We start from the raw sequence: 144,179 nt of genomic DNA, 5'->3' as shown, positions 1-144,179 counted from the left end.
ATGTGGAGTAACATTATAAGTGATTCTATATAGCATGTGGAGTAATATTATAAGTGATTATGTAGTATGTGGAGTAACATTATAAGTGATTCTATATAGTATGTGGAGGAACATTATAAGTGATTCTATATAGCATGTGGAGTAACATTATAAGTGATTCTGTAGTATGTGGAGTAACATTATAAGTGATTCTGTAGTATGTGGAGTAACATAAGTGATTCTATATAGTATGTTGAGTAACATTATAAGTGATTATGTAGTATGTGGAGTAACATGAAATGTTTCTACAGTATTCTAATTCAATTATTTTAAACTCATATGAAAGAAATCTATTCAAAGGAGTACGATTTCACGGGAAAAATTATCCTAAATTCAAAGCCTCCCTTCTCTGAGAAAGATATTCTTTCCACAGTATTTGTACCCTAAGAACACCTTCCAAAAATAAAAGTTTAAAACTGAAGCTTTGGATTGGTATCCCCTGGTCCTTGTACCGGAAGTTATAGCTTGTATTTCGCACTTTGATTAATATTTCATATTCGTTTCCTTTTTTCGACGGTTCATGATTGATTGATTGTATCTTGCTTAACGTCTCGCTCGAAAATTTTTCACTCATACGGAGACGTCACCAAGACCGGTGAAGGGCTTCAAATTTAGGCCTATGCTAGGCGCTTACGACCATTGAACAGTGAGAGTTCTTTAGCGTGCCACACCTACTGTGATATGGGGCATCCATTTTTAAGGTCATCTCTGAGGACCCCCGACATTCACACCTGATGCCGAGCGTTTGGCGATGAAACTGTTACTACCTGTTTTAACGACTTATGTCTGTCGCGGCCGGGATTCGAACCCCCGGACTTCCTCATACGGGGCGAACGCTTTAATCTCTCGGCCACCGCGGCGGTCGACGGTTCATGAGAAATTGTGGTGGGTGTGACCGGTCGGTTCATGAGAAATTGGGTGAATGTGACCGGTCGACAGGGGATGCGTACTCTTCCTAGGCACCTGATCCCACCTCTTGTGTGTCCAGGGGACCCTGCTTGCCCTACTATCTATTTTGTATTGCTTATGGGATTTATGAGGTTGATCACTGTTAGTTATATTCACCTTTTACTAAATGTAATTATTTATTCCATAATATTTACATTTTCAACTGTATTCTCCTACATAACACTATTACGAACAATACGTATATATCACTGCATAAATCCACTACAGGGTCAACAGAGGTCACAGCTGTGCGAATGAACATTTGTGAAAAGTAGGTAACAGGTACTACTTTTACTAAGGCAATACACATCTAGCAATCGCTCTCACTTACTACAGAAGTCTATCAATAGATGAAATCAACATCACAAATGTATTTAAGGTTTTATTTGTTTTCTAAGCAGTGGACTTTCATCAAAGCATTTCTGTAAACAATATGTCTTACTAATGTATGTCTAAAATTTCGTCTGTTACAACTTCAGTGAACTTCACCCTGGTCATTGGTGATGCGAAATTGTACCTACTGTTAGACGATGACTTTAGCAAATAGGTCATTCACAGGATGCATGGCCGATAAGTCGTCAAAGTGCATTAAGACATGCACACTACACTGCCTCCGTGCCACATCAGCCATAAGGTGATTGATGTCGGTTTCCAAGTTTATGTCGGGACATCGAAACGAGGCGTCGTTAAATACCTATTACAGAAATTTATCGAGTCAAAAGAAGCGTTCAATGAGCTCATGTTTGTCAACAATTACATATTCAAATCCAAACTGTCCCTTACCTTCGTGCAGTTCCACATTCTCTGCGATGTTCAGTTCTTTCCGGAGATTCATCTGAGCTGCGTCCTCTGTCCTGTCTATAAATGATTTGCCTACACCTGACGACTGCCGCCGTTTTTCATGTTCCTCCACCTCAGTCTTCTGTTAACTCCGTAATATCCACAGAATATCTTTCAAAGTTTTCACTTTTCAAAAGTGAAAGCGCATCACAACTGTAAGTGTAACCTTGCGCACTCCGTTTAAATGATAATTCCCCCACCCCCTAAAATTAGACATATGGAAGAGTTTTCCATTATATACTCCCGAATTATTGTATATGTTGATATACTTGCTTTCTACTGTCTTAATAATTAAAATAATACTAGTTCTTCGTTTGATGGAACTTTGTTTTGTGTTGTCGTCATTTTGAATATCTATGACGCTTGGTTGTGGAGGTCAACAATTTGAAATGTATGGACACGTACGTGTTATTAACACAATTCAGTAATGGTACCGATCAAAAATGTAAATATAAGCAATAAGGTATCATTTTAAAATATTTATCAGGATATAAATATGGGTTGGTAAGTGATCAAATTTTCCATAAAGCCCTTAGGGTATATCATTAATAAATTTTTTTAATGGTACCTTATTTCTTAAATCATTCTCCGATTGTAATCTCTCTCTCTCTCTCTCTCTCTCTCTCTCTCTCTCTCTCTCTCTGTTTAGTTTTACCTGTTTATTGTTTCCTGTTTAGTTTTACCTGTTTATTTTTTCTTGTTTAGTTTTACCTGTTTATTTTTTCTGGTTTAGTTTTATCTGTTTATTTTTTCCTGTTTAGTTTAACCTTTTTATTGTTTACTGTTTAGTTTTATCTGTTTAGTTTTTCCTGTTTAGTTTTAACTGTTTAGTTTTACCTGTTTATTTTTTCCTGTTTAGTTTTACCTGTTCAGTTTTACTTGTTAGTTTATTAGATTGCCTTCTGGTTCGTGGGACTGCATGTTAATTTAATATTCCAAATTTTTGCATTTGCCCTTTATGACACAATAATTAAACAGTTGATTTCACCATTCTCATGCAAAAGTAAAACCCTTTCATCAGCTCTTTCTCAGGTTTATAACCATACGATAGTCTATTTTATTCTCCCACCTTAGACATGACCAATATGGGTATGCTCTAATGATTGTTTGGTTTTTCACTCATCTATTGCGTGAGTTAGTCACATTTGTCTTTTTTTTTTTTTTTTTTTTTTTTTTTTTTTTTACTATATACCATTGTTCAAATTCAATGAATCTCACCGGTTTGATTATTGCGCTGATCAGCATCTTTAACTCAACCTCCTTGAGATTAGGAAAATAAATTTTATCGCGCATTGTGGATCAGCTCCTTCGACAAATAGGACTTGATGGCTGTATTTTAGGACTTGATGACTGTATTTTAGGACTTGGTGGTCGTATTTTGGGACTCGATGGCAGTATTTTAGGACTTGATGGTTGTGGTTTAGGACTTGATGGCTGGGGTTTAGGACTTGGTGGCTGTGTTGTAGGACTTGATGGCTCTATTCTAGGGCTTAATGTCTGTATTTTAGGACTTGATGACTGTGCTTTAGGACTCGATGGCTGTATTTTAGGACTTGATGGCTGTATTTTAGGACTCGATGGCTGTATTCGAGAACTCGATGGCGGTATTTTAGGACTCGATGGGTGTATTTTAGGACTTGATGGCTGCATTTTAGGACTCGATGGCTGTATTCTAGAACTCGATGGCGGTATTTTGGGACTTAATGTCTGTAGTTTAGGACTTGATAACTGTGGTTTAGGACTCGATGGCTGTATTTTAGGACTTGATGTCGGTATTTTAGGACTCGATGGCTGTATCTTAGGACTCGATGGCTGTATTCTAGAACTCGATGGCGGTATTTTAGGACTCGATGGCGGTATTTTAGGACTTGATGGCGGTATTTTAGGACTCGATGGCGGTATTTTAGGACTTGATGGCTGTATTCTAGGACTCGATGGCGGTATTTTAGGACTCGATGGCGGTATTTTAGGACTTAATGACTGTGCTTTAGGACTCGATGGCCGTATATTAGGACTTAATGTCTGTATTGTAGGACTTGATGGTGGTATTTTAGGACTCGATGGCTGTATTTTAGGACTTGATGGCTGTATTTTAGGTTTAGTGTTAGCTTTGTGTACAACTTTCACTCTCTTTAACTATCTTATGTAAAACCTGTTCGCATGTTCACAGGAAGGGACAGGTCCTATCGAAAACTTAACAATGTAATTGTTCGTGTTGTAAAGGTATTCATTGTTGTCGGAATTCAATTCTGCACGCACACACGCACATGCACAGTACACACGCACACACACTATATAACACTATTCATCTTTCAAATCAAGATATGATGGTACCTTATAACAGCAATGATATTAGGTGCTATGATCAATCCTCCAATTATACCATGAAGAAAAATAAAAATGGACCACGGTATGAGATTGGAGCATCTCTCATCACATAATCCCGCCTCCGCCCGTCCATCGGATATACAGGAACAATTCGTGAACATCTAAAAATCAAAGCAGACATGATCAGACATGAAAGCATCTGAATACACCTTTTGTTATTTCATATATTCTATATTTTTCCTACCCTAAGCAGTAAATTTTATTTCTACGACTTCCAGCGCAATGGAAATGTTTAAATAGTTTGATACACTTCAACTACAAGTGGTTACCTTGGTACTTCAATGAAAAATACTCGAATAGTGCGTGCAACAATAAGCAAAGAAACACACAGAATTACTACCTGAGTAGGGCGTTAATGTATCAAGTACTATATTCTTACACGTCCACTTCTGAGTGATGCCGTACACTCTGCGAAACAAGGAGAATGGTAAATAGCTTTATTAGAACCACAGATTGGATAAAAATCGTCATCCTGACAGGAACAATCCATGGAACAGTTCTGAGAGGTAACATCCACATAACCTGGGATACTGCAATTAAAACAAATGTTATGATGTCCTGTCTCCGCAAATCCTTGATTTTGACTTTCTTATTGGCATATCATGTTTATACTCTTTCCTAATAGTTCTCGCGAAGATTGTTTTTGTGGTTGGAATGAGGAAGTTAAGTGGGAAAATGTCGATGTTGTTAACTATATCATTACATAAGAATTTACATTTGGAACACTGGCGCCATATCTCTATGCAACGTTTGTTAATTGAGATAAGACTTAAGGCATATATGAAATGGCGTTAGAGGAAAACTATCACAAAGTGTAGCTGTACTTACGTTAGTTTCGGACCGATTATAGTCGGTTGTGGACAATTCATTACCATGGCAATTGCTAGGAAAATCGTATGAAGAACATGAAAGATGAATATCATTCCATGAACATTTCTTGGAGTCATTTTAATCTTTTTTGTTAGGAATCCACCTAGAATAGTTCCAATGGCCACTGATGCCGTACCAACGCCAGCTGAAATGACAGAAACTAGACATGTTCTTTTTCAGCAAAATATGACATTGTATTAAAAAGAATTAGGAAATGGGGTCAAAATAAACAAATATCCGGGTAGCACACTCGCTTTCTACCACTGTGATCCGGATTGGATTCTTGTGTTTGGAAGTGGTATTATGCGAGAGTGTATGGTGTTCTCCCACTTAAACACACGAGTTGTATCTCGCTCCTCCCATCTAATGACCCGAACTTACAAGTATTCAGGTAAAATCAGTTAAAAAGCTTCATTGGAAATAAACTCTCAAGTATACATGAATTACCTTGGTGATTATCACCTAAGTTGAAAGAAGTTATCTATTCTTGATACAGTATCTTCAAAGTGTATAATCAACCATACGGTACTCTATTGCTCATCATCCCTTAACTCTAAAATGTATGTTTCAAAAATGTATACCCAAGATGTGAACTAAATAAAGGTAATAAGCTTCATTACAGGTTTTAAATCATATAAAACGATCAGATGATAAATCGACGGTTGTACGATTAAAAACAGTCACCCGGACATAAACATACATTTTTTTTCATGACAAGTGGAATGGCTCGTGAACTTCCCATATCTGTGTAGCAATATCCAATTACCACCTTCATATGATGTTTATGTCTCTCAACTGATCCGATACACAAGAGCTTGTCCTGCATATGATCAGTTTCTGAATCGGGACTGACTACTGGCAAATGAAAGGTGAAGATAACGAACAGTGATCAACCGCATAACTCCTATAAGCAATACAAAATAGATAGTTGGGCAAACACGGACCCCTGGACACACCAGAGGTGGGATCAGGTGCCTACGAGGAATAAGCATCCCCTGTCGACCGGTCACACCCGCCGTGAGCCCTATATTCTGATCAGGGAAACGGAGTTATCCGTAGTCAAAATCAGTGTGCCAATAACGGCCTAACAATCGGTATGAAACACGTCAGACAGCATTTGACCCAATGATAGATTGTATTGACGAACTAGATCGTTATAACGACCATAGAATTTGCAAAATCCTGACATCATTCGAAACAGTTGAAACTCCTGTACCATCAACTTGTTTGTCAATAGCTTGCCTCGATTTAAAAACTGACTATACGCAGAACAAGCTCGTGCGTATGGAATCAGTTGAGAGAAATAAACATCATATGCAGATGGTAAGGGAATGTTGCTACATAGATATGGGGAATTGATGATGGAACAACTTCTATGTTCGTTATAGCGATCTAGTTTGCCAATGCAACCTATCATTGGGTCAAATGCTATCTTACGTGTTTCATACCGATTGTTAGGCCGTTCTTAGCACACTGATTTTGACTACGGATAACTCAGTTTACCTGATGAAGATATAGGGCTCACGGCAGGTGTGATCGGTCGACATGGGATGATTACTCCTTCTAGGCACCTGATCCTACCTCTGGTATGTCCAGGGGTCCGTGTTTGCCCAACTATCTATTTTGTATTGCTTATAGGATTCATGAGATTAATCACTATTCGTTATCTTCACTTTTCATTGGTAATTTTACCCAGTATATAACCCACGTATTACTTGCACAATCTTTCATGAAATATACCGGTAAGTTTACGCAGGATACAGTTCACGTATTATTAAATATCTTGCTGTGACCTACAACTCGACATTTAGAGGTATCGACGACGTTTTAGTTTGATCCATAAGTCAATTCAACATATCCCTGTGAAATCAAGATAAAATACACCACATATTCCCCATATTTGCTTCGTACTTTTATTGAAAATGAATATTAACGACAAATTAACAACTAAACTTTATGACAAATGCAATATTTCATTACCACCTTTATATGGTGTTTATATCTCTCAACTGAATCGATACACAAGCGTTTGTTCTGTGTATGACCCGTTTTTCAAATCCTGAAAGGCTACTGGTAAAACAAGTTAATGTTACAGGGGCTTCAATAACCTTGTTCAAAGTCATAATTTTGCAAATTCTATGGTAGCTATAATTATCTAGTTTGCCTACACAGCCTATCATTGGGTCAAATGCTGTCTGACGTGTTTCATAGCGATTGGTAGGCCGTCCTTGGTACACTGATTTTGACTACAAATTATTCTGTTTACCAGATCAAAATATTGGACTCACGGTAGGTGTGACCGATCGACATAGAGTGCTTACCATACTCCTCATAGTCACCCGATCCCACCTCTGGTATGTCCAGGAGTCCATGTTTGACCAACTCATTATTTCGTATTGCTTATAGGAGTTATGAGATTGATCACTCTTCGTTATCTTCACCTTTCTTTGGTAATCTTACCAGGATAAAGTTTACGTTTTTACAATTTTACCTAGTGCACAGTTTACATATTAAATTGTCAACCTTACCCATTATGTAGTTCGCCAAATAAAGCGGGATATTGAAATGTGTCTTCACAAATTTAGAGGAGAATCTGGTCAATCCTCCTGCAGACAATATGGTGAGGATGTAGTAACCAGTCGTGAGTAGATATATTGGGTTCCGGATAACTCGGTAGTATGATCTCAGACTCACTAAATAAATAGTCAATTCAAGTTTGTTTATTGTGTGACTTTCACGTTTGGTATGATGTTAAGCTTAGGAAAACACTGTCACAATTTCTTTTGTTTTGTTTTTTATCAATGATACTCATGATTCTAAATATCTTAGGCTTATTAAAACATTAACTGTTCTGCTGAGGTCTTATGTACCACGTAACTTAGAAACGACGCATTGCATTGTCATAATCACATGACACAATATTCCTTGTTTCTTTTAATTGTTTAAAGATTGTAAATGTGAATAGGCTACTTTATATAAATATTTGATTTACTTTTCAATTTATCCAAAATGGAACTTGATCGTTCTTGTGTACTCGGTCTTTCCTGAACTTTGCCTTTGGCGATGTCTTTTGGGGACAGTTTTAGACGTCGTGGAAAGAAGGGAAGAGGTATAGATAGAAGGATAGAAACAGCTCCAACGACAACAAAGCCCAGCCACCAAGCTCCGATCCAACGAGGGTCCCGGGGGTCCATATCTACATCTGTAAAATACAGAATGAAACATCAAACCCTCTAATAAACTGCAATATTCTTCAATGGAACACAGAAGTCATGTAGAAGAACTTCATTCTTAACGAGAAATTCTACCAAAGAAACAGACAGACAGACGAACAAACGGACGGATAGATGGACGGACGAACATACGTCAAGCAATATGATTATATGGCCTCTTATGATTAGTTATTTAAATATTACTTTGTTAAACACCTCTCTGATTTTATGCTAAAGTAATCGGAATTAGTTTTATGACGTCTTTAGTAAAAATGTAATCAGGTCTTTCAAGAGTATCTGATTTTGTTGGAAATCCATGGACACGAATTGTGCTCCTTTATCACCTGACTTGTATTCTTTTGAAGCAGAATTTATTAAAAAAAACTTCTACATCAGAAGATAAAAAATCTTGCCGTGACTTTCAACACGACATTTAGATACATCAATGATGTTTTATCTATTAAAAATACACGCTTTCATTCATATGTCGATTCAATATATTCCAGTGAACTCGAAATAAAAGACAACACAGAGCCTTCCGTTTCTGCTTCACGTTTGGATATTTTATTGACCGTGCATTTTAACGGAAAACGAATAACTCATCTTTTTGACGAACAGAATGACTTCAGCTTCTTCATTGACAACTTCCATATTTAAGCATTATCACCAGCATATGCTGTTAGGTTTCTCATTCTGCGTTTGATCAAGGTTTAAATCGAGACATTACAATTAGCAAATAAGTTGATGTTAACTGGCAGGGGTTTTTATTAGTCTCGTTGGAAGTCAGCATTTCGCAAATTTTATGGTCAAATTATCGAATTCGCAAACACAACCTGTCGTTAACTCAAATGCCGTCTGACGTGTTTCATACCAATTGTTAGGCCTTTCTTTACACACTGATTTTGACTACGGATTACACTTTTTACCTGATCAAGAGGTGGATGTGTCTATAGAAGATGCTTACTCATCCTTGGCACATGGTCCCTCCTTTGATATGTCCAAGATTCCGAATTTGCACTACTGCCAATTTTAAATTACTGATGGTACATGTATTTATGAGATTTAGCACTGGTTTTTTCTCAACTCTCTCATTTGCAAACAAAAAAGTCATATACATTTCTAATTTTCTGCGAGATAAAATATGGCTTCATTTTCTTGTGAGAGGCACAGCCAATGCAACTCAAATGATGTTCTTTGCAAGAAATATTGCTGTTTTCACACAAATCCCATCTATGGATAAATTTCCCAACGAAAAAAAATGTCGATGTAAAAATCCCTTCATTTCGACAACTATTCAATGTAATACATTGTAAACACACGGTGTCTGATTTCAAACTGGTTGATTGTATAGTATCACTGCGCGATGATTCTATTGCTTGTTTATTTAATTGTTCTAAGTTCTTTAAGAAGTGAGATGTCATCAGCTATAAGTGACGTATCACAATTCAGACCTATACATAAGGTACTCAGGGTTGTGTCATTAAGGGTCTTTTCTTTTCGTGCCAATGCCGGACGCCACACGGCACTTTAGACTTTAATGTCTCCTTCGAAATGGACGTAATTCTTATTTCTAAATGTGTACGTGATCAAATACCTACGCCCTTCCAGTCACCACTACATTATGCAAATCAATGTGACGTCACGCAGTAGAATATGAAATAAATGCCTGAAGAATATTACGTTTTTCTGAGAAAATAATGAAAGTAGAACATCATTTTATGATAATGGATAGCTTTTGTGATTCTTTACATTAACTTCGGCATTATCAATACACTGTTCCTTTGATTGATTGTTTAACGTCACTCTCGAGAATCTTTCACTCAAAAAAAGACGTCACAATTGCCGGTGTAGGGCTTCAAAATTTAGGCCTTTGCTCGGCGCTTACGGCCTTTGAACAGAAAGGAATCATTATCGTGCCACACCTGATGTGACACGGGGCCTAGCTTTTGCGGTCTCATTTAAACCGCCCCCATTTGGTCACCTCTTACGACAAGCAAGGGGTCTGAAGAACTGGATCACTACGGGACTGTTCCTTTGATAGTCAGACATAAGCATATATCAACCTTAATTCTTTTGTATTGAAGAGACAATGTGTCCGTTTGTAGATTGAAAATAGGTTTCTCCAAGTGTATAATTTGTAAATCACTGGAAGTTTTTAAAATTGAAAATATAATTACCTTCCAAAGTCACATAAATCCTGCTGAATTTTCCTCCTATTACAAATGCTAGTGTTGGTCCGATTATGGCGAAGGTGCTCGCAATGCCTGATACGTAGTAGTATAAAACAAATGAGAATCCTCGTGGGTTAACTTATTCTAAAAGATTATATACCCCAAATTAATGACTACATGTGTCCATGCATAGACGAACAATTAAACTGAAGAATTACGGGAGATTGAAGAAATTAGCCACATCAGATGTCATCTAAAATTGTTTTGAACTTATTTTCTTGATAATGATCAAATGGATTAAAAATAAATATTTTCAACTGATTAGTTTCCCTCCTAAATATAATGATGATACCCATATAAACAAATCCAAATGTAACTAATACATATACAATGGCAGAAATGATTTTAGATATATACATACAAGTACAGGCATACAGTGCTGCAAGTTTTACGTAATCAATATACAGTATTTAAAATGCTTCAGCATCCAGAATATGTAATCGAATAATAACAGTTTAATTTTTTTTGTCTCTGGACTGTGTATTTCCTCTTAAAAAAGATTTGTGGACAATACACCAGAGATATAATTTGGTGGTGATCTAATTTTCGTACAACTTAACAATTTTATAAGATAAAAATGAGAAAATAAAAATCAATATCAACCCCGTCTAATGTCATAGTCTTTGATTTGTTAAAAGTAACATCATTACACTGTGACGGAGATTTTAAGTCTTTAAGCCAGTTTTAAGATAATTTCTAAGTTTTAAAATATTTATTTATTTAAAACTTTCTTTTGCATTCCCATATTCTGTATGATTGTTTTAACAATCATAGATGGGCATGCAGAAAGAAACATTTAAGACTTATGGAAATTTGGTATGAATAAAAGATTTTGATCTTAAATCTTATACGACCGGGCTTTAAATTGCATGGAATTTAAAATACTGCCATTGCACTCCCTTCCCAATTTATAGCCCGGCCATATAGAATTTAAGATCCATAAAGTTTTGAAAATCAAAATTTTCTTTCATACTAAATTTCCATAAAAGCATGATCTTGTGAACAGTATATGACTTATACTTTTAGATGACAATTTCCACACCCGAAAAACTCATCTAGATAATGCAGTCATGCACACATTTTGGAAATTAATGAAAATTGATGAATGTTATTCAAACACAATTTGCACTATATTCGCATTAACTTCCAGTTCCCGTGCACATATGCAATTGTATACTACGTCTCTTTGATATTGCTTTAGAATATATTCATAAAAGCGGATTTTTTTTTCAAAAGCTAAACTTGTTACTAAGATAAACAAAACCTGCAGAATGGAAGAACATAAAAAGAAAGTAATACCTGAGTAGAACCCCGTTTTCCTGCGGTCAATGTTGTCATCTATATATACCATGTAAAAAGGAACTCTGGGAGATTTCCCGATACCTTGTAAGGTCATCCCGATTCCGATCAGCGACAATGCCAGAGTTTGGATGGAATAACTCGGTGCGGCCAAAGCATTATTTAGTTGTTCCAAGTTTGAATGACAAACATTTTCGGTAAAATTTAGCTTAGACTGACAAAGGAGGTTGATTTTTTTTCTTCCACTGCTTGAATTTGTTAATGTTAAAGTGAAGTTGAGGGTTGGCAAGAGACCTTTAGAAACGGTAATCACATATGGAAGACTACATATTAACCCAGAAATTCCATGCAGGAACATGGATATAAACAGCACCCGAGGAATGTGGACAAAGCGAGCGGCAGCCGAAATAAATAAAACAATTGCGAAGTAGCCGATATCATTAAAGGCCATTGCAAGGCCAGTTTGAGCACTATTCAAACCAAACTGACGTTCAAGATTTGGCACTTGTGTGTTAATATAGATGTTCAGAGTCTGCGACGCCATGACAACGACACTGTACACACCTACAAAGATATTGATGTTGCCAAAATACTGCAGACATTTTGGTCGGAAGTTTCCAATGCCACAATCTGTACTTTCCCCACGAACAGTATCGGATTCCACGTGTTCATTTCCTCTCATTTTACTGCTGCGGGAAACAATATGATAGCTGTTTATACTGCAACGCTTTAAACCCGAAAAACCTCCCACAAAAAGGACCGTCCTTTCCCAACAGGTACGGATGTACGATGGACTATCTAAGCAGGTACAGATGTTCGCTGAAGAATACAATCTGCAACGCAAGCAATTAAACACATCAAAGTACGGTATTTTGATAGAAATTATCCAATGAGTAACATTATACTAGTTGTTCATTTGTTTACGCTACTAGGAAGAAACAACAAACAGAAATATATGAAATGCAACTAAAACATACGTTATCAAAGATGTGCAGATATGCAACATATGGGACCCCGTTGAAACAAGGATAGACTTTAGTGCTTGTATGCTTTATATTTTATGTATTTTCTTACATTATTTATAAAAAACAAAAAAAACTAGAAATACATTAACGAAATCTGAATCATTACTATCATCACCATCTTAAAATCTTGCTTAGTGTATCTTGCATCACTTAAAGCGAAAACATTTAAGATGTTTTGATATGAATTATTTAATTAATGTTATTAAATTTGCAGGGACCATCTGTACAGCAAATCAATGAAATATCAATAATTGAACTAGCACCTGTATTCACATATACTCATCGCTACCATAGGGAAGGCGGACCTTCATAAATCATATGCTTTACATCAACTGTGGGGTTGGCTGATTGAAAATTGACAAAATAAAGAAGTCCCTTTCAATGCATGTTGCTCGTTTGATTTTTATCATAACAATATGATATCCCCAAAATTATCTTACCCTTGCCTCAAGTTGTCATGATAATACTTTGTTATATATTCTAATTTTAAAAAAGTTTTGTTCTTGAAAATAAATTAAATTGTTACATTTTAGTCGATTTTGTGATCCTCCCTCCAGATTCTAAGAGCAATGGTGTTAGCAAACTTAATTCCTACCACATGATGAAAGTGCATACTTATCAAATATCATGCAATTGAGTATTATTCAAAACTGTTCTTTTTAAAGCATAAAACTGTTATTGGTATATAACAGTTACACAACCTACATGCAACTTCATAAAACACATATTGAGAATGTTACATCGGCAGAGTAGATTTTAGAAAAGGATAAATAAAATGCTTCAAATTCAGATAAAAACGTTATATTTGTTCAGAATAGTAATAATCCCCCCTGACAAACAAAGAAAACAAAAATAAATTCGCATATAGTCTAAATATATATTTTCCCCCGTGATCCGGATCGCAGGCCCCGCGGGGTTTTCTGAAAGTGTGCATGGGGAACACACGTGTTTCCGTTTCAACGAAAACAACACAGCTTCACTGTGACTGTCATCCCACATTTAAATATTACAATATTGTCTGAGGCATATTGAATTAAATTTCATTTTAATAACATTAACGAAATATGTTTCATTATTTCTGGAAAACTCTGTTGGACTGGTAAATTTTTCTGAAGACTGATTCAAATTATACCCCATCAGTCCGGCTGGACTGGTGACATAAAATATTAGCTTCAAGCCCTCCAACCATTATGCTGAGATGGTCATATCTAGGGGGAAGGATTGTCATTATGCTTCCCAATGAATATATATATTCATATAAAGCAATATTACACGAAAACATATTAGTGAACATGTAATATCCTTTACATCAACAATATCATTTCATTCTTCATCTGTGTGATGTTGATAGTACGATAATTAGATTAATGTTTGAGGGATTGATGCAAACATACACCCATACCCCTGACATTTTGCTATAGGTACTTCGATTTTGCCGCAAACCAGTTAAATTGATATGGAAAAATGCTCATTATTGGAATTAATGTATCAATGGAGAAATGTAACTGTTCAGATGAAAAGGTGAGGATAGCTAACACTTATAGTGATTTCTTTATAGGATCACTGCTTGTTTTCTCCTCACATTTTCACTGAAACAATGAACGAATATCTGAAGAGTTTGACTAGATCCATTGCAGCAGTATCAGTCATCCAAACTGAATCCCTGCTCCTTGACAGAGGTGGTATTCATCTCAAACTGAAAACGAAACATAATTGAATGCAATTTCTGCAGCAATAAATCAATTGAAAAAGCAGATACACTAGTTTTCCGAAACTTTATCAGATATACATTCATTTACCTCAGAAGGTCCAAAATTCATACATCTTTCAATTGGCGACAGAGCTTTATCTCATTGACAATGTTTATGTAGTCTTTCAACAGTGTTTTGGAATTTCCATGTGCACAAATTATACTCTATTATAAGCTGACCTGTTCTTGTACTCTTATACAGCTGACATTCTCTAAAAAAGATAACGAACAGTCATCGATCTCATAACTCCTATAAGCAACACAAAATAGAGTTGGGCAAACATGTACCCATATATATACCAGAGGTGGGGATCAGGTGCCGAGGAGGAGTAAGAATCCCCTGTCAACCGGCCACACCCGCTATGAGCCCTATATCTTGATCAGGTAAACGGATTTATCAGTAGTCAAAATCAGTGTCCGAAGAACGGCTTAACACGGTAGACACCTTTTAACCCGATGATAAGTTGTATTGGCAAACTAGATCATAGAATTTGCGAAAAGCTGACTTTAAACGAGACTGTTGAAATCTCTGCACCATCAACCTGTTTGGCAGTAGCCTGCCTTGATTTAAAAGTTGATCACACGCAAAAAAATCTGTTACGTATCGAATCAGGCGAGATATAGACACACCAGATGCAAGTGATAATGGAATATTGTTACATAAATATGGGAAGTTGACGATGAAGAAGTCGAAATCTTTCCGTTTGTAACAATGTTGAGTTGGTAGTTTGCCATAAATATCTATTTTCAATGAAATATCTAAGTATGAAACAGTAAGGAACGACTGAGTGGTGTCTTTTATCTATTTTTGTTTTTAAAAAAAGCTTCTCCATCAGAAGAAAAAGATCTTGCTGTAATCTTTAACTCGATATGTAGATGATTCAGTGACCTTTTATCTAATTCATTATTTTTATTCAGATGTTGATTCGATATATCCCATGAACTCGAAATAAAAGACACCACAAAGTGTTCTATATCTGCTTAATATTTGGATATTTTAGCATAATTGTTAACGGCAAACTAACAACTCAATTTTATATCAATGTTGTTTGTTGTAAGCCCTGTATCCTGATCAGGTACACGAGTAATGCGTAGTCAAATTAGCATGTAAAGAACGTCCTAACAATTGAAACACGTCAGAGTACATTAACCCTAATGACTGGTTACATTCGTAAATTAGATAATTATAACAACCATAGAAGTTTGCGAAAGTGCTGGTTCAACGCGACCATTGAAACTCCTGTGTATCAATGCAGAATATAATGGCACAAATTACAATTACAATAAACTTCTTTATTTTGCTTTGATGTTGTTACATGGGTGGTTATCATAATACACTATTTTAGTGTTTGTGTTAATGTGTACATAGTATTTCTTATTCAAAATATACAACGGATAGAAAATAAATTATGCATATTACGTTTTGCATTATTGCATTCTGTGTTGAACTCGACGCAAAATGGGTTTATTACATTTTGAATCGTTTGCTTTACCCTTGTAACATCAACTTATTTGTCAGAAGAATCTCACAAACACTTCTCTAAAAATAGGACGTCTTTTCAGAATCTCAGAAACTAGGTCACAAATGTCAGTAAACAAAATCTAGTACAGGTATAGTAAACAAAAATAGTAGGTATTGAACAGAATAAAAATGAAACTTAGAAAAAAAACCCAAATAATTTTGCACAGGGTAATCATAAAATCCTCTAAAAAAGCAAAAAAAAAAAAAAAAAAAAGGTGTTACCACTTTTGTCCTGATTAAAAGGAAATCAAGTTTTTATAAGGTATTTCTTGTATAATCTAACAGTTTAAGTTTTCCTTTTCGAAAAGAGTAGATCCATAATCTGTCTTTCAAATCAATACAAAGATGATAACATCCACAGTCATCATTTAAGTAGCAGTCCACGTAAGAATCATGCAGAATGAAAAATAAGTGGCACAGCTATAAATTTAAAATCTCTTGAAAAATGGCTAATTTTGAAGAAAATCATGTTTTGTACTTGATCCAATAAAAAATTTCACCTTGAATCCTTCTTAAGATTTTTAATCGGCTGAAAGGATATTCGGTTTCAAAAATATTTTCCCGTTGTTTTCTTTACAAAGAGCACTAATGAAAATGGTCATAAAAATTAATTATCGGACACTCTGTCATTAAAGATTAATAGATACATAAAGTCAATAGTATGGACAGTAAAAGAAATAACAAACATCATTTGGAAACATGTTTACAAATTAGTTACAGATTTTTAAAAACTACGTACGATCTAGCAGATTGACGATTTTATTATCTCCCTTTGCTAACTCTTTAGTGTTAAAGATACGATTGTTTGGGGAAACATGACAACATGTCATACGAGTTGGCGGTTTGAAGACAGACGATGCCGTTTTGTAACACTTCTTTGTGGACAAATACTCCATGTGAAGAGGTTTCAAAGACAGTTTATGTGAATGACTATAAGAAATCGGTAGCTGGATATTTATGCTCCTTAAACAAATCACATTGCGGGAAATCCATGACGCAAGGCCCACCTGCGCCTGTGTCTATTTTCACAATCACACGTTGGAATTTTTCGGTTGTTTCATATCATCAGAGTTCTTTGGAGTGGATGAGGAATACTACATGTGTTTTCCCAGATCACTCGGTCAGTTGTATTGGATATGCGAACCGGATGTGGGCACATATCATTAACATTCGGGATGAGCAACATGCTTGTGGAAAAATGCTATGGCCAGTATGGGTGGCGGTGCAGATAAGTTTATATGAATAAATCATAAATGTGTATTGGTTACTTAAGCTAATTTCACCATACTTTATTTTAATAATTCTTTTGCTTTGGACCATAAATAATCTGTCGACTAATGAATAAATAGTATCAGTGTGTGTGTGTGTGTGTGTGTGGGTGGGGGGTGGGGGGTGGGGGTGAAAACTATGTAAAAATATTATACTTTAAAATGTAAGCCATTTTAGAAACACTTCTGTTTTCCCTCTGCCAACCAGTGGTTGAAAGTAACTTTTTCTTCCACAGGCTAAAATCAAAACACATCAGCTAAAATGAAACTAATGAATCATTGCTCTTTTTTCATGTTATTTCAATGAATGATTCAACAACCCCACCCCCACCCCATGATTACTGAACCTGGTGGGTCAACAGTTACACATTGTTTAGACAAGTCAATGACATATGCCATATGGTGATATGTTGGGGTATCTTGATCCTCACAACTCTAATCTAACACATGTACCGCAGGTTCAAATTTCATAACACATCAGGGTTGTTACTAGGGTTTTTTAAAGATAAGCTCCAGACTCATGGTTTATGAGCAGCTTCAATCCCATGAAAATTCACAAGTACCATGAATTTTCATGAGTCCTTTTTGTATCTGATTTTTTTTTAGAAAAGTACAAATGTTGATTCCACATAGTTGTTAATCATGATGTCATCACAGTGGGAATTCAAAATTAATGATTTTTGATTTTCTTAGCCATAGAATAATAATTAAAATAGGAAACACTATTTGTGACACCTGATTCCATATCAAAATCCTTTTAATTTTCTTATAACCAGTATAGATGCATTTTTAAAAATCCAATCACAACCCGCATAGTTGAAAATACATATTAAAAGGGCTCTTCATTAGTTAATTTTTATCACATCAAATATGAAGACCTCAAGAATCTATTTTAGCTAATTTTGCATAAGATGAACAATTTCAAACATAATTTTTAATCAAATGAATATTTCTTATCAACAAAAATGTATCGGATGTAATGATTTAGCACGGGTCTTTTAACCAAAAGTCTGTATAGCTTACCTGATCACCATTTTTCTGTAATCATAATGTCTGTTATACTTGTTGTCTACATAATTTGGTAACTTGTGAACTTGATTGAAAATTGAATTATTGACACCTCTGCAGGTATCGAGATCATTGCCATCACCACAAATTGATAGTTGGTAGTTCAGCTTCATTGAATGAAATATATTTACTTAAATTTCAGTATACAAGGAATCTATTCACTGAAATTCCAAGAAGATTCCATGACTTGCTTGCCATACAACAAACAACAGATTATGGACATGATTCCTAGAATTAGAACTTGAATGGGTCAGACTTGAATACATGCAAAGTCATGTAGCAATATTAAAGGTATACATCATGATATCTGCTTTGCATGTATGAAAATGAAAAACCGTTGTCATTGTAAATATACACATCCATATATTTACATGTAATATATGTATTGTTCAGGTTGTTATATTGTCCTGTATATGTGAGTTGGAATATTGATTAAGTTTGCACCCGTCAGTCACACCAATTGCTTGGTTGACAACATTCTTGGCATACTGATAAACCACAGAGCAGATTATCCTATTTACCTCACCTGAGTTGAACATTTTAGTGAGCTTTTGTCTGTCTGTCCATCTGTTTGTAGACTTTTCAAAATTTAATCTTTTCTACAACCACTGAGCCATTGTCAGTCAATCTAGCAAAAATCATCCTTGAGAAAAGGGGATTAAAGCTTGTTCAAATTAAATGAAGGGTCATGCTCCCTTCAAAGGGGAGATAATCAAGAAATATGGAATCATTCCAATTTGTGGATTATCTAGATTTTTAGTTGGGATCTAATATCATGAATATGGTTTCTGTAGATTGAATCATTTATAAATTGTGTATTTCATTGTGATTTGAAAGTTGAGAGATAAAGGTACCCCACAATTTGTGTAAATTGAATCCCCATGAAAGCTAATGTCCACAGTAATCAACAAAAGGCATAGATAGTGGGAGGCAGACCTGGGGTCAATTACTTTAAAATGTAATACATTAAATTACAATTACATTGGAATTTTCACCATTACAATTACCATTACTTTCATTCATATAAGTAATTAATTAAATTACAATTACTTTGCTAAAGTAATGAATTACATTACACATTACAAAAAAAAATACAAAGAAAATTTATGAACACAATTTATTTGAAGTTAACTTTTACATCAGATTGTGAATAAGTATATTTGTTATTTTACACATTATAGTTTCATTTTTTTTCAAAAGTATTGTCATTTAGAGAGCAACGTTCTGGTCTGAAAACTTTGCCTGCAATACTTGTATTTACATGACTAAGTAACATGTTATTTATGTCTGTGATCTCATATCTGATTTCATATCACATAGATGAAATTTAAAATATTTACCTAAAGTCCTTCAATTGATTTCATAACTTTTTATTAAAAATTTCCATTAAAAAATCAATTGAATTATTCATAAATGACCATTGAATGAACACATTAAAAAAAGAAATATGTCTTTATTTTAAAGAATGTATTTTTAATGTATCATGTTTTAAAAATTATTAATCACTTTCATTGAAAAGAAAAACTTAGATTATTTCATGAAATAAGAAATGATATGTAATTCAAATGTAATTGAAAAGTAATGGTCATTACTGGCATTTTTATGAAAGTAATGCATTACATTACAATTACTTGTAATTCAAAAATGGGTGCATTACACATTACACCCCATTACTTTAAAAATGTAATGATGACAATGCATTACACATTACCATTACCCAAGGTCTGGTGGGAGGTTTTTTTTTTTAATCTTCTCAAAAACACTGGGCCAGAAAAGTTAAAATTTACATGTAAGCTTCCTTAACATAGTGTAGATTCAATCACCATAGGGGATCAAAGTATACTGGAAATTTTTTAAATAAATCTTCACAAAAGACAGGTACTACTAGTAGTCGGGTTTAACTCATAGATATTGCACAATTTAAGTTTGTTCAAATTGTGGTCCTAGAAAGTAGGGTATGGCACAATAATTGATCTAAGTTTTATTTGGGTATATGTATGGAACATCGATATCTTTAAAAATATTCATCTCAATAACAGATGACCATGATTAGGTTAACCATATCAATATGCATGCATGAACAGGTTTTCAAATTTCTGTATGTTCAATTCTGGGCCCTAGGGGTAGGGGTGAAACACAATTGGAGAATTATATTAGACTATTCAGAAAATTGATTGAAACAAATGTTTAAGACAGTGTAAGTGTCACAGAGCCACACTAAATCATATCATAATACCAACATTCCTAAGTTCATTTGAAGGTTTGTCCCTCAGTAAAATGAACCCTTGGTTTATGGTTACTCAATGAATAATAATTTACATTTATAGGACATATATGCTTGAAAGAAGATCTTTAAAACAGTTTTCTCAATAACAGCAAGATCATGTTAGTCATATTGATTTTGAGGCATCGCCATATGTGAATTCAAGTAGCCTATATCGCAACTTTTTGGGCTAGATTTGGGTCGCAATATAGGGTTAAAAATTTTCATGGGAATAAAGATTGGAAACAAATCTTTTAAAAATCACTACAGCAGGGTCAAGATGACTCGGGTGAGCAATGCAACCCATGAGCCTCTTGATGGTATTTGAGGCCACAAAATCAAAGACAAAGGTCGAATCAATCATGATATTAGAAATATTGTTCAATGTCTTTAGACCCCTTTGTTTGACAACAAATGATGAGTTGTAATTAATTTCGAAATATGTTATATATTTTCTTCTTCTTCAAAATAGGTGTTGTATTTCAGGAAAAGGGGAAGCGTATTTGTTGGAAGATGGATAAAGAAAAATTGGAGCATACACTAGACTTCTTTAAATCCTGCCTTTTTATCAGGTACGCAATAAATTATCAACAATGCCAAATTATGTCTTCATCCAATGGATATGATTAACATTCATTGAAATAACTCACACTGCACTCTGAAAAAATACATCCCATGATTACCCAATGTAAAATAAATTTTTAATAGCAACTGACATACATTTACGGAAAATATCTGTTTCAATGAATAGGCATTTTTGACATTGTACAATGTTTTTTAAAAACAATGTCTCTGATCCAACAAAACTATTTTCAGGTAAATCATTGAGTACAAAAGAACTGCACCTTCACAGTAGACAACTTATAACCTTTCGACAAGAAATTGGGACTGCCTGCCATTCAACCATTGTACATATATGAATTTACCAGTCCTGTTGTGAAGAAACTTATTTCATCCTCTTTCAAGGACCATGTTATTTGGGATTTTAACTACTTGTCCTGCATCACAAGCTTAAAAAGACTTCACAATCTGTCTGCAGATGGAACTGCATGGTTTGAAATCCTCATAGGAATTCTGAGAAGCATGGAGGCCTATAAACCAGATAATGACAAGATTTCATAGTTCGAGGAGTACCAGGAACATTTACTTGCAGCAAAATTTTACATAAAGAGAGACTCACTCAAGCATGAATGTAGAATTACAAAGATGCAGAATATATATATATATATATATATATATATATATATATATATATATATATAGAGAGAGAGAGAGAGAGAGAGAGAGAGAGAGAATTATATGGTGATATAATTAAACTCATTGTCTTCAATGTGTATGGCATATCAGTAGAGAATCATGATTCATATGGTGATATTTTTCAATTATATACTCGTTTCAGTGCAATGGCATTGTACAAATAAATATTTTAAGTGTTGCTAGGGAAAGTGGTTGCTATGGTGATATGTGTAAACATATTGTCTTCCATGGGTCCGACATGTCAGTAAATAATTACATGTTGATATATTTGTATTATATTCTCATTTGAAGGCAATTGGAATTGTACAGTTTGAAATGTTTGCTTGTTGCTAGGGAAAATTGGTTGCTATGGTGATATAGTTATACCTGATGTCTTCATTGGATTCAACATATCAGCAGAAAATCATATATTGGTATATTTGCATTAGGTTCTCATTCCAGTGCAATTTAATCATACAACTTTAAATTTTATGTGCGTTGCTAAGGAAAATCAGTTGCTATGGTGATATGGTTTAAGTCTGATTTCTCCAATTGGTCTGAAATGTCAATAAACTAAAGTGAACTCTGATGATTTGTATTTATTTTCAGTTAATAGAATCATTTTAATGCATATATTGCAGATATTCTTTTTTTATTGTGTCGGAAATGAGCCTGAAAGAGTTGCCTAGCAACCGTTACTATGTGCATTTCCGACTCTTTTGATTTTTATTTTGAGTACACTTAGTATTGATTGTTTAGAAAATATGTATCAAAATTTGGCACTTTTCGGATAACTAAAGTAATATGTATTTAAAATACCTTAAAATTGTCGAATTTACAGAAAATTGATAAACATTAAAACAATGCCTATTCCAAAGTCCTCTACAGATACCATATAATAGTATTTCATTAGTATTGTACATTTTTATATTGAAGTAACCTTTACTTTGCCTAAATAAATTATCATTATGTTTGAAAAATTATTATTTTCATTTTTATACAAATTTTAAGAAGTATGTATTTCTGCACTTTACAAAACCCAATACAGTGGTTGCTATGGAAACACAAATGCTTTAATTTCCATAGCAACCATTGATGCACAATGTTTTTACTCTGCATGTCTTCATATATCATTATTATGAAGAGTTATGGAAAGTTTCATGAAAATCCAAGATTATCAGTATGCCACCTTCTGCATGATTCTTACGTGGACTGCTACTTAATTTCATTGTAAAACCAGTCTTCTTATAACCATCACTGTATACATCTATTGTCCAACTGTCATTCATATGTACCAATAGATTACCAGCAGAATCAACACAAATGTTTGTAACAGGCGTATGACACTCAAGCCTTGTCTTCAAAATCCAAAATTCATTGTAAATTCGAACTTCTCCATTTGATGTTATAAAGGAAACCTTAAGATAGATGATGTTAGCAATAAATACGTTATCACATATCCTGTGATTTAAAAAGGACGCTCTCAGGCAATTTCAAATATACCTGTCCTTAACATTGAATTACATTGCAATATTTGGAACATTTATCGATCGGATTTAAAGTTGCTTTTCTGAATGAGCAAAGCAATTGTGTAAGGTGCACTGCAATTGTGTAAGGTATTGATTTTATGAGTGATTGAATGCTAAAGCATAGAAGGTAAAATTCATTCTGTGAATTGATTTTGTTTGGATAAACATAGACTGATCTCCGGAACTGATTCATTTACAATATTATGCATGTAATGGATATCATCTATCTCACCAGCCATTTGATATTAACCTTATTCTAAGTAAATTCTTTAAACCTTTACCAATGAATGTAGATATGGATGAGCTATAATGAAGGCATAGCTTTCGTTTTCTGGAATATCTTTGAAGATATCTTACAATGGGCTGTGAAGTTAGTTGTGTGTCATGCACAGAATCCGAAGACAGAGTTATGTGTTTACGGTTTTCTGATTTGGATGAAAACTGTGAAAACCGAGGAACCTCAAGCATTACAACTCAAGTACAGAAATGTAAACTTTGTGAATCACATGGTTGCTTAAAACCTTTACAATATCACTGTTCATTTTGTTCACTTGGATTATGCGTTGTCTGTACAGACACCCATTTCGAACTTGGTCACACAGTCACCCTGTACAGGGATAAAAGTCGTCCTCATACATTTTGTCCTGGTTGTATTAGGCATCAGAATAAGTTATGCAAAACGTTCTGTACAATTTGTGAACGATCAGTATGTGAGGAATGTATTGACGAAAACGACCACCATCAAGTAAAACCTTTGGAAGATGCGATGCGTAGAAACATTCTGAGACTGTACCACGAAAATGATATCTTAGCAATACTTCAATTTGAATACATGCAGCAAGAAAAGATTCTAAGTCAGAATATTTTGATTTATAAAATGGAGCAAACTGCAGGTATATCAAGCATTCCTGATGTTAAAGGAAGTGAGTCTTCGCCGTTGTCAATGATATTGAAAAACTCAATGGAGTGTCTGTTAAAACAAAGACGTATAGTGTGCAAACGGATACAAGAAATTGCAGATTTCTTGAACGCTAACACCAATTGTTTAACAGATATGAAGTATTTGAGAACAGTGAACTTTTTTGATCACACTATTCCTTTATTGGTTTACCAGTTTATTCCCACATTTTCCAAAGAAATTACATCGTTTGTAACCGCGTCAGGTACTCCTAATGAGACGAAAACATTCCAGCATATCCAACCAATCTCCAGATCACTAAGAGGAGGAACGAGCAAATATTTAGACCGTATCAAAACTACTGTAAAATTCTGTATCCATAAATACAACAAAGAGCAAATTGTTATATTTTCTAGTGTGAATCCTAATTTAGTTTGGATATACGACGGTATATACATATGTTCTTACGATATTCATGGAAGTCAAGTTTCCATTATTTCAGTTCCAGTAAAAGTCAAGGCATGTACTGTAACTCCGGATATGAAATTTGTTTATACAGATAGCCAGGGCAGTATAATATATCAAATGTTTTTGAACAATGATCAGAAAGAAATTGTGTCCACAGAACTAACGGACTGGAAGGTGGAAGATATCACCTCTAGCCTGTCCAGTCGTGTTTTCCTTTGTCAACAAAATAGAAATTTCGGAAGAATCATTCAATTTGATAAGAAATCCAGATCCCACGTCTGCTTAGAAGAAAAAAACCTCAATGCCCGATCAGTGATTGAGCATTACAATAAAGACGTTTCCTTTATAACATCAAATGGAGAGGTTCGAATCTACAATGAATTTTGGATTTTGAAGACAAAGCTTGAGTGTCATACACCTGTTACCAACATCTGTGTTGATTCTGCTGGCAATCTATTGGTACATATGAATGACAGTTGGACAATAGATGTGTACAATGATGATTATAAGAAGACTGATTTTGCAATGAAATTAAAAGATGAATGTGGATGTTATCATCTTTGTATTGATTTGAAAGACAGATTATGGATCTACTCTTTTCGAAAAGGAAAACTTAAGCTGTTAGATTACGCATGAAATACCTTATAAAAACTGGATCTCCTTTTAATCAGGACAAAAGTGGTAACTCTTTTTTTGTGTATAGAGGATTCTATGATTACTCTATTATCGAATTCCTGTGCAAAATTATTTGTTTTTTCTAAGAGTCATTTTTATCCTGTTCAATACCTGCTATTATTGTTTACTACATTTGTACTAGATTTTGTTTATTGACATTTGTGGCCTATTTTCTGAGATTCTGAAAAAATGTTCTATTTTTTCAGAAAAGTGTTTGTGAGATTCTTCTGACAAATAAGTTGATGTTACAAGGGTGTAGCAACCCAATATGTAATAATGATGCAAAATGTAATAAATCCATTTTGCGTTGAGTTCAACGCAGAATGCAATAATGCAAAATGTAATATGCATAATTTATTTTCTACCAGGTATCTGTTGTATATTTTGAATAATAATACTATGTACACATTAACACAAACACAAAAATAGTGTATTATGATAGCCACCTATGTAACAACAAATAAGTTTATTCCAATTTGTGTGAGTTCCTCTTTGACAATATCTTCGTGGTCTTTGGTGATCAGGTCTTCCAACAGTCTGTTGGAATTCCCATGGGCACGAATTGTGCTCCTTTGTTAGCTTACCTGTTTTTATATTCATATGAAGCAGAATTTATTCAAAAACTTCTACGTGAGAAGAAAAAATCTCTCGCTGTGACGTTTTGTCTATTAACAATGATAGCTTTCATTCATATTTCGATTTGATATATCCCTGTGAGCTCGAAATAAAGGACACCACAGAGTCGTCCACTTCTGCTTCATACTTAGATATTTTATTGAAAGTAGACATTAACGGCAAACGAACAACTCAACTGTATGACAAACGGGATGATTTCAGCTTCTCCATCGTCAACTTCCCACATTTATGTAGCAATATTCCATTATCACCTGCATATGGTGTTTATATATCTCAACTGATTCGATATGCAAGAGCTTGTTCTGGGTATAGTCAGTTTTTAAATCGAGGTAAGCTACTGACAAACAAGTTGATGGTACAGGGATTTCAACAGTCTCGATTGAAGTCAGCATTTCGCAAATTCCATGGTTGTTATAACGATCTAGTTCGTCAATACAACCTCGCATTGGGTCAAATGCTGTCTGACGTGTTTCATACCGATTGTTAAGCCGTTCTTGGCACACTGATTTTGACTACGGATAACTCCGTTTACCTGATCAGGATATGAGGCTCACGGCGGGTGTGACCGGTCAACAGGGAATGCTTACTCCTCCTAGGCACCTGATCCCACCTCTGGTGTGTCCAGGGGTCCGTGTTTGCCCAACTATCTATTTTGTATTGCTTGTAGGAGTTATGAGATTGATCACTGTTCGTTATCTTCACCTTGCATTCTGCATTGATACGTAAGATTTTCAATGGTCGCGTTGAACCAGCATTTTAGCAAATTTCTATGGTTGTTATAATGATCTAGTTTACAAATGTAACCAGTCATTAGGTCGAATGTACGCTGGCGTGTTTCATACCAATTGTTAGGCCGTTCTTTAGATGGTAATTTGACCACGCATTACTCGTGTACCTGATCAGGATACAGGACTCACGGCAAACAACCTAGATATAAAATTGAGTTGATACCACGGTAGTTTGCCGTTAACAATTATGGTAAAATATCCAAATATGAAGCAGATATGGAACACTCTGTGATGTCTTTTATTTCGATTGTATGGGATATATGGAATCAACATCTGAATAAAAATAATGAATTACATAAAAAGTCACTGAATTATCTAAATATCGTGTTGAAAATCACAGCAAGATTTTCTTCTTCTCATGTAGAAGTTTTAAAAATAGATAAAAGACACCACCGAGTCGTTCTCTACTGCTTCATATTTAGATATTTCATTGAAAATAGATATTGATGGCAAACTACTAACTCAACATTCTGACAAACGGGATGATTTCGACTTCTTCATCGTCAATTTCCCATATTTATGTATCAATGTTCCATCGTTACCTGCGTATGGTGTGTCTGTAACTCATATTCATTCAACCCATTGACTGGGATATTAAATGTGTCTAAAACAGAAGCATGGTTTTGAAGAATTTCCTGTTTTGAAAGGGCAGTTGGAGTATAAGTACGATTATCAAAGCTGGAATTAATATCAAGTTCGTTTAAAATACAGTTGTAATAATGAACCTTACAAACAAACACAATGTTGTTACAAGCTTTGTCAGCTGGAACCAAAACACGTTCCTCATGTAACCTATCTAATTCTTTTATCACTTCTGGTTTACTAAACACAGAAGGATAGATTGTACGTACTTTTGTTTTGATATGTCTAATGCGGGATTTTAATATTCCTCTTTTGCTCTTAACCCATTCTGACAATGTATCAAGTGCTTTTTTCCCCATACATGTATCTAGCCCATCGTCTGGCATGATCTTCGACAGAATTCATGATAGAGATGAAGTTATGTTGCCCATTAAGAAACCTAGGTTCTTTGTATTTAGGACCTTTTAAAATAAGTGATTTGAGGTCCTCATTTTCAACTATATCAACATCACCAGTAATGACATGCTCAGCTGGATTATAGTTGAAAGAAGATGAATAGCACGTTGATGGATTACATATAAGATGGTCTATATCTAGGCACTGCAAAGTTTGCTGATAATTAAAAAGTTTGGATGCAATAGTAGAAGTATAGCTGTAGAAAATACAAGGTGTAAATTTGAACCTTAAATAAGTTGGAGTACACGACTGAACCCTTTTATGACGAAGAATGTTGCTTATGTTGACAGCATATATTCCTTTGTTTGTAAATTGGAGCTTAAGGAACTGGAGGCATGCTTTTAAAGGAATATTGTCCATGACCCGTGCTGGTTTAAAAAGACTGTGATAGATAACATCCATAATCATGGAGTTCAGTCTATATTCAGGTGTTGAAAAATCCAAGTATAGACTAGCTGTAGCTTCTTCAAATAACTTATGTAAATATCTCAATGGAATAGAGTAAAGTTTTGTACGAATATGATGTGGACCTAATTGTCTGTTGACGTAAGACAAAAGTGAATCAAACGTAACATCATTTATACTTGGTCTTTTATATGAACGATGTCCATGAATGCGTTTCCGTCTTTGAGTATTGGAAAAGATTCACGTTTTTTTCTTGTGGACTAGTCAAATTTCTCACATCATATACATTATCATTGCATCCATATGGAAATGCAGTGCCTAGGGTCCTGATCCAGTGATCTTCTCGTTGTGTACGAAAAGGGCTGCTTAATGTTGGATTGTTTGTGTGATGGTATCCCCCCCCCCCCCCCAATCCTTACCTTCATGGACAAGATGGAGTGGTCCGGTGCTGTCACAATCAATTATCGGTTTTGTAAATATCCTTTACTGACCCTTGATGTTTCGTTACGTTTTAATATGAATTTATCCTTTGTGGAGTCCCAATTTTCCTACTTTCTTGCAATGGTCAGCATAATTGCATAATAGACTCAACCTGAGTTATTCTATCCGCTTTGAAAGGCCTATATAAACCCGAGTTCTTTCATTATAGAAGCGTATGATTTTCCAGAGACAAAATCTGAGCTACGCAGCACTATTAACAAGTTCTTGACTAAATTTTATGGCAATATCATCTCCAGACGGGGTAAGTTTACTTTTATTTTGATCTAAACATCTTAATTTGCTCATTATAGTTTCTGTGTAATTTCTTTGAAGGGAAATATTTTATAGATTTACCGACCATTGTTGCCACGTGTTCATAGCTAGAGTTAAGTCATTCTCATCAAAATGTAACTCGGTCTTTGTGCAATGTATAGGAATACAGACACGCTGTTTCATGAATACTGCTATGTTTTATGGGACTTTTGCGAGAACGACTGACTTTCACAGTCAACGGCTGACTTGAACATTTAAACCTGCGTATTGTATGGAAGCACGGAATCGTTAAATATATGCAATGTCGATTTGTTGAACAGAATATAGGGAACTTTTACCTCGCTCTTGAGCTAGCTATATGCAAGGTGAAGATAACGAACGGTGATCAATCTCATAACTCCTATTAAGTGATTTCTCTTGATCACGCAATTTAAGCAAAGACGAGCGTGTTCAAACCGCTGCACGTTACAAAATGGTGACAGTGTAGTGACTCTGGTGTTTGGCTGTCCAGAGGCTTGCTTCAGGTAGAGTATGTTTGGAGCTCTGGGACTGTGTGTCCGTGTTCGCACGTTGTTTCGTCCTGGGGCGACGGTGGTTGTTGTCGTGAACGACAGATGCTTTTGCTAAAGAGGTGCCAAAAATCAGAGAAGACCCATGCTAAGCTTCGGGACGAAGCCTCCCTGAACGGGGGAAGTGTAGCAGACAGTATGTAGGGATTTTCTACGGCCTCGCTAGTGAGGTAGTTTTTCTAGTGATATGGTATAGTCTCTCTCTAAGCAACGGCGAGCGTGTTCAGATCACTGCACGTTACAATATTATTACGGTAGGCCTGTTACGTTTCAAACCATTTGAACTTCTTTTATTTATCTGACAATTATCAAAACATATTTCACATAAGGCTATTGATTCATTTCATTTTTGCATGCATACCTGGGTGCAAGATTTTAACTCGCACAGATACCTTGTTAAAACTTTACAAAAAGTCATTACATCATGATAAATCAAATGTAAGTTTATCATGCAAGAGTTTTGCATTTTACTTTATCGTGAAAATACATGACGTTGTTATACAACTTTATTCAATTAAACACACAGGTACAACTCAGAACATGATGAACGTACCTACAATTCGGAATTTTTATTTAACAATATTCTGTTCACTAATAAGTGAATGGGATTGGGCAGCAGGCATAGCCTATTTCAGTTCTCTCCCTAATTCGGAATTACATGTGCATCTGCACTAATGCAGATATGTAGCTCTCTGGGGAAATATTTGGACATACCAGAGAGCTGCAAATCCACCCATTATGAAAACCTTCGATTTACGGCGTAGGTCGCATAATAATATAAAAAAAATTCCTAACATATTTTCCCAGTATACCGTATTTCTGTCCAAACATTTATTAAAGCCGCATGTGAACCAAAAACACATCTGTTTGTAGAGGTAGCCATGTTAGGCAGTAGTCAATTCGAACCCTGTTGATTCTTATATCTATTCATTCTATCCAATATGAAGTGCGTAAATATTGAAAAGAAATCCTAGTACGTTATGAAAGCCATGAGTCTGGTCCCCTTTCTCCAATTAATCTTTTCAATATTGATATATAAAAACAGAACTTGTCGGGGATGGAACTGGAATTGTTTCATCTAAAATATTTAACTAACAAGAGGCCCACGGCATAACATTGAAGAAGATCTATGCTATTCTTAAATGGTTTACACATAAACACTAAATACTAAATACTAGTACCTAGTTTGGCCCCGACCTGGATTCAGAACGTCTACCCCGGATATCATAGAATTTACAATTTCGGTAGAGGCCCTCCAGCTCTACATGACCGTATTTTCTTACAAATGTAAGGAAGATTTTTAACATTGGTCAATTTTTGCTCCATCCTTAAGGCCCCGGGGGTGCAGAAGTCCTGAAATTTATACTTTATACCCCCTTGTCCCAAAGATGTTTCATACCAGATTTGAAATTTTTTAAATGGCAGTTACAGTATCAGGAAGAAGTTAAGAATGGTCAAGTGTTCACGCACGGCGTACGACGACAAATGCTGACCAATTGCATTAAGTCAGGTGACCAAAATATTTAAGGGGATATTAAGTCACATAGTCTTTACTGTTTCAGAAACAGTACGAGTATGGAAATGAACCGGAACAACTCTATAATGTTTGGACAACTTGACCATTTCTGTACATCACTTATTCGTGTATATGTGATAATGTATTATTTTGAAGTGTTTTTAAACTTAAAATAATCTAAAACTAAGTATTGATATACCAATTAAATACTTGTAAATAAATAATACAAATTTATTACTTATATAAAATACATGTACATATTACTAACCAGCACTGCATGTTTCCATTACTGAAGTATAACCAGAGTTATCTTTCTTTAGAATAAGAGTTGTCTTTAGTGTTTTATTCATTCAAGACAAGTATAGGCAGAGGACTAGTTTAGAGGTCGGTAGTCTTTGATTGGTCACTGTAAGTATTCCTGGAATTTTATTGGAAGGTCAAAGTTCTTGAGAGTTTTATTCTGTAAATTTAAATCACTTTGAAGTTAGCAGTCAGAGAGTTTGCCAGTGCTACATAATTGCCATTATTTAAGAATTGAAGGAAATCGGACAATCTTTTGAAGACCTTGAAAGTAAGTTCTTTCTTTAATAATTTCCATTAACAATTCTAGAGTATGAATGGAAGTATGAAAATGATGAGTTATAGTTATACATGTATGTATGAGAAAGAGAATAGTGATCAAATATAAATGTATCAATACTTAGTTTTAGATTATCACGAAAAGGTTTCCATATTATATGCTCGTGTCAAAGTCAGCCGTTGACTGTAAAAGTCAGCCCATCTCGCAAAAGTCCACGAAGAGTATTACTGTTAGTACTGTTTGCCGTTCTTTACGGTGTGTAAATCCATGTATATTTTGAGTGTCAAGAAAGCACTCTGATATTTATGACTCAATGTTAGGAACTTTATCATGTTGTGTTTATGTAAGCTTTATTGTTTAAGGTTTCTGGGGTAGGCCTATATCAATAATGCCAGGACGAGGTTCCCGACATTAATCTGCGCCAGTAATGGACAGGTACAGACGAGGCTCTGGATATCACCTACTTCCCAGTCAAACCTGAGGATAAGGATCCGGAGGATTATTATAGCGGAATGAGTCTCCGTATGTCATAGTGGAGGAATCTCCAAGTCGACTTAGCAGCATGTGGTACACGTGGAATGGTCGTCATATCATTCATATAGGAACAGAATTCATGCGAAGTGGGAAACGGATACAGACGGACAAAACAGGGCCATATTCAAAGGATATAGACAATTAATCATCTATATGGTTTATTATATATATATATATATATATATATATATATATATATATATATATATATATATATAACTAACCAAAATAAATAACTGCTGCAGTTTAGCATTATTGACATTTGTATGAATCGGTCTTTAAGCAATAAACGATGTTCCTATGTGGAATGATTGATTGAATATTGTTTTATGTCCCTCCTCGAGAATATTTCACTCATATGGAGACGTCACCACTGCCGATGAAGGGCTGCGAAATTTAGGTCTATGCTCGGCACTGATGACCACTGATCAGGGAGGGATCTTTATCGTGACACACCTGCTGCTACACGGGGCCTCGGGTTTTACGGTCTCATCCGAAGGACCGTCCCATTTAGTCGCCTCTTACGACAAGCAAGGGGGTACTCAGAATCTATTCTAACCCGAATCCCCGCGGGATCTATGTGGAATGATGAACAGTACAATATTTGCATTCACATCACACAACAACCCTTCTAGATATATTACTTAGCTCACTGTCTTTTTCTGCAGCACCTTTAATAGATTTCATCAGTTCATTTGCCTTTGGTTGATAATTCGAGTGTTACGCTTTGCCTAAATATTATATGACAGTTACTACATTAGTTTTGATATTTACCTTTGAGAAGTCAAACTGTATAACAATTATTTTCGTCCCTTGACCTATCTTTAATTATTCCATGCTGTGCATTTGTGTCCCCCTTCTTGTAGTATTTGTTTAGCTTTTCGTCACGCACATTACGGTTTGAAAATCCTGTGCACACAGGAACAGGTTAGTGTAAACAAACGGAACTACAGTGATCTCAGAATAAATTCTTTTACTTTGAGTCGTAACTTGCGAATTTATGATGAAAATGACTAATATTTGTTAAAATATATGTACCCCGGTATCACATTTATACCCCCCCACCACCAAACAAAAAATGAAAGACCAAAAAAAAAAAAAAAAAAAAAATTCAGAAAATATCGGACTTGAACTCGGAATGTATGCTTTAAAGGTTTTACGTTTGACAGGCTGCTAAATCTCAAGGTAAATTTTGAGAACGATTTTTAAAAATAGTTTAGCCATTTTCAACAAGAGGGCCACATAAAACCAAATTTCCTCAAATAGACTTATGTACAGTTATACTCAAGTAAAACAATTTCAGTGTTTTATTTCTGGTTTAGGGTGGCCTTTTGCAACAGTTTATAAAATAAAGACACCATCAACATATAGATATCTTTATTGCGTAATTTGGGTAAACACGAGTACAAACTGACATTGTATAGCAGAACATTTGTAAAAAAAAAAAAAATGATATTCGGGAAAAAAGTACTTTTGTAGGCGAAATTTCATACCAAGTGCGCTATACTTCTTATCAAAAGTTTTGGTACAGAAACTACGTCGAGTGAAATTACTAATGAATTTCTAGTAATCAGTATATCACAAGTTTTGCAATTTTTTACAGAACATTTTGAGATTCAACACATGGGGTCTGAAAAGGAATTATCAAAAACTAGTCTCTTACAGATCGGTTGGTGTCCCTAAGATTATCCTTCGGGATATCAAAGATTTGTCTTGAGTACAATCGACAGATTGTCACCTTTGGTACAGAAACCAACATTCTAATACCCAAAATAAAGACTGCTATGTTTCTTTAAGACATACTGTTTTGCCTTATAGACTCCACAGAGTGACACCTTTTTATACTGGGCGACTCATATGCAGAAGATAACTATAGGAAATTGACTATGGAGATTCGGAAGCTGAAGTCATGTGTTTGTCATAAATATAATTTTTCTTTATTTTTTCCTGTGAATTTTGACTTTAATCTGAAATATCGTGTATTTTTGACATTTGTAACATAAATGTGAGAATCTGTGACACAAACCTCTCTTCTGCGGGGATATACGACCCTGATGAACAAGTTGTGAAAATAAGGTAAAAGTGTTCTTTTATCTATTGACAAGGGTGAAGATATGAAAATACTCATGAAATTCAAATTTACCAACGAGCACATGAAAGATGAAGATAACGAACTATGATCAATCTCATAACTCCTATAAGCAATACAAAAAACGTTCGTTCATATGCCGATTCGATATATCCATGTAAACTCGAAATAAAAGACACCACATACTCGTCCACTTCTGCTTCACACTTAGATATTTTATTGAAAGTAGATATTAACGGCAAACTAACAACTCAACTTTAGGACAAATGGGATTATTTCAGCTTTTCTGTCGTCAACTTCCCATATCTATTTAGCAATATTCCATTATCACCTGCATATGGTGTTTATATCTTTCAACTGATTCGAAACGCAAGAGTTTGTTCTGCGCATGGTCAGTTTTTAAATCGAATCAGGCTGCTGACAGACAAGATGATGGTGCAGGGGTTTCAACAGTGTCGATTAAAGGTCAAGTGTAATAAAAGATTTGAAAATAAAGTTTATAATTCATTGAAACCCCTTTTGAAAAGTTTATTGATGCGTTTATTTTTTTAAATCCTAATAAATGCGCAAAATACCTATTCAAAATTCCTTGTTTATAGAAACGAATGAAGGAATTGTCGCCCTTTCTTATCACGTCATTTGAGACAATTGTAGTTATTTACGCCTGTATATCATCGTTTTAATTTCTGTGAGAAATTGCCAGTTTTAGCAATACCGTGGATAGTGACGGTGAAATACCGTAGATACACTTGAGTTTAGGGATTCAACCTTTTATGTTTGTACATGCACCCGTTTCGAAATCATCAGATAGTAATATGTCTATGTTCGACAAATATCTCATCGGAATCTCAGTTAGAAATTATTTACCGGGACAGTCCATAGAAAATTTGGAATATTGGAAAAAAATGTTCATCAAAAGATAACCTTTGTATCTTACACAATCTATAGCTAGGCTAATCAAAATCAGACTTCATAGATACTCGCCGTATACTCTATTGTAACAATTGTGAGCGTATTTTAGGATCTGATGTTAACTAGATTGACTCTCATGTTTGTATCAGATTCAGATTATAATGTGTTTAGCTAGATATACATTCAATTGAAAAATGTCTTTTTGAAAAAAAGAACAACAAAAGACAAAAGAAAAAACTTACTGTGCACAACGTTTGTACCCCCTTTTTAACATCTACATGTAGATTCAATATCATAAAATGTAAATTAGGCCTATTAGGACATGTAATTTCTTCACAACACACGTCAAATGCAAAATTGAGATATTACGGCACAAAGTTAACGAATTGTAGCATTTTGAGGTGTGAAATTTTGCCTTAATGATTTATGATGTATTAATTAATGTAGCACTTAAAAGCATATTAGGGAAAGGAAAAACTTGTACTTGTTTGCATAATGAACTTGGGGAAAAAAAGCTTTGAAAATTGGACTGACCTCGCAATAAATAAGGTTTTTATCAAAATTGGTTTTTAAATTGAATTAATTTCCATTTTTACTATATTTTATTTATTCAAAATATATATATTAAAGAAATGAAATGATGAGTCCCTTATAAATATAGTATGAGTTCGACAATATGCGAAAGATATTTCATTTAATTAAAGAAATAAAATCAATTCGAACTAGGTAATGGGTGACATTAATTTTTATGTGCAATCGCAAACCCAATAAATACAATGTCGCATTAAAGCATTCAGTGGTGGATGTAGAGAGGGATGGAATGCATCCCCCCTTTTTGGGTTGAACTTTTTACAATTAAAATGCAAGGTGAAGATAACGAACTGTGATCAATCTCATAACTCCTACAAGCAATACAAAATAGATAGTTGGGCAAACACGGACCCCTGGACACACCAGAGTTGGGATCAGGTGCCTAGGAGGAGTAAGCATCCCCTGTTGACCGGTCACACCCGCCGTGAGCCCCATAAAATACATCCCTCCACTTGTTTTGTAGGATGCCCAGTTAATCATCACTTTGCACTTTGTTTGGAGTCAAACAGGATGATGCGTCAGGGTTGATGGAAACCTCGTTAATTAAAGTGTCGCTCACTGATCCTCGTGGCTTGTCACAAATCTCAGTATCTCTTTTCAGTTTCAGTGTACAAATTCTTCGAAATTGAGGGTCTTTTGAGGAAAAAACACGCTTAATCCCTGTCCCGATTTCACATTGCAGTTCAAAGCAGCGCATTGTACCACAAATGCAGGATTTTTCTATGTAAACACTATAAAAGCCTATCAATGCAATCGAAAGTTGTCGCAGATGACGTGATAAGCTACGAGCGATAACTCACGTGACAACACATTTATCGATCGCTCAGGTAAAAGTTTGATAGCGCCGTGTAATTCACGCCAAGTGATTTTTATCAAAATTGCCATGGAAATTAATCCGTAAGTGTACGACAGACATTTTCCTGTATAAAACTCAAGTTTTAGGAAAATCACCGTACTTGACCTTTAAAGTCAGCATTTCGCAATTTCTATCATCGTTATAACGATCTAGTTTGCCAATACAACCTATCATTGGGTCAAATTCTGTCTGACGTGTTTCATACCGATTGTTAGACCGTTCTTGGGCACTTATTTTGACTACGGATAACTCCATTTACCTGACCAAGGGCCTCGATCAGTTCTTTCTCTCACATAGTGGACAGTTGGAGGCTTATATCCTTTACGTAGATAGAGTATTAAAACTACGAGCCTTAAAATCAATGTTTGGTATTTAAACTGGTGCGAACTAATCATATAATAATTTCATAAATAGCTATTATAATTATATTTGCTACATTGCAACTACCTAAAAAAAACAATAACATTTCATATTGTTCAACATGTGCCACTCTTCTATAAGGATTTCTTCATGCTTCAACAAGTGTAAAGAAAATCCACAGGAAGATACACGGAATTAGTTCTCATACAACATGTTTGGTCCAGCAGCACTTGTACCTACAAGGAAATTTTTTACATTTTATACACAAAACCAGCTTAACACTCTAGACGATCTTTCATCCATTACTCATTAAAATGGCTATGTAAATTCGTGATACTTTCGAAGTTTTTTTTAAAATACAGAATATGAACAATAAACATTTATTGGCACAATAAATTGTTTTATATACACATTTTGTATTAATATTGATTATCCCTTCGAAGCCTTATTGTTTTTAAAAGATACCCTGTTGGGAACCCCAATTTCTTTATTGACCAATCAGCATTAACCTGTATCGCCTTCATTCCGTTGTATTGGCAATCTTGACTGAGAGATTAATTTTGCAGCAATAGCTGGTTTTCTGGTTCTTGGCTTGACGATCATCAGCCATATCAAATAACAATTAAAGAACTCTTCCTCATTGTTTAAGCATTATAAATCTGGGGGCAGAAATTGAAAAATCACAAAATATTATTATTCTCAGGCAATATGGCGGTTGTGTGAATAATCAACAATTAAGCAACGAAAAAAATATTGTGAGGCTAATTCAGTTTTAGCAGCCCTTAAATTTAATTTTTTAAAGCAAAACAAATCAAATACAATCCCAGACTTTTTGTCTCGCTTTAAATTTCAGGAGGCCATAGCCTTGGCCCCATGGTTAGAACCCCAGCAAACAGTGCTGCCACAACACATGATTTACATTTAAGCCCAATAAGTCAACAGTTACTTTGTGCATCTTTATCATCAGCAACTCAGCAAGCATACTTAAGAAATTGGAAGCCATTACATGAATTTTGCCGTTCATCGAGTTCAGTTCTTGAATTACCTTGTTCCCTATCACTCATATGCAATTTTATTGGCAATTTACATAGTACAAATTCTTGACCATCAACAATAGCTTCTCATGTCTCTGCAATCAGCCATGTTCACAAACTTTGTAATGTGCCAGATCCCACTCAGCATTGTATTAATTAAGGGTACTCAAACTTAAATAAATCTCCAGATAACAGAATGACAATCACAAAAACTATTTTACTCCAAATTTTGTCAGCATTCCATTGATTCTTTAGATTAAGAGAAGTAGTACCACAGGACAATGCCCATGTTTCAAAGGTCATTCAGAGAACTAATGTCTCATTTATTAAAGGTCAAGGTGTTCAGATTGTTCTCAGACATTTCAAGAATATGAAGAACAATCAACCAATCACCATATCTCTAACACCAAGTAGGGACTCATCTATATGTCCCGTTCAAGCCTCGCAAGTTTATATTTCCAAGTTTTGTCACAATGGCCTTTTTCCTCCTTTCAATCTGGCACACCAGTTCCACATTCTTTTATTGTGACTCAGTTAAATTGTGGCCCAAATACAAACTTTTATAAAGGTCATAGCTTCAGGATTGGAACTGCAACAGAAGTGGCAAAGTAGGTCTTTCGGAAAATCACATTCAACAGTTAGGACGGTGGTACTCTAGTGCAATAAAATGTTATATAAGAATAAGTTCTTTTACCCTGAAAACCCCTTTTACATTTACTACTGTTATGGTGTTCATTAGCTCACGTTCAACAGATTATAGTTTTAAAAAAGACCTGACCAGCCTTTGTCTTCTGTTCTACAGACTGTATGCAATTTAGATTTTATTGATGGACAGAAATTCTCAAACAGGCCAGAATTTGTCTGCTGTTTGTATTCTAGAGTACATTTGCTTTTGTAATGAATTGTGTACACCTGTATTCTCACAAACTGTAAAAGGCCAGAATGTATCTGCTATTACCCAGATTTGTGCACGTATTACCTTGTTTTCAATAATTACAATATATGCCTGCTAGAAAGGAACAGGTCAGAATTAGTCTGCTGTTCCAGTGAGTAAAATGACACTTGTATGTAAATAATTGTTATCAGTGACTAAAACAAGTTATTAGCTTGTTGTCACTATTAAAGTACAATCAGTCTTTATCTTCTAGGCTGTTACAGTCCCCCCCCCCTGAAAATACTAGTTATGTATATAGTTTTCATCACGATAAAAATCTGCCATATGTAATTTGTTATTTCAATTTTACCTTTATTCCTTTCCAAAATATGCCTCTGGCTCATAGTGTTAACGTTTTCAATACTTTATAATTATGATTGGTAAGGTTTATGTTTAGTTAATGTAATTAGTTTCCTTAAAGCTGCATTGGCTGGGATATCTAATGTATGACTAGTCATTATGTCTCTCATTGAATCTAGTCAGATTTTACCATGTCTGCTTGTCTGTATATCGCAGTCAATTATTATCATTATTTAGATTTTTTGTTTTATATGTTGTGTTTTTACGTCATTTATTTGATTAAATGACATTTTCACTCTTATAACGCTGTTCATCTTATTTTATGATGTATTAGTTACAGCAAAAACTATCCTCGAACCGCCAGATTTGACAGGAGCTGTACTTAGCAAAATTTGTGGATATAACAAATATCATTATTCAAAAATTCATTTTTAAAAACAACTACACCGATAATTTAGCTTATAAAACAATATAAAACATAAATAGAATAAAATCAAATCTAATCCTTCTTCAAAACTTTCATGCTCACAGCGTAAACAAAGTACCAGTTTCAAATATTTAGCAATGCGGACTATGGAAAAAATATTTATGTAAAATGAAATTAATAGAAGACAAAATACAGCAGAATTTAATTACAAACTTCTGAATGATGTTCTATATGTAAATAAACAAACAAGGTAAAACATGTCATAATCAAAAATACAAGACATTCACTTTTGGACTGTGAAAATGTGTCAAATATATGGAAACGGTGAGTATACCGGTCTTCATGTGCAATACATTGTTAGTGGTTTTTATCTGGATGAGAATTACACAAAACGATTGTACAACAAAGTGTATTCCACTTTTTTATATATAATATAGACGCACAGATTGATTATATTGATTAAAATGAGAATTGTTTTGGTACATGCTGTTAAATCGTTATTAATGTCGTATTCAAATGCTATGACAATTTTGCATAGTAAGGGTAATTACATTTTCTTTCAAAAATGTCCTTAAGGTTATGAACTATGAAAACTTTTGAATTGTAGCTTGTATGGATCTTACTACAGGGTGAGACAGTCATCCTGCACACAATGTGGGTTGGCAGATGGACTCTCTAGATGTGAAATATATGCTCCCTGTTGAAGGTGAATGGTGTGCATGTTCTAGTAATTTATCAGATCGCGTTATCATAACTATCAGCTTTACTATTTCATATTGCTAATTAATTCTTTTATTCTTTTTTTTAAGAATTGTAAAATTAATTTTGTACATACTACATTATGTACGTACGGAAATATATATATACATTAAAACATATATTTAAGGTGACAAAAATGAAAACGTATTTTCCCATTACTGTGTACTTTTTCTGTAGTATATTTTCGTTTATGATAAAGAAATGACAAAAAGAAAGAAAAAATACCATACCTTTGTCATATGAAAGTTTCCCATATTTGTTTTCACCAGCTGAATCCTGTAAGGTCTCGTACGTTTGCCTGTAAAATAAAACCTTTCCTAAAGTGATAAATGCATTTACATGAGAGAGAGAGAGAGAGAGAGAGAGAGAGAGAGAGAGAGAGGAGTTAAACTTACCCATTACTTCCTGGTGTATCTGTGAAAACAGAATTAAAGCAATGAATGTATGGTATGTGTATGGTAAGGCAAGATATGTGTTGAAGTACTTTTAAAATCAAATTACGCTCTCCTATGGTAAACATTTATGATATTGGTATTGCGTATTTACCTTGAACGGACACCTGGTCGTACTGATTCTCAGCTCTTTCTTCTGGTAATTGTTCATAATGGTCTCTGAAACAATAATGTAGGACAACAATATCTTAAAACCAATCTATGAAATAAAAATGATTTGTGAATATTGATGGAAGTCACCATTTTTATTAACAATGTATTTCCTTTCAGTGATATTTTCAACCATGTTTGATAGTCAGAACCATTTCTTAAGAAAACTTGATTAACATTCCATACTGTGATTGACTTCCAAGGTAGCTAACGGATTCCTATATTTGCTCACTCATAAAGCGCTGTTCAAAACACGTGGATGGTGTTTAGTATCAACGCTTAACATGACGTGATATCTTTGTTTTAAAAGTGATATTCTAAACATACGGTGACTTTCGCTTGTGATGACAGATACTATGTGTTAACAGCAGTCAGTACACATGATAAACGGTTTAGCATTCTCGATTGAGAATCGAACTCATGATCTCCTGGTTATGAAGCGAGTGTCAAACTAGCCAGCCTACTAATTGTAGGTATTCCTATGTGCATGTTTAGTGTCATTTTCAGACATGTTTTTTTCTATATAGCCGAGCAATATGGATATGTACTGACAAAAACGTTTAACTGTTTATCATTATTAAATGTATTCACTGCTGCAGAAACACTCATACCCTTCTTTCTCTAGAGGAAATAGATAAAGATCGACATTATAATGATTCTATTTTCAAATTCAACCTGTCATTATGACAAATCCTGTGTGACGTATTTCATTTCAGTTGTCAGACAGTTCTTTATTTTAATTTTAATTATTTATTTTATCATTATAGGATTTGATCATTGTTCGTTTTCTTTACCCTTTTTCACGGGATTATAATGAAAAGAATAGATAAATTTCACAACCTATATGCAAGTACATAGGGTCATAATTAACCATCTCCCTGGATCAATGAATTACCTCTCTGTCTGTCTATTTTGTGCTGAAAGGAAAGCAAAAACAAAACAAAATATGGAATCAATGAAGCATTTTGTATAAGTATTATTCGCATCCAATATTAAAATCAAACCGAATCGTTTAGCTAACACACGTACGCATACACGCACACATACATATACGCACACTTTAGAATATAAAGCAGACTTGAGTAACATTTATTTACCTGCCATGTTTATGTAACATTCGCTTTGTTCGGAATCTGTTGTAACTACACCGCCGTCTCTAAATATTCAAAATTTACAAAACAAATCAAATACTGTCACCCCACACATGTATGTGTAGTTGTATATAAGAGGCACAGTGATGTTGTAAATCGTAAGACACTGTAACCATGTCAGCTTGAATAATCAGACTCATAAATCATATGCAACTAAATCATTTCTTATCAACAAAAAGTAAATCACTGATATTCGGGCATTATGTTCAAAGATTTTCAGAAGATAATTTCCTGATCAAATTCATAATAATTTGTCTGTAATAATAGCAATAGGGGTCTATACTATACCACCCTTTATAGAAAAAGAACAAGGAATAAAAAGAATTTTTACTCAAGACGTCGATTCAAAGTAGCTCTTTAATTCTGCTTATATTGTCACCCACTACAACGTTCTTTCTGATCCAGTAAGTTCAATATTTATTCCATGGATCTTCAATAAAACTTATCCTCAACGTTGCATATAACCATGAATATTCGACAGTTTTTCGCAACCACTTGTCGTGCAATTCCCTTGTTTGTCTTGGTGGCCATGAACAAGGTCACATCCAATGATTATGTTGTTGTTTTTTTACACTAATCGAATAAAATATTTTGTATCTTTCTTTCGTTCACATTTATGTTTGATCACAATATCTAAAAAGATCAATTGTATTTTCAATATCCAAACATTACAATTCATTGTAGAAAGTCGAGTTGTCTACCTAAACAGGATACCGGAAGTGGCGTTGCTCATGACCACAAGTGTTGATGAAGATTTAGATTAGAAGACTCCACATATTCAGGTTGAATTTAGATACGGTTTTGTTTAGCGTTCTGTATTGTGATTGTTAAGTACATGTATAAGATATAAAGTAAAGTTTAAGATTGATGTATCATTTGGCACTTGGTCTGGTATTGAACATGAAACATGGAGCTTTAGTGTATGGAGGGCCAAATTAACATAAACTCAAATAATTGAAGATATCTTCAATTATTTGAAGATATCATCAACAATTGAATTAAAGATCTCTTCAAATAATTAATTATATCTTCAATTTTGAATTATTGCGTGCATTAATTGAATTGATGATAGCTTTAATTCTTCAACTGAATTGAGGCGCGCTTTAATTGAATTAATGATCTCTTCAAATGAATTAATGATATCAACAATTGAATTGATGCGCGCTACAATGCAATTGAAGAGAGCAATAATTGATATGATGCGCGCATTAAATCAAATAATGAGAGCAATAATTGAATTGATGCGCGTACTAATTCATTTGATGAGAGCAATAATTGATTTAATGCGCGCATTAATTCAATTATTGCTCTCTTCAATTGAATTAATGATATCTTTAATTCATTTGAAGAGAGTAATAATTCTTATAGAGAGAGAGCAACTATATAATTAGAGATATCTTCAATTCAAAATATCCACAATTGAATTAATGATATTTTTAATTGAATTGTTGATCTCATTAAAAGAACTTATGCGCGCATTAATTCCTTATACAAAAGCATTGTAAATGATTAAAAGATATCTTCAATTGAATTAAAGAGATCATCAAATTATTTATACCGAGCTCTGAATTAATCCTTGCGAGCAATATTTCTACTAAATTGATGGTCTCATCAATTGAATTGAAGAGAGCAATAATTGAATTAATGCGCGCATCAAATATATTATTACTCTCATTAATTCAATTAATGCGCGTATCAATTGAATCGAAGAGAGCAATAATTGAATTAATGCGCGCATTAAATAAATTATTGCTCTCATTAATTCAATTGATGCGCGCATTAATTCAATTGATGAGAGCAATGATTGAATTGAAGTGCGCATTAATTCATTTGATGAGAGCAATAATTGATTGCATTAATTCAATTAAAGAGAGCAATAATTTAATTGATGATACCCTCAAATAATTGAAGATATCTTCAATTATTTGAGTTTATGTTAATTTGGCGCTCCATATTAGCGAAAATCTAATGTTTATGCTTGATAAGTATATGTGTGGAGACACAAAATCAAATGGGAATTGCTCCTATTATGTAGCCAAGCTTGTAAAACAGAATTAGGAATAGTTTAGGTATAACTGTTCTAAAACGACTCGTAAAACATAAGGAGGGATGTGAACACTAATCTCGATATAGAAATGATATTAGAGATATCGAAACCAGTTACACATACTCGATGCCAAAAACCAAAATATACAGCATGAAAATGCCTAACCACTGAGATAGGTTTGTAATGTAAGGTAAGATAAAAGTTAAGCTAAAAAAATCTTTTAAAATGACTTTTCAGCTGAAGATGTAGATATTAAACTAAATACTGTCGAATCATTATATTCTTTGCACTAATATTATGACAACGACATAGAATCAATAAAGTTTCACGTAAAACTATCCACAATTCCATCTCTATAGAAGAACATTCCCATAATAAATAAATTTGTATACCAAATTAATTCGCTATTCTCATCTTCAATCCTGATAGACCAATACTAATTTAATTATTCCAGTACAATATATGCTAAAATTCTTTAAAGGTAAAATGACGGTTACAGATTTCCCTCTTTGTAGAAAAAAAACCATCGTTAAACGCATTAATGACTTTCTGCTTGTCAGTTTGAAATGTTTCCGATTTCATTGCATAAATACATTGTACATTTATTAAAATGATATTGGTATATGCGTTCTCATTAGTTAATATCGCAGACAGATGCAAGTACATGCTGATGGGCGTATTCAGTTTTCCTATACGTAGCTACGAAATGATATCTACAAAAGGCGACGAAGAGAAAATCGTGGATGGCAGATAGGAATCTGTTTAGAAAATGTTGAAATAACACAGAAATCGGTAAAGTTTTTTGTGTATCTTTGCCCCCCCTCCCCCGAAATCTATGTGACATCTTGTATGTAAGGATATCCCATGTACTTGAAAATATGTTGTAATATCTATTAGAGCTTACCCTCTGTTTTTCTTCAAATCTAAAAATATAATAGAACAAATGCATAAATTCACTAAAGGTGGAAAGCAAGTCAGATAATAAGGCAGACATAAGGAGAGTGTATATATTTCAGTATTGAATTATTAAGTAATCACCTATATTACAGTTGCATGTATAACGCCTATACATAAAGACCAGGGTGACCAGGAGACCGATGAATACCACAGCTCCAACGACGCTGCCGATTATCTCTGCCTTTTCATCACTGGCAATTTTGTGGTCTAAAACATTCAATTACATAAAGCAATGCTATAAAGTATACAAAATGTCAGTTTACATTATGAATGCCATTTTAGAATCTATTGAAATATAAATAACTGTAATACAAACTTTTATGTGAGAATGGTCTGTGTTGTGCTTGTAGTTTTATTATATTTTTCGAGATCTACTGTATTTTTCAATATTTGAAATGAATTTTATTGGATTTTAAGATAATTAAGGTGACTGTGTCATATAAAAGTATTGCAATATTGTCATATAATTTATATATTGATGATAATTGATATACATGATCTTATAATTAAGTAAAATATTCAAAATTTACGAAGGTTAATCTTATAGTTTAGTAAAAATAATATTTACAGTGTGATCAAAACTTACGTTTTGGAGTACTAATATTGCCTTCTGCAAAGAGGACAGATACAAAATTAAGTTTAAGATAAAAAAGGTGAAGATAACGAAGGTTAATCTTATAGTTAGTAAAAATAATATTCACAATGTGATCAAAACTTACGTTTTGGAGTACTAATATTGCCTTCTGCAAAGAGGACAGATACAAAATTAAGTTTATGATAAAAAAAAAAGGTGAAGATAACGAAGGTTAATCTTATAGTTCAGTAAAAATAATATTCACAATGTGACCAAAACTTACCTTTTGGAGTACTAACATTTTCTTCTGAAATAAGGATAAATACAATTAAGCTTAAGAATCGTCTGTGTAGTACTTGTAGATTTATTATATTTTTCGAGATTATCGGTAATCATCTGATATATGTACACTTATACAAAACATGTCGGAAAATAAACTGCAAACTTTCCAATCAGAATTTAAAAGTCCTCGTACTTTTTTGAATTCTTTAGTCAGCTGTAATAAAATGCATAGTTTTAGAAAGGCATTGATGAAAAGGGTAAAGATGCAAAATGTAACGAACATTGATCTTGTAGTTTAGTGAAATATTCGAAACTTACGAAGGTTAATTTTATAGTTTAGTAAAACTAATATACACAATGTGATAAAAACTTACGTTTTGGAGTACTAACATTGTCTTTTACAAAGAGGACAGATACAAAATTAAGTTTATGATAAAAAAGGTGAAGATAACGAAGTCTTATAGTTTAGTAGAATAATATTCACAATGTGACCAAAACTTACCTTTTGGAGTACTAATATTTTCTTCTGAAATGAGGATAAATACAATTAAGCTTAGGACAAAAAAGGTTAAGATAACGAACAGTGATCAGCCTCATAAATATTAATTATGTACATTGATACTATCAACATAACAAATTGAAAAATTTGAACATTCTACATGAAAGGAAAACAATCTCTTGATGTACCCTTAAACACGACATTAAGATATAGCGAGGGAGACTTATTTATCCACAATACTAATTTGTATTGATATGTCAATTGGATATATCTCAGTGAACTCGAAATAAAGGACAGATCAGAGTCTTCCACATCTGTTTTATACTGGATATTTGATTGAGCATAGGTGTTAACGGCAAATTAACAATTCAAGTTTATTAATAATGAAAAGGAGACATATGTATACATACACGCCTGACAACATAGAACATGGTGCGCGGGGAAACTATTAAAATGTTTGAAATTCATGATGCAGGACACGAATTGGAATTATAGAAATCAAACATTCGTTGAAGAATTTATCGATGTGTAAACTCCGTACATTCTACTCATAAACAAAACACAAAAGTGCTTCACACTTTTATTGAGTTCGTGAGTAAAATGTGCAGCGTTTACACATCGATAAATTCTTCAAAAGAATATTTAACCCTAAATAAAACACCAAGATTGTATGTAAGATAAAAATATGAAATACTGCAAACACAGATTTGTAAAAAGTGCATTATGGGAGACAGCATCGTCACAAGCGTACACTTCAGCCGTGGCTTGCGACGATATTGCAGAGAAAAAAATTGGACATGTAAATTCCGGAAACATAACGTTCCAAGGGGGTGTACCAATACACAACACTTGTCGTTATTAGTCTCCAAATATTGCATTGGACACTTCCCACTCACCGCATAGAGACTTCCAAACGCCTGTTCTTAGTAAAAGAAAAACATTATTATTCCTCATCAAATGCACCGAAACATCGGTTTGTTCATCACTGTTAATGTCAAGCACACGTTGTATACATACGGATTCTGCGTTAGTTAGTTTACCGAAGTGGTGGAAGAACAGGCGTTCTGCTTGGTTAAGAGTAATATACCAATATTCTATAAACAGTTTAAATCGCTAACTAACTTTTGCTTCGATTGGCCGACTCCCGTCACGCATATTTTTAAGATACGAAGAAATTGTCACACAGAGAGCCACGAGTGAAAGGGGAGAGCATACGTTACAGGCTTGCGACGATGCAGAGGCCGTAAAAACTTGATAGTGAAGGAAAGATAAAAAACACGCACACAAGATCAACGAAATATAGCTGGAAATAAAGGTACGAATACATGGTTTGCTTCATTAAAGAAAGTGAACATGAAAAACAAATTGTATAATAAACTTATAAGACCCCTGAAACTAAAAAGTGAGGCCTGGGATTAAGTTGCTTGGTGCTATTGCAAGATAGAAGGTATTACAGCGGTAATTGTCCAATCAAAATGAACTTAGTCAATAGTAGTTCCATATAATTTAAAGATTTTTTTTTTCATGCGCGATTATTTTTTCATGTCCTCTTCTTCTTCACTCTTAATTTGTGTACCCCTGATTAGAAAATTTTGTGTGATTCACAGAAATTATCAAGTGTATACAAAGGAACTATAAGATATTGGTAGGCGAGGCTACTAACTGAGGTGCACTCGGGGTGTTTTTACACAGGTGATATTGGTAGGTGAGGCTACTTCATGAAGAGCACTCAGGGTGTTTTTACACAGGTGATAATGGTAGGTGAGGCTAGTTCCTGAGGTGCACTCAGGGTGTTTTTACACGGGTGATATTGGTAGGTGAGGCTACTTCCTGAGGTGCGCTCAGGGTGTTTTACACATGAGAAAAACACGTGAATTTGAAAGTAGTCTTCTTTACTGGCAAATTGTTAATTCGAAAATGTCGCGTAGGGTTCTGTTTTTAGAATGTCAGCAGACGAGACATTTCCGACTGCGTTATTCGGCATTAATTTTACAAAGTGATTGTAATGCTTTTTCCCTCTATAAATAATTAACGGTGTGATACCTGAAATGTTTATGGAGGTCATCTATTATTTTCTAGCATGCATATGTGCTCTGATGTAAATAAGACACATTGCTGTTGGTGACTGGGTCACCTACAGCAGAAGAAGAAAATGGATTCATGTTAGAATTTTGGGAGCAAAAAGAATTGAAATTTATTAACAATCCATTAAGAAAATGAAGAAAACACTCCCAAAATATCTTCAGCTCCTCCAACTTCTGAACTTGAGAAGCACTGTATTTATCAAGATTTGAAATCAATTAATTTTATTGGATTTTAAAATATTTAAAGATAATTAAGGTGATTGTGACTGTGTCATATAACATTATTGCAATATTGTCATATAATTTATATATTAATGATAATTGATATACATGGAACAAAGATAAATTTTGGAGATGCAATTAGACTCTAACAATTATATTATTTATCTACACTACAAATACTTATTCTGTATCTGTAACAGTCTGAGATTTCAAGAAATCCTTCATAATTACAGTGTACGTTAGGAAATGCTTCCTTAATTTTTGTCACAACACCATTCTGATCCCCTCCCCCTGCTCCCCCCCCCCCCCCCAAGAGGATAACTTCGTCTGTCCCAGTTGATAAACTGTCTGTAGGCCATACATTTTGATTGCAAGTTTGCAATAGAATTGTTATTGTATTCTATCACATGTGAGTGTAATTGCAAATGTTTACACAAAAATGGACTGACAGGGAATGCTTACTCCTCCTAGGTACCTGATCCCTCCTCTTGAATATCCAGGGGTCCATGTTTGCCCAACTCTCTATTTTGTATTGCTTATAGGAGTTATGAGATTGATCACTCTTCGTAAGCATCCCCTGTCGACATACATCAAAATGATATATTTAAACCCTTTGTCTCATTTGCATGTTCACTTCCTTTGATGATAAAACTTTCGACATCAAGGGAGGACTACGACGTACCTATTGTTAGGTTGAAGAATTGTTTAGCTGTTCCTGTCTCACAGAGACCAGAATTCCCAGATTCACACAGAAACTGTGTGAAGGTGTCGCTGTTAGTCAGGTTGTAGGTGATGGTACTAGAACGCGTGTACTGACATCCTGAAAGGGAGGCTTCGGAGTGGAGAGGGGTCGGAGGAAGTCCCGTAAAGGTAAAGGTATTTACAGTCTTAGCGCACCATCGTATTGTCTTTAAATAAACGATCATACATAGCTGAATATTTTTCTTTTATCAAACCCACTACATTTTAATTTTCATGCTCTATACAGACAGTGATAAATTAATAAAATTAAAGCATTTATTATTTCATTAGATTATATCCCTTATCTGTGAATACCTACAGCCCTTGGGTCACTTCCTGTTTGTCCTGTACATGTCAGCTGAAGGGCAGTCCCAACTGTAAACTGTCTCTGGGCTGTGTCAGAAAATTCCCCGAGTATCCGAACCCGCGGCATCTCAATAAGTGTCGGCTGGACTGAAAGAGAAGTTCCTCTAACATGTAATGACATATACATCTGTCAGTGGAATGTTTTATCTAAAGAACGGGAACAAAGGGTAGTTTCACTGGAATGTCCACATACCTCTGTAAGAAACGAATATTTGGTTTGTTTCTTGATTAACCACACCTGTTGTACCAGTCCCAAAGCCATTCATGGTGCATTTGTATCCTATGAAATCTGCTGGACACTGAACGTTGTCTTTGGGGATGGTAAACCTTAGCTGTGCTGCTTGAGGTGAACTGGCGATGCCTGTTGCTGTAGCCCTGCCCAGTAAAGCAGTGTCCTGCCATGGCATGACATCTGTACCACCACTTGAATGAACTGAAACTACATTTTGTAGTGGACCGGAGTTGTTTTTCATTAACTGTATTGTATACACTGTTTCAATCTGTGATGGAGAAGTGACAGAACACAGGATAACCAGATCATCTTGTCTCAGATCTACAGTAGCTGGTTGAGCTTCAATTTGTATGTTCTGTGTTGAAGCTGTAAGTACAGAGTATAAATGGAAATTGTTATTACACCTATATAAATATAATTAGAATGTTTAGATAATACAGACTGTAGCAATGTCTTACCGCCCAGATTTTTTTTTTAGTAAGATCTGATTCCTTGTCAAATTGAATCTTATCACCTCCTTGTAAGTACGTGCTCTATTTTGTAAGTACGTATGTTCTTAATGTTGTACATGTAGGTACCGTTGTATTCTCCACTTCGTAAGTACGTATATGTTGAATGTACGCATGTTGTATGTACGTATGTTCTCCATGTTGTATAAACTACACCATACATATCTTATTATAATATCTGAAGCACAAATTCCTTGGAGTTCAGTGTATTTGCTAATTAAGATGAAAAATCATTTATGATTGTTTCTGGCATTAAGAATATTTAAGGAATAAATTCAATATAAACTTGTGAAAATAACATTTATGGGATTCAAAAACAAAATAATGAATATTGTATCATTTCATTAATTGTTACTGCGATCATGCGATTGCAAATGATGAAGAATGTCATCTATTAGCCGTGCAATTACATAATTGATTGATTGTATCTGGTTTAACGTCCCTCTCGAGAATTTTTCACTCCTATGGAGACGTCACCAAATACCGGTGAAGGGCTTCAAATTTAGGCATATGTTCGTAACATAATGCAGAAAGAGCTACAATTCTGCAGCTAAACATAATGAAGCTATAACGCAATAAATGTACACGTATATATATTCAGAATTGTTGACGTAATCTAAACACAAAACGTTTATATTAATATCTTGTAAATAATTGACATTTTATCAATACCCACGAGTATATATTGGATTTTCCCTTCAATGCAGGATTCTAATAACTTTGTCTGAATTCTTTTTGAAGTTGTGTACGAAAATTATGTGAATAGCGTCGTTGAATGACGTTACGAATATTCGTAATCTCATTCATAAAAAAATGTTGCTGTGAGTTTTTATATGAAATTTTGACAGCTTTTTTTGCGAAAAAAGCTTGATTATCCCATAATTGTTTGCTTCAGTACTCATCAAATAATTTTTGTTTGGTTTTGATATCAATATTGTCAAGATCCACAGGACCGAATTCTATCTATTTTAAGTTGAATTATGGAATGAGTGGAATCAATCACTATCATTTTCTATATAATTCAACGGAAAACTATCTCACCAGTGTTAAAAGAATGGCGTGTTTAAAATGTAATTACTAAATAAATGTGCTGTCCAATAAAAAAACAATTTTCACACAGCAGTACTTATACGTTTTCAAGATACATCTGTCAAATTTGTCAGATGGGATTGTCGAGTGATAAAGTCTGTAAACCTGCAACCTACGTTAAAGAGCAAACGCAACAAAATATTCAAGCGATGTTATCCTCTTGGCCACTTCGATCCCCCCCCCCCCGCCCAGTTCTGGTGATTCTGTTGTATTTACTAAAACTTAAATGTAACAAGAATACCCCAAACGGTACATCAAATGCCCATCCGACAGAGAGGAGAACATTTCTGTGCAATATCTATCCATAATGAGAAAAAGTCCAGTAAACTATTTGTTCTAATTTTAGCTCTAAAGTAGGTCAGGGTGCACCAATTAAACTAAAATTCAATCTGAATCTGTATTTTACTGAGAGGAAGAAGCCACCGTCGCTAGCTACGATTTCTGAGTCTGGTAGTACCTACCCTACTCCAAACTGTAGATGCACAATCGGCGAAACCATTGATTTCCATGAATATTAATGAAATGACACAATAATGTTTTGATCAATCACATACACAATAATAGATTTCCGATATTTTAATGGTTGTGCCCACAATTAAACCGTGTGGTATTTGTTTACAAGTAATAACGGACAAAAAAGGCTACAGATCCCTGTTTATAGAAGCAAGTAGTTTCTAGTTTTTAAGTATTTATCAAATGAAATTCGCATTAACAGTAGTGGTTACGCTTGTAAATTCTGTTTTAATAAACTTAATCTTATTCTCAAAACTGATGGAGAAATTCGGGGTAAAGTGGATGTGTTAAAATATGAGAGACTAGAAGACTAGAGTTAATCGGACAATTATCTAAAGAGAACGGAGTGGCTACGCATATTATATGGTATATTTATTACACCTGTGAAGTCAACAAAGAAGTGTCCATAATACCACCTTCACACTGACGGATTTTTCTTACGAATCCTTACGGATCTCCGACTCGTAGTCAATCGCAAGCATTCGTAAATCACTCGTCGGTATCCGTTAAGAACTCGTCACAACTCGCACACACTCGTAAGGATCCGTGAAAGTAGGGGCAAATCTTTTGACATGTCAAAAAAAGTTTCACGATTGTCCACGGATTTCATTTTCCGTAAATAACTTGTAACAATCCGTACGTATCGTAAACTGGTCGCAAGAACACGTAAACTGCTCGTAAGAATCCGTAAAACACTCGTAAAAGTTTTTTTTAAGAATCTTTGCGGTTAGTTTACGATATGTTACGGATAGTTTATGAGTTGTTTACGGATTATTACGAATGCCTAAGTGATATTTACGATTTCATTCACGTCGGGTTACAATCGCTTTACGGATTGTTCAGAGTCATTACGAGTACTTTACGTATAGACACGATTACTTTACGAGTACATACTTAAACTTTACGATTAAGGAAAGGTATAAAAGACGCAAAATCTGACAGTTTCTTTCAGTTGTTATCAAGACATCAAAAAAGTTACACATTAATGTCAGTTGTCGAATGATGATACAAAACCAATTGCGAACACTTTTGAGTAAAAAACGTAAGCAATCGTAACTTACTCCAAACTATTCGTAACAGCACTTTATCAACACATTAACAGGTCGTGATTTACACGTAAAAGTTAAGCTAAATCGTAAATTTCCGTAATATACTCGTAATAATCCCTTAAAAACTCACAAAATATCGTAAATTGTTCGTATTTATCCGTGTCCACTCGGAACAAATCGTAAATGTTTGCCGTAAATGCATGCATCGCAAGAACTCGTAATAAACCGAAAATGGCCTGTAAATACTCTTAAAACGTTCTTAAATAGCTCTTTAAAGTGTCTAAATCGTAACAATCCGTGTACATTTACGGATTTGTGGAATACGTAAGGATCCGTTAGAAATATCCGTGAATGTGAAGGTACCATTAGTTACAACAGCTAAAAAGTGTCCAGTTTGTCTTCAATCAGCAATTTTCTGATTATTCCGCTTCGAGTACGCAATGACCTCCGAATGATTTTATTTCCACCCCCCCAAAAAGGGGGGGGGACTCATGAAAGATTACCGATTGGGGTTGATTAATGAACATGAATATTCATGAAGTCGAGGATTTTTAAAATCATACAGTCACGGCATGGCTTGCGATGATGGGAAGAATATTTCGGTTATACTTCCGGGCAATACTTGTATCCATGTTTTTCCTACTTTTAGCCCTAACTTGGGTTAGTGCACCAATCCAGCTGAAATGCAAACTCAACTTGTAATCCTCAAAAAGTAAAATTCAAGGCAATATCTGAATCTGTAACGAAAAAGGTCCGGGAAACTAATTGACCTACTGTTAGCCCTAAAGTAGGTCACGGAACACACATCCAGTTGAAATGCAATCTCACTCTTACGCTTCTTGAGGGAGACATTGTGATTAAATTTCAATGCTGCCCATGCACCCGTTACGGAAAAAGTCCGAAAAGCAGTTCCACGTAAGGACAGACGCACGGACAGCTCCATCACATTATACTGTACCTCTGACGATGGGCGTATAAAAAGTTATATAAATTAAGGATTTTGTGGTTTAGAATAAAAGAGCGTTCAGTCATCTTATAATCATCAACTTCGCATGATCTCATAGTACGTCTATAATCGTGCAGGATTAAATGGTTGATAGTATGACAATGCTCAAAGAGAGATATCTTATCCCGACTCATATAACAGTGATTACAAATCATTTGGAAACTGAAATCAAAAATAGAAAGACAATTTGGTAAGTCTTTTACTGATATCACATGTACACAGTGTCCAAATTTGTAGTTTGAATCATAACATTTCATAACATTGTTATTATTTTGTACCTTCTACGAATGAAGAGAACATCAACAGGGATGTAAAAGACCTACTTCATTGATAACTCCCTTTTCATATGAAAAGTATATTATTGGGATTTATTTATAGAAAATATCACATTTATTAATGAGCTTGAAATTCTGTTCCAACAATTAATGTATCTAATATCACAAAGATTAAACTTTTTATGTCATTTTTATCTAGATTTTATTTGCAAATGAACAACTGAAAGTCCAAAATTGATTTTTAAAAAAATATTTTACACACCTGGATTTAATCTTTTAATGTAATTTATGTGTTACTTCTTTAACAACACCTACTGGAAAATCTATAATATAACATTATAAAGTTTGGCATACTGCGCACAAACGTCCACATCACTTTTGCAAAAAAAAAAAAAAAAAAAAAAAAAAAAAAGAGAGAGAGAGAGAGAGAGAGAGAGAGAGAGAGAGAGAGAGAGACTTTTAAGTATTATAATTTTATTGTTTTGGTATCAGATTTTGATAACTATAATAGATCTAGATATAATATATATATTAATCAAGATTATTTGATACATATCAAATAGTCCACAATTAATTAAGATTGGCTAATACAATTCGTACCGTTTACGAAATAAACCTGGTTCGAACTATCTTGCCTCTTACAATTCCGCCTAACGGGGAACGAGTTAACTTTTCATTCTGCTCAAACCTTAAAGTAGATTCAACATATTGTGAAAAATGATTTTCTTAATGACAATCCATTGACATCGTGCTAATTTATTAACATCGTGCAATCGTATACGCAGCCAAACAATCCTTTACCAGTGCAGCAACAGGATGAAGCAAAAAAAAAAGGGGGGGGGGACAGATAGAAGCAATACCGATCGATTGGTTTTGTTTTGTCCATGGTGAAGATAACGAACTGTGACCTATCCAATTACTATAAGCAATACAATAAAACATCTCTTCCAACAATGGAATCGTCACCACTGTCGGTGATGGGTTGCCTAACTTTGACCTGAGTTCGGCGTTTTCTCGGCCGCTAAGCGGGGAGCCTCAGCCTCAGCGATTTTTATCGTGCCACCTGCTGTGACTCGGACCCGCGGTTTAATTTGAAGGCCTGTTACAACTGTGATGAGTGATGTGGACCTTTCTATCCTGGATCCCCACGGGACTTGAGTCCGAGACTTGGAGGGCAAGGCAGTGAAGCACGGCAACGTTATGGTACCCCCCTTTTAAATGCAGGAGGTACCCATTCAGCCGGTGATGGAGGTTTAATCACAGGCGAACGCTACTCTCCTTTCTCAAGGTCAACCTGAATCGAATCGTCACCACTGTCGGCGATGGGTTTCCAAATTTTGGCCTGTGCTCGGCCGCTTTGCGGGGAGCGATTTTTATCGTGCCACCACACACGGACCATTCTAATCCGGATCTCCACGGGACTGGGACTCGAGACAAGGACGGCATACCAACTAGGCAGTGAAGCACGACAACGCTGGTCCTCCCCTGAAGGCAGGAGGTACCTATTCAGGCGGCGATAGTCGTCTAATCCCTGACGAAGGCTACCATCCCTTCTCAAGGTCAACATGGTGAGTCGCTGCATTTATTTGATATTCCTTAATATTCACTCAGTTCAAATTCTACCGGCTATCGTAAGCACTCGCACAACATAGCCCGTAGGGCGATGCCATACTCAGACTTAGTTTCTGTATGTATCTTCTGGCAGTCGCCATATGTAAATTCATATCCTGGTCATGTCCTACACCACCTAATATACCTAGCATCGCCGGTGCTCTATTATTATGTATCCCAATGGAAAACCTATGGCACAATTTTGATTGTATCTATTTGGCCAAAATGCCATTCATGATTCAAGGTACTTTAACGTAGGTTTCATGACCTTTCAATAGGCATGGCTAGCGAGTCGGTCAAGCAAAGCTAAAGGGCACCAGGTAGTCAGATCATGCTACAAATTCCAAGGCTTGCTTACTCTTAATTCGTCCCATTCTGTAATCAGTTCATTATGTCGCGTTACTTTGTATTTATTCATTTACATGTCATACACGGGTGAACCTGGATAACGTTCAGGTATACCTGATTGTGCCAAAATGACGGCACTGCATAGACCAGGGGCTCGGACCTCAACCTACCACGAGGTCCATTTGCAATGTGGCCAACCACTACATTATCTCGTTAGGTTTACTTGCTAGGCATTATTGGGCCCAAGTTTCAGGGTAGGCATTGCTATTCACGGCCACAGAGGTTCACGGGTTTTACTACAGCACGATCACAATTTTAGGTACCAAGGACCTCACCGGTCAATTTATGCAGAGTTATTAACTTTATAGTACTTATCTATTACTAACATCCCTATGCAATTACGTGGTATTCTTGCTAGTTCAGCAATTTGCCTCTTTTTAATTTAAGTAGTTTACTGTTGATTCCGACAACGAACGTGACGTGGAGCGCTATATGGTATTTCGTACACACGTTTCAGGTTTGTGCTAGAACCAGCATCACAGCGTACGAGTCGCAGTATATTCTCACCTTGTCGTTCTTTGGATATTTAGCACTTTCCATAGCATAGACCCTAGTTCCATGTCATTAGTTGCATTTAATTGCAGTTTTTGTTTCCGATAATTGTCCACAATCTCAATTTCAGTTCGGACTTGCAGATTGTTGATCGGTTTGTTGTTGTTTATTCTCAATGTCAAGCCTAAACAAAAGTTATTGTTTAGTTAACTTTAAGTCAATCACCCTCCATTCCATTTTCATGTAAATAATTGACTGGTTTTGTCTGAGATGTATTCGGCGTTGAATTTTTTCTTTTCTTTCCATAATTCATTCAATAGGCATTTATTGGAGTTTGTATGGTTCCAGCAGTCGAGAAACTACGTCAGGAAGTGTCATGTTTTGTTATCCAACTTTTTCAACAATTGTTCTACGCTTTATTACCTTTACGTCTTAAACTGGGGATCTCGAGACGCTCGCTCTGTACTGCTTAGGACTTGCTCCGAGGAGGCGTTCTTTGAGGGTAGAGGCTTAGGGGTGTTAATGGGCTGGGTAATTTTCGTATTTTGGCTCGAGTAATCAGTCTTAATTTAATTCTTAGCTGAGTTTGGGTTAATTCTCATTGGCTCTGGAACGTTTGGATTAGTTTGACTTTTTTTTGAGGAATTTCCGGTCTAAAAAGTTTGATCCATTACAGTTTATTGTTTTATCTTAGGAATCGTCGAAAATGGTATTTAGCAATGTGCCATTCTGCTATCATTACCTTAGTTTTTACGGAAGTATTTGGGACTTGTAGTTAAATCTTTTTTGACGGAATTCAGACTTCAAAATTACTCTAGAATTTTCTGCTGAAACTCTTCAGAATCAATCGGAATCCTTTAGAGGTATTTCAGTTTCAGTTATGGGACGTAATTTTCCTCCAGTAGGACTGGGAGATGGTTTGCTAAATTGGTGTTAGGAAATTTTGCTTTCCATCATAGGAGTTATTCAAGAGCTGACAAGTCTTACGGTCCGCCTGAACTGCGACCACTTTGTTGTTAATCTTACGTCACCTTTGAGATTACACATTTTGAAATGGTCATTTCAGAATTCAGTCTAATTTTGGTCCGGAATCCTGAAGTTTTAGCTATTCCCTTGAAAAAATGCAGGAAATTTAAATAATTTACAACTTCATAATCACTATCAAAATGTGTCAATTCGGTGATACCAGTGACATCTTGGTTAAGTCACCATTGCTTGAGAGTACGCAAGGGGGTTCGAAGGGGGTAGCATAGAGATAAACGCTCTCCCATTGTGCCTGGATGAGTGTGCACGTCGCCCACCCCGCAGAATTGAGATGACCTTGTTAATTTATTACCTTCGAGGTTACATTTTTTGCAATGATCAACTTCAAATTCAATCTAATTACTGGTCGGAAATCCTGAAAGTTTTAGATATTACCAAGAAAATTACAGGAAATTCAGGTAATCTTCAAGTTGAGAGCTATTTCCGAAATGTGTCAATTTGGTGATAACTTGGTCTTAGTAACTATTGCTTGAGAGTGCACAGGGGGTTCGAAGAGGGGATAGTAGAGATAAATGCTCTCCCCTCGAGCCTGCGGGCCCTGGGCAACGGACGAGGGTGCACGTCGCCCACCCCACTGTTTAAGTGTCTCCAATTTGAAGTATGCATGAAGAAAAAAAAACAAAAAAAAAAAAACAAACCAAAACCCAAACAAACAAAACAAAGAAATATCAATTTTTGTGGGGAACATTGTTCCAATGTTTGTGGCGGACTGGGGAGTGCGTTGGGGTAGTTGATCACTAATTCTGCACCAAAACCGACTCTCCTCCCACCTACTACTAAAGCAGGGGGGCAGGTATTTCACGTGTACCCTCCAGACGACCATTAAACTAGGTCAAGGGTCAGTGGATATTCATAGAAAATACTAATTTCTTGTATAAGTTGCTAAAGTTTAATTCGTGGGGCTCTCAGCTAGTTCATAGCTGGGGCCACATCCTCCTCATACTCAGGGAGGGGATGCTACAGGCTGGTGCATATTGCGACAACTGTAGGAGGGTCCACAAGGTTGCTCCGCACTTGCTAATTAAACCAGGAGACTGGTGAGATGCGCAGAGATCTCTACCTCCCTTAGAACGTGGGGACTCGTTCAGGTTCGGGCACCTATGTCCACATAGGGCCCCCTGTGTTGCCCCTACTTTGGTAGTCAAACTGGCACACTGGCCGCCTCCCCAGTTCCCCACAAAAAGCTTGCATGCGACCCTTTCCACCATATATGTAAATTTGCATCCTGTTTCTGATCCAATTAATAAATATTAAACTTGTATCACTCTTGTCATTCCAGCTGCTAAACAGCCTTTGATGGATTACAGGACAGCCAGTTAAGCTTTGACACACCTACTGGTCTATTCAGATATTAGATTAAGGTCACTATTCAATTCGGGCAGTAGGTCAGATGTCTTGCGGCTGGTTGTGCTGTATATTAAGTTCAATTTAGCACAATAGCTTCTCTAGGTAAATTTAACATATCCTAGGTGAGGTCATGGTCATGAAGCCAATTCTGTTATTAATTAAACCACAAAAAACCTATTTGATGAAAAAGTATTGATAAACCTACATGTATATACAATGTACTAATCATAAGTTTTCCACATATTCTCCGCCATTGAGTTTCATATTCTTTGTTTTTTTTGATTCAACACATTCATTCAATTCGTTTAGTCAGGAATTTTACAAGTGCCCCTTCATCCCAACCTGACAAGCGGGTATTGGGACTCAATGCTATTTACACAAACACTCACTTTAACACTTATGATAGACTTTCACACAGAAGATAGAAATAAAGAGAAAGAAGATAGAGGGAAAATTACTCTGGCTGCTGAACAAAAACAGAAAGATAAAGAAAGGAGAGAAAAAATGCCAACATAGGCCATGTTGTTTTGTTCACCCTATGCACAATCTAAGTTCTGTTCACCCTTGTCACAAAATCAGTACAGATATATGTTCATGTACAAATTACATGCTGGTGTAGGATTTATGCCAATAATCTTCTCATAAATGCACAATGTGATATACAATCGTTCATTTCGTTTTTTAAACAATTTTCATTTTTCCTGAAATTGTTCTATGCAGTTCTTTCTAAGAGCTATGTGTCTTTCTTTCAATATGATAGACATTTATCCAGATATTCTTACATTTTACTGGAAGCAGTGGATTTTCTTTAGATCGAGAAGAATTTATATGAAAGGTGAAGATAACGAACAGTGATCAATCTTAAAACTCCTATAAGCAATACAATATAGAGTTGGACAAACACGGATCCCTGGATATACCAGAGGTGGGACAAGGTGCCTAGGATGAATAACCATCCCTGTCGACCGGTCACACCCACCGTGAGCCCTATATAATGTTTCAAATGAAAATTTATGATATCAATCAATTCATGCTTTGAACAACCAAGTAAAAATACTTTCTTATCTGTGACAATATCAAATGCAAAAGACTAAAAAAAATATATAAACCATACATAAAAAATTCTGCACTTTTTCACATTCGTATAAAATATGCTCTAGTGTTTCTTTTTCTCTGACACAGAAAACTACACATGTCGTGATTGATTATTTCAATTTTAAAAAAGAAGAAGTTAATATTCTTTGATTTATTCTATATTGTAACCACTGTATTTTTCTATCATTTGTAAATTTAAAATCATTTAAATTGATATTTTCCATTCTTGGTCTGCAATTGAAACTTTCCCATTCCATTTCTTTTGACCTGTTGATGTTTTAAAACTGTAATTCAAAATATTGTATATTTTCTTATTTCCAGCATTTGCAAAGGTAATTGGTAAAATATGTAATGGCATAACAGGTTCATCCCCTTTGCTTAAATGGTTAAGAGGAACATGTTCACAATGTTTCTTAACTGCTTGTAATACACTAAAAAATTCTAAAAAGTTTGTATGCACCCCACAATAAATATTTGTAAATTGATTATATGATCAAAATGTTCCATTCTCATTTATCAATGAGTTTACCAAAAAATGTCAGTTTCATACCATGATTTAAAAACAAATAGGTTAATTATCTACTTGTATATTCTCATTATACCATATTACACTTTTATATATTTCTTTAGAAGCATTGATTTTATCAAAACATATGCAGAGTTTTTTCCAGGATTTAAAGACATAAATCCAGAATGAATGTTATAGGTTTTATCATTTTTTGATGAAAAGTTTGGTCCTAATCTAATTGTTTTGTAAATATTCACTCTATTTGGAAAGTTTCATATTCTTCATATCTACTTTCTTAGCAGCAAGTACTTCTCAACCACAATTCGATCCATAACTATTTTTCTAATCACAGATATGTGTACTTGCGGACTATTTTGATATTTACAAGAAAAAATATCATTTTGCTACAAGCAAAATCAAATTTTGAAATTTATACATGTCTATTATAGTGATTACCAAATAGCATAGTGAGCTTGTCAAAATTTACAGGGGTATGAAACTATTTCAAATTCCATTTTTCAACATCACACCATGGTTCCTTTATTTGTATACAATAAAAAACAAGTCCTTTAAAAACATTTTTTAATGCCCCTAGCTGGCCTGTGACAAATGTTGAGGAAAGGGGGCATATTGTTTTTATCCTGGCTGTCTATCTGAAATTTTATCCTTGCTCAGATGTTTTGAATGGTGAGTGATGAAAGGTGAAGATAACGAACAGGGATTAATCTCGTAACTCTTATAAGCAATACAAATTAGAGAGTTGGAAAGACACGGATCCCAGGACACATCAGAGGTGGGATCAGGTGTCTAGGAGAAATAAATATCCAAAGTCGACCGGTCACACCCGCCGTGAGCCCTATATCTTGATCAGGTAAACGGAGTTATCCGTAGTCAAAATTAGTGTGCCATGAACGGCCGAACAATCGTACTGAAACACGTCAGACAGCATTTGATCCAATGACAGGTTGTATTAACGAATTAGATTGTCATAATGACAATAGAGTTTGCGAAATGCTGACTTTAAACAAGACTGTTGTGACCCCTGCATCATCAACTTGTTTATCAGTAGCCTACCTAAATTTACAAGTTGACCATTAGCAGAACAAGCTTTTACGTATGGAATCAGGTGAAAGATATAAACACCATATGCAAGTGATAATGGAATATCGCTGCATAAATATGGGGAGTTGACGATGAAGAAGTTGAAATAATCCCGTTTGTCATAAAGTTTAGTTGTAAGTTTGCCATTAATATCTACCTTCAATAAAATATCTAAGTAAGAAGCAGAAATGAATGACTCTGTGGTGTCTTTTATTTCGAGTTCACAGGGAAATATCGAATCGACATATCAATTATCTTCACAAGTCAAGGGTTATTGATTCGTTACCTCGCACTAACCCTTGACATCAGTCGCTATTTAAAAGTTGGGCTCGAGAAGAAGAATATGATTGGTTTACAGCCTGAAGTTGCAAACCAATCAGACAACGGCTTTTATAATCGATCGAAAACAAAACTAAACAGTAAACACGCATGGCGACGGCATTATGGTGTAGAATTCGTGGCCAATTAGTACAAGACAGATATCGTCGATTGATTTTCGGGAGTTCGTTTTGCTTGAAGAAACAATTAGACGAGGTTTTGGGGTATGAGCCGAATAAAAATGATGGGTTTGTGGACTATGTTTTAACAAATTAATTAAACAAATTGTCCAAAATAATGGGAACAACTTCGTAAGATAGCGATTTACCACTGCCGGCTTTAGTCCCAATAAAAACATCTTTTCCTTCTCTGATACATGATATCGAAAGCTTTTGGTTTTAAGTCAAATGATCGATTTGATGTTTTTCACATATCTTTTCGTCAACGGACGCGATTTTTTACTTTCTGTTTATTCCCTTACCAAACTTTCATCTGAAACAAGACATCCCATTGACTGATTAATTTTAGCGTATTGCGTCATCCTTCTTCTCGAGCCCAACTTTTAAATAGGACTGATGTCAAGGGTTAGTGCGAGGTAACGAATCAATAACCTTTGACTTGTGAAGATGCATATCAATAGGACTCGTATATCATAATGTAAAGTGTATTCTTTGTGAAATAACCTTAAAAATGAATAGAGGTTGACCTATTTTAAAAAGAAGACTTAGCCTATCCAATATATATTGAACTATTTAAAGTCGAACGTTCATATTTTGTATATATACGGCTTATGGCACGACCTTTCATTTTATACTCTGACCTTGTGACATGGACCTTCTTCAAAACAACAAGGTATTGAGGCATCCGCATGTTGTATGAATTCAAGTTGGTTATGCCCTGACCCTTTGGGGTAAGGTTGGGACCATAATTTGAGGTCAAAATTTTATATTGGAATAAATATTGAAAATGAATTAATTGAAAACTCACAACAACAGGTCCAAGGTGAACAGGTGAGCGATGATTTTCATGGACCTCTTGTTTTCTTTTGAAATCCTTGATAACCTTCATCATTGAGAGTTTGAAATATTGCAAAGGAATATCATCAATATTTTAATTCACATCTCTTCCCAAATAAACTATAATTTATTTACACTCAAAATTTGTAGACAATTCTGCCAAGACAGACATTTGTTAAAGGTGTGGTGGAGGCAATTTCTATGAAAGAGAACACTATAGAGATTGTAGTCACACACGGAGCAAACAAGTATTTTGTTAATTCTAGAAATTAATCCGGAAGGAGTTCTCATAAGAAAGATTCCTTTAACTGTGGAGATTCTCACTATATTTAGCTCTAAAACTTCATAGTTATCTCAGATTTCAAAGATTTCGGTTGAGCATCACTGAATTAACTGTGGAGATTCTCACTATATTTAGCTCTAAAACTTCATGGCTATTTCGGATTTCAAACATTTCGGTTGAGCATCACTGAATTAACTGTGGATATTTTCACTATATTTAGCTCTAAAACTTCATAGTTATCTCAGATTTCAAAGATTTTGGTTGAGCATCACTGAATTAACTTTGGAGATTCTCACTATATTTAGCCCTAAAACTTCATAGTTATCTCAGATTTCAAAGATTTCGGTTGAGCATCACTGAATTAACTGTGGAGATTCTCACTATATTTAGCTTTAAAACTTCATAGTTATCTCAGATTTCAAACATTTCGGTTGAGCATCACTGAATTAACTGTGGAGATTCTCACTATATTTAGCTCTAAAACTTCATGGTTATCTCGGATTTCAAACATTTCGGTTGAGCATCACTGAAGAGACATTATTTGTCGAAATGCGCATCTGGTGCATCAAAATTGGTAACGTATAAGTTTTACATTACGACCCCTGGGTTGAGGCCTCTGCTGGTGGACTGTTAGTCCCCGAGGGTCTCTACAGCCCAGTAGCTAAGTACTTCGTTACTAGCTTGAAAATACGGATGTATATTTAATTGCTGTTCTAAAATTAAGAAATTCTTTTCAAAATCAAGGATGATCTCCCTCATGCATAGCTCTTATCCTTGGACGAATTTGGCTTCACTTTTTTGGCACGCTGTTTTTGGCTATATTTAGCTCTAAAACTTCATAGTTATCTCGGATTTCAAACATTTCGGTTGAGCATCACTGAAGAGACATTATTTGTCGAAATACGCATCTGGTGCATCAAAATTGGTACCGTATAAGTTTTACATTAAGCTTCTACTGTCTTCTCAATGTAAATATATTTTTTTTACTAAATTTTAAAAAAAATATATTAAAAGTGTGCTATATGATACCCCACAGACGTTCAGTGTTAATGATTATGTGGTAAATCTTTCCTGATGTCTTGTTGCAGTTTGTTTACATGTATTGCCTTCTTAATGCATCTTACATTTTCATGTAAAACTTATTTGTGGTTGTTATATTAATATTGATTTTTCCTTGATTTTTAATTTTGTAGACTGTGTGCTCTGTCTTTTCTTGGTACATATAGTGTTTGTAAAGGTGTAGTAAAACTAAAAACTGGATAAACTGTATGAAAATATATGCTACACAATTTATTATATTTAAATGTGTAGCGTTGTTATTATATTGATTTGTCTGAATACCTTTCCCTATATTCAGATTTCCAATGTGTTTGATTTCAATGTCTTTACTTACTGCAATTTTCTCACGAATATTATGCAGGTGTAGACAATGCACATATGACGTTTAATAGATAGGGTTAAGTCTGTTTTAGCGGGTAGAATCACGAATTAAATGAAAGTAGAATGTAAGTTATAAAATGAAATAATATCAAGTATCAGAAATTCCCCATGTTCCGAACATTTTGCCAATTGTGGTCATGGAGATTTCAACATATTTCCATTTTATAAAATGTATAATGACTGCGAAATTTCCAGAGTTACAAAGGAGGAATACTTTATAAAATTGTTTAATTCCAAACTTAATAGAAAATAACTGTAAAATTGAAACTACATTGAACTGAAATCTGTAATTGATTTCCAAGTTTTGTCTAATATTGTGTGTATTATACCGCTACCAGTGTAATTTATTATGAAGTCACAAAGGACAATTACTTACGTCGTGATATGTTGACGTTACTTAGCAATATTATTTCATTTTATAACTGTCTGAAGAGGCATTAAAGCCGAAAGCGCCAACAGTGAAATGTTATTCGAGTTTTGTGTTTCTTAATTTTATTATTGGATGTATTTACTGTATCAAATACCGAATTCTTTATTTACAAACTATATATATATATATATATATATATATATATATATATATATATACATGTATATATAAATATATATATATATGATATGACAACACGTGTTGTCATGTTTTATTTAATATTTTACCTATTGATTACCGGCCACTGAGGTAATTTTTCATATTCGGATATATATATATATATATATATATATATATATATATATTAAAAGAAATAGAATAAACAGTACACAAAGTTAAAAATTTAACGCAAGCGCTTTCATTATATTTTATACCGGATACTGTGATTTTTTTAAAAACACAATTTGGATATATATATATATATATATATATATATATATATATATATATATATCTATCTACTTGAGGGCATGAACTGCACAGCTTCCCGACAGCATATTTTCATGATGTGCTAACGCTAAAGAATACGTTTTGCTTGCAAAACTTTCTGACAGTTTTGTTTGCATTTAAAGAGCATGTAATCATTAATGATCTTAAGTTCACAAGATCAAAGGTCAAGTTGAAGTACAATTTTGTACTAACGAACATGCCTCCGCCTATCAGTACTTTGATTTATTAATATTTTAGTATTGCATGATGCAAAGAACAAGACCGATTCTGATTGGTGTTTTAAATTACAGAAGAGAGCAGCAAAATCATTTTACACATCAAAGTACCCCAGTCAGTGTTATCAAATTTGAAATGGATGCCTCTGTCTGACCTTTTCATGTATTGAAAAATTAATAATTAATCTTGTGTTGAAATTTTATATCGTGTGAAACTTTTTAATGGTTTTAAAATTGTGAATGAGATAATGACAATAGATAAAAGGCAAACCTCTAATAATCTTATTTATGTTACAAGAGGCAAACAGAATATTTTAGAAGATATCGATGTTTTATCATTTCAGGATAAACTTTATGAAACGGTTTTAGATACTCAATGCTTCTGAAAAGTTATTGTCCCTTTTGCGGTACAATGTAGCTCTTATTTTGATCTACATTGTCTTTTGTTATTTATATTCTCGATATTTATATATGAACAAGAGAAGACAAGGAACAGTGATCAGTGGCGGATTTAACGGGGGGGGGGGGTATCTTCTTTAGAAAAGTGTTCTCAACGATAAAAGAAGCAATAATTTCTTCTACTCCCGGAGAAATAAATGATAAAATATTTTGATTTCTTGGATTACTTTATTGGGAGAACTTAATTATTTTCAAAAACCCTTAAAATTTGCGTCATTTTATTAATTCTACCTTATTAAAACTGATAGAAAATAGTACAAATGACTAAACAGAAGACATATTTCAAGCCTTATAAATCCTTATAAAATCTACAAATTGCAGGAGCTTCTGGGCCCCCAATTTACATCAAGCAATATGCGAATATCTTTAAACATATTGTATGGTTTAAATTTGTTGAATAAAAGCAAAGTTAACATCTTTACACTTGTTTTGAATCTTCATAGGTTCTATATATTACAAAGATTTTAACGCGTTCATGTATCTGAACATGGACAAACATCTCATTCATTTAAATCATTAAATCTAGTGCAAAAATCATTATAGAGGAATACATTGTTCAAATGAAAAAAGTTCAGATAGGTGCTCAAGAGGAGTTAGCATTCCATCTTGACCGGTCACACCAGCCATGAGCTATACAATGGTAAAGCTATCTGGTTTTGAAATTTGATAATTAGCAATATTTCGTATGCCAATACATCCTTTTATTATATACTTTCAATTTCATCTCTTCTTTTTTCTTTAAAAGTTTGCGGGCATATATCACACGATATATGCCCGGAAACATTCCGGCCCGCAAACATTACGTCACAATTAAATTTCTACGCCGTTAATTTTCAAATTTTTCGTGTTTTTCATCTTTTACTAAGTTAAACCGATAAAGTTATTGTTAAAAATAAAATTATTGTTAGTTTCTAAATGAAATTGAAAGTATATAATAAAAAGGTTATAGACTTTGTATGGGAAATATGACGACCTCGTTTTTTGTCGCGAACTGACCTCGCAAGCTCGGTCCGTCTACGCGCCAAAAAACTCAGTCGTCATATTTTCCCATACAAAGTCTATAACCTATAATTATCGTATATCTTTTATTGTGGTATCTCGGGAATTTTGACAAACAAATACATGTACTCGTGTAATAGGTTGTGTTACTGTGCAAGGTGAAGAAAACGAACAGTGATCAATCTCATAACTCCTATAAGCAATACATAATAGATAGTTGGGCAAACACGGACCCCTGGACACACCAGAGGTGGGATCAGGTGCCTAGGAGGAGTAAACATCCCCTGTTGACCTGTCACACCCGCCGTGAGCCCTATATCTTGTAATATAAAATGACAAAAATAGATTTCGAGGAAAGTGTTTAAAGTTTCACATAACGTATTATCCCTGTACCAACCAATTTTATGTTCCCCACCGGCCTTTACAATATGATGGACAAAAAGATAAATAAATACTTAAGTGTACTACAAAAATCTATTTTCTATACGATTTCAAGTACCGTGTTATCAAACAAGTAGAAAGTTTTCAGATGACGAATAAAATTTGAATAAAAGATTTACGAAGAAGATAAAAGATTTGTACGACAAATATTCAGGATAATCAATTTCAAACTTTAGCTAACATACAAAGTTGCAGAACTTTGTTAAATAAATATAAATTTAAAATATATACCCTCTTTATCACTTGTACACATATCATGAAAGGAGTGTCAAGAACAAACATGCAATGGTCAGTCTCATAACCCTGTATAGAATATATAATCGAAAGCATGGCAAAGCCAGAGCTTTGGAAACAACGGAGGTGCTTGACGAAGAAAGCAGACCTCTATCTTGATATCTTCATAATTTAACTTGGAACTTTAGAAGTATTTTATACACAACATAGACAAGAATTACAATTAAAAACTAGTTCAATAGCTTTCCTATTATATGACAATACAACAATGAACAAACAAAACTATATTTACATTCAAAATAATATCTAATACAATTTTGGCTTCTTGGGGCTACTCCGAGCCTACTCGAATTAATTAATTTCCCTGCCGGATATATATGTACCTGGGGGAAGCCCGGCAGGTACTATAGTCTACTTCCTAAGAAGGGGAGTAAGCAGGGGGGGGGGGGAGCCCAGCAGGGTGAGAAGGTACCTGGGGGAGCCCGACAGGTAGCTACAGTATATACAAAGTTGGGTTTCCTATTAAATTGATTGACTCCGGGGGGAGCCCAGCAGAGTGGACAAGTACCTGGGGAGAGCCCGGCAGGTAGCTACAAGATTATACAAGGTTGGATTTCTTAACAATATTAAATGACTCTGGGGGGAGCCCAGCAGAGTCGACAGGTACCTGGGGAAGATCCCAGCAGGTAGCTGTAAACTAAAACACAGGATTATATAATGAAAATACATGATCTAAATTCAACAGCCTGTATCAAAACAGAGCAAATAACAAAATGAAAATTTTTTGGGACTTAAAGGGCTGTTTAACAAAATATTATAGTATGCGATCTCTGCGAGTGATGCTGCCTGAACCAGTAATTTTCCGATGGCTAATCTAGGACAAAGATCACGTGACACATTCATTTGCATTCATAAACATTCTATAATTAGATGTGCATAGCTAGACCTGTACACGTGTAGAACAGTGCCTATATTGTGTACAAACTAATATTACATAAATACACATAAAGTGTCTTCTACCTTTTTGAACAGACAGGATTCTGACAGTCTTTCAGCAGATATTGAACTTTCTCTTTTTATATAAAAATGACAAGTGTATACTTTGTTTATAAACTACATCGATAGGGAAGTATACCCAAGATTTTGACAGTTATTTCCTTCATATTACTATCTGCTCTGAATAGGAAGTTGTTGTAAATGGGTAAATGTTTACGAACGATATAAATGCCCTGCAATTATGAAATGAAACAACATAAATAAATGTTATTCAGTAATACTTACTTAGGTTAAGAAGTGATAGTAACTCCAACAAAACAAGCGGGGCACTATTCTTATACATCATGATAAATTCATTGTAAACGTTGATACTAGGTGAACTGTGTTGACTTACAATAATGTATGCAAAACCCGGAAGTATTAATTTTAAAGGAAGGGATTAACAGGTTCAGACACAACCAGTGCTTCTTAAACGCTTGGAAATATAGTTTTAAGTGGTGAAACACCAAAATGTCCATATATTTTTGTACAGTTAGTAAATTATCCCTGTATAATAGAGATTAAAACACTTTGTGATTACTTTCATTTCGAGTTCACCGAATAATGGGGCCACTAATGGTGAGTTCTGCTGTCTGCTCCCATTGCATGAATGTAAGAAAATAAAAAAGGACAATGATGAATATAACTGCAGGGTATTTCAGTCAACGAAGCCATCACTTTTCCCTATTGGAGGATTTGGTATTTGGTACTATTAACATATAGGATTTTTTTCTGGGAATCGTATGTACTCGAGCAATAAGAAATCTGTGTACACATTTGATTCACGTGTCGAATTTTGTGCTTTTTAGCACCTAAATGGCTTGATTCCTTTGTATTTCTAGGTCCTCTATCATCTGTGAAAGATTCATTTGTAATGGATCTTTTCTACAGCGTTGTTCTGGATAATGACGCGAACTTCTACTTTGCATACAATATACTTTGCATCTGGATTGTTTTGATATTTCTTCGTGAAATGAATTTTCCCAACGCATGCGTTTCTAATGGGAGGGCGTCCTGACTCCAATGCTTTGTCATTGTATGCCATTATGTATCTGTTGTCATTCAGACTATTCGTTTTGAGAGATCTTGTCACATATGAGCTCATTGGTAGGCTGAGATTTGATCTATTGAACATTTTCATCGCCTCACCATCATCAACAGATAGAGCAACACAGGTTTGTTGATCAGGGTAAGATATCCCCGCAGATATGCGTTTGTGTCATTTATCCTTACATTAGTCCCCGAGGGTCTCTACAGCCCATTAGCTAAGTACTTTGTTACTAGTTTGAAAATACGGATGTATACTTGATTGCTGTTATAAAATTTAGAAATTCATTTTCAAAATTAAGGATTATCTCCCTCATGCATAGCTCTTATCCTTGGACGAATTTGGCTCCACTTTTTTGGCACGCTGTTTTTGGCTCTATTTAGCTCTAAACCTTCATAGTTATTTCGGATTTCAAACATTTCGGTTGAGCATCACTGAAGAGACATTATTTGTCGAAATACGCATCTGGTGCATCAAAATTGGTCCCGTATAAGTTTTACATTAGTGTAACGAATTCCAATTTACAGATGAAAAGTATCATCCAGAGCTTGAAACCTTTCTGTATACATTTGAGATTAGAAGGATAAAACGAAGCCGCTATTGACAACTCATTATCTGAAATTCTTATATTTTTACCATATGGAAGTTCAAAGGCTTTAAGATAGACTGTTTTTTGCATTTCTAATGGGATTGTATGAAAGGTGAAGATCAATCTCATAACTCCTTTAAAGTAGCTACTGATAGCTAGCCCCCAAAAAACCACTCATTGAATTTTTGTCAATTTTATTTATTATAATATTTGGACTTTATCCTAAAAAATATCAAAAAATCGACAAAAGTAATCAGGTTAATTTTCGAGGAAAGCAAGACTGAAATCCCCTCTTTTGCAGCCCTAAAAGGCAAAACTGCCAAAATTGAGCAATTTAACACAGAAGCCAATAAAATTTTTATTGACACCAGAAATATTGTTTGTCATATATAGTTATGTAAATTAAACACAGACAGATAAAAAATCAACATTAATTCGAAATTCAAAATGCATCTAAGGAAAACATTGGGGTGATTCGACTTGGCAATTCGTCCAGGATATGGCGTTTCCCAAATATTATCAGGCAAAAATTTTCTGACCAAAAAAAAATCTACTCATAAAATTTCTGATTTTATTTCATTTTTACAATAAGTCATTTAGTATCTAAAATATTGAATTGAAAAAAAAAATTACCAAGTGAGGTTTAATCTGAAACTAAGTCAGATTTTGTAACCCTACCCCCTCCCTTCTAGAAATGAATTTTAAGAGATATAGTCATCAGAGATAACCTATTGACGTTAAATGATTAAGCATTCCCAAATTACCACTTTGAGCATTCAAACTTACAATACTAGAAGTTTCTATGAGCCCTTTAAGAATGATCTATAGTGTGTGTTATTGCAGTTGACCTTTTTGCACTCACAATGATTGCCTAAATGTTTAGTTATTTTTCATATAATTTCTTGTAATAACTGGACCAAATCTACTTCCTATACACATTTTTTGATAAAAATTATCACTATACAGTATAATACACCAAATATGTTGAAATAACCATTTCATATTTCAATAAATAATTAATATCAATGGAAAGAGACCCATGGACTGCCCATTGATCGCTAAGTCCATCTGATCCATCTTGACCTCACAGATAGGTGTGTCTTTTATAAGTTTAAGATTCCTAATTGTAGTTTCACAATGAACCAAAAACTCACTATTGGAAAACTGAGAATGCATGTATATTGCATTAACTAACTGTAGTTTTTCCCAGGTGAAGGTCTATATTCATTGTATGTATAGGGGGGGGGGGGTGAATTAGTTCCATTATGAAACTTTTCTAAAAATTTGATGAACATGTACATTAATGTATCAATGATGTGTGTTTCAACTAAATTCTGAATTACAAGGAAAATTCAAACACATTGATAGAAGTTATAAAATTAGTATTCTATCATGTGCACATTTTTATGCCCCCCTTTGAAAAAGAGGGGGCATATTGTTTTGCACCTGTCGGTCGGTCGGTCGGTCCGTCGGTCTGTCGGTCTGTCGGTCGGTCGGTCGGTCTGTAGACCATGTGTTGTCTGCTCAATATCTTGAGAACCATTCACTTGATGATAATGATATTTCATATGTGGGTTAGTTATGAGTAGAAGAGGATCTCTATTGTTCTTCGGATCAAAAGGTCAAAGGTCAAGGGTCAACCTACTCTCGACATAGGAATATAATGTCCGCTCAATATCTTGAGAACCCTTTGCTTGAAAGACATCAAACTTGGTACATTGGTACATCCTAAGGAGTAGATGACCCCTATTGATTTTGAGGTCATTTGGTCAAAGGTCAAGGGTCAAACTGGGCATAGGAATATACTGACCATTCAATATCTAGAGAACCCTTTGCTTGACAGACATCAAACTTGGTATGCCAGTACATCTTCAGAAGAAGATGACCCCCATCGATTTTGAGGTCACATGGTCAAAGGTCAAGGGTCAAACTGAACATAGGAATATACTGTCCGTTAAATATCTCGAGAACCCTTTGCTTGACAGACATCAAACTTGATACACTGGTACATCTTCAAGAGAAGATGACCCCTATTGATTTTGAGGTCACATGGTCAAAGGTCAAGGGTCAAACTGGACATAGGAATATACTGTCCGTTCAATATCTTCAGAACCCTTTGCTTGACAGACATCAAACGTGGTACACTGGTACGTCTTCAGGAGAAGACGACCCCTATTGATTTTCAGATCACATGGTCAAAGGTCAAGGGTCAAACTGGACATTGGAATATACTGTCTGCTCCATATCTTGAGAACCCTTTGCTTGACAGACATGAAACTTGGTACACTGGTACATCTTTAAAAGAAGATGACTACTAATTATTTTAGGGTCACATGGTCAAAAGTCAAGGGTCAAATTGGACATAAGAATATACTGTTCGTTCAATATCTTGAGAACCCTTTGCTTGACAGACATCAAACGTGGTACACTGGTACGTCTTCTCCAGGAGAAGACGACCCCTATTGATTTTCAGATCACATGGTCAAAGGTCAAGGGTCAAACTGGACATTGGAATATACTGTCTGCTCCATATCTTGAGAACCCCTTGCTTGACAGACATGAAACTTGGTACACTGGTACATCTTCAAAAGAAGATGACACCTATTGATTTTGAGGTCGTGTGGTCAAAGGTCAAGGGTTAAACTGTACATAGGAATATACTGTCCGCTCAATATCATGAGAACCCTTTGCTTGACAGACATCAAACTTGGTATACTGGTACATCTTCAGGAGAAGATGACTACTAATTATTTTAAGGTCACATGATCAAAGGTCAAGGGTCAAATTGGACATAGGAATATACTGTCCGTTCAATATCTTGAGAACCCTTTGCTTGACAGACATCAAACTTGGTACACTGGTACATCTCCAGGAGTTGATGACCCCTACTGAGTTTTAGGTCACATGGTCAATCCACTCTTGACATAGGAAGATATTGTCTGCTCAATATTTTGAATTGATGATACTACTCTCAATTAAATGATGTATGTGTGTATAACCCTTTTCAATTTTGCACCATGGGGGGGGGGGGGGGGGGGGCATATGTGTTTTACAAACATCTCTTGTTTACTAATATATCTAAGAAAGAATAATCAACAGTGAAATTTCCTTTATATCTATGCAATATTATTGTCTTTCAAAAGGCATGTACATGTAATACACGAGTACATGTACTTGTTTTCCCTTAAATTCACAATTCAGTTTAAAGTGTGTTGTACGACATCCACTGCTCTGAGCTCATATAAGTGAATTAATGTTTTTGATCCAAGTCCCTAATTTAGCAGTAGTTCTTTATTCTTCGCAACTTGATCAAACATTTTTAAATTTGTGGAGTTGTGGGGGTCCAGGGAATATGTCATCACCACTGTAAATTGAGTACCTGTTCAAAATATAAATAAATATATTTAAATATAGCACAAAATATGAATATCTGATATACTCAGAATTGTCTTTACAAATGTTTATCAAAAGAAAATATAGTACCTCTCTTACTTGTTGACTCGAAATACACTTCAACCTGCACTGGTCCTATCTAACCTGCACTGGTCCTATCTAACCTCCATTGGTCCTCAGGCTGATGCCTAGAAAAAAGATCATCATAATTGATATTTGCACAGTTAGGTCTATATTATACCATTGAGTAATTAGACTGCGTCAGACAATGTGAATTTTAAAATTGTGTCTCAACACATTTTGGTGAAAATCTAAATACCAATGTTTCAAAATTATAAATTGCAATATAAGATGACATGTATATATGTTTTCATAAACTGCCATAGACTCATCATATCTGTTTTATTTACAAAATGTGGGTCAAGAGAAGGGCATACGTGTAGTATACATATCTTACTTATACATACAATGCATACATTTGCCTATGAGAGGGCATGTGCAGACTTGTGATTAATTTACATCATTTTTAGAAAGAGTTTGCCAATCTACATGTTTGCGTGAAACACCAGGTTTGATATATTTCTTAAGTCACTGACATTTCAAAGTAATAGTATATATGTATACTATAGTCTAGGGATTTATAATTCAACACATGCCCCCCCCCCCCCTTCCTCTTTCTATCCGGTTCCCCCATTACCCTAGATAGTAGATCTATACAGATATTAGTTTTTCGTCACTTTTATACATGTAGTTCAAGGTATGTTATTTTCGTAACGGTTATTTTCATAACGATATTTTCTTAATAAGAGTTGTGAGAGCCCATGTTTACAAATGTGGTATACATTTACATGACATCCGTTTACAATCACATGCACAGATGGGAGTTATATTTTAATACATATATAGATACAAAATAATACATCTACTGTATGTCGTGTGTTTAAACTTGCAAATGTTATTATAAATCGCGTTGTGAAATAGCAGAGGAAATGTGAGTTGAACTTTTGAATGCAAATTTATGGAATTTTTTTTTTCACTCACCAAACTAAACTATGATTTCGTTGTCCAAGTTGAATGCATCCACCAAATTCCTCTTCTTGCAAGAAACTTTGTTTAGCCTCTCAATGACTGTATATTAAACAGTATTTAATCTCGCAGCATGCAGCACTCGAACATTACGATGCATCAATTGCCATATACTTATGTTTTGTCTTCTATCAATTCATTTTACACCCGGTGTCAAACATTACAACATTTATGAGAATCAATTATAAAATGATGACATTTCATTTCCTATAGTGAAAATGTGTCAAATATAATAATTTATAACCTTCAGAACATCTTTTTTAATGTTACGCAATATTGAAATTTTTTTATGACGATCTTGATATTTATGTACAGTGGAAACGCATTGCTTTTTATCATTGTGGAAATTACACAAAATACCACACAAGTTCTAGTTCGTCAATACAACCTATCATTGGGTCAAATGCTGTCTGACGTGTTTCATACCGATTGTTAAGCCGTTCTTGGCACACTGATTTTGACTGCGGATAACTCCGTTTACCTGAACAGGATATAGGGCTTAAAGTGGGTGTGACCGGTCGACAGGGCATGCCTACTCCTCCTAGGCACCTGATCCCACCTCAGGTATGTCCAGGGGTCTGTGTTTGCCCAACTATCTATTTTGTATTACTTGTAGGAGTTATGAGATTGATCACTGTTCGTTATCTGCACCTTTCAACAAACATGTTTTCCTGTATTGCATATAGAATGTAGAACCATAAAATGCATTGTCAAATTGATAACATTGACGGAAATGAACATTATTTACTTGACACATGCTGTTATGTTGGGAAAACTTTCAATATAAAGGGTCGTGAAATTTTCTTCTAGAAATGTCCTTAAGCTTATAAATTATTAATATTTTTCAAGATTCGTAGCTTATACATGTATGACTCCTAGGAACCTGATCCCACCTCTGGTGTGTCCAGGGGTCCGTGTTTGTCCAACTATCTATTTTGTATTGCTTATAGGAGTTATGAGATTGATCACTATTCGTTATCTTCACTTTGCATATATACAGATTAGGAAAGCCCTAGTTCAGAAGATCCTGCCTAGCTTGTTTTTATTTAAAGTAGGTTAAATTCTAAGGTCAAGGCCACAGGGTCAAAAACCTTTATACTAAACATAATTTTTTATCACAAACAATGAAAATATGAAATATGCAAGGTGAAAATAACGAATATGAAAGTCCTATCACTCACCATTGAAAATTATAAACAAGATTTTCAGGAGTCATCCCTCCCCCAATTTTAACCACGGGGGCATGTAAAATGAATCAACACAACTTAGGAACATTTGCATTTTGATGATATCTAGCGTAGTCCCGCTAACCTTGAAAGGTATTAATTTGTATCAATGCCTTGTATATTTCCATATCATACTTGATCTCCTACCATGGCCCCTCTATACTTCTTTAGCCACTGGATGGAAAAAGTTTGCATTTACATTACTTGAAGATGCTTGCATATCAATATGACTATTCATGGTTCTGCTGTGGTTGAGATGATTTTTAAAGATGTTTCCCTATATAAATCGATATAAAACTTTGATCCACTATTTCGGCCCCATCCTACCATTGAAGGTCTTGATTTTAAGAAACTTCAATCTTATTAACTGGGAGTGCTAATTGATATGACTAATCATGATCCTGCTGTAGAAGAATATCTATGAAGATTTTCTTACTAAAACTTTGATCCCGTATTGTGTCCTCACCCTACCCCCTGAAACTACAGTTTGAATAGATTTGAATATTCACTACCTGGGAAGGTTTGCATATTAACACGAGTAATCATGACCCTGTTGTTCTTTGATTTTTAATTTTAAAAAAACCAAAACCTATGCATGTCCATGTAAAACATTGAACCCCTATTATGCCTCCATCCTACCCTGGGGTTATGATTTCAACAAACACCAATTTGGTGGATATTAATATGAATATTTATTACACTGCTGTGATTTTAAAACGTGTTTCGTGTGTATCCCCATGTAAATCTTTGCTTTCCTAATGTGATCAAACTCTATCCCCGGAAATCACAAATTGAACTAACATGAATCTGGAATACCTGGGAATTCTTGAATATTGACATGTTCTTGAGAAGATTTTAAAATATTTCTTCATCATAGCCCTTCGTACAATATTGAATCCCTATTGTGGTCCCACTCTACCCCGGTGCCATGATTTGAACAAACTGGAATTCTTGCATATTCATATGCTCTTGAGAAGATTTTATATATTTGTCCTACGAATGTACATAGCCCTAACTACAACTTTGAACCCACATTGTGGTCACATCCTACTCCCGTGGCCGTGATATGAACAAACTGGAATTTACACTATGTCAGAAAGCGTTCATGTAAGTTTTATCTTTCCTGGTCCAGTAGTTCTTGAGAATATTTTTAATGACCTCACCCTATTTTTGTCTTTCCTTGATTATGTCCCTTTTGGAGAGAGCATGACCCTTCATTTAAAAAAAATCCTTCATCGACAGATGTTTTGTGCCAAGTTTGATTGAAATTGGCTCTGTGATTCTTAAAAAGAACATTTTGTCAATTCTTGATTATCTCTACTTCAAAAAGGAAGTGGTGCTTCATTTAAAAAACTTGAATCCTTTTTACAGAAGCATGTATTGTGGCTAGTTTGGCTTACATTAGCCATGTGAATTTGGAGATGTACAAAATGTTAAACGTTTGCGGAAGGACGGAGAGACTGATGCTGGCGAAAAAGTGATCAGAATAGATCATCTGATTTTAAAAAATGCACAAAAATCATACAAACTTATCTTTTGGGATATGAAGGTGATGATAACGGGCAGTCATCCATCTCATAGCTCCTATAAGAAATACGTATACAAAACAGAGATTTGGGCAAACACGGACCATTAAATATACCAAAGGTGGGAACAGGTGCCTATGAGAAGTAAGCATTCCCTGCCGACCGGCCACACCCGCCGTGAGTCATATATCTTTATCAGGTAAACGGTGTAATCCGCAGTCAAAATCTGTGTACGAAGAACGACATAACAATTTGTATGAAACATGTCAGACAGTATTTGACCCTATGATAGGTTGTATTGGCAAATTTGATCGTTATAACGACAATAGAAATTGCGAAATACCGACCCGAAACCCTGTAACATTAACTTATTTGTGAGTAGCCTGTTTCCATTTAAAAACTGATCATACACAGAACAAGCTCTCGCTTATCGAATCATTTCAAAGAAATAAGTACGTACTGCATGTAGGTGACGATACTTGTAATATGTGTTGTAATGTGTGAAAATGGTTTTAATTGTTTTATTCTTATCTAGACGACAGATCACAAGGTATCAGGTTGCAAGAGGACATCTCAAGGGAGTAAAATATTCTCATGGTTCTATTTTAGGTCCTTTGCATTTCATTCTCTTTGTACCCAACGTATATGAAACATTCCACAGTCAATATATATACAGATGTTTCTGATAAATCTTTAAATGTGATAGAAAGAAAGTTACAGGACGATATTTTAAATTATACGGAATGGATGTTAGCAAACATTGTAAAGAAAACACAATTCATTTTAATAGGATTAGCACAGAACTTATCGCCATGTAGAGAATTATGTATGAATGTTCCTGAAAATTTCATAGAAAATATTGAATGTGCAAAATTGATTTGTGTTCACATCCATGAATGTCGTATATGGTCTTCTCATTCAGATGTCTTTTGAAAAACTTAGAAACTGGGTATCTAAGGAAATTAAGTATTTTTATGTCAAAGGAAGTTCTATTCAAATTTACTATATAAGTTTTTCCTCATTTTTATTATTCTTGTACAGTATAGCATGATAGCAAGAAGAAGACAAACACTTAAAGGCGTTTTCAATCACAGAAGAAAGCAGCCAATAATGATTATAAGAAAACTAGATGTTTAATGAAATATTATATGGCTATTTTCATGTGAAAGGAAGCACTCCTCAAATTTTACAATCTCGTAGTTTTTCCTCATTATTATTATTATTGATGTACAATATGGCATGATGTCAAGAACAAGACGTTTTAAGTCACAGACGAAAGCAGGAAGGATCATTTTACATATCAGAATATTTCAGTGAGTGCCAGGTTCCTACATGCTATGACATTTGAGATGGGCACTCTCAGACTCTAACTATTTTCTCCATCGCAAAAAGTTTTATATGCAAGGTGAAGATAACGAACAGTGATCAATCTCATAGCTCCTACAAGCAATACAAAATAGATAGTTGGGCAAACACGGACCCCTGGACACACCAGAGGTGGGATCAGGTGCATAGGAGGAGTAAGCATCCCCTGTTGAACGGTCACACCCGCCGTGAGCCCCATATCCTGATCAGGTAAACGGAGTTATCCGCAGTCAAAATCAGTGTGCCAAGAACGGCTTAACAATCGGTATGAAACACGTCAGACAGATTTGACCCAATGCGAGGTTGTATTGACGAACTAGATCGTTATAACGACCATAGAATTTGCAAAATGCTGACTTCAATCGAGACTGTTGAAATCCCTGTACCATCAACTTGTTTGTCAGCAGCTTACTTCGATTTGAAAACTGACTATACCCAGAACAAGCTCTTGCATATCGAATCGTATACATTTTTTGTATCACCAGATTATTTGGATACTTTTAGATTAGTGAATGGAGTAAATACAAGAAATACAATACAGATCCCTAATTTGTTTTTCGTTTTAGAAGAGACAAAACAAGATATTTTCAAAGATCTTATATCATTTCAGCAACGATATCATGCGGCTCTTTAAACTTTTTGGAAAGTCCATACTTGGACATCTTTTAAAACAGTCTATCTCAAAGATCATCTTCATTCTTAACGATTCTCGGGTGTTATGGCCCTTCTTGAGGTAGCTCCTCTTATTTTGGAAATTCTATGATATTTTCATGATTTATTGTATAGTATATATAGTATACATCACTTTGATTTCAGGTGCACACTGATGGGTACATCAACTCTAAAAGGAGGACGACGAGTCGCTGATCAAGTGGAATAAATAAACATCAACTTCCCTACATATTGCAGTCTTCAGCTTGTGTATTACATTTTGGAATGAATCTTCCATTTTGGAATTCGGGGAGAATGGAGGGTTTTGGTTAATTTACTTTTGACACGATCGTCATCACTACATTTTACCAATTTTGATGTCCAATACAGACATATATCGATTTTGAAGTAGCCAAATGCAGATATCGGCCTACTAGAAAGTCGACCAATGCAAACATGTGTCGACTATGGAGTCGCCCAATGCAGGCATTGGCCGACTATAGAGTCGATCTATGCAGGAATTGGCCAACTATAGAGTCCCTCAATGCACGCATTGACCGACTATGCAGTCGCATAATGCAGGCATTGGCCGACTATGGAGTTGCCCAATACGGCCATTGACCGATTATGCAGTCGCATAATGCCGGCATTGACCGACTATGGAGTCGCTCAATGCAGGCATTGTCCGAATATAAAATGAAACAATACAGGCATTGGTAGATTATGAAGACAACCAAGAAAAACTCCCGTTTTGAGAGAACGTTGGGTATACTAGCTTCTGCATTAAGACATTATCACAAAATATTTGAACATTGACGAAATGCAAAAAGAAATGTTGTCTAAAGTGACTACATCAGCGTACACATGTAATTTTTTGTTTAAAATTTCGTCAATGCAGATTTAGATATTGCAAAATGTAAAACTACTTATGTCAAAAATTCACTGCTTTGTGTTTAAAAGTTGATCAATTTATGAAATCGTCTATATTTTGCACATCTTTACATTGCTGAATATCTTTATTACAATTTTGCACAGTTCCCCATTTTTTTGCTATTGTATCAATAGGATATTTACAATACAACCCTTAAAATGCGTCATTGAAATAAAAAAAATATATATATATATATTGCGTATAGGAGTTATAAGACTAGAAAAAGGGATCATTAAACATGTTATGATAACGTTAAGGCGGGATGCTTGCTCCTCCTAGGCACTTGGTCCCACCTCCGCCATGTACAGAGGTCCATGTTTTCCGTACTCTTCATTTTGGATTCCTTATTAAATTCATGATATTGATCACTGTTTGTTATTTTTTCCCTTTTCATTCATTATATTGGAAAAGAAGTAGTCACTAGATAACACAAGCATTTACATAAAAAAAATGTGAATACCTTCAAACATATAGTATTGATTTAGATTTGGAATGAAAGGAAAGCTAAGATCTTCTGAAATTCTACATATCAAAATATTTTGTCGCGTTCATGAATGAACAGGTGAGGGTACGCTGTAACGAATAGAGATTAATCTCATAAATCCTATAAGCAATACAAAATGTGTAAGAGTTGGGCAAATATGGATCCCTGGATATACCAAAGGTGGGATCAGGTGTCCAGGAGATGTAAGCACCCCCTGGCGACCGGTCACACCTTCCTTGGGTTCTTTATCTCGATCACGTAAACGGAGTTATCCGTAGTGAAAAGCATCGTTTTAAGAACGTCTTTACAATTGGTATGAAATACGTCAGACAGCTTGTTTTTCAGGAGCCTGATTTAAAAGCTGATCTTTCGCAGAACAGGTTTTTGTGTATCCAATCAGTTGAGAGATTTAAACACCATATGTAGGTGACGATGGAATATTGCTACATAAATACTGGAATTTGACGACGGAAAAGCTTAAGGCATTCCTTTTGTCATAAAGATGAGTTGCTAGTTTGCTGTTAGCATCTATATTTAATAAAATATTTAAGTTCAAAGCAAATATGGAAGACGTTGTGGTGTGTTTTTTTTATTTCGAGTTCACTAGGATGTATCGAATATACATAAGAATGATCTATCTTAATGTAGAGTTGAAGATCACAGGAACGCACGTTTTTTCTCAGGTAGTAGCGTTTGAATAAACCATGCATCAGAAGAATATCAAAACAGATAAGCTAATAAAGAAGAACAATTCGTTCCCATGAAAATTCCTACAGACTGTTGGATGACCTGATCAACAAAGACTGCGACGATATTGTCAATGTGGAACATTAGCATCTTTTAATATCAGAGTACTTTTGCATAAAATCGAAGTGATATTTAACAATGATATATGTATACTTTGTTTCTTAACTTCATATATATATATATATATATATATATATATATATATATATATATATATATATATCAAGTAATAAAAGTCAAGAAACACAAAACTCGAATAATATTTCACTGTTAGCGCTTTCGGTTATAACTGTCTGAAGAGTTATTCGAGTTTTGTGTTTCTTGACTATTATTATAGGATGTGTTTACTGTATCAAATACTGAATTCGTCTTTACAAACTATATATATATATATATATATATATATATATATATATATATATATAGAGAGAGAGAGAGAGAGAGAGAGAGAGAGAGGTATGTAGGTAGGTAGATAGGTAGATAGATTGTCAATTTTTCAGAACAAACAAAAGGGTTTACTAAGTCTCAGTTATACTGTATCGCACGTTTTCTGAATCATGCGATTGATGGTACATTTGCCGAGGTACGATCAATCTAAAGTGTTTGCTACGATCTCCATCTGCAATCGCATCCTGCGATTTGGTGAAAGATCATCGTACTATAGGTGGTAGATTGTACGACTGCGGCTACTCATGTGCGACCACCTACGATTGGAAATTATCGATCGCAAGATCAGTGATGAGTATCGTGCCTCAAATGGTGAAGGTTAGCGACTGATCATATGATTAATCGAGGCCACATGCCACGGCTTTTACAATCATTTACAGCAGTCGTGTGGTCGTTGTTTGATTACGTTTGTAATCGTGCGTTAACACCAGTTATCATCTAACTCTTGAACAGTAAACAGTCAAATTCATTCGCCATGCCTCACAAGAAAGGAGAGGGTCATAAGAAGACACAACCACAATCAGAAGAAGAACCCAATGTTTAGGAAACTTTGGCAGAGGATTTCCAGTACCGGCTGTTGCTGTATCTGTAGTCAAAACAATATAATTTCTACTACTGTCAGCAGCAATGGTACCGCCATAGCAAAATACGAGCGTCGAAGAAAATTTTCCCAATAAAAGTAATTCAAATAAATCAAATAATTTTGTCATTGATTTCTCTGAGAATGGAAGTAATTATTGCTTCTTTTATCGTTGACATTTTTCTAAACAAGAGACCACGATTTATATTAATTTTGAACATTTTAGGGGGGGGGGGCTGCGCCCTCCTTAAATACGTCACTAACACTACGTAAATTGGCACGTTTCGAGTTCATCTGGAACATTCAGCAATTTTTGTATTTAGCCATGCCGGTCACATAATATGAATAAAATGTTCCACAGAAGTACTTCCGGTTAGTATTGTTTACACTAATAACAAACTTGCTTTCGACAAAACATATATTTTGCGGCACAAACTGTAGCAAATCAGATAAAGGAAAGAAAGGGATGTTTATCTACTTTGGATGATACCAACGTTCACCATTTTCCAACCCTAGGAAAAAGTCCACACAGAGGATTGATTGATGTTTTCCGTCACACTTTACAATTGCCAGTGTTCTGGTGGCGCCAAGTTTTTATTGGTGGAAGAGAGAACCCAGATACAATGTACCTGGGAAGAGACCACCGACCTTTCGAAAGTAAATTGGGAAACTTTCTCACTTACCGGCGTGAGCGGGATTTGAACTCGCACCGACAGAGGTGAGAGGCCGTGTGATTTAGAGCGTGATGCTCTAACCACTTGGCCACGAAGGCCCCCTTCACGCAGAGGAAAATATAGCATTATTTGTGTAGAAAACCATGAGCAGCCGAAAATTAGTGGGGTTACTACATTCTGTGAAAACTAAACCAATAGAGAAGCACCCTTGTTCATTTTACTCACTGTTCGTTATCTTCACCTTTCCTTTATGATCAAAGACAATGGGAAATATGTTTCATCGCGTGCCATTGAATGGGTTTAAGAAGGTGTGGTTTTAAGTTTTAAAAAATTCCAGATACATAATGTTATTAAGGCCTTCTATATTATGAATCTAAACGTTAAAATATGTTTCCCGCAGTTATTTATTTTCCATCACAACAAACAAGGAATGATTGTAGCTGACAAGAAGATCTCTAAATTAAAAAAATGAGAGATCATGCTTTCTTATTAAATTGTACATAGACTTTGTTTAGGATCTCCTAAAATAAGGTGGCAACAAATATGCTATAACTAAAGCCAAATGAAAACGTGTAAAAATATACAACAGGATTGTTGTAGGGTGGCGGTGGGTATCTTTTCTTATGAATTGCTTACAAGTCAACCGCTTAACCGTAATAACTATATACTGATAACGTCATGCAATAATTTATTACGTCAAGAGATAAACTACCGTCACATATGTACTAGTGAATTATTACTTCACAAAGCCAGCAAAAATTATACACCGGTGCATTGTTACATGTAAATGCATAAAACATAATGTCTTACGAGGTGACCGTTTTTGAGGGTGAAGCAAAACCTTTTGGCATCTATAGAATCTATACCCATAACAGGAACAAGAAATATCCCGTAGTTGGCACTTAACGTGCGAGGATAGAGCTTTATCAAAGTATCCTCCTAACTTTAATAGACATTTGATCCGCTTATTCATTGAATGCGGGAACAATAACGCAAATGATGGAAACAGTGCATTGTTACGTCATATTCAGCGACAGTGTTTATCAAATTTAAAAAACACCCATAGGGGACATGGTACAACCACAATAATCGAGGAGTTTCAATACGGAGATTTATTATATAGCTAATAATTAGTATATTATAAAATCATCGAAGTTCCATAGGTATGTTTGATTTTTCATCAGGTTTCTATATTTTCCTTTCAAATATGTAATGTTATCACTTGATCACACGGGAACTGAACAAACATACATGCTCTATACTGATTACGCTATTTGACGTGAAATATTACATTCTTTAAAAATTATACAAGAAATTCCATACCAGACAAAAATATTGAATCATATTCAAATGGTTGTAAAAAAAATCCCTTAAAAGTAAGCTACAAGATTGCATACCATGAATTTCCAACGCTTGAAGACTGTATAGAAGCCGTTGTGAACTTAAAAGCAAACAAATATCCGGAATGAGAGGGAATACCAAAATCAAATGCCTTTAGAAAGGAAATATTTATCTCCACTTTTTATTGTTTGCTGAAAGAAATATACATAATGGAACGGAATCTTTGTTTTAATTCACTTGAAAACTGTTGCTTATGGGTTTTTTTTAAAGTAGATGAAAACTTTATAGAAATATCCATTCTTTCTAATTTAAACTAACAGGCGAATCTCGAAAGCATTTCAGATGAATAGAGAAATTCAGCAAGATTGTTCAATATCAACAATTTTGTACTTATCTGTTGATGAAATTCCGTCAGAAAGGAATGTATAAATAAGTCTAACATTGAAGATACTAGCACTTGAAAATAATACATCATTAACAAAGACATCATTTACAATAGATTTATTTTGTAAACATGCTAGATCAAGTATTGAATCTGAATAAAACATAATCTATTCTGTTGGGTACTTAGACAAATTAATATTGCACTGTCGAAAACATAAATGAATAAAAAGAAGAAGTGAAATGTTATGCAGCATACTTAAAATTATAAATGACAGACTGTAATAATGAAAACTGAATGAAAACATATAACAACATCAAAACATTGTTTGAGTTATGGAAGAAAAATAGAAATTTTAACTTTTTGGAAAATGTGAAACAGTAAACACTTGATGACTTCCTGATTTATTATACATGCATCGCCAAAGTATTAGAACTACCAGGCGAAAATCATATCAAAGAGTTGTAGAAACTGATTTATAACTTCACTTGGAATAAAACAGAAAGTATGAATTGAAAAACATATTACAATGTATATACATCGACCTAATACTAAATATAGAATTAAAACCACAAACCTTAAACAGTTTGAGTAATAATATGATTAACGATTTCAAAAATAGCTCTTGCAAAGCCTTTTATATAGATATTTGCTATTTTTACTGCTACCTCAGAAGGATTTATATATATATATATATATATATATATATATATATATATATATATAAAGCACTGAAGAACCAACAACATTCAGTAAGAAAAATTTACCACCTTTATTATGTACAATTTTCATAACGTTTCAATATGACATTTTGGAACATTTAACAGCATTCGCCAAAAGACTGTTCATTTTCATCAATGTTATCAGTTTGACAATACATTTTATGTTTCTACAATCTATGTGAAATAAAGGAGAAACTGTTTTCTTTACAGTATGGACAACAGTTAATGAATATATTGATTTTCATGCTCAATGAGAACATGGTTGATTTTTTTTCAGTCGTGGTGGAAATTACACAATAAGATTGTACAACAAACATTTCTCCTTTTATTTCATTTAGAATAATGTTTCGTGTAAACACATCAACAACTGGAGACGATGCTTTTAAAGCTACAAGTATAATAGTTAAAGCTACAAATATAATAGTTAAAGTTACATATATAATATTTAAAGCTATAAATGTAATAGTTAAAGTTACTAATATAACAGAACATCTTTTTACATTTGCGAGATATGCAAAGCAACACATTTATCAGTGCAGATATAAGGTGATTGCAGATATTCCAGTATTGAATTACTAAGTAATCATATTACAGGTACATGTATAACGCCTACAAACAAAGTCCATAATGACCATAATGACAGCCCCCAAAACACTCCCGAGGATGCTGCATTGTCATCGTTGTGGCCTAAAAATTAGAATTATATATGAATATTGATATAGAAGCACACACAAAAGTCACTTATGTTATGAATATCGTTTCGGAATGATCTCTGATGTGTTTGAAGTTTGAATTATATTCCTGAAGGAGTATATCGGTTTTCTTCTGGTATATCTTCACGTATTCAGATTATAGAAGCATGTTTGAAAATCAGCTGTCAACTTTTCAACCAGAATGTGAAATCCCTCTCACTCGTTTCAGTTGATTATTCAGTTGTCAATATAATAATAAAAGAGATACTTTTAGATTAATGCAAAACGTAAATATAGCAAATATTAATCTCATAGTTTAGTGAAATCATCCACGATATGATCAAAACTAACCTTTTGAAGTACTAACAATTTCTTTTGAACTTAGTACAAATACAAAATTAAATCTAGGGTGAAAATAGGTAAAGACAACAAATATTAATAGTTCAGTAAAGTAATACTCACAATGAGATAAAAACTTACCTTTTGAAGTACTAACAATTTCTTCTGAAATTAGTACAAATACAAAATTAAGTCTAGAGTGAAAATAGGTAAAGACAACAAATATTAATAGTTCAGTAAAGTAATACTCACAATGTGATAAAAACTTACCTTTTGGAGTACTAACAATTTCTTCTGAAATTAGTACAAATACAAAATTAAGTCTAGAGTGAAAATAGGTAAAGACAACAAATATTAATAGTTCAGTAAAGTAATACTCACAATGTGATAAAAACTTACCTTTTGGAGTACTAACATTGTGTTCTGAAATAAGTACAGATACAAAATTAAGTCAAGGGGAAAAGGTGAAGATAACAAGCAGTGATCAATCTCATGAATGTTGATTCTGCACATAGTCTTGATGTTGTATGCCAGTATGTTATTCATATGTTCTCCATACTATAAGTATATATGCTTTTCATGTTGCAATTATGTTTATCATGGGTATATTACTATGGCATCTAATAAATGCACTTTTGGCTTGGAATTAGGTGATTGATTAAAGACAATTATCATTATGGAATCAATTAGGACAAAATATCATTTATGATTGTATCTAAGATTAAAAGATATATTGTAGATTTCTGGACAATTTTAACTCGTAAGGGATAAACAGTAAGATGTGGACGGAGCATTAGCTCGTCAATTATCCATCAGGGGAATAGTGACAATTTCGATCAGAACTACGTGCTCGTGACAAATTTTCATGTTAGGATTTGTCATATGAAGTTTATTTCCGTATATTGTAATATAAATTACTATGAGCAAGCTTCAATCAAATCTACAAAAGATATTATGATTGACCAGTTCACGACAAGTATTACATCATATAAATGATATCACATATGTTATATAGTAAGGGAAAAAATAGAAGAATTGTATCGGGTAATTACATTTATCACGCCTCAGACAAAATTGTTGAAATCTAATTGGTCAGATCTTGGTCACATGACGCCGTGAAAAAAACCGTATCATGCGAGTAAAATCCGTATTGGGCGAGTAATTTTATTTATCGTCGGGTTCGACTTGCAGCCATGTCAAAATGGCGAAGCGATTTGGGCAGACGACTGCTACACAAATAGACGAGAAAAGGCTAAAAGTGAATTCAGAGAATACACTTCGGTGTAATGCAAAAGCGGCTAAGATCCTTAGGGACTATCTGAAGGAACAGGGCCAAAATGAAGAATTTGAGGCCTATGATACAGTCGACTTGTCGGAAGTTCTGGGTCATTTTTACTGTGACGCACGGAAACCGGATGGGGAGAAGTATAAAACATCGTCTTTCGAGAACATCAGACATTCTCTAAACAGATATTTACGATCTCCACCCTTTAACAAGCCGTTTGACATCATTAAGGACCCGGAGTTTGCAGATGCCAACCAAAACTTCAAAGCTGTGATGGCGGAACTGAAACGAGAGGGTCTTGGCACTGTAACCCACCATGCTGTCATTTCGGAGCCAGATCGGGAAAAGCTGTACACATCCATTCATCTTAGTCCAACGACACCGTGTGGTCTCCTGAATAAAGTTCAGTTTGATATTCGGCTGTATTTCTTCAGGTAGGTGTATACATTTACTATTTAAAAACCCGGTAGATTTTCACATGTACACAGACACAGATTTTCAACAGCTGTTCAATACAGACATCACATGTGTATTTCTGATTTTCAGACAAGAAACGACTAAAAAAAAGAGTTTTAAGATGAAAGTTTTATGTCATTTTGCAGAAGAGGCTGTGAAAATATGCATACCATGACAAAGCAGACATTTGTTGTAAAGTGGGATCCAAAGTCGGGCCAGAAGTTTGTGACTAAATGCATGGACGAGATGACGAAAAATCATAGAGAGAATGACAAAGAAAACATAACTCCTATTATGCCCGAGATAACAGGTAATTTTGATACCCTCATATATTCATTAAAAGTGTAATATCGCTAAATAATACAATAATATTCTTTTACATATTAAAATATTTAAAAATGATCAAGAAATGGAAGTTTCATACATGAGATTAGATATTGTTTTGTGAATAGAATAAGATTAATCAAGTGTCAGATTTGTTTCTCCGTATTAAATTAAAATTCTGTTTCTTCAGACTCTGCGTATTGTCCAGTATCAAGCTACGAACTCTACATCAGTAAATTGAATCCTGATCTTGATCGGCTCTGGCAGCGCCCTCTGTCAACTTTCTCAGAAAATGATGATGTTTGGTACGCAAAGGTACCTGTGGGACAGAAAGTACTCGAAGCATTCATGTCAGAAATGAGCAAATCTTGCGAATTAAGTCAAGTTTACACCAATCACTCGATACGAGCTACTGGGGCTACGGTTCTGTCAAAGGGGGTGTTTGGCCCTGCTCAAATTATGGCAGTAACAGGCCACAAATCTGTGCAATCCCTTAGTGTATATCAACGTGTTGATGATGAGGAAAAAATTCAAATGGGCAAAACCTTGAGTGAATCATTAGTGCCAACACTAAAAAATCAGCTGACTCTACCTCCATGTGATGTAAGTCGCCCAGCCATACAGTTGTGTTCATCCCTGAAACAGTTACCAGTAGCTACCACAAGTGCAGCGGGTCATTTAGTTGGTGTCGATATCGGTGCTCTCCTTGACGATTTTGGAAGCACAGACATGTCCAACACAACCACCATGCAAACAAGCCAAACAAATCCAACCATTTTCAACAACTGTACCTTTACAATAAATTTTAAGATTTAAACTTGGTTACCACAGTAACAATGTGATCAGTGTTCCTACACAAGCCATTCTCTTGTTTACCATGTAATTGTTAATTTTTTCAAATACTTTTACACTTGTTGACATTGTTGAATTTCCTTATCAAAATATTAAAAAATAATTCAGAACAGTTGTTTTCAATTATTCTTAAACAAAAGGAAAGACATTTGACTAAGTTGTATGATATAGACCCCCACATATACAGTTAGAGGTCTTCGACGTGATAAATTCGTTACACAGTTAGTTAGTGACCTGATACGGAAAAATACATGGTGTGAAAAGAAAACCCGATACGGATTTTCTTTTCACACCATGTATTTTTCCGTATCAGGTCACTAACTAACTGTGTAACTAATAGTATCGTATTGTTGTGTAAATGGTGAATAGTCCAATATAGTACTGAAAAGAAAAGGATAAAGAAAAAGAAAGGCATGGATCCGTTGTGTCAAAACATGTGCTTTGATTTATATGCAAGGATTTAATAGATTATGTATTACTTTTTTAGTACATGGTCAAATATGGACATCAAGAGACTATACATGTATATACTACAAGCAAATGTTGAACGGCATTATGTTTCATATGATCCCACCTGATATAGGGGGTGTTCAGTGTTTGCCCAACTCTCTATTTTGTATTGCTTATAGGAGCTATGAGATTGATCACTGTTTGTTATCTCCCCCTTTTATATGCAGTTGCAGTGAATAGTAATTCCTCTTTATCATGTGGAGGATGTTTTGGTCCGCCTCTATAATGCTAAAGGTCATCATCTGTCTTGTCTTAAATTCACATTTTTGTGACAAAGTAAATGATGAATTGTTTGACAGAACACACTTATCAAATCACAAAGCAAGTAAAGGTTTTACATCGTAGTACAATTAAGGCATCTTTTGTCTCATTGAGGCATGTTGAAAATGAATATCACAAAGCCTAAATAATTCTTATTATGATCATGGTATATTTACCAGATATGATGATAGTTTACTACAACTATGTTCTAGCAGCAAACTAATTCAAAAGGGACAATTTACCTATTGTTATATTGATATACTGTTTGGCTGTTCCTGTTTCACAGAGACCAAAATTCCCAGACTCGCACAAAAACTGGGTGTAGGTGTCGCTGTTAGTCAGGTTGTAGGTAATGGTACTAGAACGCATGTACTGACATCCTGATAGGGAAGCGTCGGAGTGGATAGGGGTCTGAGGAAGTCCCGTAAAGACAAAAGCATGTAAAGCCTTAGCGCACCATCGTATCGTCTGTGGAAAAGAATACAAATATGGATTAAGTGATGATAATGCCTTTATCACATTCATACAGTCCTGGTAAACGATAGACGAAAGACTATAAACGAACACAGAGCGAACACGGAACAAATGATGTGTTGGCGAATGAACGATTAAAGTAAAATGAAGGACATTGGACCCCTGAACACGAATGGAAAGGAACGCGAACAACTAAAACGTCATTGCAACGAAACGTGAGCAGAGGTTAAGCGAAACAAAGGTTACGGGTTCTCCTTAATAATAAAAGTGTAGCGGACAGTATAAGAAGGAACTTATACTGCCTCTCTAGTGAGTTAGATTTTCTAGTGATGTGGGAGAGTCTCTCTCTTAATCACGAAAGTTAAGCAATGGCGAGCGTGTTCAGCACTTGGTTGGTTGACCGCTACACGTTACAAATTGGTTGCAGCGTAGTGACTCTGGTGTTTGGTGGGACTTCTTCAGGTAGAATCTCCTCGGAGCTCTGGGACTTTGTATCCATGTACAGACGTGGTTTCGTACCGGTACGACGGGTGTTTGTAGTCGGTAACGGCGGATGCCGTTGTTGAAGAAGTGTCAAACATTCAGAGAGAACTCACGATAAGCTTCGGGACGAAGCTTCCCTGAGCAGGATGAAGTGTAGCAAACAGTATAAGAGGGGACTTATGCTGCCTCTCTAGTGAGCAGGCTTTTCTAGTGATGTGGTTGAGTCTTTCTCTCAATCACGAACGTTAAGCAACAGCGAGTGTGATCAGCAATTGGCTGGGTGACCGATACACGTCACCGTGCGTACTCAAACTGAGTCTAAGATCTGAGGGATATTTAGTTGTATGATTGGGACCGTGTTTTACGGATTATCTAATGTCGAGTATCAAAACTATTCTAAATGCATTCCTCCTGTGCATAAGAAAAGTACAAAGTTTGCTGTACTATCAGAATCGGGGAGGCTCCCTCTGCATCATGATATTTTGAAATCAATCATTTGTTATTGGTGCAATCTTGAAAATCTAAATGAATTAAAGCTACTTAAGAATGTTTATTTGCGTAGTAAATATTTGCATTTCAACAACCAACTGCCATGGTACTCAAAAGTAGAAAAAGTTTTAGAATATGTCAAAATTGGATATCAATTCTGAAATTATAGTCAGTACAAATTTAAAAAAATTGTAAAGAAACTACTTAGTGATAAATACACTGAAACAAAATATATACAAGCTCGTCCTAATGTCCCAGACCCGTTTCGTCATTATTCTTGCAAAATATTGACACGTTATCAATTCTCTTCAGTGTTGTCTAAATCCCTATACTAGGAATTTATACTAAACTATATAAATCCCATTCCTTCCGAATAGGCGCAGCTACATGCAAGGTGAAGATAAACGAACAGTGATCAATCTCATAACTCCTATAAGCAATACAAAATAGATAGTTGGGCAAACACGGACCCCTGGACACACCACAGGTGGGATCAGGTGCCTAGGGGGAGTAAGCATCCCCTGTTGACCGGTCACACCCGCCGTGAGCCCCATATCCTGATCAGGTAAACGGAGTTATCCGCAGTCAAAATCAGTGTGCGAAGAACGGCTTAACAATCGGTATGAAACATGTCGGACAGCATTTGACCCAATGCGAGGTTGTATTGACGAACTAGATCGTTATAACGACCTTAGAACTTGCGAAATGCCGACTTCAATCGAGACTGTTGAAACCCCTGTACCATCAACTTGTTTGTCAGTAGCTTACCTCGATTTAAAAACTGACTATACGCAGAACAAGCTCTTGCATATCGAATCAGTTGAGATATATAAACACCATATGCAGGTGATAATGGAATATTGCTACATAAATGTGGGAAGTTGACGATGGAGAAGCTGAAATCATCCCGTTTGTCATACAGTTGAGTTGTCAGTTTGCCGTTAATGTCTACTTTCAATAAAATATCTAAGTATGAAGAAGAAGTGGACAATTCTGTGGTGTCCTTAATTTCGAGATAACAGGGATATATTAAATCGACATATGAATGAAAGCTATTATTGTTAATATACAAAACGTCATCGATATATCTAAATGTCGAATTGAAGGCCACAGCGAGAGATTTCTTCTTCTCGCGTAGAAATTTTTGAATAAATTCTGCTTCATATGAATATATAAACAGGTCAGCTAACAAAGGAGCACAATTCGTGCCCATGGGAATTCCAACATAATGTTGGAAGACCACGAACATATTTTCAATGAGGAACTTTAGCATATCTTTTATTTCAACTTCAGAGTACTTGTGCGTGGAATCAGAGTGGTGTTTAACAAAGTAAGTTTTTGAATGACTGATCACTAGATATGAATATTTCCGTTTTCCGCTTTTGTTGAAGAAGCAACTGTCTATGATGTCAAAAAGTATAGTCTTTGATTTATTGTGAGGAATGGTCGTGTATAGTGTTGAAAAGTCGTAGGTTTTAATGTTATTGATTTGGGAAAAATTCTGCGATTTCAAGTTTATTAAAAGTTCTTTAGAATTTTTTAGAATCCACATTTGATTAACACCACTTCTGGCATATGTAGTCGCACAGTAAGTTTGAAGTTTCTCCTTCACAGCTGTTAATATTTTCGTGAGGAACAAATATAGGGGTTTGGTAGAGCACTTACTGGATCCAGCAATGTGTCTTTGTTTGTATGGGATTTGCGGGTATGTTAAGGCAGGTCATGCTTCATTTATGCACGTAAACTGCATAATTTTCAAAATCTGACTTACATAGAGAGAGGGAGCTACTAACTCTTAAAAACTATTTTGGTTGTTTACATGAGAACATTCTGTATCATAACAACATGACAAACATGCGCTTTCGTATGACGTCATAGCATGACTGTTATAAATAGATCATGGAGGTACCTTAATAGAAAATGTAAAAGTAACACAAGATTCAAATATTGGTCTAGCTGGCGATAATGACGGTAAAATACCCACAGTATATCAGAATTACTGATAGATTCCCACCAATTTCAATAAGAAATAATTATTGAATATTTAAACACGAAACCATCTAGTTCATGTTTTACATTTTGCATGATGCTATGTAGTTTTCTTTAAAAGTTTTCTTAACAGACGATTCTATCAGTACTTGCCGTGTATATTAGTTTATGACCTTTCACACGGTGTATAAAAAGTCTCTAAAAGTATGCGGGCTAATGTGCTACTTATGCAGTTTTATTTCAGTGTGTGACAGAGGAAAATCGGATCGACATGCTAAATGGAATGTTTTCTCCGTTTAACAAAGTTGTCAATGAATGATATCAACATACCTTCTTGATATCAATAAATTCTCAGCGTTTCACATATATATTCCATATATCCCATGTCATATATTTCAAACACTCTGCATTTTGTCGATATTTGCATGGCACACATAAAAAAATTCCTTACATGTGTCAACGTCACTCGATGTATAGTCATGACGTCATCAGTTTACTTTTATATCGATCAGACAGATATTACACAACAGCAGTATAGCATTTCGAATTTCGTTGGATCTTAGTAGTTGTATGGTTTATTTTATGCATAAATAAAACTTTAATAAAAAATAAAATCGGAATTTAATATATACTTAGTGATATACTTATTTCAATCATGACATCACATTGTTTCGAGGATTTTATCCCAGTAAAATTTTCATAACCTGCCTTAAGGTAGCGACGGATAGCAACCACGTGATCAGTAAAAATTGTGTATTTTCACGTGAATTCATTTTCCGGAATTCCTTACTCCGTCATAGAATAGTCGAAAAACAAAAAGGGTTCCGAAAGTGTTTTGTTGCTGTGACTGACTCGCCTAGAGAAAATATGCACATACCACATAAGTATACATCAATATCTGAAATAATTGTAGATCAAATGTTTCATCTGTGTGAAACTTTTTGCTAATCGAAATGTTAAACCAACCACCAATCCATGTACAGAGATGCGCTACGTAAACAAAGTTGGTAAGATTTACCGCTTACCAACAAAGTTGTTGGTTGATACATCGTAATGTCCGAGTGCAGCATGCTGCGAGATTAAATACTATTTATACAGTCATTGAGAGGCTAAACAAAGTTTCTTGCAAGAAGAGGATGTTGGTGGATGCATTCAACTTGGACAACGAAATCATAGTTTCGTTCGGTGAGTGAAAAAAATGCCATAAATTTGTATTCAAAAGTTCAACTCACATTTCCTCTGCTATTTCACACCGCGATTTATAATAACATCTGTAAGTTTAAACACACGACATACAGTAGATGTATTATTTTGTATGTATATATGTATTCCATGTGTGCTTAAAATATAACTCCCATCTGTGCATGTGATTGTAAACGAACGGATGTCGTGTAAATGTATACCACATTTGTAAACATGGGCTCTCACAACTCTTTTATTAAGAAAATATCGTTATGAAAATAACCGTTACGAAAATAACATACCTTCAACTACATGTATAAAAGTGATGAAAAACAAATATCTGTATAGACCAAATATCTAGGGGTATGAGGGAACCGGATAGAAAGTGGAGGGGGGGGGGGGCATGTGTTGAATTATAATTCCCTAGACTATAATATATATACATATACTATTACTTTGAAATTTCAGTGACCTAAGAGATATATCAAACCTGAGGTTTCGTTTTTCACACAAACATGTAGGTTGGCAAAATCTTTTTAAAAATAATGTAAATTAATCACAAGTCTGCATATGTCCTCTCATAGGCAAATGTATGCACTGTATGTATAAGTAAGATATGTATACTACACGTATACCCTTCTTTTGACCCACATTTTGTAAATAAAACAGATATGATAAGTCTTTGGCAGTTTGTGAAAACATATATACATGTCATCTCATATTGCAATTTATAATTTTGAAACATCAGTATTTAAATTTTCACTGAATATGTGTTGAGACACAATTTTAAAATTCACATTGTCTGACGCAGTCTAATTACTCAATGGTATAACATAGACCTAAATGTGCAAATATCAATTATGATGATCTTTTTCTAGGCATCAGCATGAGGACCAAGGGAGGTTAGATAGGACCAGTGTAGGTTGATGTGGGTTTCGAGTCAACAAGTATAACAGCAAGAGAGGTACTATATTTTCTGTTGATAAATATTTGTAAAAACAATTCTGAGTGTATCAGATATTCATCTTTTTTGCTATATTTAAATATATTTATCTATATTTTGAACAGGTACTCCATTTACAGTGATGATGACATATCCCCTGGACCCCCACAACTCCACAAATTTAAAAATGTTTGATCAAGTTCCGAAGATTAAAGAACTACTGCAAAATTTGGGACTTAGGTGAAAAACATCAATTCACTTTAAACTAAATTGTGAATAGAACGGAAAACAAATACATGTACTCGTGTATTACATGTACATGCCTTTTGAAAGACAATATTGCATAGATGTAAAGGAAATTTCAATGTTGATTATTCTTTCTTAGATATATTAGTAAAAAATGTGTACATGATAGAATATCAATTTTATAACTTCAATAAATGTGTTTGAATTTTCCTTGTAATTCAAAATTTAGTTCAAACATACATCATTGATGCAAGGTGAAGATAACGAACAGTGATCAATCTCATAACTCCTACAAGCAATACAAAATAGATAGTTGGGCAAACACGGACCCCTGGACACACCAGAGATGGGATCAGGTGCCAAGGAGGAGTAAGCATCCCCTGTTGACCGGTCACACCCACCGTGAGCCCCATATCCTGATCAGGTAAACAGAGTTATCTGCAGTCAAAATCAGTGTGCCAAGAACGGCTTAACAATCGGTATGAAACACGTCGGACAGCATTTGACCCAATGCGAGGTTGTATTGACGAACTAGATCGTTATAACGACCATAAAATTTGCGAAATGCTGACTGCAATCGAGACTGTTGAAATCCCTGTACCATCAACTTGTTTGTCAGTAGCTTACCTCGATTTAAAAACTGACTATACCCAGAACAATCAGTTGAGATATATAAACACCATATGCAGGTGATAATGGAATATTGCTACATAAATGTGGGAAGTTGACGATGGAGAAGCTGAAATCATCCCGATTGTCATACAGTTGAGCTGTCAGATTGCCGTTAATGTCTACTTTCAATAAAATATCTAAGTATGAAGAAGAAGTGGACGACTCTGTGGTGTCCTTTATTTCGAGCTCACATGGATATATCAAATCGACATATGAATGAAAGCTATCATTGTTAATAGACAAAACGTCATCGATATATCTAAAAGTCGAATTGAAGGTCACAGCGAGAGATTTTTTCTTCTCACGTAGAAGTTTTTGAATAAATTCTGCTTCATATGAATATATAAACAGGTCAGCTAACAAAGGAGCACAATTCGTACCCATGGGAATTCCAACAGACTGTTGGAATACCTGATCACCAAAGACCACGAAGATATTTTCAATGAGGAACTTCAGCATATTCTTTATTTCAACTTCAGAGTACTTGTGCATGGAATCAGAGTGGTGTTTAACAAAGTAAGTTTTTGAGTGACTGATCACTAGATATGAATCTTTCCGTTTTCCGTTTTTGTTGAAGAAGCAACTGTCTATGATGTCAAAAAGTCTAGTCTTTAATTTATCGTGAGGAATGGTCGTGTATAGTGTTGAAAAGTCATAGGTTTTAATGCTATTGATTTGGGAAAAATTCTGTGATTTCAAGTTTACTAAAAGTTCTTTAGATTTTTTTTAGAATCCACATTTGATTAACACCACTTCTGGCATATGTAGTCGCACAGTAAGTTTGAAGTTTCTCCTTCACAGCTGTTAACATTTTCGTGAGGAGCAAAGATAGCGGCTTGGTAGAGCACTTACTGGATCCAGCAATGTATCTTTGTTTGTAAGGGTTTTTATGTAATTTAGGAATCCAGTATAGGTACGGTAACTCATATTCATTCGACCCATTGACTGGGATATTAAATGTGTCTAAAACTGAAGCATGGTTTTGAAGAATTTCATCTTTTGAAAGGGTAGTTAGAGTATAAGTATGATTACCAAAAGTGGAATTAATGCCAAGTTCGTTTAAAACACAGTTGTAATAATGAGCCTTACAAAGACAATGTTGTTACTAGCTTTGTCAGCTGGAACCAAAACATATTCCTCATGTAACCTCCTATCTAATTCTTTTATCACTTCTGGTTTACTAAACACAGAATGATAGATGGTACGTACTTTTGTTTTCATGTGTCTAATGCGGGATTTTAATATCCCTCTTATGCTTTTAACCCATTCTGACAATATATCAAGTTCTTCTTTTTCCTATTTAGCCCATCGTCTGGCATAATCTTCGACAGAATTCATAATAGAGATGAAGTTCTGTCGCCAATTAAAAGACCGAGGTTCTCTGTATTAAGGACATTTTAGAATAAGTGATTTGAGGTCCTCAACTTTGATGGGGGACTCAAAAATTTTATTCCAATTAGTTTCAGCAAAAGTATATGTACAGTGATATAATATAACACCTTGGTCCATAAGCTGCGTCTTGCTTGTAATGTTTGGGGCCAAAAAGAAGAGGCGAATCGCTTTTAGACCAGTGACTTTGAGATGCACTGGACAATCAACAATCATGGCTACTTTTCGCTTTTGGTGTTGAGATCGCCTCTCGAATTTTCTAATCCACGCTGCAAAAAGATTGGTGTTATCCAAGCTTTTTTGTTTGCTTCAAAGGCGGTGGACAGGATTTTAATGTTTTTAAAACATCGTGGCTTTTTTACTTTCCAATAACGAGTAAAGGTATATTTTAAGATCCCGCCATATTGGCACAAACCATTACAATTAAACGTTCCTTGCTGTTTTTGCCACCATGGCATTTTACCCCTTTAAACTCCAGCGTTTTATCAGGTAGAAGGCACAAAAAACAAGCCAGTTTCATCCGCGTTGAAAATGTAATTTGGACTGTGTTCGGCTACGATCATTTTTAGAGTGGAAGACCACTCATGCATCAATTTTGCATTGCTTTGGATTCGCCACATACACGCTTAAACGTAATGTTATGACGTTCTTTAAAACGTTCAAGCCACCCACTGGTACACTTGAACTCTTCGCCAAGCTGAGAAGCAAACTATTGTGTTTTGGTGATAAGAAGGTGTCCGGATACTGGGATATTCTAGTTTCTGGCTGACTCGAACCATTGTAGAACTGCATGATCAATTTCTTTGAAAGTCGCTGTTCTCCTCTTGTTTTTTTAAGGATCAAAGCTACTTTGATCTAGGCATCTTTTATTTTTTGAGCATTTTTCATTCATGTTGATAATGTGTTCGGAGGGATTTCGTATTTTGTTTAGAGATGGCCGCTTTTTCTTTTTCAGCAATAGCTTATCTGTGTTTCTATGGTGTGCGACTTTAACTTTCTTTTACTGCCAGGAATAAGCAGCTTGTCGTTACTGTTGTCGAATGATGAACTGTGATCCAAATTGTTTGATTTCAGTTCACTTTGAATATTTTCGTGTTTTCTCTGTTCTAGTTTTAAAGATGAAACGTGTATTATTAAATACATTATTGTTATTACGATCGTCCATATTTTTACAATGAATGATATATGGGAAGCAAACAGGAAAGAATGATAAAAATATACCCCCAAATGCCTGCCATTTTGTTAATGCTTGTTTACCTGACTGTAAAGGCACGTGCTAATCGTGTTAGACCACAACCGGTGAACGTACCAAGCACATGGCTAATTAGCATAACCCATTGCGAAGGTTACAGTGTATTTTGATTGGTTTATAAGGCCAAACATTTTAATTGTTCGTTTATTGAAAAGTTGTGAGTCATTATGCATTTGCTAAAGAAATCCAAGGCGCAACCATCTGCTGGCAAGGTGATGACCACACTATTTTAGGACAGAAAAGGCGCTCTTTTGTTGGTCTTTTACCCAAGAAAAGTACAATAACTGGAGTGCACTATTCAAACTTGCTAGACCAGCTGAGATCCGCCATCCGGGATTTGATGCAATGGATGCTGCAGAGCGAAACGGGTATAAATTAATACCACATCCTGTCTATTCGCCTGACCTAGTTCCTAGCGCCTTCTTCCTATTCCCAAACTTGAAAAAGGATATCCATGGACGCCATTTCCGGTCTGACGAAGAAGTCGTGACGGCAGTTGTGGAATGGGTCAATGGAGGAAAAGATTCTGATTTTTTTTTAAGAGGCCGTCCACGCAGATATCAGGCAGTAGCTATAATACGGCTGGCACATGCAATTCCCCAAAATTTTATTCATACCCAATAAAAGTTAAGGTCATACGCCAATTTTATCGTATGTAAAGTGAATTTCACAAAAAACATTGTTAGATGCCAAAACTTGGCCTATTTCATAAATTCGAGGACACTATATAATCTATAGAAAATGATCATTTTGTAAAGTTAAATAATACCCAATACAATAAAATTTGTCCAGAAAGTATACACAATATTTGAAGGAAATTCCTTAATAATTAAGATGAAACAATAAAATTGCTGGGAAACAATGCTGTTGTTGAGCATTTACTGACAGAAGTAGCCAAAAAGCCAGTAATTTGAGTTACCTCCCTTGGCGTAAAAAATTTAAAATGATCCGAAACTTGCATAAATTGTAATTTTGGAAGAAAACAGTATTTATTTAGAACATTTTACACTTATCTCGATTTTTTTTATCAAGTGTAAACGTGGAATTAATTTTTTTTTTAATTTGATGGTGAAAAATAAATATTCAGCCCGGACCTTATCAAAGTTTCGTGGGTAAACAGATATGGCTGACAAGTGATAGAAACGTGAAGTTTTTCTAGGAGTGGTCCTTATTTTAGGGACTTGTCAACCCATAATAATTGTTCAAAAGACATAAGTGGATATTCAAGATATTTTAAAGTTGGAACTGCGTGTAATATTCAACCGAGATTGACCCCCTCAGGCCCTGCTGTACAGATCGGGGTACTTTGAATTCGATCGTGCACGGTGAAGATGCTTACTAATATGCCGAGGTCATTGCGATTCTTTTGGGAATTCACTGGACGCAACCACCACCAAATGTTGTTATCTACTACACAAAGGAAAGTGTAAAGCAGACAGAGCAGTAAACTTCAATGTTTCAAGGGAAATATTTGTTCCCGTTGGAAGTGGTAAGTATAAATGTCGAATTTTCTCTGTTATTTTTCTTCAAAAACTGTCTTTGATTGCTAGACAATTTTGATGCAAGTTCTCATGATGTGTCAATGCAAACAATTCATTTGATGAAATGATTCTTTTTAAAATAATAATGATTAAAATGATAAATACCCACAGTAAAAAACCCATTAAATCAATCGGGGGGGGGGGGGGGGTTAATGTAGGGATTTTTAACATCTGTACTACAACACAATGTTTATCCACAAATCATTGAATTAAGAAACAATAGAATCACACAAAAACAAGATGAAAGTGGTGAAAAGTGTTTATTGTTCTGCAAGCTATATGTATATATCAGCATGCATGCATAAAAATAATGTATATTAAAATTATATCAGATTATTTTTGACTGATTTTTTTTACTAGCTACTTTTCACATGTGTTTGTTTTTTGGATTCCTAGATTTAATAACTATTAAAGGATGAATGAATCAGTGTGAGAGGGTAGTATATGTACATGTATGTATGTGACAAAAACCAAATAATAAATATAAAAAAAATAATGATATATATTTATTCATGTAATTATGCAACTATAAGAACCATTATGTGTGTGGGGGTGGGGTGTGTGTTACAGGTTGATGTATATCATTAATTTCTCTAAATTTAAGCTGAATGGATTATAAAATTCAGATGGTTTAATATGACACAAAATCTGATGATTTATTTGCATGCACACAGGTACTAAAGTGTATTAGTGTGACATACATGTATATACCAATTACCAAAGCTTGATAATGAATACAACGCCCATTTCATTACATATTTGGAAAATAATTATAGTCATATCACCCCTACTGCAAGCCAATTAATTATCAGACTGTATCAGTGAGTATATTTATTTATTTCAATCAAAAGATTTTAAATTCAGAACATGGTACATCTGACCTTGCCATATTGTCATAATTCATAAATTATGTAAGTTTAGAACTATTACAGATAAGAGCTTAATTCCACATTTGACATGTATATTTCTTGAGACAAATCCTGACCAAAGGCATCCAATGTTATGATGTCACAATCCTTTTGTTTTAACTCACTTGACAGACATACATGTAGAATATAAAAACTTAAACTTTGACAATAACATAAGAATGGTTAGAGATGGGGGTTGGATATTTCAGAAATGTGTGTTCCTTCATGTCATATGATAGTAACATTTGTACCTTACGACCTTGACCCTTCATATTGAAGTTTTATGTGGTGTCACCATGCCACACACAACACATACATGCATTTTTAATTCATGACTGTTATCAAAGATTTTAACCCACTCGACAAGTTTTAAACTCTCTTCAGACAATTCTTGTTTAGATAATTTCAAATACTAGCTCGTGTATATATATATATATATATATATATATATATATATATATATATATAAGTCAGAGGTGATGTTTTGAAATCAGAATGTGGTTTAATTTTTGAATCAATGAATATATAGTTTTTTGTTTTTTTTTAGCTCACCTGAGCTGAAGGCTCAAGAGAGATTTTCTCATAAATATTTGTCTGGATTCTGTTGTCATCATTGTGGTAATAATTTTTCCCATTTTCATCTTCTCCAGAACCACTGGCCCAATTGAATGAGATTCATTTTCGTTTAAATGAAAGGTCATGCCCCCTTTGAAGGGAGATAATCAAGAAAAGGCAAAAATAGGATGGGGTCATTTAATGTAATGAAAATATGCAAGCATTCCCAGGTTGTGTAGATTGGAGTTAGTTCAATTCATGACCTGGGTGTAGGATGAGGCTATAATAGGGGGTCAAAGTTTTATAAGGGATAATATAAGGAAACATCTTTAACAATCCTCTTCTCAAGAAGAGTATGTCAATGATTAGTCATATTCATATGCAAGGATCTTCAGGTAGTGTAAATTTTAATTTGTTCAATTCAGAGGCTTAAGAATTAGGGTATGGAGGAGATCAAAGTATGATGTGGGAATATACAGGAAATTAAAACAAATTCTTTTCAAGGTTAGCAGGGCCACACTAAATCCTTTCAAACTGCAAATGTTCCTAATTTGTGTTGATTCATTTTTCATTTCTATGCACCCATGACTAAAGTCGGGGGGGGGGGGGGGGGGGGGGGTCTGTCTGGAACTTGCTCATGTTAGTAATAAGGCTCTCATATTTCATATTTTTATTCCTTATAATAAGACATTTCTTTTGATATCAATTTTTTTTTTTACTTTTGTGTTTGGCCTACTTTTAACAAAATATAACCTACAGTAGGCAATTCTCCTGAACTATATATAAGATAGTCTAGCCTTTTATGTTTAGTATTTAGATATCTTATGGCAAGAACTTTCATTTGATACCATGCTGTTTGATATTGTGACCTTGGTTTTGAAGTTTAACCCAGATTTTATTATATTGATATTTTACATAAAGATATACAAAATGTGTATATTCTTTATTACCAGACTTTTAATTTAGTACCTGACCTTAGTCTTTAAAATAGCATGATTTTCAAAAACTTTAAATTGGTATATAGTTTCTCAGCCACTTTGGATTGGGCTTTGATATAGATTTCACATATTATAGATTACTAATGAAAAGAGCTTTACTTTTGAACTTCTGACTTTGACCATGTTGATCTACTTTTGAAAAACATTCATTATTACCAGATCTGTTATATCTTGAGGGATAAGGTATTGGGTTAGTTTGTTTCACATGAAATGCCTAATGACCAGAATTTATTTTATATCATGACCTTGTGACTATATCAAACATATGATCTTGACTTTCTTAGTGCATTGCTTACAGTGCTATTTAAACATGTTCATCATTTTATTTCCATTAATTTACACAACTGTTGTTATTTAGATCTCAGCTGAGTCCAAGATAGGAAGAGGCTTTGGAGAGAACACAGAATTACTACAGACAAAAGACTTGTGAAGTTATAAGGGGAATTGCAGAACTCATAGCTCCACTTCAATCTAGATATGTTGACAGTTATTTCACAGAAACACTTTGCAGCTGACAAAGATAATCAAATGATGACCACTACTTCAACTCTATGGTTGCAGCATATTTCAATTTTTGAAGTGACAAATTTTATTCCTGTTTGTGAACCAATATTCAAAAGAAACACTGCAATGGCATTAGACATAAATTAGAAGAGAGTGGTGGGGTGGCAAAATAAGATTCCATACTGTGAAATGTATCAATTGTTAATATACATGTATCAATATAAATTCAGTGCCAATTTTCATAATTTCTAGGGGAAAAGTTTGTTTGTAACAAATGTCAGAAATATGCACTAGCTCTTACTTTGCAAACCATGCTACTAAGTACCAGGCATTAAGACATGATTTGTTTATTGTCATTTGTTAAACAGAGACAGATCCAGTGATTTGAAAGGGGGGGGGGGTCTAGAAAAATGATCTAAAATCTGCATTAGGTCATATCCGATGAATTGATAAAGTAAATATGTTTATTATTGATTGCTAGTTACATGTAAACTTTTATGCATCAGTTGAAGATACTTTATGAACATTTTCTGTCACTGGGTAAAATTCAACAAACATTTTGTGTATCTGGAAGTGGTCAATATATATTTCAACATCAGAGTAAACATGCATTAAAGCAAGTCTGCCAATCTGATGTAGGCAGAAAATGGAATATGGCATGTTATTTCATGAATGCAAAGGGAAATTGCTTTACAAGAGAGTCAAAAAATTTCTGGTTAATGCTAAATAACTATCTAGATGTCCCAGAAAAAAGGAGAGGGTGTTTTCTACCCCCCCCCCCCTCGGGATCTGCCAATGTCAAGTTTGTAATGTGAGTGAATGAATTTAGATTCTTCATGATAGGCAATTTATTAAAATTTGATTTACTGATAATTTTAACTTCATATATGTGTGTTAATTAATTGACTATTATCTCAAATCCTGTGTCAGAAATGACCTCTAAAAATCAACATTGTAAAATTTTATACAATGAATTACATAGGCATTTTTTTTGCCTTTATTATATAGAATGTATACAAAGACATGAAATTTATTTCTGAATGTTCATGTTCTAGTAATTTTTCATGAATTTTAATCATTTAATCATTGATTTGTTATATCTACTTCATATTTATTTCTATTTATGTAGTTCAACAATCTTCATTTAAGTAGTTGACCTTTTTGCACTTATTGAAAATTTTGAGATTTCAGTTCAACTTTTCACCATCAAACCTTGCTTTTCCCACTGAATTTATTTTTGTAACTTGAAATACACCTCTTCAAGTTTCTGGTTATACATAATCTATTTCTTTTGAGACATTGTATTGGGTTTTGTGAGATCTTATATTTTGATCATTATTTTGTAAAATATATTGGTGTGAAATATGTGCAATTTAAACAATTAATAAATTCATTCATTGGATTAATATACACACAAAAACCCTCTTAGTTATTGCATATAGTGTATATCTAACATATAAAATATTGCTTTTCTCTATTTTTTAGTTATATGACATTTTAGAGCTGTTCGAACATAGCACTTTTTTCCAATATTTCGTGACCTTTTTGCACCGAAAATTATCTCAAAGTTGTTTTTCCATGTCGAACCCAAACTAAACATGATAGAAACTTTTTATTTGGCAAATTTCATATTGGGGTCAGTAGGAACCTGTGCACAAAGTTTCATGAAAATCTGAGAGATAGCATGTGCCGACCTCTGCCTGATATCATAATGGACACCCTCTTAAGTGCATCACACTAGAGGGCAATTTCATCGAAAAATAAGAGGTATATCTCAACCGGAAATAAGTTAGGCTGGTTATTTATTGACTTGCACTCGTATCATGTGATATTAGCTATTTTACTTTTCTTAAAACGAATGCTTTCTTAAGCACACAACTACTGGGCGTTATGTGGTCTATAGTTTGTGGTGCAGGTCGTTCTTAGATTGGTTGTATCCTGTTTAACGTCCCTCTCGAGAATTTCTCGTTCACGTGGAGACGTAACCAATACCGGTAAAGGACCTCAAATTTAGACCTATGTTTGGCGCTTACGGCCATTGAGCAGTGAGAGCTATTTAGCGTGCCACACCTACTGTTACACGGGCCATCCGTTTTTAAAGCAATATCCAGGGACCCGTGACATTCACGCCTGATGCCGAACGTTTGTCGATGTAACTGTCACTACCTGTTTTAACGTCTTGGGTCTGTCACGCCGGGATTCGAACCCCGACCTTCCGCATTCGGGTAGAATGCTCTACCTCTAGACCACCGCGTCATTCAGTCGTTCTTAGATGACTCATAAGTCTCGTAATTGTTATTGAAGACACGCCAAATCGATCTGGAACGTCATTTTGGCACATCCCTGCATGAACCATCCCAAAAGTTCTATTTGGTTCACCTTTACTTAAACGCAGCATTGCTTCACAATAGTTTCGTGAGCACGATTAAATCACGTTGGTGAACCGTTGGTAAACGGTAATCGAACGCAGAAAGTAGGCCAAAGGCCAGTGCAATGTGAACGGTGAGCGCATTGTGAACTAAATACAAACAATTCATTCGGAATATTTCGGATGTTTTCCCTTTGATTGTAAAGTATTCATACATGTAATCTGGTACAGATGTAAGAAAAAAATAAGATATATACATTTTATCAATGGATAAATAATAAAACATACCAGAATCGGGAAACTTCATATTCTACAGTTTTGAATATATTCAGCCTAAGCAAGCATAGCGCATTTTAGTAAAAGTACTGAATGCAAGGTGAAGATAACGAACAGTGATTAATCGCATAACTCCTACAAGCAATACAAAATATATTGTTGGGCAAACACAGACCCCTGGACACACCAGAGGTGGGATCATGTGCCTAGGAGGAGTAAGCATCCCCTGTATATTTCTCGTGAAGTGATCGCAAATTTCACATTGATTCACGCAACAATCATACACAAACAAAAAGCAAATGTCATGTACTGTATATACTGTGTGCAGTATTACATGTACAGATAAATGTTCATTTATTCATGGAAAAGCAGGGAAAATGCATTTTTTGAATCATATTCTATCGATATCATATTTAGAATGCTTGACCTCTTCATGATGAATCATGAATATTGATACGTCATCTCTAGACTTTTTTTTTTTTTTTTTTTTTTGCTGCTTACGATGGCATTACATCCGTCATCTCGGGATACCATTAGATTTTGACTAATAATACATGGTATCTATTTTTTAATGCAAAATGTAAGTGAAAAAGAAAGGACTATACTCTAGTAATTAGCACTATAGTGACGTCCAAAATTTACAGGTGTTCATGTAAGGCTTCATCCGTTACGAGCTCGGTTGCTTGTGATACATGTAATTAACAAACACTCACAAAGGGAGCCAAGATAGATACATTAAACAAACAACATGGACTGTATAGGTACTCCGTGTCGTCACTTTTACGCTCCTAAACGGTATAAAATGTTGATTATCCAGATATTTTGTACTTCACTATTAAACTTCTGATAGAATAAGAAAATGTCTTTCCGTAACCACTCTTACGCACGCGTTCTATTTTTTAAATGTTTGCCTCTCTATCAAAATCGGTTCTTTCACTTTGGTGGAACACAAATACGAATGACAATGCAAAGCCAAAGGACTGAACGCTGAACGAACGGTGAACGCATAGTGAGCGAAGGGTGAACGCTTTGTGAGTAGTGAACGCGAGAGTTAAGTGAACAGTGAACGAAAAATTGTGAACTGTGTGTGTGTGTGTGTGTGTATCGCTCGAGAAAACAGGACAGAAAGTGAACAAATATGCCGGTTTTAAAGGCTATTTGACGGTGAAAGGCGAGAATGCAGATTTTGAAAAAAATATTGATTGTGTGGAACAAAATATTGGGACACTGACTCTTATAATAAAAACGGAGTTACGAATCGTAGCTCGACGATGGATAGCGCTGAAAATACATTTGCGGAATTCATCTCCTTCAACAGAAAATTTGATATCGTGAAAGAGCATCTATGTACTGGCAGTAAGATCATTACATGTTTACAGTTTCAAGGCATCTGCAGAATAGATGAATCGCCACTCTTTTTATATCGGACGCTGGACACTGACGTGCGCTAAGCCATAGTCACCACTGAAATATTGAAATGCTTTTTAGAACTGTTTGTGGACACGGATACTGGGGAGGGGGTTGCTGTTAACAGAATTAAACACACTTAATGTTAAATTCAATATTCTTGATTTATCAATCGATGTTACATTCAATATCGTGATTATGATTTCTTGTGCATATGTTAACTTCTTATCGCATAATTATCCTCGACAAAAGGGGGCCTCCGTGGCCGAGTGGTTAGAACATTGCGCTGTGTTCAATATCAAACGGCCTATCACCTCTGGTCGGCGCGAGTTCGAAACCCGCTCGCGCCGGTAAGTGAGAAAATTTCCCAGTTTACTTTCGGAAGGTCGGTGGTCTCTTCCCAGGGCATTGTATCTGGGTTCTCTCTTCCACCAATAAAAACTGGACGCCACCAGATAACTGAAAAATTGTTGAGTGTGGCAGAAAACATCAAACCAGCAAACATTCAATTCTTGAGACAGTGAATCGCTTATCAGGTAAATGTACTCGAGTAAACTTTATGACAAACGCAATTCTTTCAGCTACTTGTTGGGCAACGATACGTTTGGTGATATTATTATCAATGAACAAGATATTGTAGATGTAGTATGTATTATTCCAGTAAATAAACCAATGGGTCCTGATTGTATTAGCAATAACAGTCTTGGGACTTCTTCTTCTTCAAACTTATAATAACGATGTTTGAGATTGTTATGTTGTCAGTGTGTAGATTATTTGTTGATGACAATTCTATTCAATGTTCGTCGTATAATGCTGTAATTGAACGAGACGTTAATCGTGACCTAAAAGTATTAGACAAGTGGTCCAAACATTTTCTTCTTCTATTTAACCCCAACAAAACAAAAGCAATGTTTATTTTACCATGAAAACAATCCGTAGACCCTCTGAAACTAGTGTTTCATCAATGTCAGCTTGAATATGTTACTGTTCACAAGCACTTTGGTCTAATGATTTAAGCTGTTCTGGGTATCTTGAAAACATTGTAAATAATGCGTATAAAAACTTGGTTTGTCAAAAAAGTTAAAATGTACTGTAGGAAGATATATCTGATCAAAAATGAATACAACTTTTATTAGACCTCTATTAGAATGTGCCTTTGTAGTGTGCGGGTTTTGATTCACACCAGGTAGAAAAAGTTCAGTTATTGGTCACCAGGAAAGTAACTGGTCTTCCAATTTTTGCTTCACTAGATTCGCTTTATTTTGAAACTGAGTGGGAACCCCTTTATGATAGAAGACAAACAGCTAAATTAACGAATATCTTTAAAATCCAGAACAATTTATTTCGATCCCCAATATTTGAAAGAAAGCCCAAATATTCGCAGAAAATTCTCAGCATATAATACTCGTAATTCTAGCGATTACACACTGACTTGAAATATTTAAAAAGTCATTTATCCCGACACAGTTAGGAAATGGAACTTGTTGAGCTCAGAAATAAGGGAGATGACTTCAATTCATAAATTCAAAAACACATTAAAATCATACCCTCGAAGCCACCTTTATACTATTCATATGGTCAGCGATATCTTAATATCATTCATACCAAATTAAGGCATTTTTGCATTTTAAATAATGATCTTTATCGCAAAAACATCATTGCCTCTACAAATTGTATTCGTTTTCATATTGAAGATGCCCATCATTTCTTCTTTGCATGCAAAATGTACACTCAGAGCACTTCAGAAGTTTTTTAAAAACTCTTTTTTAATCCCACCTATATATCATATTTGTAAAATATGTTTCGCATTCTATGCCTGATTATGTACTTACATGAACCTATACATATATTGTATATTATCATATTTGTATATTATACCGCTTATTACATTTTCTGTGGTACGACAATCTTTATTTGTACATGTATAACATAATATAATTTGTATACGGGAGAGGTTTTCTAAGTTGCTAGAACTTGTACCAATAAGATATGTTCAAATGAATTCACAGTAACTAAGGCAATCCTCCTAAATACCTGTACCTACTTATGCTCTCCCCAGGGCTCCGTGTTTCTCAACTCATAATTTTGTATTTTTATAGGAGTTAAGAGGTTAGTCACTGTTCGCTATCCTCACCATTCCATATATATTGTAAATGTTCATTACAATCATTTATTTGGATACCTACAGCGCTTGGGTCACTTCCTGTTTGTCCTGTACATGTCAGTTGAATCGCTGTCCCAACAGGAAACTCTCTTTGTGCTGTGTCCGAGAATTCACCGAGAATACGAACTCGAGGCATCTCGATCAAGGTTGGCTGGACTGAAATACAGAAAGAGATTCATTACATAGATCATAAAAAACCCAAATACACGAGATGAGGTGGTTCCACTAGTCTGTTTACATACCTCTGTAAGAAACGAATATTTGGTTTGTTTCTTGATTAACCACACCTGTTGAACCAGTCCCAAAGCCAGTCATGGAACATTTGTATCCTGTGAAATCTGCTGGACACTGAACATTATCTTTGGGTATGGTTAACCTTAGCTGTGCTGTTTGAGGTGAACTGACGGTGCCTGTTGCTGTAGCCCTGTTCTGTAAAGTCGTGTCTTGCCATGCTGTGATATCTCCACCACCACTTGAACGAACCGAAGCTACATTCCTTAGTGTAGAACCGGAGTTGTTTTTCATTAACTGCATTGTATACACTGTTTCAAGCTGTGATGGAGAAGTGACAGAACACAGGATAACCAGATCGTCTTGTCTCAGGTCTACAGTAGGGGGTTGAGCTTCAATTTGTATGTTCTGTGTTGAAGCTGTAAGTACAGAGTATAAATGGAAGCTGTTATTACACCTATATAATATAATTAGAATGTTTAGATAATACAGACTGTAGCAATGTCTTACCGCCCAGAAAGAACTTGTGTAAGATCTGGATTTCTTGTCAAATTGAATCTTTTACCACCTCCTTGTTGTAAGTACGTGCTCCATTTTGTAAGTACGTATGTTCTTAATGTTGTATATGTAGGTACCGGTGTATTCTCCACTTCGTAAGTACTTATATGTTGTATGTACGCATGTTAGATGTACGTATGTTCTCCATGTTGTATAAACTACACCATTCATATCTTATTATAATATCTGATGCACACATTTCTTGGAGTTCAGTGTATTTGTTAATTGAGATGAAATATCATTTATGATTGTTTCTGGCATTAAGAATATTTAAGAAATGAATTTAATTTTGGGACATACAATATAACCTGGTTTGGGTTAGTGTACGCTCAGAGAGAGAGAGAGAGAGAGAGAGAGAGAGAGAGAGAGAGTCGATTTATCATGTCTTCAAATGATTACATGCATATACGCTGAATACAGGTATTCGTGAGTAGCAAGTAAACATTATCATAGAAGAGTTAAATTATCTAACTGAATCTGAAATACACACTAAAATAATATCACTTCTAAACTGCGTTGAAGTTTTGATGTGTTACATGGCTAGGGGGAGTGTTTATGAGGGTGTGTGTGAGAGAGAGAGATTTAAATAAACATAAACATAAAAATGTTCTGGTTAGAATAGACATGGCTGAAATACAATGTATTTAAACTTGCGAAAATAACATTTATGGGATTCAAAAACAAAATAATGAATATTGTATTATTTTATTAGTTGTTACTGCGATCATGGAATCGCAAATGATGAAGAATTTCAACTAATTGCCGTGCAATTACATAATTGATTGATTGTATCTGGTTTAACGTCCCTCTCGAGAATTTTTCACTCCTATGTAGACGTCACCAAATACCGGTGAAGGGCTTCAAATTTAGGCATATGCTCGTAACATAATGCAGAAAGAGCTACAATTCTGCAGCTAAACATAATGAAGTAATAACGCAATAAATGTACACGTATATATGTATTCAGAATTCTTGACGTTATCTAAACATAAAACGTTTTTATTAATATCTTGTAAATAATTGACATTTTATCAATACCCACGAGTATATATTGGATTTCCCCTTCAATGCAGGATTCTAATAACGTTGTCTGAATTCTTTTTGAAGTTGTGCACGAAAATTATGTGAATAGCGTCATTGAATGACGTTACGAATATTCGTAATCTCATTTATAAAAAAATGTTACTGTGATGGTTTTTATATGAAAATTTGACAGCTTTTTTTTTTTTTGCGAAAAGAGCTTGATTATCCCATAATTGTTTGTTTCAATACTCATTCAATCATTTTTCTTTGGTTTTGATATCAATATTGTTAAGATCTACAGGACCGAATTCTATCTATTTTAAGTTGAATTATGGAAAGAATTGAGTTAATCACTATTATTTTATATATAATGCAACGGAAAACTATCTCACCACTGTTAAAAGAATGGCATGTTTAAGATGTAATTACTAAAAAAAATGTGCTGTTCAATAAAAAAAAATATTTTCACACAGCAGTATATATACGTTGTCAAGATACATCTGTCAAATTTTGAAGGTGGGTTGTCGAGTGATAAAGTCTGTAAACCTGCATCCTACGTTAAAGAGCAAACACAACAAAATATTCAAATGATGTTCTCTTCTTGGCCACTTCGATCGTTTCCCGCCAGTTTTGTGTGATTCTGTTGTATTTACTTAAACTTACATGTAACTAGAGGATCACAAACGCCCATCCGACAGAGATGACAACGTTTCTGTGCAATATATGTATTCATAATGAGAAAAAGTCCAGGAAACTATTTCTCCTAATTTTAGCTCTAAAGTTGGTCATGGTGCACCAATTAAACTAAAATTCAATCTGAATCTGTATTTTACTGAGAGGAAGAAGCCATCGTCGCTAGCTACGGTTTCTGAGTCCCATAGGCGTAGCTATGGTTCGAATATTACCGAGGCAGGGGGTCTGGGGGCGCAGCCCCCCAGAAGCTATCGACATTTTAACAACGTAAAAGGTGTTTTTTTTTTTTTACCGAGGCAGCTGCCTCGGTTGCCTCAATGGAAGCTACGCCACTGAGTCCGGTAGTACCTACCCTACCCCAAACTGTGGCTGCATGATCAGCGAAACCATTGATTTTCATGAATATTAATGAAATGACACAATACCGTTTTGATCAATCACAGACACAATAACAGATTTCCAATATTTTAATGGTTGTGCCCACAATCAAACCGTGCGGTATTTGTTTACAAGTAATAACGGACAAAAAGCCTACAGATCGCTTTTTACGGAAGGAAGTAAAGTTTTTAAGTATTTATAAAATGAAATTCGCTTTAACAGCAGTGGTTACGCTTGTAAATTCTGTTTTAATAAACTTAATCTTATTCTCAAAACTGATGGAGAAATTCGGGGTAAAGTGGATGTGTTGAAATATATGAGAGACTAGAAGACTAGAGTTAATCGGACAATTATCTAAAGAAAACAGAGTGGTTACGCATACTGTATGGTATATAAGTCAAACAAAGAAGCGTCCATTGGTTACAACAGCTAAAAAGTGTCCAGTTTGTTCTCAATCAGCAATTTTCGGATTATTCCGCTTCGAGTACGCAACGACCTCCGAATGATTCTATGATTTTCTTTCCACCAAAAAAAAAAAAAAAAAAAAAACTCACGGAAGCTCACCGATTGGGGTTGACTAATGAACATAAATATTCATGAAGTCGAGGATTTTTAAAATCATACTGCCACGGCATTTGACGTAATGTAAACGGAGACAATAGGCGTGGCTTGCGACAATGGGAAGAATATTTCGATTATACTTCCGGGAAATACTTGTATGTTTTTCCTACTTTTAGCCCTAACATGGGTTAGTGCACCAATCGGTATTGTGTCATTTCATTAATATTCATGAAAATCAATGGTTTCGCTGATCATGCAGCCACAGAAGTACAAGAAGTACTGAATCAATTACACTATCAATCATGTTAGGTCCTGGAAAAGCTATAGAAAGACGCTGGAGTTTGAAACTGCTATTTACAGTCAGATTACAACTTCTGGATGGATACTGCCTCCAAGCACAACTCAGTAATTCATATATGTACCTTGCCTTAATGTCAAACAACTTGATATATAAACATGATATTAAGTTCGTTCTTTAAAGCAAAATACATGTTTGCAAATGTCCATTTTGTAGTTGTAGGATTCTCGAAATTTTCGATGACAATACCTTTCTGATAAATTTCATGACTGATTGATTGTATATTGTTTAACGCCCTGCCCGAGAATTTTTCACTCAAATGAAGACGTCACCATTGCCGGTGATGGGCTGCAAAATTTAGTCCTATGCTCGGCGCTTACGGCCTTTGAGCAGGAAAGGATATTTATCGTGATACACCTGCTGAAACAGAGGACCTCGGTTTTTGCGATCTCATCCGAACGGCTGCCCCATTTAATCGCCTCTTACGACAAGCAAGGGGGCACTGAAGACCTATTCCAACTCGGATCCCCATGGGGCCATTGATCATTGGTAGTTCTGTAGTATATCATAGATAAAGAAAGGATACCGAGCAAACTGTTCCAGCACACATTCATTGAGAACGCTGTGCATCTTTATTTCATAATTTTGTTATTTGGTTAGCGCACACATTTTCAACATTGCAAATTCACAGGTAAGTGGAGGGAGTTCCACTAGATATTCACTTGTTCATATTCCCCATCTGAACTGGACGTGAATCTATGTTTTCGGGTTCTCGATTAATGAATTGTCATGGAAAAATACATATCCCTATTAGTTTCGATATGATAGAACGATTTAGACCATACAAATATTAGAAATTTCTGGGTAACATTGATTAATACTTTTATGTCTTTTACTGATATCACATGTACACAATGTCCAAATTTCTAGTTTGAATCATAACATTTCATAACATTGTTATTATTTTGTACATTCTACGAATGAAGAGAACATCAACGGGGATGTAAAATATCTACTTCATTGATAACTCCCTTTTCATCTGAAAAGTATATTATTGGGATTTATTTATAGAAAATGTTACATTTATCAATGAGCTTGAAATTCTGTTCCAACAATTGATGTATCTAATATCACAAAGATTAAACTCTTTATGTCATTTTTTTCTTCTAAATTTTATTTGCAAATGAACGACTGAAAGTCCAAAATTGATATTTTAAAAATATTTTACACACCTGGATTTAATCTTTTAATTTAATTTATGTGTTACTTCTTTAACTCTATAACATAACATTATAAAGTTTGGCATACTGCGCACAAACGTCCACATCATTTTTACAAAAAAGGGAAGACAGAGAGAGAGAGACAGAGAGAGAGATAGATTTTAAATATGAAAAGGTAGTGAAGGGCAATATTTATGACAATTATATTTATATCATATAGGTAATGTACAAGAAAATGAACTGAAAAGAATTATCTAGTCTTTGTGTGTGTGTTTTTTTAATCTTTACCAGTGTATTTTGAACATCAATGTAAGCTTGACTATCGGTCAATTACTTGGTCTGTGTAAACCAGTTAACTACTCTATCTGACTGTTTTAAACCGGATATTCTAAAGTTCTAAAATTGTTTGTAGTGGGTTCGTCATACAACGATATTGCACAGATTTTTTTTCTCATTTTTTGAGATTTTACAAGTGTTTCTCCGCATTTCGTACAAAAACAGAACAGACCTCGAATATGGCTGCGTAACAAATTTTATAAAGTGTACGACAAATAGGTTCAGGAGGGTCGAATATAGACATCGAAATCGTCTAACATTACCCCCCTGCTTACTCGGGCGTCCACATCAAAATACCCTGTACGTTGAACGCGTTGCGTCGTTTTTTATTGCGCATATAGTGGAACATGTTGGCATTTCTGCATATCGTTCAATGCGTCGTAGCTGTGAAGACTACATCGGTGCAAAAATGACGGTCATACACACTATTAAACATGTGAAAATTTTTCACCTTTTTATTTTCAGTGCCTGCTCGTATCAACCATAGAAGACATGATGCGTAAATAGATGTTTGGATTGAAAGAAAATACATGATATCAAATAATGATATACATAATACAACAATATTTTGTATATGAATAAAATTGCTAAACTACACAATTTCTTTTGTTCTTTTGTTTCTGAATTACATAGATCTATAGGAAGGTTTACACAATATCTTTGCAGAGTTGGTATCACCTTACTACTGTTAGGTTTTCATTCATTTTGTCTAGTTGCTCTGATTCGGAAGTTGTTGTAAATGGGTAAATTTATAATATATATATATATATATATATATATATATATATATATATATATATATATATAATCCAAATAGAAAGAGTTGATATCACACAGTCAAAATAATTCAATAAAAAAATCAGGAAAATATACAGTTCCAAAATATATTTAAATCACTAGCGCTTTCTGGATTTTAACATCCATCCTCAGGTGAATACAAATTTTAAATAATGAATACACAGTTGTTTATCTTAGAGACGTCTATTGTGACGTCATGACGTCATGATAGTCTTTGCGAGGAGGGAATTCATACATGACGTCATAATACAAAAAATTCGGGAAAGGTGACTTGGACAAAATAAGCATGAACATTAACATGATAAAAGTTGATGAATTAAGAGGTTTAACAATCAGAATTGATTAAAGTTTGTTTAGTTTGGGAGAAAACAGTTTAATGAAATAATTTTCTTTAGCAAGTCTCATGGATGTTGATTCTGTTTTAAGTTTATAAAATGGAAATATGCTGTAGTTGCCTCTAGCACAGTTGTCAAAGTGTTCGCTGCATGGGGTATTTCTTGTACTAGGATCGTTAATTATCCGGTTACTTTTTAAGTTTTTTTTTATAGAAACAAGGGCCACTGCAAATTTAATCTTAAACATGTAACAGAGGGATTTGTGTCAAAAGAACTCTGTGGACTTAGTGTAAATAAAAGCATGGGCCTTGATGGTATCCCAGCTAGGTTTCTAAGAGATGGCACAGAAGTCTTAAAATTACCAATTACATTCATCATTAACTGTAGTATCTCAGAAGGTAAAGTACCAGAAGAACTCAAGGAGACTAAGGTTAAACCACTCTAAAAAAAAAAAAAAAAAAAAAAAAAAAAAAAAACAGACTCAAAGCTGAAAATTATAGACCAGTAAGTATTTTAAGTATTGTTTCTAAAATTCTTGAAAGAGCAGTTTACACTCAGTTGGAGTCTTTCTTGACAGAGAAAAACTTACTATATGAGCTACAGTCAGGTTTTAGGGGATCTTACTCCACTGATACATGTTTAATTCATCTAATTGACCACATAAAATATCAAACGTCTAAGGGTTTGTTCACTGTCATGTTTCTATTGGACTTGCAGAAAGCATTCGACACAGTTGATCATCAAATTTTATGCGAGAAATTATCTACTCTCGGAGTTGAATCTATTTCTTGGTTCCAATCATATTTAACACAGAGAAAACAAATTGTTAACATTAATGGAGTTAATTCAGAAGTTTGTGATGTCACCTGCGGGGTCCCTCAGTGAAGCTTACTAGGGCCACTTTTATTTCTTATTTATGTAAATGACATGAAAATTAGTATTGATGCAGATTGCAAGGTTTTATTATATGCAGACGATTCGGCCATTCTCTATTCACATAAAGACCCTAAAGTAATTTCAAATAAATTGTCTCCTGTTATGGAGTCGTGCCATGACTGGCTAGTTGATAACAAATTGTCCCTTCATTTGGGCAAAACAAAGAGTATAATTTTTGGACCCAAGAGTAAATTATCTCAAGCAGCTGAAGATTTTTGTGTTAAATGTAACAATCGCACTATTGGTGCTCAAAACTGTATAAAATATATAAGTATTTTTATAGATAATAAACTAAGTGGAGAAAGCATTGTTAACTCCATAGTTAGAAAGGTGAATCAAAGATTGAAATTTTTATACAGAAATAAAGGTTGTCTTTCTTTATCATCAAGAAAATCCTTGTGTACAGCTTTACTCCAATGTCATTTAGATTATGCATGTGCCAGCTGGTTTGAGGGTCTCACAAAGTGTTTAAAAAAGAAACTACAGATTTCACAAAACAAAATGATTCGTTTTATCTTAAATCTTAATCCAAGACATAATTTGTCATTCAGAGAATTTGATGCTTTGAAATTTTTGAATATTTCTCCTAGGGTTACACAGCTCAGACTCAATCACATGTATAACATATTTCATGGGAAAGCTCCTCACTATCTCAACAATATGTTCACGAAAAATGCTGGTACATATAGAACACGTTCTAGCGAGTCAAACTTTGTGGTCCCTAGGATTGCTGGGGTAGAGTCCTCTTCATTCTATTATATAGGAGTTAAAGACTGGAATGCCCTTCCTATTGACATCAAACTTGCCAACAATAAGTTCACCTTTAAAAGAATGGTCAAAATACACCTGGAAGAAATTAAAGACTCGAAGATGATGAATTCTTTTACTACTGAACTTCACTTTTTGTATTTTATCTAACATGCATAATAATGAGCTCTTTTCAATGTTACCTAGTATAATTTTACTATTACATGCACCCAAATGCTATTCATTACACTAGTCAATTAGTCATTGATGCATTGAGATTATTTAACCATGTATATATTTATTTATTATTATTTTTTTTTTTACATTTTTTTGTCGATATCCTATAATGGACCCCAATGGAAATAAGCCTGTTGGCTTTTTTGGGTTATCCAAGATAAAGGGCAGTATTTAATTTTGTTTTTTAAGTGAGCTTAGTGCTGGGGCAATTTTAAAGTCCAATTTGTGACTGTAAATGTAAAATGTGATATTATTTATAGAATGTGTTATTTTATGTGATATTATGTCATGTCAGTTGTTATTCTTTGTCTAACGTGCCTTTATCTGAATAAACACAATAATAATATTAAGTATGCTTCATTAATTGATCGATCGATGTTTGGATGCTTTACATTGTACACTACCGCAAGTCATTAGTCATTAAACAATTATCAAACAATATAACTGTTACAATAAATGAGCATATGAGCTGAATGAGCATGTGAATTAAAGGAAAATACCGAAGATGAATCAAAATTACTGTCTGAAACAACTTTTTGAGATTTTTTGTTTACCTTTGTCACATACATTCCTGCATTTTGATTTCAGAAATGGACGGATTAACACGTATTAATCAACCTGCTAATTTTAAATTTCCAAAGTGGTCTTTCGGCAAAAAGAATCCAGAACTACGTTCGTTCAACTCCTCCTGGTTCAAACCATACCCATGGTTACATTATGACGAGGTATGTGTATGAGATTATTTTATCATGTTTAATTTATTCCATGATATTTTACAGGTTAATTTAATGAATTAATGAAGCAAATGCATCATTGGTTCATTTACAGTAATTACACTAAAGTCGATATTTCTGAAAATGATATACTGTTTATTTATACATGTATTTAAAAATATTTTCAGGCAAAAGATCTGGCTTTCTGTTTCACTTGCATGGGCGCCGCAAAGGAAGGCAAAATTTCTAATTCCAAAGCTGAGGGCAGTTTTATATCTACAGGCTACAATAACTGGAAGGATGCCACATCAAAATTCAGGAAACATCAAGATTCCGACTGCCACAAAGAGTCTGTGGAAAGAAAAGTGAAACTTCCTAGAGAAACCAGCTACCAAATGTCTGTTCTCGGAGATTGTAACTTTTATTTTAATGATGCCAGCCACTAATGCCACAAGTGAGCGTACATTCTCTGCACTGCGCCGAGTCAATACTTAGGTGGCAGGGGACAGTTTCTTTGGTTTTGAAACATGTGGATAGGGGGTATACACCAAAGTCAGATTATGACAGACTAATGAAAAATCATATTTCCATTTTATGTCAATACTTGTATTTCATATTAGTGTAGTTAATAAATTATGACCCTAAATTACATGTAATACTGGTGCTGGTGCACAAAACATGCTCTGAGCAGGTTCCCCTTTTTTGCTTTGATTTTCCCTCATTTGGGCTAATCCGCACCACCCCCACACCATCACAGTACCAAACATGGGGATTTAGACACTGTGCACAATCAAGAACCCTATCTGCCCTTCTCAAAAATCTACCTCTCATATGGGGCCATCCACCTTCCCTCACAGCTACAGACCTTTTGCTAGACCCTGCATGTTTTCACCGGAATTTCTTCAGCAACTGACCACGTGTCTTAGTTTCGTATTTGCACCCATCTATATGCTAGGAATCATGGTGACACCTACATGTTGTATATCAACATTTTTACTAAGCACTCAGCTACATTTGACATGCATCCTAAAATTATTGTATACATTTTTACACATGTAATATCACTTCAAATACGGCGAAACTGTCCCCTGCTACCTTATCTTCGTGCGACTATGACACAGGAGAGGCTTAAGGTATCACACCGGTAATTGTCCAATCAAAATGAACTTAGTCAATTGTAGTTCCATATATTTAAAGAAATATTTTTTTTCCTTGCGCGATTTTTCTCATTTCCTCTTCTTCTTTTCTCTTAATTTTAGTACCCCTGATTAGGAAATTTTGTGTAATTTGTAGAAATAATCAAGTGTATACAAAGGAACTATTTGCTGTTGGTAGCTGAGGCTACTTCCTGAGGTGCACTCCGGCTGTTTACACACATGTGAAAAACACGTGGATTTGAGGGTAGTCTTGTTTGTGGGTAATTTTTTTTCGAAAATGCCGCGTAGGGTGTTGTTTTTCTGGTGTCGGCAGACGAGATAGGTAACATAGAACGTGTCTGACTGCGTTATTCGGCATCAATTTTGTAAACTGATTTTTAATGATTTTTTCCCCTCTATAGTAATATATAGTGAAAATAATTACCGGTGTGATACCTTAATCACTATTCTGATTCTACACAACCACAGGGAAGCTACGGATAAAATGGACATATCAGAAGTCGCTGACTAGTTTGTCTCAGCGTGGGATGGACGAGGACTTATTTTTGGACGTTTCTGAACTGTTCAATGAATCAATGTACATTTATATAATTTGATAAAAATGAGTTTAATGTGTTTAACTTGCATACAACTTCCTTGATATTACTTAAGTTATTAAATGTTTGAATTTAAGACAAATATTGCAATTTTTTAAATAGATGGAAAGATATATATTAGGAAAATATGGGGGTGTTGGTGAATATACTAGCTAAAATACGTTACCCCCACCCTTTTTAAAAAAAAAAAAAAATCAAGTTCGCCGCCTCAATGTCAAAAACTTGCCGACGCGCCTGATATATATATACATTTGTATATATATATATATATATATAAACCCAGCAATTATGAAATGAAACAACATAAATAAATGTTATTCGGTAATACTTACTTAGGTTAAAAAGTCATTGTAACTCCAACAAAACTAGCAGGGCACTATTCTTATACATCATGATGAATTCATTGTAAACTTTGTTACCAGGTGAACTGTGTATTGTGGTTGACTTACAATAATATATGAAAAACCCGGAAGTATCTATTTTAAAGGAACCGTTTAACACTTTCAGACACAATCAGTCTCTCTAAACGCTTGGGAATACGGCTTTTTATCACCACAATATCCAGACATTTTTCGTACATTTTATAAATTATCCCTGTATAATACGGATCAAAAAGATGATGTGGTTACTTATATTTTGAGTTCCCAGAATAATGGAACCAGTGATGGTGAGTTCTGCTCTCTGTTCCCCTTGGGTTAAGGTAACACACTTTTTAAAAATTGTACAAAATTATTTACGATAAATATAACTGTAGGGTCTTTCTGTCAACTTGAGAAAGCCATCACTTTCCCCTAGTAGAGGACTGGCTATTTGCTATTATCTTGATTGGTGCAATTTGTTATTGGTTTGGTTGGATAATTAGTACCCTCAATGGAAGTTTACCTGTATTCAACAGCCAGGCGAGGGTGTACAGTGAGTAGTTTTCAAGATTTTTTTCCCCTACACAATCAAAATATTTCCTTCCATGTTTTAAGAGTGTCTGCCATGTCTTTTCAAATGGCTTAATGTTAAGAACATAGTAAAACACCGTGCTATTCCTTTTAGACAATTTCCATGCATTTTCTAGATATCATTTCTAACCTTCATGGATGCATCATCGAGATTAGCCACGCAGAATCGGAAGGGGGTGACCATGTCCATCGTTTGTTATATCGTAATGCAAATAAAATCTATATTGGTTGCCCCCCCCCCCTTTAACAATAGTGGTAAATGAGATGAATGTAAGCTTGAAGGCTCTAATTTGATTTAAATTTAAACAATATTTTATTAAAAAATAAATGGTATTGGGCAGCAGGCACAGCCTACTTTAGCCCTCTCCCTGCTTGAAGGCTCTGATAAAATAGTAAAGTCATCCTCATCTAACTTTGAAAAACGATGATAATATTACGTGCCTGAAAATTTATTCATTATCAATATCAAATAATTTTGATATTGTTCGGGTAATTTTATCCCATGTAGACTTCAGAATTGCAATCGAGATCTTTATCAATGTTTGAGTAATTATACGAAGTTTCATAATGTGATGCCATATGCGCAAAAAATATTTCAGAGATACATTGTCCTTTTGGCAATATCAATGTCACTTAGGAATTTTGGTTTTATTTTAAGCCATGCATTCATGTAGATCTAATTTAGATAATGAGGAATGCAGGGTCATTTTCAAATTGCCTTTGGACTAGAACATTATATAAATATTGCATGTAGTTGAGGGTAACATTGAACATTTTCACCCCCGAGAAAACCATTGTCAACCAAGGCGTAGTTTCTCGAGGGCTGAAAATTTCAATATTACCCTCAGCTAATTTCTGTGGAAACGAGGGGGTTATTTATATTCGGTCTTTCCTATCCCCCTCGTTTCTGTCCAAGCCTTCATAAAGTATGTGGGATCGGTATGAATTTATTTCAGCTTACATTTGATGTGAATCGTTCGAAAACTTACATAAATCAATTCAGGAATGATTTTGCCGCAAGGGAATACAATTGAAACCATTCAATTCCACACTAAAGCAACGATAATCGTCATCATTTCAAACACTACATCCTTTCGCTATCAATTTCGCCTCCATGATAAACAATGTCTTCAGTGCATGCGTCACTTCATTTTGTAAAACACCGAGAGGCCCAAGAGGGGTGAAATGACTTACTACTAGTAAATCGCACAAAAATCTAACTGTTTGAGTTTATTTCTCATCATACGCATTGTTCTTCATTTCTGTGAATGGACTTATATTATTCTTCTGAATATGAAAATGATGAATTACTGGAAACAAAATAAGTAAAAATGTAATTGGAAATAAAAAATATTAAAAGACCATTCAAAGTGCGCAGTGTGTACTGTATTTCTGAAATGGGATTAAATAACATATTAGAGGAATCGCATCTCGTGTGTCTATTTTCCCCCTTTTATATTAATTCACTTTTATTTTCATATTTTAATATTATTCTATTTATTCATTATACCTTCCTTTTTTAGAGAGGGAGGGGAGTGTTCTCTTCTTATAGGGAATTTCATACCATGAATTGAAAAACAACGAATCTATGACAGAACAACAAACCTGTGACATTAGAACTTTATCTGTTTATACAGACTGTTAAACTGCAAATCAGTAAACGTGATTAATTTCATTGGCGGATCTCAACGGGGGAGGGGGTTGCATTCCCCCTTTTGATTTTGGAGAGAGAGAGAGAGAGAGAGAGAGAGAGAGAGAGAGAGAGAGAGAGAGAGAGAGAGAGAGTTTATTAATGCGGGAAAACGATTTTCAATCGCCCACGTCTCTCCAACAAGAGATTTACCGTGGTTTTAACCCATAGCTTAACAGGTCTGTAAACATCAATACCCCCTACCAAACACAAGCCATTAAGTCAAACCTAACACAAAACACCCCCCACAGCTCATCCTACAAAAACGTGTGAGCCCACTACAACCCTAACATTTCTGGGCATTGAATTCGACACGATTGGTATGGTCATGAGACTACCACAAGATAAACTCGTTTCACTCATGGTTCACGATTTTTGATAAAAAGATTTTTCATTTTTGATGTTAAACATTAGAAATACAGCTCATTTAATGTTGACAGCCAAAATTTTGACCTTCTGAATGCAAGAATAAAAGTAATATTTTAGCCTTAAATATGTGTTATGTAAACAAAGACTCGAGTCTTTTTATGTAAACAAACAAACAAGTGAAATATTGATTTTGCAATATAATGCATCTTAATTTTGCATAGTAACAAATTTTAACTTTTAGATGACACATTTCACCCCAAAAATGCTTGAAATGTGAAATATATAATAATACTTAGATCGATATCCATTTCTTTTGAAAATTTCGTAAACAATAGCATACCGCAATATTTGTTTACAAAACAAATAATAAACTCTCTAAAATGAGCTTCTGTGATGATATATAACCTTAATTTTCATGTAAAATCTTTCAAATACATTAGACAGTAGATTTTGATCATTAAAAGTGAAAAACAAAATTTTGGGTAAAATCGTGAGTCAGTCCCTTTAAAGTTTTTCCTTGACAGCAAACAAGCCACTCTAAAATCCTTTCAATCATTAATAGGCATGCTTAACTTTGTTTGCAAAGTCATTGCACCGGGGAGAGCTTTCTCCAGACGGTTAATCGATGCCACCATCGGGGTAGACAAACCACATTTTCGGATACGAATTAATCGTGACATTAAAGCCGACCTTATGGTATGGAAACAATTTCTTGCCAATTTTAATGGCGTTTCCGTCATTACTTTGTGCATTTGGACCTCAGATACCTGCGTGCAACTCTTCACTGATAGCGCGGGGGGAGAAAGAGGGGTATTTATTTCGCTGGCAACTGGGCTCACTCAAGGTGGCCCACAAGTTCGATCCAATCCAATATTATTAGGGACCTTACATTTCTCGAATTGTTCCCAGTATACGTTGCAATCTTTATCTGTTTTCCCCGCTTGGCCAACAAACGCATACTCTTTCACATCGACAATGTTGCAGTAGTGCAGGTTCTTAGCACTGCCACCTCAAAATCCACTAGGGTCATGACCATTGTTAGAAAATTAGTTCTACTCACCCTACAACTTATAATATTACAATTAAAGCCCAGAACATTCCTTCCAAAGGTAATACTATTGCTGACAGTATTTCTCGTTCGCAGTGGAGGAAATTCCGGCGACTTGCCTCAGACGTAGTGCAGCGGCCAAACCCGCTACCCAACCAAATTTGGGACATCTAAGGACGCCTCATCAACAACTCATTGTCAGCCAATACACTTAGAGCATATCATACTGCCTTTAAGAAATTCTGTGCGTTCGCCAAATCTTATAACTTGTCAACTTCCTGGCCACTCCCCGTCACCACCATCCTCGATTTCATTGCACATACGTCCTTCCAAAAACTCTCCCCAAACACAGTCCGGCTATACACCAGTGCATTGTCATTTTTCCACAAAATAAGACAGGTTTCTGACCCTACTCTATCATTTCTGGTTTCAAAAACCTTACAAGGCCTAACACGTCACAACAAAACAATTGATACCCGCTACCCTATTACACTCGAGTTTCCAGAAAAATTGCTAGTTGTCTTACCTTCAGTATGAACATCCCCGTACGAGACCAAATTTTTACAGGTGCCTTTGTTTTGGCTTACTTTGGTCTACTCCGTGTGGGTGAATTCACTATCGACACCCCAGCCAGGTGGCAACATTCACATTGCATCAAACTACAAAATGTCACTCTAGACCGACAGGCATCCCAAATTACTTTAACCATAGCGCATTCAAAAACCGATCAAGCAGGTCAAAAAACGACCCTGATCATTAAGAAACAACCACACACTTCAGCATGCCCAGTTAAAACATACACAGTTTTTTTGGCACTCCGACCGCACACTTCAGGAAATCATTGTTTCTTTATTCACTACAACTATGCCCCTCTTACCAGATTCCAATTCAACTCATTATCTGGCACACCCGGGCACTTTGGTACCCACAGTTTTCGGATAGACCGGGCAACAGATTTAGCACTCATCTCAACCACCAAATACAAAGATTTGGCCGCTGGAAGTCTCAGGCATTCCAAAAATACATTAGAATGCAATAGGTGTCCCAAGCAATTCCTACATTGTGACAGTTCACACATACATGACTAAAGGTACTATTTCTTACTCAGACTAAGTGTTTCAGATCACACACCTCAAATCTGGGATCTTCTATTCCATTCTGGGCACGACAGCTAGCAGCAACCAGTCCGGGGGGAAAACCTCAATTTACCGGCCAAAGTCCATTGGTATGGGCGCAGAGGGATGCAATGGCACCAACTAGATCCTGTTATTATGGATCTCCTCAAGGTTCATACACCACCAAACTATCTTATGATACACCTAGGCTCAAACAACATGGTAACACCGGGACTTACAGGGAAAGCACTGGTCGATGAAATGAAATGTTCTTTTCTCCGTTATAATGCCTTATTATCACACACTATTTTAGTTTGGTCTGCTATCCTTCCCCGTTTACACTTAACTTACCTGAGGAAAACCGACCGAATGAAAACTTCAACCTTTAAGTGTTTTCTACATTTCTGAACAGACAGGATTCTGATAGTCTTTCAGCAGATATTGAACTTTCTCTGTTTATATGAAAATGAAAAATGTGTACTTTGTTTATGAACTACATCGATAGGAGGTATACCCAATATTTTGACAATTATTATCACTTTGCTGCTGTTCAGTTTTTCCTTCATTTTACTACCTGCTCTGAAGCGGAAGTTGTTGTAAATGGGTAAATGTTTACGAACGATATAAATACCCTGCAATTATGATATGAAACCACATAAATAAATGCTATTCAGTAATACTTACTTAGGTTAAGAAGTGATAGTAACTCCAACAAAACAAGCGGGGCACTATTCTTATACATCATGATAAATTCATTGTAAACTTTGATACCAGGTGTGGATCGATAGATAACTGTGTATTGTGGTTTACTTATAACCCGGAAGTATTAATTTTAAAGGAAGGGGTTAACAGGTTCAAACACAACCAGTGATTCTTAAACGCTTGAAAATATGGTTTTAGCGGTGAAACACCACAATGTCCATATCTTTTTGTACATTTAGTAAATTATCCCTGTATAATACAGATTAAAAACACTATGTGATTACTTTCATTTCGTGTTCACTGAATAATGGGGCCATTGATTGCGAGTTCTGCTGTCTGCTCCCCTTGAATTAATGCAAGAAAATAAAAAAGGACATAAATATATACGATGAATATAATTGCAGGGTATTTCAGTAAACGAGGCCATCACTTTTCCGTATTGGAGGACTTGTTATTTGGTACTAATAACATATTGATTTTTTTCTGGGAACCGTATGTACACATTTGATTTACGTGTCGAATTTTGTGCTTTCTATAGCAATGACCACCCATTTTTTAAGAATTACCCAAAACAATAAAAATTAGGTGTAATTACCAATTTTGAGTATGCTGAATCCAAATCTGAATTCGTTTTACTCCACTTTCTTACAGAAAATGAGGTATAGTGTCTTAAACACTCTTACCGTCAGGTTGTCAAAAACGGAAAATGTTTCATTTCACATCAAAAAGTGACACAACTTTATTTCTTGAAACAGCATTACCCAAAACAATAAAAAACGGGTGAAATTACCAATTTCGAGTATGCTGAATCCAAATCTGAAATCCCTTCACTCTACTTTCTTACAGAAAATGAGGTATAGTGTCTTAAACACCCCCACCGTCAGGTTGTCAAAAACGGAAAATGTTCCATTTCACATTAAAAAGTTACCCAAAGTTATTTCTTGAAATAAGGCATACAACATAGAAAGAAAAACAGTTGATACTAAATTGTTCCATGAACATTCTTAGTTGTTTTGGAAAGAATAATCTCACCTCTGGATTTCACAGATACAGGAAAGGAAGAGGTATACAGAGCGGATCAAAGATCTTAAATGTAATCAGATTTGGTCATAGCCTAATGAACTGATGAACAAGAGTAAAAGTAAAACTAATAGTGTTGTGTATTTACATTTTTTTCAGTGGTACATAAATAACCACGAGGAACACCAGCACCAGAACTAGAACTAACTTTTTATTATGCCCACATAGTATACAAAACCAAATTAGACAATCCTAATAAATCCGGAAATACTACATTCCTCCCCACTATATCCAGAAATGAAATGATGTACAGACAAAACATGTATTTTTGATTTTCTTAATGAATACAATTGACTAGATTTCAATTACTTTCTTTGTAAAAGTTTTTGTTAGAAGTATTCTTTGTTTAAGCTAATGTAAAACATTTAAATTCACAAAGAGTACATGAACACTAATTTGTAAACAAAATCACACACATGTATATCAAACCACTTATTATGCTGATTCATGCTGTATTGACTAGAATGTCAACCAATACTGAATTAACTGGATATATAACAATAATGACACAATATCAGGACTTCCTGCCCTGAGAATATTATCTGGGAATTATTATGCCCTTAATATCATTTACATGATCACAAATTCAGCTTCTCAGGAGCCCTTCGGTTTCTAGGTGGATTTTGACAGATTGGCGTTTTTGGATTACTGGTAGTTTCTGGCATTGAAGAGGCCTTCGCAATAACTGGTTTCTCACGGGATTTTCCTGTGTTCTACGGAGGCTGAGTACTGTACAAGCTCTCGTCCGCTATCGATTCTGGCACGTCCAAATGAGTTTCTACATCAGACTGCTGTACTGGTGTGTCATTTGAATTAGCTGCTGATTTTATGATTTGATCAGTATGTCTCCTCCATTCACTTCCAGGTGCCACTTCCACTTTGTATGATACAGGTCCTGTCTGCTCACTTACGACTCCTCTGGTCCACTTCTGATCACCTCTGTAATCTCTGACTAGTACTGAATCTCCAACACTGCATTGCCTCGGAGGTGAAGAAATTTTTTCACGCATCCTGTCCTGACTCTTGACTACGGTCTTTGTCACATTTGGTCGCAATATGTCAATTTTGGTTGTCAGATGTTTTCCAACGAATAGTCTGGCAGGAGTTTCACCTGTTGCCTGTTGAGGAGCATTTCGGTATGCAATTAAGAAATTACATAGTTTCTTTTGTAATGATCCGTCATCTCCTTTTGATGCTTTCATGGCATTCTTGAAGGTTTGCACGAACCTTTCAGCCAAACCGTTAGTCTTTGGATGGTATGGTGCGGAGGTCGTGTGTCGAATACCGTTGCTTTTCATAAAGTGTCGGAACTCATCAGCAACGAACTGTGGACCATTATCACTTATCAGATGCTCAGGTAAACCGTTTCGAGCAAATATTGTCCTAAGAACTTCTATAATCTTGGATGCTGTTGTTTTGTTCATTTTAATTACCTCAGGCCATTTTGAATGGGCATCAACCACTATTAGGAACATCGCACTCATGAAGGGTCCTGCGAAATCCACATGGATCCTTTGCCATGGTTTTTCTGGATATTTCCACGGATGAATAGGAGTTTCAGGAGGTAAGTTGCGGTTTTCATTACATCCACTGCATTTCTTACAATACTTTTATATCTCTGCATCGATGCCTGGCCACCATACATGGCTTCTGGCCAAACTCTTCATCTTTACCACTCCCAAATGTCCTTCATGAATCACGAGGAGAATGTCCTGTTTTAGAGAATGTCCTGTTATCTCATTTCTGCGTGAAAAATAGTGTTGAAGATCCTGGCCAGTTGAGTCGTTCCAGCCACGCATGGTTGCTTCATACACGCGTGCTAACACTGGATCATGAGCTGTGCGTCGCTTCACTTCATTTGCTGACACTGGTAGAGCTTCCAGTTGCGCAATATGGAATACACATGCAGAATCGAGGAATTCAGGCTCTTCATCCTCACCATCGCCAGTCAAAGGTAATGGCATGCGTGAAAGTCCGTCTGCATTTCCATGCTGGGTTGTGTTGCGGTATTCTATGGAGTAGTCCAATCCCGACAAGAACAAAGCGTAACGCTGCAATCGAGAGGCTGTGGTAAGTGGTACTCCCTTTTGTGGGTGGAAAATAGACACAAGGGGTTTATGATCTGTCAGTAGTGAAAAATGACAACCATACAGGTACATCTGGAAATGCATGATTCCCCAGACAATGCCGAGAGCTTCCTTGTGTATTTGGGAATAGTTTCGCTCTGCTATGTTTAAGGTACGAGAAGCGAACGCTATGGGTCTCTCTTCTCCTGATGGGAATATGTGTGAAAGGACTGCTCCCAGTCCAAACGGTGATGCATCACATGACAGTCTCAGAGGGAGTGCTGGTTGTAGTGTGCCAACACTTGATCAGATTTCATTAAGTCTTTGACATGTATGAATGCCTTCTCACATTCCTTGGTCCATTGCCATGCAGAATTTTTTTCTAGCAAATGGTGTAGGGGTCTCAGAATGGTAGACAAGTTGGGCATGAATTTGCCACAGTAGTTCACCAGCCCTAGGAATTCTGTCACGCTGGACGGATAGTTTGTGTTGACAACTGCCCTCACTTTTTCCTCTGTTTTGTGAAGTCCGCATCTGTCAATCTTGTGCCCACAGAATTTGATGCTTTCCTTGAAAATATCGCATTTCTTAATGTTGGCTTTCAAATTGAACGCTTGTAGTCTGCTCAAGACTTTTTCAAGGTTTTCAATGTGATTTTCACGAGTACATCCTGTGATGATCATGTCATCAATCATGCAGTGGACTCTCAGGATTCCCTGTAACACCTGATCCATTGCTCTTTGCCACACTGCCGGGGCTGAAGCTACACCAAACATGAGTTTATTGAACTGAAATAAACCCTTGTGTGTGTTAATAGTAAGCAGTTTCCGTTGATCCTCTTCCACTTCCATCTGTAGGTAAGCATTTTTCAGGTCAATCTTGGTAAAATGGTGTCCTCCAGTTAATGAAGAAAAAATGTCATCCACTCTGGGAAGCGGATATTGATCAATTTCAATGTTTGGATTCAGGGTTACCTTGAAATCCCCACATATTCGGACTGTTCCATCCCGCTTAGGCACAACGACAATGGGTGTGGCCCACTCGCTGTATTTTACTGGTGTCAATATTCCTAACTGTATAAGTCTGTCTAGCTCCTTATCCACAACAGGTTTCAGAGAATGTGGGACTGGTCTTGCCTTGCAAAACTTGGGTTTAGCATCAGATTTAAGGGTAATCTTTGCCTTAATGTCTTTGAGAGCACCAAATTCTTCACTGAAGACATCTTTGAACTTGCTCATAATTTGTTCTATCATTTCCACAGGGGGTGGGTTTCCATGTGATTGATCTGCAGTCTCTCAGACCACTTCTCCCCAAATAATGCATTCATCCATTGACGTCCCAAAAGAGGGGGTCCTCCTTTTGATACAATGTGAAGAGCCAGAGTTGTCCTGGTCTTGCCCAGTTGAACATCGACATTCACATATCCTAGAGGATTAATTATCTCTCCTGAATATGTTTTCAACGTGACATTACTTTTATTCCATTTCAGTCTCTTGAAGTGTTTCACAAAGTCAGGTTTGGTTATAACTGTCAAAGCAGCTCCGGTGTCGAGTTCCATACGTAGCAATTTACCATTCACTACTGGTTGAATCCAGATGATTTCTTTTGAGCTTTTCAAGTTGTGCACTTCTAAACTTGAGAGAAGGTCATCAGTATCCTCATTATCAGTCCCCATATAGTGTGTTTTCTTTGGCTTACCTCGACCAGCTCCCCTGCACACACGTTGAATGTGTCCTTGTTTACCACATCCTCTGCATTTTTCATTTTTGAAACAACACTCATTAGAGTTGTGGCCTTCTTTACCACATCTGTAGCACTTTCCTTCCTTCTTAACAGGATTATGATGACGCTGCTTCTGGTTGCTCTGAAGCTTGTTAACAGATGAGAGTCCTCTGTGTTTGTTCTGCAATTCGGTTGCATCCTTAGTCGCAGTCTCCATGTGTTCACAAGATCATGCTTTTATGGAAATTTAGTATGAAAGAAAATTTTGATTTTCAAAACTTTATGGATCTTAAATTCTATATGGCCGGGCTATAAATTGGGAAGGGAGTGCAATGGCAGTATTTTAAATTCCATGCAATTTAAAGCCCGGTCGTATAAGATTTAAGATCAAAATCTTTTATTCATACCAAATTTCCATAAGTCTTAAATGTTTCTTTCTGCATGCCCATCTATGATTGTTAAAACAATCATACAGAATATGGGAATGCAAAAGAAAGTTTTAAATAAATAAATATTTTAAAACTTAGAAATTATCTTAAAACTGGCTTAAAGACTTAAAATCTCCGTCACAGTGTAATGATGTTACTTTTAACAAATCAAAGACTATGACATTAGACGGGGTTGATATTGATTTTTATTTTCTCATTTTTATCTTATAAAATTGTTAAGTTGTACGAAAATTAGATCACCACCAAATTATATCTCTGGTGTATTGTCCACAAATCTTTTTTAAGAGGAAATACACAGTCCAGAGACAAAAAAAATTAAACTGTTATTATTCGATTACATATTCTGGATGCTGAAGCATTTTAAATACTGTATATTGATTACGTAAAACTTGCAGCACTGTATGCCTGTACTTGTATGTATATATCTAAAATCATTTCTGCCATTGTATATGTATTAGTTACATTTGGATTTGTTTATATGGGTATCATCATTATATTTAGGAGGGAAACTAATCAGTTGAAAATATTTATTTTTAATCCATTTGATCATTATCAAGAAAATAAGTTCAAAACAATTTTAGATGACATCTGATGTGGCTAATTTCTTCAATCTCCCGTAATTCTTCAGTTTAATTGTTCGTCTATGCATGGACACATATAGTCGTTATTTTGGGGTATATAATCTTTTAGAATAATATAACCCACGAGGATTCTCATTTGTTTTATACTACTATGTATCAGGCATTGCGAGCACCTTCGCCATAATCGGACCAACACTAGCATTTGTAATAGGAGGAAAATTCAGCAGGATTTATGTGACTTTGGAAGGTAATTATATTTTCAATTTTAAAAACTTCCAGTGATTTACAAATTATACACTTGGAGAAACCTATTTTCAATCTACAAACGGACACATTGTCTCTTCAATACAAAAGAATTAAGGTTGATATATGCTTATGTCTGACTATCAAAGGAACAGTCCCGTAGGGATCCAGTTCTTCAGACCCCTTGCTTGTCGTAAGAGGTGACCAAATGGGGGCGGTTTAAATGAGACCGCAAAAGCTAGGCCCCGTGTCACAGCAGGTGTGGCACGACAACGATTCCTTCCTGTTCAAAGGCCGTAAGCGTCTGCAAAGGCCTAAAATTTGAAGCTCTACACCGGCAATTGTGACGTCTCTATATGAGTGAAAGATTCTCGAGAGTGACGTTAAACAATCAATCAAAGGAACAGTGTATTGATAATGCCGAAGTTAATGTAAAGAATCACAAAAGCTATCCATTATCATTAAATGATGTTCTACTTTCATTATTTTCTCAGAAAAACGTAATATTCTTCAGGCATTTATTTCATTTTCTACTGGGTGACGTCACATTGATTTGCATAATGTAGTGGTGACTGGAAGGGCGTAGGTATTTGGTCACGTACACAAAAGAATGACTACATTTAGAAATAAGAATTACGTCCATTTCGAAGGAGACATTAAAGTCTAAAGTGACGTGTGGCGTCCGGCATTGGCACGAAAAGAAAAGACCCTTAATGACACAACCCTGAGTACCTTATGTATAGGTCTGAATTGTGATACGTCACTTATAGCTGATGACATCTCACTTCTTAAAGAACTTAGAACAATTAAATAAACAAGCAATAGAATCATCGCGCAGTGATACTATACAATCAACCAGTTTGAAATCAGACACCGTGTGTTTACAATGTATTACATTGAATAGTTGTCGAAATGAAGGGATTTTTATATCGACATTTTTTTTCGTTGGGTCTCATTTGGAAATTTATCCATAGATGGGATTTGTGTGAAAACAGCAATATTTCTTGCAAAGAACATCATTTGAGTTGCATTGGCTGTGCCTTTCACAAGAAAATGAAGCCATATTTTATCTCGAAGAAAATTAGAAATGTATATGACTTTTTTGTTTGCAAATGAGAGAGTTGAGAAAAAACCAGTGCTAAATCTCATAAATACATGTACCATCAGTAATTTAAAATTGGCAGTAGTGCAAATTCGGAATCTTGGACATATCAAAGGTGCCTAGGATGAGTAAGCATCTTCTATAGACACATCCACATCTTGATCAGGTAAAAGGTGTAATCCGTAGTCAACATCAGTGTGTAAAGAAAGGCCTAACAATTGGTATGAAACACGTCAGACAGCATTTGAGTTAATGACAGGTTGTGTTTGCAAATTCGATAATTTGACCATAAAATTTGCGAAATGCTGACTTCCAACGAGACTAATAAAAACCCCTGCCTTTAACATCAACTTATTTGCTAATTGTAATGTCTCGATTTAAACCTTGATCAAGCGCAGAATGAGAAACCTAACAGCATATGCTGGTGATAATGCTTAAATATGGAAGTTGTCAATGAAGAAGCTGAAGTCATTCTGTTCGTCAAAAAGATGAGTTATTCGTTTTCCGTTAAAATGCACGGTCAATAAAATATCCAAACGTGAAGCAGAAACGGAAGGCTCTGTGTTGTCTTTTATTTCGAGTTTACTGGAATATATTGAATCGACATATGAATGAAAGCGTGTATTTTTAATAGATAAAACATCATTGATGTATCTAAATGTCGTGTTGAAAGTCACGGCAAGATTTTTTATCTTCTGATGTAGAAGTTTTTTAATAAATTCTGCTTCAAAAGAATACAAATCAGGTGATAAGGGAGCACAATTCGTGTCCATGGATTTCCAACAAAATCAGATACTCTTGAAAGACCTGATTACATTTTTACTAAAGACGTCATAAAACTAATTCCGATCACTTTAGCGTAAAATCAGAGAGGTGTTTAACAAAGTAATATTTAAATAACTAATCATAAGAGGCCATATAATCATATTGCTTGACGTATGTTCGTCCGTCCATCTATCCGTCCGTTTGTTCGTCTGTCTGTCTGTTTCTTTGGTAGAATTTCTCGTTAAGAATGAAGTTCTTCTACATGACTTCTGTGTTCCATTGAAGAATATTGCAGTTTATTAGAGGGTTTGATGTTTCATTCTGTATTTTACAGATGTAGATATGGACCCCCGGGATCCTCGTTGGATCGGAGCTTGGTGGCTGGGCTTTGTTGTCGTTGGAGCTGTTTCTATCCTCCTATCTATACCTATTCCCTTCTTTCCACGACGTCTAAAACTGTCCCCAAAAGACATAGCCAAAGGCAAAGTTCAGGAAAGACCGAGTACACAAGAACGATCAAGTTCCATTTTGGATAAATTGAAAAGTAAATCAAATATTTATATAAAGTAGCCTATTCACATTTACAATCAAAGTTTTAAACAATTAAAAGAAACAAGGAATATTGTGTCATGTGATTATGACAATGCAATGCGTCGTTTCTGAGTTACGTGGTACATAAAACGTCAGCAGTACAGTTAATGTTTTAATAAGCCTAAGATATTTAGAATCATGAGTATCATTGATAAAAAACAAAACAAAAGAAATTGTGACAGTGTTTTCCTAAGCTTAACATCATACCAAACTTGAAATTCACACACTAAACAAACTTGAATTGACTATTTATTTAGTGAGTCTGAGATCATACTGCCGAGTTATCCGGAACCCAATATATCTACTCACGACTGGTTACTACATCCTCACCATATTGTCTGCAGGAGGATTGACCAGCTTCTCCTCTAAATTTGTGAAGACACATTTCAATATCCCACTTTATTTGGTGAACTACATAATGGGTAAGGTTGACAATTTAATATGTAAACTGTGCACTAGGTAAAATTGTAAAAACGTAAACTTTATCCTGGTAAGATTACCAAAGAAAGGTGAAGATAACGAAGAGTGATCAATCTCATAACTCCTATAAGCAATACGAAATAATGAGTTGGTCAAACATGGACCCCTGGACATACCAGAGATGGGATCGGATGACTATGAGGAGTATGGTAAGCACTCTATGTCGATCGGTCACACCTACCGTGAGTCCTATATTTTGATCAGGTAAACAGAATAATTTGTAGTCAAAATCAGTGTACCAAGGACGGCCTACCAATCGGTATGAAACACGTCAGACAGCATTTGACCCAATGATTGGCTGTGTAGGCAAACTAGATCATTATAGCTACCATAGAATTTGCAAAATTATGACTTTGAACGAAGTTATTGAAGCCCCTGTAACATTAACTTGTTTTGCCAGTAGCCTGTTAGGATTTGAAAAACGGGTCATACGCAGAACAAGCGCTTGTGTATCGAATCAATTGAGAGATATAAACACCATATACAGGTGGTAATGGAATATTGCTACATAAATATGGGAAGCTGACGCTGTATTTGTCATAATTTACAGTAAAAGTACGAAGCAAATATGGGGGAATCTGTGGTGTATTTTATCTCGAGTTCACAGGGATATATTGAATTGACTTATGGATTAAACTAATTTTTGTTAATAGATAAAACGTCGTCAATACCTCCAAATGTCGAGTTGTAGGTCACAGCAAGATATTTAATAATACGTGAACTGTATCCTGCGTAAACTTACCGATATATTTCATGAAAGATTGTGCAAGTAATACGTGAGTTATATACTGGGTAAAATTACCAATGAAAGGTGAAGATAACGAATAGTGATTAATCTCATGAATCCTATAAGCAATATAAAATAGATAGTTAGGCAAACACGGACCCCTGGACACACCAGAGGTAGGATCAGGTGCCTAGAAGGAGTAATCATCCCATGTCGACCGATCACACCTGCCGTGAGCCCTATATCTTGATCAGGTAAACGGAGTTATCCGTAGTCAAAATCAGTGTGCTAAGAACGGCCTAACAATCGGTATGAAACACGTCAGACAACATTTGACCCAATGATAGGTTGCATTTGCAAACTAGTCCTAAAATACCGCCATCAAGTCCTAATATACAACCATCAAGTCCTATTTGTCGAAGGAGCTGATCCACAATGCGCGATAAAATTTATTTTCTTAATCTCAAGGAGGTTGAGTTAAAAATGCTGATCAGGTAATACTCAAACCGGTGAGATTCATTGAATTTGAACAATGGTATATAGTAAAAAAAAAAAAGACAAATGTGACTAACTCACGCAATAGATGAGTGAAAAACCAAACAATCATTAGAGCATACCCATATTGGTCATGTCTAAGGTGGTAGAATAAAATAGACTATCGTATGGTTATAAATCTGAGGAAGAGTAGATGAAAGGGTTTTACTTTTGAATGTGAATGGTGAAATCAACTGTTTAATTATTGTGTCATAAAGGGCAAATGCAAAAATTTGGTTAAATTAACATGCAGTCCCACGAACCAGAAGGCAGTCTAATAAACTAACAAGTAAAACTGAACAGGCAAAACTAAACAGAAAAAAATAAACAGGTAAAACTAAACCGGAAAAAATAAACAGGTATAACTAAACAAAAAACAATAAACAGGTAAAACTAAACCGGAAAAAATAAACAGGTATAACTAAACAAGAAACAATAAACAGGTAAAACTAAACAGGAATAGAGAGAGAGAGAGAGAGAGAGAGAGAGAGAGAGAGAGAGAGAGAGAGAGAGAGAGAGAGATTGCAATCGGAGAATGATTTAAGAAATAAGGTACCATTTAAAAAAATTATTAATGATATACCCTAAGGGCTTTATGGAAAATTTGATCACGTACCAACCCGTATTTATATCCCGATAAATATTTTAAAATGATACCTTATTGCTTATATTTACATTTTTGAACGGTATCATTACTGAATTGTGTTAACAACACGTGTCCATACATTTCAAATTGTTGACCTCCACAACCAAGCGTCATAGATATTCAAAATGACGACAACACAAAACAAAGTTCCATCAAATGAAGAACTAGTATTGTTTTAATTATTAAGACAGTAGAAAGCAAGTATATCAACATATACATTAACTCGGGAGTATATGATGGAAAACTCTTCCATATGTCTAATTTTAGGGGGTGGGGGAAATATCATTTAAACGGGGTGCGCAAGGTTACACTTACAGTTGTGATGCACTTTCACGTTTTTAACGACGTCTCGTTTCGATGTCCCGACGTAAACTTGGAAACCGACATCAATCACCTTATGGCTGATGTGGCACGGAGGCAGTCCATCGAGTTCTAGAATACAGCCATCGAGTCCTAAAATGCAGCCATCAAGTCCTAAAATACAGCCATCGAGTCCTAAAATACCGCCATCGAGTTCTCGAATACAGCCATCGAATCCTAAAATACAGCCATCAAGTCCTAAAATACAGCCATCGAGTCCTAAAGCACAGTCATCAAGTCCTAAAATACAGACATTAAGCCCTAGAATACAGCCATCAAGTCCTACAACACAGCCACCAAGTCCTAAACCCCAGCCATCAAGTCCTAAATCACAACCATCAAGTCCTAAAATACCGCCATCGAGTCCCAAAATACGACCACCAAGTCCTAAAATACAGTCATCAAGTCCTAAAATACAGCCATCAAGTCCTATTTGTCGAAGGAGCTGATCCACAATGCGCGATAAAATTTATTTTCCTAATCTCAAGGAGGTTGAGTTAAAGATGCTGATCAGCGCAATAATCAAACCGGTGAGATTCATTGAATTTGAACAATGGTATATAGTAAAAAAAAAAAAAAAAAAAGAAAAAAAAAAAAAGACAAATGTGACTAACTCACGCAATAGATGAGTGAAAAACCAAACAATCATTAGAGCATACCCATATTGGTCATGTCTAAGGTGGGAGAATAAAATAGACTATCGTATGGTTATAAAGCTGAGGAAGAGCTGATGAAAGGGTTTTACTTTTGCATGAGAATGGTGAAATCAACTGTTTAATTATTGTGTCATAAAGGGCAAATGCAAAAATTTGGAATATTAAATTAACATGCAGTCCCACGCACCAGAAGGCAATCTAATAAACTAACAAGTAAAACTGAACAAGTAAAACTAAACAGAAAAAAATAAACAGGTAAAACTAAACAGATAAAACTAAACAGTAAACAATAAAAAGGTTAAACTAAACAGGAAAAAATAAACAGATAAAACTAAACCAGAAAAAATAAACAGGTAAAACTAAACTAGAAAAAATAAACAGGTAAAACTAAACAGGAAAGAGAGAGAGAGAGAGAGAGAGAGAGAGAGAGAGAGAGAGAGAGAGAGAGAGAGAGAGAGAGAGATATTACAATCGGAGAATGATTTAAGAAATAAGGTACCATTAAAAAAAATTATTAATGATATACCCGAAGGGCTTTATGGAAAATTTGATCACTTACCAACCCATATTTATATACTGATAAATATTTTAAAATGATACCTTATTGCTTATATTTACATTTTTGATCGGTACCATTACTGAATTGTGTTAATAACACGTACGTGTCCATACATTTCAAATTGTTGACCTCCACAACCAAGCGTCATAGATATTCAAAATGACGACAACACAAAACAAAGTTCCATCAAACGAAGAACTAGTATTATTTTAATTATTAAGACAGTAGAAAGCAAGTATATCAACATATACAATAATTCGGGAGTATATAATGGAAAACTCTTCCATATGTCTAATTTTAGGGGGTGGGGAATTATCATTTAAACGGAGTGCGCAAGGTTACACTTACAGTTGTGATGCGCTTTCACTTTTGAAAAGTGAAAACTTTGAAAGATATTCTATGGATATTATGGAGTTAACAGAAGACTGAGGTGGAGGAACATGAAAAACGGCGGCAGTCGTCAGGTGTAGGCAAATCATTTATAGACAGGACAGAGGACGCAGCTCAGATGAATCTCCGGAAAGAACTGAACATCGCAGAGAATGTGGAACTGCACGAAGGTAAAGGACAGTTTGGATTTGAATATGTAATTGTTGACAAACATGAGCTCATTGAACGCTTCTTTTGACTCGATAAATTTCTGTAATAGGTTTTTAACGACGCCTCGTTTCGATGTCCCGACATAAACTTGGAAACCGACATCAATCACCTTATGGCTGATGTGGCACGGAGGCAGTGTAGTGTGCATGTCTTAATGCACTTTGACGACTTATCGGCCATGCATCCTGTGAAAATGACCTATTTGCTAAAGTCATCGTCTAGCAGTAGGTTCAATTTCGCATCACCAATGACCAGGGTGAAGTTCACTGAAGTTGTAGCAGACGAAATTTTAGATATACATTAGTAAGACATATTGTTTACAGAAATGCTTTGATGAAAGTCCACTGCTTAGAAAACAAATAAAACCTTAAATACATTTGTGATGTTGATTTCATCTATTGATAGACTTCTGTAGTAAGTGAGAGCGATTGCTAGATGTGTATTGCCTTAGTAAAAGTAGTACCTGTTACCTACTTTTCACAAATCTTCATTCGCACAGCTGTGACCTCTGTTGACCCTGTAGTGGATTTATGCAGTGATAAATACGTATTGCTCGTAATAGTGTTATGTAGGAGAATACAGTTGAAAATGTAAATATTATGGAATAAATAATTACATTTAGTAAAAGGTGAATATAACTAACAGTGATCAACCTCATAAATCCCATAAGCAATACAAAATAGATAGTAGGGCAAGCAGGGTCCCCTGGACACACAAGAGGTGGGATCAGGTGCCTAGGAAGAGTACGCATCCCCTGTCGACCGGTCACATACACCACAATTTCTCATGAACCGACCGGTCACACCCACCCAATTTCTCATGAACCGACCGGTCACACCCACCACTATTTCTCATGAACCGTCGACCGCCGCGGTGGCCGAGAGATTAAAGCGTTCGCCCCGTATGCGGAAGGCCGGGGGTTCGAATCCCGGCCGCGACAGACATAAGTCGTTAAAACAGGTAGTAACAGTTCCATCGCCAAACGCTCGGTATCAGGTGTGAATGTCGCGGGTCCTCGGAGATGATCTTAAAAATGGATGTCCCGTGTCACAGTAGGTGTGGCACGCTAAAGAACTCTCACTGTTCAATGGCCGTAAGCGCCTAGCATAGGCCTAAATTTGAAGCCCTTCACCGGTCTTGGTGACGTCTTCGTATGAGTGAAAAATTTTCGTGCGAGACGTTAAGCAAGATACAATCAATCAATCATGAACCGTCGAAAAAAGGAAACGAATATGAAATATTAATCAAAGTGCGAAATACAAGCTATAACTTCCGGTACAAGGACCAAGAGATACCAATCCAAAGCTTCAGTTTTAAACTTTTATTTTTGGAAGGTGTTTTTAGGGTACAAATACTGTGGAAAAAATATCTTTCTCAGAGAAGGGAGGCTTTGAATTTAGGATAATTTTTCCCGTGAAATCGTACTCCTTTGAATAGATTTCTTTCATATGAGTTTAAAATAATTCAATTAGAATACTGTAGAAACATTTCATGTTACTCCACATACTACATAATCACTTATAATGTTACTCCACATACTATATAGAATCACTTATAATATTACTCCACATACTACATAATCACTTATAATGTTACTCCACATACTACAGAATCACTTATAATGTTTCTCCACATACTATATAGAATCACTTATAATGTTACTTCACATTCTGTGCAATCACTTATTATGTTACTCCACATACTACATAATCACTTATAATGTTACTCCACATACTATATAGAATCACTTATAATGTTACTCCACATACTATACAATCACTTATAATGTTACTCCACATACTACAGAATCACTTATAATGTTACTCCACACACTATGGAATCACTTATAATATTACTCCACATACTATATAGAATCACTTATAATGTTACTTCACATTCTGTGCAATCACTTATTATGTTACTCCACATTCTGTACAATCACTTATAATGTTATTCCACATTGCTCCAGATCCTGAGAATATCTCAATTTTATCCCACATTATGTAAAATCAATATGTATTACTCCACACCTTGTAAATTCATGTCCTATTACTGCACTTACTGTAGAACCATTTCCTATTACTCCACTTACTGTAGAATCACTTACCTTTACTCCACTTTCTGTAGAATCGCTTACGTTTACTCTGCATATTGAGATATTTTACTCCACGTTTTGTAGAATCGCTTAATTGTAATTCACATAGTTTAGAATTATTGAATTTACTCCACATACTGAGAGATCTCTTAAGTTGACTCCAGACATTTTCCACTTTTAAATCCAATTTCCGTGTTTTCGAAAAATAAGCGTACCATAGAAATACGAGAAGATTTCATTTCCTTGTTGACAGATTTGTATTCCTTCTTATAAATCACATTTTGTGATGCAAGCATATAAATCCAAAATATATTTATGAAAATTTAGACCAAACGGTAATACGAATTATTTTACAGTACCAAATTGTAATCGCATTTGTGTTTTGTTACTTAAACATTGAAATCTTGTGTTTAATTATTGTATTACTATACTTTTATTATAAGTCTACTATTGTATTATATAAGTCTATTATTGTATTACTATACTATTACTATAAGTCTACTATTGTATTACTATAAGTCTACTATTGTATCCAAACTTTATAATTGTAAACACCACCGCAGGTCATGGAAGATATTCCTTCCGAACCATGCTGCCAGTTCCTTAAGCTTAAATTTGCAAACAAGGGAATAGATAAGCAACATTCTTCGTCATAAAAGAGTTCAGTTTAGTATTCCAACTTTAAGTTCAAGTCTACAATGTGTATTTCTTACAAATATACGTCTACTATTGCATCCAAACTTTATA

General features: G+C 35.1%; 6 protein-coding genes and 1 long non-coding RNA gene across 34 annotated transcripts in view; 3 read left to right on the top strand and 4 right to left on the bottom strand.

Annotated features, from left to right (window-relative positions):
• The window catches only part of LOC130051868 (solute carrier organic anion transporter family member 2B1-like), a 12,668-nt gene extending 7,787 nt beyond the window's left edge, over nucleotides 1-4,881 (bottom strand). For 3 of the 4 annotated variants that reach the window (XM_056154878.1, XM_056154880.1, XM_056154881.1), the window contains exons 1-2: nucleotides 4,595-4,881; nucleotides 4,162-4,316 (exon numbers count right to left, since the gene is read on the bottom strand). In XM_056154878.1, coding sequence (XP_056010853.1) covers nucleotides 4,162-4,316; nucleotides 4,595-4,705 — 266 coding nt within the window. In that variant the 5' untranslated portion in view covers nucleotides 4,706-4,881. Of the gene's footprint in view, nucleotides 1-4,161; nucleotides 4,317-4,555 lie in introns of all 4 variants that reach the window. The other variant, XM_056154879.1, reaches the window with a different exon arrangement.
• An 11,617-nt stretch (nucleotides 4,882-16,498) lies between these two features.
• Nucleotides 16,499-23,179, top strand: LOC130051867 (uncharacterized). Of its 2 annotated transcripts, XR_008800136.1 has the most exons (4): nucleotides 16,499-17,244; nucleotides 18,603-18,751; nucleotides 21,196-21,295; nucleotides 21,540-23,179. It is a non-coding gene; the product is annotated as an uncharacterized LOC130051867 (long non-coding RNA). The 2 variants fall into 2 exon arrangements; XR_008800135.1 differs by having other exon boundaries at nucleotides 16,499-18,751.
• Nucleotides 23,180-37,148: 13,969 nt separating this feature from the next.
• LOC125680720 (uncharacterized) lies at nucleotides 37,149-128,295 on the bottom strand. Of its 24 annotated transcripts, none has more exons than XR_008800126.1 (17): nucleotides 128,159-128,295; nucleotides 111,728-112,135; nucleotides 111,508-111,641; nucleotides 91,888-92,113; nucleotides 88,357-88,380; nucleotides 88,228-88,251; nucleotides 46,726-46,749; nucleotides 45,954-45,977; nucleotides 45,449-45,574; nucleotides 45,315-45,333; nucleotides 42,310-42,368; nucleotides 42,108-42,129; nucleotides 41,157-41,221; nucleotides 41,006-41,024; nucleotides 40,841-40,908; nucleotides 40,403-40,575; nucleotides 37,149-37,392 (listed from the first exon to the last, which is right to left on the bottom strand). XR_008800126.1 is itself a non-coding variant. In XM_056154837.1 (17 exons), exons 1-16 carry the CDS (start codon nucleotides 128,217-128,219, stop codon nucleotides 40,490-40,492), a joined length of 1,389 nt encoding a protein of 462 aa, XP_056010812.1. In that variant the 5' UTR covers nucleotides 128,220-128,295; the 3' UTR covers nucleotides 37,149-38,844; nucleotides 40,446-40,489. The 24 variants fall into 24 exon arrangements, 19 of the variants coding, with proteins under 19 accessions (XP_056010812.1, XP_056010814.1, XP_056010813.1 ...); XR_008800127.1 differs by having other exon boundaries at nucleotides 40,403-40,548; XR_008800128.1 differs by having other exon boundaries at nucleotides 40,403-40,526.
• Nucleotides 88,526-91,132, top strand: LOC125680730 (uncharacterized). Its single transcript, XM_056154873.1, has 3 exons — nucleotides 88,526-89,676; nucleotides 89,845-90,008; nucleotides 90,213-91,132. The coding sequence occupies exons 1-3, from the start codon at nucleotides 89,159-89,161 to the stop codon at nucleotides 90,836-90,838; spliced, it is 1,308 nt and encodes a 435-aa protein (XP_056010848.1). The 5' UTR covers nucleotides 88,526-89,158; the 3' UTR covers nucleotides 90,839-91,132.
• LOC125680728 (uncharacterized) lies at nucleotides 117,809-122,384 on the top strand. Its single transcript, XM_056154874.1, has 2 exons — nucleotides 117,809-120,561; nucleotides 120,738-122,384. The coding sequence occupies exon 1, from the start codon at nucleotides 118,844-118,846 to the stop codon at nucleotides 119,768-119,770; it is 927 nt and encodes a 308-aa protein (XP_056010849.1). The 5' UTR covers nucleotides 117,809-118,843; the 3' UTR covers nucleotides 119,771-120,561; nucleotides 120,738-122,384.
• Nucleotides 128,296-129,969: 1,674 nt separating the features above from the next.
• LOC130051514 (uncharacterized protein K02A2.6-like) lies at nucleotides 129,970-130,680 on the bottom strand. The gene has a single exon (XM_056153482.1). It carries the CDS (start codon nucleotides 130,678-130,680, stop codon nucleotides 129,970-129,972), a length of 711 nt encoding a protein of 236 aa, XP_056009457.1.
• Nucleotides 130,681-130,866: 186 nt separating this feature from the next.
• Nucleotides 130,867-132,575, bottom strand: LOC130051513 (uncharacterized protein K02A2.6-like). Its single transcript, XM_056153481.1, has 2 exons — nucleotides 131,672-132,575; nucleotides 130,867-131,378 (listed from the first exon to the last, which is right to left on the bottom strand). Exons 1-2 carry the CDS (start codon nucleotides 132,573-132,575, stop codon nucleotides 130,867-130,869), a joined length of 1,416 nt encoding a protein of 471 aa, XP_056009456.1.
• Nucleotides 132,576-144,179: the final 11,604 nt, after the last annotated feature.

This window comes from Ostrea edulis, chromosome 2 (genome assembly GCF_947568905.1).
Source record: "Ostrea edulis chromosome 2, xbOstEdul1.1, whole genome shotgun sequence".
Classification (NCBI taxonomy): Eukaryota; Metazoa; Mollusca; class Bivalvia; order Ostreida; family Ostreidae; genus Ostrea; species Ostrea edulis.
The sequence above is the reverse complement of the archived record's forward strand: the minus strand, read 5'-3'. Positions and strand labels throughout refer to the sequence as shown.

What these genes read in the sequence shown, in the direction of transcription:
- LOC130051514 (XM_056153482.1), bottom strand. Translation starts at nt 130,680, where the DNA reads ATGAACAAAACAACAGCATCCAAGATTATAGAAGTTCTTAGGACAATA.
- LOC125680730 (XM_056154873.1), top strand. Translation starts at nt 89,159, where the DNA reads ATGGCGAAGCGATTTGGGCAGACGACTGCTACACAAATAGACGAGAAA. An exon ending in ATTCGGCTGTATTTCTTCAG is followed by an intron (nt 89,677 to 89,844) that starts GTAGGTGTATAC and finishes GTCATTTTGCAG; the next exon opens with AAGAGGCTGTGAAAATATGC. An exon ending in TATTATGCCCGAGATAACAG is followed by an intron (nt 90,009 to 90,212) that starts GTAATTTTGATA and finishes CTGTTTCTTCAG; the next exon opens with ACTCTGCGTATTGTCCAGTA.
- LOC125680720 (XM_056154837.1), bottom strand. Translation starts at nt 128,219, where the DNA reads ATGATGTATAAGAATAGTGCCCCGCTTGTTTTGTTGGAGTTACTATCA. An exon ending in GTATATCAATATAACAATAG is followed by an intron (nt 88,381 to 91,887) that starts GTAAATTGTCCC and finishes TACTTATTTCAG; the next exon opens with AACACAATGTTAGTACTCCA. An exon ending in CAAAATAGACAGACAGAGAG is followed by an intron (nt 41,222 to 42,107) that starts GTAATTCATTGA and finishes TTATTGTTTCAG; the next exon opens with AGACCATTATGAACAATTAC.
- LOC130051513 (XM_056153481.1), bottom strand. Translation starts at nt 132,575, where the DNA reads ATGATAGAACAAATTATGAGCAAGTTCAAAGATGTCTTCAGTGAAGAA. An exon ending in ATGGCAATGGACCAAGGAAT is followed by an intron (nt 131,379 to 131,671) that starts GTGAGAAGGCAT and finishes CACTACTGACAG; the next exon opens with ATCATAAACCCCTTGTGTCT.
- LOC125680728 (XM_056154874.1), top strand. Translation starts at nt 118,844, where the DNA reads ATGAAAATTAGTATTGATGCAGATTGCAAGGTTTTATTATATGCAGAC.